General features: G+C 44.5%; 18 protein-coding genes across 18 annotated transcripts; 2 read left to right on the forward strand and 16 right to left on the reverse strand.

The window, feature by feature from the left end:
- Positions 1–7,303: 7,303 nt before the first annotated feature.
- LOC133129545 (ornithine decarboxylase 1-like) lies at positions 7,304–16,934 on the reverse strand. The gene is made up of 10 exons (XM_061243715.1): positions 16,799–16,934; positions 13,149–13,301; positions 12,582–12,755; positions 11,727–11,899; positions 10,417–10,633; positions 9,909–9,995; positions 9,360–9,516; positions 9,061–9,176; positions 8,366–8,467; positions 7,304–7,659 (listed from the first exon to the last, which is right to left on the reverse strand). The coding sequence occupies exons 1-10, from the start codon at positions 16,850–16,852 to the stop codon at positions 7,630–7,632; spliced, it is 1,263 nt and encodes a 420-aa protein (XP_061099699.1). The 5' UTR covers positions 16,853–16,934; the 3' UTR covers positions 7,304–7,629.
- Positions 16,935–18,050: 1,116 nt separating this feature from the next.
- Positions 18,051–24,528, reverse strand: LOC133140234 (ornithine decarboxylase-like). Its single transcript, XM_061259984.1, has 9 exons — positions 24,421–24,528; positions 24,257–24,323; positions 23,892–24,013; positions 22,331–22,503; positions 21,252–21,468; positions 20,562–20,727; positions 20,354–20,466; positions 18,492–18,706; positions 18,051–18,177 (listed from the first exon to the last, which is right to left on the reverse strand). Exons 1-9 carry the CDS (start codon positions 24,526–24,528, stop codon positions 18,051–18,053), a joined length of 1,308 nt encoding a protein of 435 aa, XP_061115968.1.
- A 4,226-nt stretch (positions 24,529–28,754) lies between these two features.
- LOC133140281 (ornithine decarboxylase 1-like) lies at positions 28,755–34,991 on the reverse strand. The gene is made up of 10 exons (XM_061260122.1): positions 34,899–34,991; positions 34,450–34,623; positions 33,997–34,169; positions 32,931–33,147; positions 32,466–32,549; positions 30,408–30,570; positions 30,200–30,312; positions 29,734–29,835; positions 29,366–29,478; positions 28,755–28,881 (listed from the first exon to the last, which is right to left on the reverse strand). The coding sequence occupies exons 1-10, from the start codon at positions 34,989–34,991 to the stop codon at positions 28,755–28,757; spliced, it is 1,359 nt and encodes a 452-aa protein (XP_061116106.1).
- A 7,133-nt stretch (positions 34,992–42,124) lies between these two features.
- Positions 42,125–44,192, forward strand: LOC133140339 (antizyme inhibitor 2-like). Its single transcript, XM_061260258.1, has 3 exons — positions 42,125–42,219; positions 43,217–43,433; positions 44,016–44,192. Exons 1-3 carry the CDS (start codon positions 42,125–42,127, stop codon positions 44,190–44,192), a joined length of 489 nt encoding a protein of 162 aa, XP_061116242.1.
- A 2,827-nt stretch (positions 44,193–47,019) lies between these two features.
- LOC133140407 (ornithine decarboxylase 1-like) lies at positions 47,020–52,793 on the reverse strand. The gene is made up of 9 exons (XM_061260389.1): positions 52,692–52,793; positions 52,125–52,298; positions 51,270–51,442; positions 49,960–50,176; positions 49,452–49,538; positions 48,903–49,059; positions 48,604–48,719; positions 47,739–47,953; positions 47,020–47,146 (listed from the first exon to the last, which is right to left on the reverse strand). The coding sequence occupies exons 1-9, from the start codon at positions 52,791–52,793 to the stop codon at positions 47,020–47,022; spliced, it is 1,368 nt and encodes a 455-aa protein (XP_061116373.1).
- Positions 52,794–57,243: 4,450 nt separating this feature from the next.
- On the reverse strand, positions 57,244–63,717 carry LOC133140478 (ornithine decarboxylase-like). The gene is made up of 9 exons (XM_061260505.1): positions 63,610–63,717; positions 63,446–63,512; positions 63,081–63,202; positions 61,520–61,692; positions 60,438–60,654; positions 59,748–59,913; positions 59,540–59,652; positions 57,685–57,899; positions 57,244–57,370 (listed from the first exon to the last, which is right to left on the reverse strand). Exons 1-9 carry the CDS (start codon positions 63,715–63,717, stop codon positions 57,244–57,246), a joined length of 1,308 nt encoding a protein of 435 aa, XP_061116489.1.
- Positions 63,718–67,940: 4,223 nt separating this feature from the next.
- Positions 67,941–80,351, reverse strand: LOC133140560 (ornithine decarboxylase-like). Its single transcript, XM_061260621.1, has 10 exons — positions 80,250–80,351; positions 74,220–74,393; positions 73,785–73,957; positions 72,091–72,307; positions 71,628–71,711; positions 69,542–69,704; positions 69,334–69,446; positions 68,882–68,983; positions 68,552–68,664; positions 67,941–68,067 (listed from the first exon to the last, which is right to left on the reverse strand). The coding sequence occupies exons 1-10, from the start codon at positions 80,349–80,351 to the stop codon at positions 67,941–67,943; spliced, it is 1,368 nt and encodes a 455-aa protein (XP_061116605.1).
- Positions 80,352–83,816: 3,465 nt separating this feature from the next.
- On the reverse strand, positions 83,817–84,939 carry LOC133140632 (ornithine decarboxylase-like). Its single transcript, XM_061260751.1, has 3 exons — positions 84,838–84,939; positions 84,469–84,640; positions 83,817–83,938 (listed from the first exon to the last, which is right to left on the reverse strand). The coding sequence occupies exons 1-3, from the start codon at positions 84,937–84,939 to the stop codon at positions 83,817–83,819; spliced, it is 396 nt and encodes a 131-aa protein (XP_061116735.1).
- A 1,171-nt stretch (positions 84,940–86,110) lies between these two features.
- On the reverse strand, positions 86,111–87,233 carry LOC133140703 (ornithine decarboxylase-like). The gene is made up of 3 exons (XM_061260876.1): positions 87,132–87,233; positions 86,763–86,934; positions 86,111–86,232 (listed from the first exon to the last, which is right to left on the reverse strand). The coding sequence occupies exons 1-3, from the start codon at positions 87,231–87,233 to the stop codon at positions 86,111–86,113; spliced, it is 396 nt and encodes a 131-aa protein (XP_061116860.1).
- Positions 87,234–88,404: 1,171 nt separating this feature from the next.
- LOC133140770 (ornithine decarboxylase-like) lies at positions 88,405–89,527 on the reverse strand. Its single transcript, XM_061261006.1, has 3 exons — positions 89,426–89,527; positions 89,057–89,228; positions 88,405–88,526 (listed from the first exon to the last, which is right to left on the reverse strand). The coding sequence occupies exons 1-3, from the start codon at positions 89,525–89,527 to the stop codon at positions 88,405–88,407; spliced, it is 396 nt and encodes a 131-aa protein (XP_061116990.1).
- Positions 89,528–90,698: 1,171 nt separating this feature from the next.
- LOC133140845 (ornithine decarboxylase-like) lies at positions 90,699–91,821 on the reverse strand. The gene is made up of 3 exons (XM_061261137.1): positions 91,720–91,821; positions 91,351–91,522; positions 90,699–90,820 (listed from the first exon to the last, which is right to left on the reverse strand). Exons 1-3 carry the CDS (start codon positions 91,819–91,821, stop codon positions 90,699–90,701), a joined length of 396 nt encoding a protein of 131 aa, XP_061117121.1.
- Positions 91,822–92,992: 1,171 nt separating this feature from the next.
- LOC133140920 (ornithine decarboxylase-like) lies at positions 92,993–94,115 on the reverse strand. Its single transcript, XM_061261263.1, has 3 exons — positions 94,014–94,115; positions 93,645–93,816; positions 92,993–93,114 (listed from the first exon to the last, which is right to left on the reverse strand). Exons 1-3 carry the CDS (start codon positions 94,113–94,115, stop codon positions 92,993–92,995), a joined length of 396 nt encoding a protein of 131 aa, XP_061117247.1.
- Positions 94,116–95,286: 1,171 nt separating this feature from the next.
- On the reverse strand, positions 95,287–96,409 carry LOC133141002 (ornithine decarboxylase-like). The gene is made up of 3 exons (XM_061261384.1): positions 96,308–96,409; positions 95,939–96,110; positions 95,287–95,408 (listed from the first exon to the last, which is right to left on the reverse strand). The coding sequence occupies exons 1-3, from the start codon at positions 96,407–96,409 to the stop codon at positions 95,287–95,289; spliced, it is 396 nt and encodes a 131-aa protein (XP_061117368.1).
- Positions 96,410–97,580: 1,171 nt separating this feature from the next.
- On the reverse strand, positions 97,581–98,703 carry LOC133141083 (ornithine decarboxylase-like). Its single transcript, XM_061261507.1, has 3 exons — positions 98,602–98,703; positions 98,233–98,404; positions 97,581–97,702 (listed from the first exon to the last, which is right to left on the reverse strand). Exons 1-3 carry the CDS (start codon positions 98,701–98,703, stop codon positions 97,581–97,583), a joined length of 396 nt encoding a protein of 131 aa, XP_061117491.1.
- Positions 98,704–99,874: 1,171 nt separating this feature from the next.
- Positions 99,875–100,997, reverse strand: LOC133141159 (ornithine decarboxylase-like). Its single transcript, XM_061261626.1, has 3 exons — positions 100,896–100,997; positions 100,527–100,698; positions 99,875–99,996 (listed from the first exon to the last, which is right to left on the reverse strand). Exons 1-3 carry the CDS (start codon positions 100,995–100,997, stop codon positions 99,875–99,877), a joined length of 396 nt encoding a protein of 131 aa, XP_061117610.1.
- A 2,293-nt stretch (positions 100,998–103,290) lies between these two features.
- Positions 103,291–107,697, forward strand: LOC133141233 (ornithine decarboxylase-like). The gene is made up of 9 exons (XM_061261749.1): positions 103,291–103,383; positions 103,660–103,833; positions 104,109–104,281; positions 104,644–104,860; positions 105,228–105,311; positions 105,834–105,996; positions 106,091–106,203; positions 107,166–107,380; positions 107,571–107,697. Exons 1-9 carry the CDS (start codon positions 103,291–103,293, stop codon positions 107,695–107,697), a joined length of 1,359 nt encoding a protein of 452 aa, XP_061117733.1.
- A 3,421-nt stretch (positions 107,698–111,118) lies between these two features.
- On the reverse strand, positions 111,119–118,416 carry LOC133130580 (ornithine decarboxylase 1-like). Its single transcript, XM_061245249.1, has 9 exons — positions 118,315–118,416; positions 117,910–118,083; positions 117,249–117,421; positions 115,669–115,885; positions 114,032–114,115; positions 112,076–112,238; positions 111,847–111,959; positions 111,463–111,677; positions 111,119–111,257 (listed from the first exon to the last, which is right to left on the reverse strand). Exons 1-9 carry the CDS (start codon positions 118,414–118,416, stop codon positions 111,119–111,121), a joined length of 1,380 nt encoding a protein of 459 aa, XP_061101233.1.
- Positions 118,417–120,860: 2,444 nt separating this feature from the next.
- Positions 120,861–128,740, reverse strand: LOC133129647 (ornithine decarboxylase-like). The gene is made up of 11 exons (XM_061243877.1): positions 128,529–128,740; positions 126,090–126,236; positions 125,726–125,881; positions 125,087–125,260; positions 124,704–124,876; positions 123,933–124,149; positions 123,386–123,469; positions 122,824–122,986; positions 122,546–122,661; positions 122,075–122,289; positions 120,861–121,876 (listed from the first exon to the last, which is right to left on the reverse strand). Exons 3-11 carry the CDS (start codon positions 125,825–125,827, stop codon positions 121,726–121,728), a joined length of 1,395 nt encoding a protein of 464 aa, XP_061099861.1. The 5' UTR covers positions 125,828–125,881; positions 126,090–126,236; positions 128,529–128,740; the 3' UTR covers positions 120,861–121,725.
- Positions 128,741–138,054: the final 9,314 nt, after the last annotated feature.

The raw sequence follows: 138,054 nt of genomic DNA on the forward strand, positions 1-138,054 counted from the left end.
TCTTAATAGCAGTTTTGAATATTTAATCTCGGAGAGCAGTCACTGGTATAATGACAGCAGTGCCCAAATGAGGGCACTGTGGCATTGTCCGGAGTCTTCCCCCTTGGAAGTGACCAGGTATGGGGTCACAGGGAGGTCACCAATGTTCGGGAGGATTCTTTTCCCATGACCCAACTGGCCTTGGACCACTCATACATCTTAACTCCCCAACAGGTAGTCTAAACAACATTGAAACCCCAGCTCTCAGGCCCCTCACAAATGGCAGCCCTTCCTGACCTTAACCACTATGCTACAGGCCGCCCCATCATATCTATGAATGCTGTAGTTGGGAGTTTTCATGATAACTGCATTATGCTGTAAATATGTATTTGTGCCTCTCATGGTAATATACCTTTTGGATAAACCTGATTTGGGTGAATGAAAGGAAAGGAGACACAACCCCAGATTGCTTGGTTTCTTCTCCTTATCTCTGAAATCCAGGCCTTAGTTCTTGACCCTAAAAGTGAGTCACCCATCTATAATTTACAGCCAGGCCCACCAGGCAGGGGGCTAAAACACATGGCTTCTACAGAGACAGCTTTTGCCCAGTTTCCCCTCGGTTCCTGAATGGTTATGCTATCAAAGGTAGACTGTTACAAAAACTAGACCATTACACCAGTCACACTGAACCAATCAGAATAACACCAAGCATTAGTATATTCTGACCTGGGATTATCATGAAACATCTTTATACCATCTCCAATATTCCTGTTCTGGAATGTGAGAAAAAGGGGTGCCCCCAGGGCCCAAGAAGGCGCCTCTAAGAATCCTTCTCTAGCTCTCCCCCACAGACATGTGTGCCAACGGTGGGGGCTAACAATGTATGCTCCAGGAGGGGGAAGTCAGCAGCGCATGAGACCAAATGTTACTTATGACTGGCTTACACTGGCATCTACAGGGATCTGTGGCACAGCCTTAGAGTGGATCAAATCTTATCTCTCTGGCCGGTCCTCCTAGGTGTCCTGGGCTGGAGGGGTGTCAACCCCTCGCCCCCTTGTTACAGGAGTCCCCCAGGGCTCAGTCCTCGGACCCCTCCTCTTCTTCATCTACACAAGATCCCTTGGCCCTGTTATCTCTGCTCATGGCATCTCCTATCATTGTTATGCCGATGACACCCAACTCTCTCTCATTCCCCCCATCAGACACACAGGTCTCTACCCGTATCTCTGCCTGCCTGAGAGACATCCAGAGCTGGATGGGCAACCACCATCTAAAGCTCAACCCAGGTAAAACGGAGGTCATCTTCATCCCTGCTTTAACCTCTCCCTTCTCTGATTTCTCCATCTCACTAGGGGATATCACAGTGACCTCATCCCCTAGTGCAAGAAGTGGTGATGGACAACAGGCTATCCTTCTCTGAGAACATCGCTACGGTGCCCCGGGCGTGCAGGTTCTTCCTGTACAACATCCGGAGAATCCGACCCTTTCTCACCACCTACTCCACTCAGCTCCTTGTTCAAGCAATGGTCCTGTCCCACCTGGACTATTGCAATTCTCTCCTGGCTGGCCTTCCAGCATCTGCCATCAGACCCCTACAACTGACCCAGAATGCTGCAGCCCGTCTGGTATTCAATGTTCCCAGACATTCACATGTCACCCCCCTGCTCCGCAACCTCCACTGGCTGCCTGTTATGTCTCGCATCAAATTTAAAACTTTGGTGCTCGCATACCAGGCAGTTAAACGATCAGCCCCTGTATATATTCAATCCCTTATCAAGACTTATACACCAACAAGACCCCTCCGTTCTGCCACTTCGTGCCGTCTGGCGCCTCCTCCTCGCCACACCTGCACCTCACGCTCACGGCTGCTGTCAGTCCTGGTCCCACGGTGGTGGAATGACCTCCCGGTGGATGTCAGAACGGCAGAGTCTCTGGCCTCCTTCAAGCGCCGACTGAAGATCCATCTCTTCAGGCTACACCTTTCCCTCCCCAACTAACCACCATGATTAGCCTTAGACTGTAATGGCACTTTATGTATAGATTGTATAGATATTGTTACTTGTATAGGTATTGTTATTTTTTGTATTCTAGCTGCAATTGTGGTATGCTAGTTTGAAAGTTGATTGTACTCTTAAAGGGTTCTCATTTTCTGCATGTTTACACTAGGACTCGGAACTATACTGTCCTCTCAGGTCCTCTTTGCACTTGTTCTTGTGTTTAATTTGCACTTTGTTGTATGTCGCTCTGGATAAGAGCGTCTGCTAAATGCCATGTAATGTAATGTAATGTAAAATTCCCTCCTCAAACTTCAGCTTGGAGTCGTCAGACCCAGGGAATCCCCCGTCATTAGATTTGATCTTCAGCTCCATTTCACTATGGATAGGAAATCCTTTCTGCCAACATTCTACTTAATAGTTATCTCACATTCCAATTAAGGTATTTGGTTTGTCCCCCAACTGTTCACTCTTAACAATATGGTATATACAATTTGTTTTCAGTACATTGTTTTTAATGGCTGTTATTGTAACTCTGTAAATCAGTGTGTGTCTCCCTTTTTGTCACGGCCAGTGTGCCAGGTCATGACAGATAATAACGTATATAATTTAATCTCTTCTAATCCTGACAAACTTTTCAAATGAATAATAACAAGCAGGAAATAACATGGTTACGCCGCCTGCCAATGGGATCCAGAAGATGACCTTTGACAACGAGGCCGAGCTTGTTAAGATCGCCCAATGCTGTGAAAATTCCAGATTGCTCTTTTCTGCTTGGCACTCCACCAACCTTTGAAGTAAGATTAAATGCATAAATTAAGTATATTCAGGGAACATCAATGAGGAGTACCAACTGGCCTGGAGCCAGTATCAAATGCCCAATCGCGGTAAGTGACACTGCTGCCTTTGTCATTTTGTCACACCCAAATGACAATCTCCAGATTGCAGCAAAATCTAGAATCTAGACTAGACATCAACTCTCTAATTATTTTTGGTCCCCTAAAATGGGAGGGACTCTGTATAAAAATGGATGTGATTCCGACACAGATCACCTGATGTGGATGGAAACACCCTCAAATTAAAGATGCACTTCAACATGATTTTCCTCATTTCCCTTCAAATCCAGGGTGGCACGGATGGTGCAGTGGGTAGCACTGCCGCCTCACATCAAGGAGGTCCTGGGTTCGAATCCCCGTTGGTCGGGGCCTCTCTGTGTGGAGTTTGCATGTGGGTTTCCTCTGGGTTTCCTCCGTGGGTATGAGTGTGTCAGTGAATGGTGTGTGTGCCCTGCGATGGACTGGCGACCTGTCCAGGGTGTATTCCTGCCTTTCACCCAATGTATCCTGGGATGGGCTCCAGCCCCCCTGTGACCCTGGTCAGGATAAGCGGGTTAGGATAATGAATTAATGAATTAATTAATTTCAAATCCAATGTGGTGGAGCACCAAAAGAACAGAAGCTGTGGCACTTTCAAAGTACTTACAGACTGCACTGTGTGACAGGCTGATGCTTGGATGGGTAGACTGATGGATGCATACTTAGATGGATGGAGTAATAGATATTATAAATATTTGGATAGACAAACATTTGGATGGAAGGATATTTGGGTTGGTGAATAGTTAGATAGACAGATATTTGGACGGATGGATGCTTCAAATGTAAAAACGATACTCTGCAGACACTTCGAGTTTCCACATTTGTGCATCTGCTTTGGAAAAACTCACCCTTGACCGGGCCCCTCCCACCCTTTCCTCTTCCTCAGGCTGGTCTTCCGCATTGCCGTGGATGACTCGGGTTCCATTTTCTCAATGAGCAAAAAGTTTGAGGTGAAGCTGGAGAGATGCCCGGCGCTCCTGAAGCAAGCAAAGAAGCTGGGGCTGGATGTCATCGGGGTCAGCTTCCACGTGGGCAGCTACTGCATGACCCCAGTGGCCAACACGAAGGCCATCACAAATGCCCGTAACGTCTTTGACCTGGCGGTGAGTACCTGGCACCGTGTGAAAAGCTCCACTCGGTTGGCAGCTACAGTTGGAAATGCCATGCAATGCTGTAAAAGTACGCCCTTGTGTGGGTCTTTAGCTAATACTGTACACGACTAAAATTACAGAAGTACTGAGACACACCAGAAACCAGTAGATGTCGTAACTATCGAGGACTGGACTGGCGATTTGTCAGAGCTGATTACATGGTTATGACACTGAAGCATCTGTGGCTTGATGAGCTGTGGTCTTGTGTGTGTGGTAGGAGTCTGTATTGTGTAAAGGATGTTAAGGGTCATTGATGTCTGATTGTTTTGCAGGCAAATTTTTCTGCAACTCTGCTACTGCTGCTGGTTTCTATTATTTACCACCACACAGTGAATGGTTCTGAACTTAAATGCCAGGTGAGTGGAGTCTCTGGCCAATCAGTGACTTTGATCAGACAGTCAGATAACAATCAGGTAGGAGTGAGAACAAGCATTACTGCTGCCGTTCAGGGCCAGTCTTAGACAATCACCACTTATACCAGAGTTACTCAGAGTGTTCCTTTGTTGGATCTGACCCTGATATCCCCATTCCCAGATGGCGGTTGACATAAACAAAGCACTGGACAAGTACTTCCCCATCAGCACCGGAGTCCAAATAATCAGCGAGCCAGGTCGCTTCTTCCCATTGTCAGCCTACATGCTGGCTGTGAATGTCATCGGTAAGAGGGTGGACATGGAGAAGTCAGCTGATGATGGTGAGTTTGCTCTGTAATTAAGCCTTATCCCCAGTCTGGCACAGTTCTGTTTCAACATAGTCTGAACACACAACATACTTCATGAGATCTGAAGTGCGGCGGCCTGTAGCGTAGTGGCTGAGGTACATGCAATGGTTAAGGTACATGACTGGGACGCGCAAGGTCGGTGGTTCGATCCCCGGTATAGCCACAATAAGATCCACACAGCCGTTGGGCCCTTGAACAAGGTCCTTAAACCTGCATTGCTCCAGGGGAGGATTGTCTCCTGCTCAGTCTTATCGACTGTAAGTCGCTCTGGATAAGAATGCCATTAATGTAATGTAACGTAATGAAGTGGAGCAAGGTCACCTGTAAGATGTCACCTGTTTCTTCTCATGCAGCTCTCAACTCCTCACACTCCCACAGGCAAAGAAGACGGGGCCAACAGTAAGACTATTAGTTACTATGTGAATGACGGCATCCACACTTCATTCGAATTTGTCGTTTTCCCCTTTGCCTATGTCCTGCCAAGTACACGCAAGGTACGAGCACGAAGTTTGTCATTGGTTTTGCTGCTTTCATAGTCCTGGCAACCCTGCCAATCTGCAGTACCAGATCATTTGTAAGTGTGTCTGCATAAGTAACCATGTACTGTTGCAGTTCCAGGTTGTGTCTGAGTCCTCTTCAGTTTATGTATCCCTGTCTCACTGCAGAGAAGCAAGCCAGGTGAGTGCTTCTACCCCAGCACCATCTACGGACAGACCTGTGATGGGCACGACCAGATTGTGGAAGATTACAGCCTGCCAGAGGCACAGGAGGGTTGTTCCACCACATGGGAGCCTACACCGTCAGCACCATGACCGACTTCAACGGCTTCCCAAAGCCTGAAACCCAATTTGTGATGACCCGGAAAGCATGTTATATGCCTGAGTATCTTATGTTTTTTGTCCTTTACCTGATATTCTCCCTTATTTGTAACATTGTCAAGGACCAGAACAATATACCCAGCAGCAAGACCACAGGAGTCTTTATTAACCTTGCAGCAGAGTAGACAGGCAGGGTTTATTAACCAGCAAGCCGTAGCAACAGAGATCAGGCAGTTTGTGAACGAGATTCAAACAAGGGGGTCGGTACAACGGCAAACAGATATAGCGGGGGTAATCCAAGATGTAGTCATAGGCAAAGGGTTGATAACACACGGGCAGTCCAAACAAAAACAAAATCCAGAAACAAAAACCGATAAGCAAAACAGGATCGAAAAACTATGGATCAACTCAAAACAGAAGGATAAATCAAGAGGCGGAGGTCTAAGACAAAATGGGTCATAACAGAAATAAACGCTGGAGAGTATGGTCATGACACATAACAAGTCAGTATTTTGTTCTGAACATCTGTGTGTCCACTGTCAGTGTATTTAGTTGACAGAGTAGAAAACCTGTCAATGCTTCACAACACAGTATATAAAAAACTTTGGCTAAGCAACATGAAAAAAAATAAGTCAATAAATCTACATTAAAATTTATCAACCAAATAAAGCTATTCCTCTCTAGCCTGCTTAAAGCTCCTGCAAGAAATCATAGATTGTTTCTGGAGATCAGATCAATTTATTCAAGAAGCTGACAGCAAGGCTTCCAGCATACTTCTGAACTTCTCATTTGGGCCTCCATTGAAAAAGTGGTTTGATAATGACAACATGCGTTTCAATAGTGAATGAAAAAAAGTGAACAAAGCCATGCTGCAACTTGAGCCAGCGAACATTTTTGTGGTGAAAGGTTGTCTTGGCATTCAGGTGAAATCCCTGCTCCATGGCCAGCACCCTGCACATGGCCAGCAGGTGTGGGCTCGGTTAGTTCTTGATTGGTAGACCCTCTGGGTAAGTGAAGAAAGAAATCCAGTGCATTTTGGTTGCAAAAACAGTAGCCTGACCGCGTGATATCATATTGTGTTTTAAATGTGAGATCCACAGCTCCACCTCTTGGTCAAGAGGATGCACTTCACAGGACTTCATCATCCACATTCCAACCATCGTGGAATTTGAATCTAAATCACACTTTTCACGTTTCGAGAGATTCATTAAGCTCTGAAAACATGTTATAGAAATATGAATACAGAAATAGTTATGCATGCCACAATGAATAAAAGTCCCATATGCACACGGATTGCATGATTACAGAGAGTTTATTACAGGAAAAGATGATTATAGATTTCAGGACTTAGTTTCAGATTTTTTCCCATTTTCTCCCAATTTGGTTGCCAAAACGACCTCTTCTCCTGGCAACCGGAAAGAGATGAACATGCCTTCTTCAAGCGCATTGTCTCAATCTCTGGTTTTGGAACAGGCCCCTGGTGTTGCTGTTTGGACCTGGTGGAGATCTGACAGGGGGATAAGATCAAGAATGTGGACTTGTAGGACAGACATTTACAGGATCCCACAGACCTCCAGATAGGTAGATGAAAGTGGAACTGAATACACCCTCAGGAAACCAGCCGAGCCCTGAAGTCAGACATCCAGGGAAAGAGAGGTCCTCCTGACTATCACTGGAGAGACCTAAACTGATCTAAAGGCCCAGGCAATGATCTCTAGGATTGGACTCGACTGATCTTGAAAAAACTGGCCCTCCTACAGTGAGATGGAGGACATTCATCAATGGCTCATGGCTTCTTAGAGGAGCCAAAGGCTGAATGAAGTAAGTCATGCAGGTTTGTAGTTTGTATGATTATCATATGCTTTGTCTTTGAATCATTAATTATCTGTAAGTATTTCTCCAATTAATCAAAAAGAAAATCCACACCCTACACCATCAAGAAAGGATTAAGATGCACATCTTGCCTCTCACCCTCTCTACTTCCCCTCCCTCCCTTTAGCTCTCCACTTGCGGGTGGGGCCAGGCATCACTGGGCAGTCAGCATCCAAGTCAGCGTTGAGACAGATCGCTTGAAGCTGGGCTTGGTCCCCCTTAGCAGCAGAGATCTTCTGAAGCTGTTGCCTGGAGAAAGGAAAGGGAGGGGGGTGGGGGGCTCGTCATTGAAGATCAGGACCTACAATGGCATCCAGCAGCTAGAGTTGCTGCGTGACTTTGTTCACTTTGCATTTCTTCCACGTCTTTCTTTTCATTCGCTATTGAAACGCATGTTGTCATTATCAAACCACGGAGGCCCAAATGAGGAGTTCAGAAGTATGCTGGAAGCCTTGCTGTCAGCTTCTTGAACAAATCTCTAGAAACAATCTATGATTTCTTGCCAGGCCTTAGAATTGGTTGAATTTCCTAATGTCTTTATTTGACTGATTCATTTTAATGTTGATTTATTGATTTTTTTTTTTTTAATGTTGCTGAAAAGTCAATTTCTATGTTGCATTGTGTTTTTTGCCAACAAAAATACAGTAACAGTGATACACGAACACTGATGTTTAGAAGAGAAAAAAACACAGATTTGAAAAACCACAGCACACCATCTACGACCAAGAGACAGAAAGAAGATTTTTTTTTTATTCTAGTCCGCCTTCCCAGCAAACAAAATGTCACAAATCAGGACAAATATTAGGGAACAGAAAGAAAACGTAAGATACTCTGGCACATACCATAACACGGGGGCCATCACAAACTTAGTTTTAGGCTTTGGGAAGCCGTTGAAGTTGGTGGCAGTGGTGATGGAGTAGGCCCCCATGTGGTAGAATATCATCCATTTGCCCACCTGTATATCCGGCAGGTTGTATTCTTCCACAATGAGGTCATGCCCATCACAGGTCTGGCCGTAGATGGTGCTGGGGTAGACGCACTCACCTGGCTTGCTTTTCTGCAGTGAGACAGGGATATAGTTACTGAAAAGGACATTTTGAAAACATGGAGCCTGAAATTAATGTTTGGACACTACTAAAAGCACTGAAGGTTTGCACTACTAAGTGTCATTTTGGAGTCTCTAAATTTTTGGAAAACTGCCTAGACCTAGATTAGAAAGGGGATTTGTCCAGTGTTGTTACTTGGCTCCATTGTGTTTCTGAGCACACATGCCACAGCTACAATAATCTGTATCCAAATACAGAAGAAACGAGTAATCCCGACACTGGGCAAGCAAACCACAAAAAGATACCTTTTAGATGAGACCAGGATTATGCCTGTAGTCAAAAGGCTTCAAGTATAGTAACCATTTTATTTTGGGTCCGTCATTTTTAAGCTTGTGTCAAGAATTGGGGCGATACTTAATGTAATAATATGTAATAATATATGTAATGAATGCCTGGGAAGAAATGGATAAGAGCAAGTGCTAAATAGGACCGAATGAGTGCATGGTACACATGGATTATACAGCCTTACATTACAAGTTATTGTGGCTGACGAATTTATAATAGCGGTGGCATGTTGGAGTACAGCGTTTGCTTTTGTTCGTACCTTTTGTGCACTTGGCAGGACGTAGGTATCGTGGAAAATGACTAATCTAAATGAAGAGTGGATCCCATCATTCACAAAGTAATTAACGATCTTCTCCTTGGCCCCGTCATCTTTGTCTGTGGGAGAGGGGAGAAGTAAGTGGGGGAGAAGTTGGGGTTTAGAGCTGAATGAGAAGAAACAGGTGCCATCTTACAGGTGACATGAAGTATGTTGTGTTTTCAGACTCTGTGTGCAGAGCTGTGCCAGACTGGCGTTAGAGCTTAATTACGGAGCATGTGACAAACTTGGCACAAACTTACCATCACTGGACTTCTTAATGTCCACCCTCTTACTGACGACATTGACAGCCAGCGTGTAGGCTGTCGATGGGAAGTAGCGGCCCGGCTCACTGATTATTTGGACTTCGGAGCTGACGGGGAAGTACTTGTCCAGAGCGAGATTTATTTCAACGGCAAACTGGAAATGGGGATGTATTGGTCAGGTCAGGTCAGGTCATCGGATCATGATGAAAACCCTCTAAGTTGGGCCTTCAACACCAGCAGTAATGCTTGTTCTCTCTAACTGATTGTTAACTGACTGTCTGATCAAAGTCACTTATTAGCCTCCACTCACCTGGCATTCAAGTTCAAAACCATTCCCTGTGTGGTGGTAAATAATAGAAACCAGCAGCACTACTGGCCTCCAAAGCCTGATTTGAGCATGCTAAAGCTACACATTCATTTCTACAGCGTCGGTGAGTGCAGGCTCACCATCAGCCTTCACATCCACATCAGCCTCTTATGAGACGAGACCTGAGGCTCCCCTGCACACCTGCTGTGTGCTTTCTGAGAGAGTGGAAAAATGATTACCTTTTTAAAGTTAAGAACATTGGGAATGTCAAACCCAGGGTATCCTCCACCAATGTCCAGGAAGGTCATTTTGTAGCCAATCGTTGCCTGCAAAACAATCAGCCATGAATGACCCTTTACATCCTTTACACAATACAGACTCCTACCACACACACAAGACCACAGCTCATCAAGCCACAGATGCTTCAGTGTCACAACCATGTAATCAGCTATGACAAAACTCCAGTCCAGTCCTCGATAGTTATGACATCTACTGGTTTCTGGTGTATTTCAGTACTTGAATGGTTCATTCTAATCATGTATTAGATAAGACCCACACATCTTCTTTCTAGGGGCAAAATGTAACTGATTGAAAGATAAGAAAAAATAAGAACAGCCCTCTCAACCTGGAATTTGAGATCGCTGATTTGGGTTTATTGTCAAAATAGTTACCTTTACAACATTGTATGTAATTTATAACAGTAGCTGCCAACTGAGTTGAGCTTTTCACAAGGTGCCAGGTGCTCACCGCCAGGTCAAAGATGCCTTTGGCATTTTCGATGGCCTTCGTGTAGTCCACAGGATCCATACAGTAGCTGCCCACGTGGAAGCTGACCCCGATGACGTCCAGGCCCAGCTCCTGCGCACGTTTCAGGAGTGCCGGGCATGTCTCCAGCCTTGCACCGAACTTGGTGCTCATTGAGAAAATGGAATGTGTGTCATCCACAGTAATGCGGAGGACCAGCCTGAGGAAGAGGAAAGGGTGGGAGGCGCCCGGTCAAGGGTGAGTTTTTCCAAAGCAGATGCACAAATGTGGAAACTCAAAGTGTCGGCAGAGTATCGTTTTTACATTTTATTTTTTTTCCATCTAAATCTCTGTTATCCATCTAACTATTCATCACCCCAAATATCCTTCCATCCAAATGTTTATCTATCCAAATATCTATCGATACACCCAAGTATCTACCCATGCGAACATGTACAGTTTCTATTATTCATCCATCTAAATATGCATCCATCAGTCTACTCATCCAAGCATCAGCCCTTCATATAGTGCAGTATTTGGACAGTGCCACAACTTCTGTTCTCTTGGCTCTGTGCTCCACCACATCGGTTGGGTATTTGACAAAAATGTCAATCAATGCATCTCAATAAATATAGTAGTGTACAATATATTATTGTTGTGATTATTGTACTTATTTTTTCAATCCTCTTTAAAGTTGCTATCTGAGGAGAGCACAAGGAGAGGGAGAGGTAGGAGGAGGGTGGCAGGTGGGGGGAAGTGCAAACACCTTTTTTCAGGATACTTTAGTGAGCAAAATACAGTGCTTTACACATCATGAGACCCATACTATCATTTAGTTGTCATGTGCTATTTTGCAGTCTTCAAATGTCCTTTTCGTAAAACTGCCTAGACATAGCTTAGAAAAAACAATGCAGAACACTGCATGTGAATGGGACAAAATGTTTATAGATCTATTTGGCTCATGCCTACAAGGGACATTTGCTTACCATAACTCAGATCTTACAGGGAAATAGTTAATTTCATTGGCTTATAATCAAGCAGCACCACAACCACTGATTCAAGATTAGCCAAAGGGGAAGATTGTTGTAAATTGCATCACATTTTCTGTACTTGAGAAGAAAAAAAGATTGTCAGTCTCAATACATGACTAGAACACTTGTTAAGACATTTTTTCCAGTGTATGGGTACTGGCTTGACTGGGCTAGTGGCATCTGCTACACCTTATTGTTGAGCCCTAAATATATTTATGGATTAAATTTTTCTTAAAAAGGGGGTGGAGTACAAATCAGAAAAGAGAGAACAATATCACTCACTTGGGATTTACACAGCATTGGGCGATCTTAACAAGCTCTGCCTCGTTGTCAAAGGTCATCTTCTGGATCCCATGGGCAACAGCGTATTTGAGGTGGGAGGGCTGCTTGATGGTGTTGGCATAGATGATCCTGCTGGGGTCCACCCCAAGAGACGTTATGAGATGCATCTCATACTAAAAGCGGAATGGGGCAAAGGCAAAAACAGGATCACAGGGCATCCCGAGTGGTTCAGATTAGGACAACAAATGTTGAACTGCAGTCTATTGCATGAATGAACTAGCACACTACTAATAAGCAAGCCTGAGAAGACACAATATCATTTGTATCCTGATAAAGGAGTCAAAAATATGTACATTTAAATCACTGCCATGTATATTTTATCATGTAAACAATGTCTATTTTATCTTCATTTAATTATTTAAAATCAGTGTTTAATATGCGTAAACTCCCCACATAGCTGACATCATTTGGACAAGATGGCAGATGGCACCATATAAATTGAATTAATCCAAACAGAATCTTTGTCTAGTTTTTGCACCATGGTGAACGCAGTAGTCCCCGTTTGCACAAGCAGCAGTGAGAAGTTGTGAATTCACCACGCTGTCAATCTCATTTTGAAATAGACATGAATACATAAATGAGTGCATCAGGTATTCCAGTGAGCCTCTTATGCAGAAGGAAACTATGAGGGAGCTTAATTGTGTGACAAAAGCTGCAGGGTCTCGAATTGACATCATTTTGCTTGAAAACATTTCATACTGCTACATTTTCTCTCATATTTACTAATTAGCCAGATCAAATTGCTGAGGACACAATCATGCATACACTGACACTCTTCTGGCTTGGGGTTAGTACCTTGCTGGCGCAGTCGAACCCCGTCTGCAGGGCCGCAAGGGTCTTGACAATGGGAGGGCTGTCATTGCACTTAACGGCGTAGAAGGGCGTGACTCGAGGTATCTCACGTACCCACAACAGGTACCTCCTCACCACCTCCCCCAGGTCCGCCACAAAGAAGGCCTCTTTGTACTCCTAGGGACGAAACTCGAGGTCAAGGACAACAGACAGGCACAAAGTGGAACGGCATCAAAGCACCAGCAGCGAGGCAAGATGCCAAACCATGGATCTCAAATTCTGGTTGGGGTAGATCTGCCAGCGTCTGCTGGTTTCAAATGCTTAACCCTAGTGTTGTCTCAAGGGTCAAAAATGACCTGCCACTATGTTTAACAGCAGAGGAAACCCCCGAAATGATCTTTTTTCAACTTGAAATTTGATGACACATTTTGTGATGAGTGACAGGCTGTTTTTTATACCGAATGTTAAGACTACACAAGGGTTAACTCAAGGAACTGAGCGGCTGAAGTCCAGACAACTTGTTTCCAAGGCCTGACCAGCAGCCTTCCAGGACAGCTCAAGCTCTCTCACCTCCACACGCAACATGTCGATCTTCTGATCGATGACGTCCTGGACAGAAGTCCCATCCTCCAGCAAGGTGAAGCCAAAGTCCTCTGGAGTGAAGGTAGTCATGGTCTCACAGGTTCTTTTATTTGCTTCTTGGTTTCGGATTTCAAAAACTATCTGCAAAGGCAAGCAAATATGTTGAAGTGTAATTTTAGATATTTGATTTAAGTTATTTTAAAGCGCTTCTCCCCACACCACCAACTGCACCCCAGATCAGATCAATGAAGTACATAACTGTGTGCCCTTTTCTGAAGCATGCATTCAGACAAGGTCATACCCTACAATGTATTCGTACATAGAATAAGATTTCCTCATGCACAGAACAGAAACGCAGGTACCACACATACCTACCTAAGGTTGTAGCTAACCCCACTGGCACCGCTGATGCATGCTCAGTGCCACCGGTCAAGTGTGGATTTCTTAATAACCACTATCCTTATCCAGCACCCATCTCCAGAATGAAACACTTCCCGATGATGCCAGCCCTCCGCGTTATAACTGATTATATGCCTGAAGGTGAAAGCGCATTTTTTAATCTAGATTTAAATGTTGAGACTGTCTGGCTCCCTCATAGGGTGTTCCACAGTAGTGGAGCTATGTGTAAGAAGACTCTACCAACCGTCAGCTTTGATACTCTCGGGACTACCAGGTTGCCTGCATTTTCAGAACGGAGGGACACAGTGGTCTTATAGGGTAAAAACAGGTTAGTTATGTGAGCAGGTGCATGACCATGCAAAGCTATGAAAGTCAGATGCAGATGTGTTGTGTGCCTGTGCCTGTCTGTGAACACCTTCAGGCCCAGTGAAGTCAGGAACCAAAACCACATGCACTTCAAAATGTTAAAGAGCCCAAATTGAAGCCAGACCAATAATCAAACAATCTCTAATCTGAGCCAAATAAAATGTCATTATAATTCTTTCAGATTGAAAATAGGTTTGAAGATTGTCTTGAGACATTTTTTTCCATCACCACTACCCAACAGGCATTATTGTGCCAATTTTGGATTGATCAAGAAAAATTATGAAATTTCAGGATCTAAGAATGAGATTTGTGATGCAATACCTGCCCCTGAAGCTTATAACAAGAAAATGGCTCAAACACTCTCCTGGATACGGAGTAAAGGTTGGCAAAGTTTTATGATGATAGGATGACTATGCACTGAGGTAGGTTCAACCCTAATTTGGTATAATCAAAGATCTAATTGAAATCAGTGTGATCTAATGGATGGTCCTTGCTATGGACCAGGTTAATTTCCCATTGATAGGGATTTCATTAGCGCTTTCAAATAGAAGTTGAGTTGAAGTGCATTTCATGGGCATGGGATTGGCCATAGAAAAATCATACTAAATGTTCCGTATTTGAAGTATTTTGTCCCCACAGAAATGTGAGACTATTGGGTAAAAGTACACAAACTAAATACTTAAGTAAAGTACAAATCCCTCAAAATAGTACTTACTCAATCACTTTCCACCCCTGGTCATTTGGAATTAAGTGTTGTAAAACTACCTGTCCTGACTGTCAACTTTTAGCACAGAGATGATTTCAACCCTAGAGGGTTGTAGTGTTTTCATTAAAATTGCTTTTCCGATCTTTCCCTCAGCAGCCAATGTAGGCACATGGCAAATGGTAAATGGTTGGCATTTATATAGCGCCTTTTTCCAAAGCACTGTACAATTGATGCTTCTCATTCACCCATTCATACACACTCACACACCAATGGCAATTGGCTGCCTTGCAAGGCACCAACCAGCTCGTCAGGAGCATTTGGCGGTTAGGTATCTTGCTTAGGGACACTTCGACACAGCCCGGGCGGGGGATCGAACCGGCAACCCTCTGACTGCCAGACGACTGCTCTGACTGCCTGAGCCATGCCGCCATAAAACAAGGTGTGGGACCTTGGCAATAAAAATGACTTAAATTAAGCAATTAATCACCTACAGTCAACAATGTTTGTGTGTCTTTAGCTAAAACACACAAACATTATGGAATGCGAACCTGTGGTATATCGTGGATACTGGAACAGCTAGCAGGGTGGTTAGACCAAAACGCACCCCCTAGTAATGCTGCCCTCACACTATATGCAGAACTAGACAGCTAGCTAACAGTTCTTCAAGAGTCTTCAATAAGGCACATATGTTAATTGAAAACTTCAGAAAACAAGAGACTAATTGAAAATACATTGCACTGTATATAATTACAATCAACATTTATGCTTGTGTTGTTCTTATCCTTCTTATCTTTAAATTGGTTTCATATTCACAACTTCACCTTGAATTCTTTACACCACTGTTGCAACTGCCTGTTCGCAATTTCACAGAAAAGTTTTTCAATGCTGAAATCATTTTAGGCCACACATCACACAATTTAGCCAACATAGCCAGCTTCTCTATTTTGTACGGGGTGACAGCCAAAAAAGGAAAAGATTATAGATAATTGAGCGCTGTCCGTTTACAAACCACCATTTCAGGACCTCACAGAGCTAGTAACGTTAGCAATCTACCAAAACATTACAGAGCTTATGGCGATTACCTATCTGGATGCAAAGCCCAGTCTCCACCAAACAGCTGAAAGTCTTTAGAAGAACGTTTTATCGGTGAGAACTGTCCAGTTTTAGAACGTTGGTTCTCTGCAGCAGGCGTTTCAAAAACTGGGCATGTCAAGTCTTAAGCCCAGGGTTTTATAACAATTAGTGATTTAACGTAGGCTAATAGTTAACTTGGGTCATCATGAAAACAGTTAACTAAACAGATATTTCTTAACTCGGCGTTTTGGTGTGGACTGCCAAGTTTTGCGATTTAAACACGGATGCTCCGAGATTTCTCTAGTCTTGTCTCGGCTGTTTGTTGGAGACTGGGCTTTACGTTACTGTACTTTACAAAACCATTTATATCAGATGCCATTTCACAATTTTGAAATGCAAATAATGTTAGCTTTATTGACATCACAAATAATAATAATAATAATAATAATAATAATAATAATAATAATAATAATAATAATAATAATAATAACCTGTTTAACTTGTATCGCAGTGCTGGCTTTGGTCTGTCTTCCAGCAGCGTATTCATGCAGAACAGTGATTAGGCTTGACCTGAGGTGGGTTCAAGACGGTGAACGTTAACGGCTTGTTTACAGCAGTTACTGTTGAATGATTTTAAATAAAAATGGATGCAACTTAGATTTAACAATGCCAGCTAGCTGAGTCGTTGCTTATATTAAAACATTTTTTTAAGGTGAGAACAAATATCACCTTGATTAAAGTGTATTAGAACAGTCAAGTTTTTTTTTTTGGTTCTCTGCGCGTCTGCCCCGCCGGCAGCCATTTCTGTCAGCGAACAGAAGTTTGAATATGTTCGCGAACCTTAGCGATCTTGAACGCACCTCTGGACTACCTGCCAAAAGTTGAAGCATTATACCAATTTAATCAACACCTCATATCCAAACAAAATCAGGAATTCACCCAGACCATGGTATAAGCTGAGTATACGCTTACAAGGCCTCTAACAGATATACATAACGTTTGCTACCAATAGAACCGTGTAGATCAGGACTACTAGGTCACAATTAGGTACATTTTCAAAGGTACACAGCATTGATAAACCGAAAATACTCACAGGCAATAATAACCAAGAAGCAACCGTTGCAAAAAAAAAAAGCCAAGTTGCCATATTGGAACTAAAGGCAACAGTTTATCTGTGTGTCGAAATCATTCACTAGTTCTCTTCATTTTTGGAGAACGTCTTTCTCTTCGTGCCATTTTACAGCGGTTTGAAAACTAAGGTTTGTGCATTACCGCCAAAACTGGATGTTTTACAGCACAACGCAATAGACCAGGAGCTCGGTGCCGGTACTACTGAAACTCTGGCCATGTGATATCACACCATGTTTTAAACAGGAGATTAACAGCGCCACCTTCTGGCGAAGAGGATTTATTTAACAGGGCTTCAGATAAGTAATGAACTAACCGCATCCAGCAGTGCTTCTCAAACTCAGTCCCGTGGGACCACTGTGGATGATGGTTTTTGTTCCAACCAAAATTGCAATCCCAGAAATAAAGTTAAAGTTTCGAGTTTTCTTAGTCACACATTTCATATTTTGAGGAATAATTTACCCAAAGAAGCCATTTAGTCAGAAATAGCTATGCATGCCATGAACAATATTTGCATTGGGCTCCATTGCAAATGATTACATAAATTGAGGAAACAAAAATTAAACTGATTCAACTGATGCTTGAGGTCAATCAGAAGGCTCCTAGTTGGTTGAACGTGTGGATATATTACTATTAAAACTGAGGTTTGTTTCCTTAACTGAACTGAACTGCAGTCCTGGACTGTAACCTTGTCTCAGTGGAGAAGCTTGCACACTCCCACGACTCCCCTCAGAGCAAAGCCAGCGGGGGTAGTCACACATTTCATATTTTGAGGAATAATTTACCCAAAGAAGCCATTTAGTCAGAAATAGCTATGCATGCCATGAACAATATTTGCATTGGGCTCCATTGCAAATGATTACATAAATTGAGGAAACAAAAATTAAACTGATTCAACTGATGCTTGAGGTCAATCAGAAGGCTCCTAGTTGGTTGAACGTGTGGATATATTACTATTAAAACTGAGGTTTGTTTCCTTAACTGAACTGAACTGCAGTCCTGGACTGTAACCTTGTCTCAGTGGAGAAGCTTGCACACTCCCACGACTCCCCTCAGAGCAAAGCCAGCGGGGGTTTATGCCCATAGCTGGTAAAACCAAACTGTAAAGGCAAAGGATGAGGCAGTCTTGGGTACTCTGGGTTGAGCGTGGGGCTAAATACCCCACCCCCCTGGGGAAAAAATGTCAGTTACAGAAGCATTCATGAATGGAAACCAAGTCAAAGGCAGGGCTTGGCCAGAAGCTCCAGGCTGCTCTCCCGTCTGCAGCAGGATGGGGTACGGCTGGGACAGGACTCTTCCACGGGGGCGGGCAGCCCCTGAGCGGAGATCTGCTGGATCCACTGCCTGGAGATGGGAAAGGAGAGGCGTGGCCTTAATAATTTTTTTAATGATGATTTTTTTTCCGCTGTGATTAATTGACAATTTATTTTGTGAAAATCATAGAAACCTATGTTGATACACTGACAGTTAGGACCAAAAACATTTTGATTCAAAACCACACCACAGCTTTAATGACCAACAGACAGAAATCAGCAGCGAAAGCTGGCACCTTTGCATTGAGGCACATGTTTTTGTTCACCATTGTGCACCTTCCCCTGACTCTAAATGCTGCAAATCAGGGAAACAAGCCAGAAAATGTAAGATGCTTGGGGACATACCATGCGCTCCGTGACATCACATAGTGGATGTCAGGCTTCTGGAAGACGTTGAAGGTGGTGGAGCAGGCTATGGTGTAGGCCCCTATGTTGTGGAACAGCAGCCATTCGCCCACCTGCAGGTCTGGCAGGATGCACTGCTCCACAATGCGGTCCAGCCTGTTACAGGTCGGGCCCCAGATGCTGCAGGGGTACGTGCGCTCGTCCGGCTTGGGTTTCTGTGAAGAGACATGGAGAGCTCACTGAGAAGGACACATACACACGACCTGGCACTGTAGCAAGGTGAGGTTACTTATGAGGACACATAATCCAATATTACCACTTTTACCATCCACTAATCATTGTTCTGTTTCTGCTTTCCTCTCCCTGCTCAAGCACCACAACCTGACCCCGGTTTCAGCTAACCTGCTACTTCTGCCTTCCTTGTGCCAAGAACCGGACCTTCCCAGAAAATCTTATACATATTTGTTATCTGCATATCTGTGGCGATGGGGTGGGCAGATCTAGGCTATTTTCCCAAAACACGCTATGACAAAGCCCGTGGAAAGGAGAAGCGCCTACTGGTACAGGATGAGATATGAGCAGAGCTGGAGGAAGAACGCTGCAGCAAGATGGTCGGCATGTACGAACAAGGGGCATGGACCAGGTGGGAGCATGCGGAATTTCGCTAAATCACCTGGGCAGAGCTCTGGAGAGCCGATCCATTGCACATTAAGTTTCTCATCCAATCAGTTTATGATGTTCTCCCAAGCCCGGCCAACCTGCACAGCTGGGGCTTGGCAGACACTCCTGATTGCAAACTGTGCCAGAGGAGGGGCACCATGGAGCACATCCTGAGCTGCTGCCAGCTGTCCTAAGGTCTTTGGCTGATTCCATCTGCTCAGCGATTCAGAACAGCAGGACACAGCTCGCCCCCGAACAGTCCGTCACCTTCTTCAGAGCTGGGCAGAAGCCACAACATCAGCCTTGCTCCTCTGGAGGGCTCCTTACCACCGCTCGGGACTGGCAGCTCCAAGTCGACTTAGGAAGGCAGCTCAAGTTCCCTGTTAACATCACAACCACTTCACTCCGCCCAGATATAGTGTTAACGTAGGAGTCTACGAAGCAAGTGGTACTCCTGGAACTGGGAGGACCGGAGGTCAACGAGCGCAAGAGGGCCAGATATGCAGAACTCATCACAGAATGCCGGAGCGACGGCTGGAAAGCCCGCTGTGAGCCAATTGAAGTTGGGTGCCGAGGCTTTGCTGGCCACTCACAACAGCGAATTCTCAAACTCCTTGGAGTGAAAGGACTGCAGTCTAGGACAGCCATCAAGAACATCCTGAAGGCAGCAGAAAAGGCCTTGCGGTGGCTGTGGATCCATAGGGGGGATCCGTGGAGTAGTGCGGCACTTGGACACAAGCCGGGGGTGATCTTGGACGCCTGGCTGGGTCGCCCAGGCGAAAGTGTCTGATGATTAAAAACCCGAAACACCCTATGACCTGGGTCCATCACTGATGACGTGTCCAAGTAGCACTTGAAGGTGTATTCAAGTACTTATTTGCATAATTATTGATTTAATTTCTTAATTTAACTTATTTATATATGATATAAAATACTGCTGTTAAACTCACTGTTTGCCTAATCCAGAGGCAGATGGATTCCCCCTCTGAGCCTAGTTCTGCTCAAGGTTTCTTCCTGTTAATCAGGGAGTTTCTCCTTGCCACTAGGCTTGCTCAGAGGGGGTCTCAGGCCTGGGCTCTTTGTAAAGCTGCTTTGTGACAATTTGTGTTGTAAAAAGCTGTATTAAAACTGAATAAACACAACTTGGCAGTGTTGCCAGGACTATGAAAGCACCTTATTGGTGAAGGGCTTTGTGCTCACACCTTGTGCAGACTTGGCATATATCTGGCGCCAAAAAGGATGTTGTAGAACGAGCCATTGATCCCGTCATTCACGTAGTACATCAAGGTCCTCTTGTTGGCCCCATCACCTTCATCTGTGGGAGTGGGGGAAAATGGAGTCTGAGGGCATTACAGCATTGGTAGAAGAAACAGGGCCCATTTGGCCCCTTCCCCCCAGACACACACTTACCATCACAGGCCATCTTCTCCTCAATCTCCACTTTCTTTACGATGATGCTGACGGCCAGCATGTAGGCTGAAGACACATAGTAGCGGCCTGGCTCTGCGATTACTCGGACCCCAGAGTGGGCTGGAAAGTGCTTATCCAGTGCTGGGTTATCCAGTGCTGGGTTAATCTTCGGATTAACGAGTGTGTAAGGAGGTTTTTAATCAAAGGATATTCTCTCATTATGCGGGTGTCCCGAACACTTGTTAGACTGACTCTTAAGAGGAACTTAACAACAAACTTCTGAATGATTGATTTAAGTCACTGATTCCACTCACTTGGCATCCTAGGTTAAAAATATTCAAAGGCAAAGAATAAAAACTGGCCTCCAAGGTCAGATTTTGGCATTGCTTATTTATACATGAATTTATACCATGTAATCAGCTGACAGAAGTTAAGTCCCTGATAAGTCACCACATCTGGTTTCAGCACTTAAATGCTTAAAGACGCACAAATATCGCTGATGACTGCAAGATCAGAAATTAAATGTCTTTTTTTTTTTAGAAAAGTAAAACTACAACCCCAATGGTTGGAATTTCTAAGATCTTTAAGCTCAGGGGTTTATTGTCGTTGGGTGGTTTTACAACATTTTATGCCAGTTCCAATTGTAGCTGCCAAGTGAGTGGAGCATGTTACGTGGTGTATGGAGCTCACCCCCATGTCGAAGACACGGCGGGCGTCTGAGATGGCCTGGCTGTAGGCCTCTGGGTCAGTGCAGCCACTGCCCACATGGAAGCTAACCCCGATGACGTCGAGGCCCAGCTCCCGCGCCTGCTCCAGGAGCAGAGGGCATCTCTCCAGCTTTGCCCCAAACTTGTTGTTCATTGTGTACATGGAACCTGCATCATTCACGGCAATGCAGAGGACCAGCCTGAGGAAGAGGAGGAGGAAGAGGAGGATGGGGTGAGATGCGCAGGTCAAGGATGAGAATTTCAAAAGCAGGTATGGAAACTGAAGTGTCGGCAGTGCATTGTTTCTCTATTTATCCCCGGCGGGCAATAATGCTAATACTAATACTCTCCTAATCAAACGATAATAAAACCATCCTTTCTAAGCACATTTTCCAATCCAGTTGAGCATTCATTTTGACTTGCTGTAAACCAGACAGAAGGTCAATCGCCCTTGAAACAAACAGGAGCTGAACAGCGCTGCATTGTAGGACTGGTAGAGGATCAACAGGAAAAGATATCCAGTGATGTTTATGGGTTGTAGATGTCAGGCAGTGATTGATTGCAAAGGATTTGCCATGAGATATTGAATATGATGACTTAATTTTTGTTTGTGTTCATTTGTCCAATTACTTTTGGTCCCCTAAAACATATAAACTATGTTTAATAATGCCTGTCATTTTTACATGGTTCACCCAATATGGATGTAAAAACCCTCAAATTAATTCTGTAACTCCTGGAGTACAGAGCGAAAACAAAAACGTGTCACTGTCCTAATATCTATGGACTGCACTGTATGTTCAGTTCAGTGCAGCTGCTGCTCACTGGATTTTTTTTTGTTTTTCGCACCATTGTCTGCCAACCCTAGAGACTGGTATGCATGAAAAATCCAAGGAAAAATCCCAACTTGATGAACAGTGGTTCATCAGGTTACTGATGTTGTACTGCTATTTTCTTCAACACAACTGTAGTTGCTGCCACATGATTGGCTGATTTAACATTCGCAATAACAAACTGCTGTACAGTTACTGAAAAAAGTGGTCACTGAGTGTAGCAGTCACTCACTTAGGGTTTTCATAGCAACAGGCTACCTTCATGAGCTCCCCCTCGCTGTCGAAGGTCATCATCTGGACCCCGTGGGCAGAGGCGTACTTCATGCGGGACATCTGCTTGCCGGGGTTGGCGTAGATGATCCTGCTGGGGTCCACCCCGAGAGACTGCACCAGCTGGATCTCAGTCTGAAAAAGGGGGACGGATTCAGATTAGGACAGGAAATGTTTCAATGAAGTCTAATCTAGGAATTAACTGGGCCTCTACTAATAAGCAGTAATGAGCCGATACATTAATCACAAAAACATTCTTTTAAGAAAAATCTTTGCAGTTGCCAAAAGCCTCAAAAGGCAGGAAATTAAATTGATCAGACCTAATGCTAACATCAGCCTACTCTCTATGAAGATGTATCAGCACAGATCTTTGACAATTGCAGCAGTCCTGTATATCTACTGTACTTGAAACAACATGTACTGACCATTGGGCAGATAAGATTCAAACCTTCTCTCAAAGAACCTAAATCATGCTCTTTGAGTAGTGCTCAGTATATTATATTGGCAATTTTGGATTTTAAAATAGGGTCCAGACCGTGACTAAATGGTTGCATTTGGTTACAAAGTGAGTTAAAATGATTTGCTGGGATGTACATTAAACGAGCTTCAGTTAATGTTCACATCAACCATCAGAATGGGGAACAAATGTGATCTATGTGACTTTGACAGTTGGTGGCAGACAGGGTGGTTTGAGAATCTCAGAAACTGCTGATCTCCTGGGATTTTCATGTACACTAGTCTCTAGAGATTGCGCAGAACAAAAAACCCCCCAATGAGCAGCAGTTTTGCAGACAGAAACGTCTTCTTAATGAGAAATGTCAGGAGGTGACAGTAACGCATTACCACACATAATAGTAACCACACATTACAACAGCGGTATGCAGAAGAGCATCTCTGAACACAACAAGTGGATAGGCTACAGAAATAAATCTAATGAATACCTAATAAAGTGCTCACTGAGTGAACACTATACTAATACTGGGTAGGACCTCCCTTTTCTCTCAAAACAGCCTCAATTCTTTGTGGCATGGATTCCACAAGATTCCTTTGAGATTCTATTCCAGGTTGACATGATTGCGTCACGCAATTTCTGCAGATTTCTGTCCGCTGCACATTCATCTTGCGAATCTCCCGTTCGACTGCACGTATCATTACGCCATCACCAGCCTGGACTGTTGACACAAGTCAGCATGGGTCTATGGATTCATGCTGGCGCCGCCAAATTCTGACCCTGCTATCTGTATGCCGAATTCAAATCGAATTGAATTGCCAGGGGGATGGCATTCCCTCCCCTCTGCTTTTCATATCCTTCCCTCTAGCCGTCCATTTCCATCCCCAGTGGAGATATTTTAAATGCTTTCCACCCCTATGTTTTTTTTTCTCACAAATCGCACCCAGCATACGACACGTGTGTGAATGTTGTGAGCAATCCCCAACCCCTCAACAAGCATGTAAATGTACCTCCCACTATTTTGTATGTATGCATGTAAAACGTGTTCCCATGGCCCTGTGTAGGACAGTACCTTGCTGGCGCAGTCAAACCCCGTCCCCAGGGCAGCAAGCGTCATGACAACGGCTCGGCGGTTGTTGCACTTGACGGCGTAGAAGGGCGTGACGCGAGGCATGGCACGTGTAACATGGTTAGCTCAGCTAGTTCGCTAGTAAGCACGGATGTGCAGTGAAAAGCGAAGGCTGGTAGCAGATTACCTCGACAACACTCCCCGATGACATAACCCTCAAATTCAAAAGAACGTTGTTGCCCTTGGCTAGAAGCGAGTTCGTCTTTAGCTGACTGGTAACGCGTTCGTTCTACAAATATTTGGACAAGTGAGAGGCCGGGGTTCAAATCCCACCTCGGACTCAGGCAATTTCTTCACCTGTTACACACACACCCACCTCAGGTGCTTCTGCAGCACGTCCCCCAGGTCCCCCACAAAGAAGGCATCTTCAGAGTCCTGAGGAACGGGATGTCAAAGACCCCAAGCACAAAACACAAACGACAGGCACAACATTGAACAGAGTTCATCAAAATGAAGAGGAAAGATGCCAAGCGTGGATCTCAAATTCTGGTTGGGGAGATCTGCAAGCGTCCTGCTCCTGGGCAGAAAACCCCTCCTCCAGAAAAGTGAGGTCAAAGTCTGCTGGAGTGGAAGAGTTCATGGTCTTGCAGGTTATTCTATGTGTTTCTTTTTAAAAACAGGTCTAAAATCTGTTGAATGTTGAAATGTTGCAAATAAAATTGCTGTGGTTATTTTAAAGTCTTAGCAATGGTGGAACAACTTTCTTGACTAAAGATCTCTCACCCTGTATGACTGACTGAGCTGCCACTCAGTTGTGTGGAGCTATGTAAATGCAGAAACATAAAAGGAGTACTTAAATGGTTGAGAATGAGCTGGAATTATGCAAAATCTATCCGGTTTAGAGCAGCCAAGGAGGTTAGAGTCAAGGCCAGGGCCTGCTGAGAAGCCAGTGGTTTGATACGGTTTGGTTCAGAAGGAAACATTCACCCTTGTCTTTCCAAAACAATATAATGTAACAGTGTGTGTGTGTGTGTGTGTGTGTTTGTGTGCACATGCAGGCCAGCTGAATATGTCAGTTGACTAACCATGTAGTGCTTTAGTGTGTCTATTGGGACACCCCTGTCTGTTTTAAATGCCAAGAACAATGAGTTTCAATTAGAAATAAGTGTCGCAACCATACCCATTACATTACAAAGCATTTAGCAGACGCTCTTATCCAGAGCAACGTACAACAAAGTGCCGATCAAACACAGGAACAATTGTGAAAAGGACCCTAGAGGAAAGTATGGTTCCGAGTCCTAACGTGACCATACAGATTGGAACCCTATTTTGGCATGTGGGTTTCAAGCATGAATTTCAAGCATCACATTTGACTAGATAAACTGCTTATTACTGCCACAGAAGTTAAACCATTTTCCCTACAATGTTACGGTTAAACAAAAAATAGATGAGATGAGATGTATTACTTGGCGGCACGGATGGTGCAGTGGGTAGCACTGCCGCCTCACAGCAAGGAGGTCCTGGGTTCGAATCCCCGTCGGCCGGGGCCTCTCTGTGTGGAGTTTGCATGTTCTCCCCGTGTCTGCGTGGGTTTCCTCCGGGAACTCCGGTTTCCTCCCACAGTCCAAAGACATGCAGGTTAGGCTGATTGGAGAGTCTAAATTGCCCGTAGGTATGAGTGTGTGAGTGAATGGTGTGTGTGCCCTGCGATGGACTGGCGACCTGTCCAGGGTGTATTCCTGCCTTTCGCCCAATGTATGCTGGGATAGGCTCCAGCCCCCCTGCGACCCTGTTCAGGATAAGCGGGTTAAGATAATGGATGGATGGAGATGTATTACTTTTGTACCTCAAAATGGGTTTATTAGGCTTAAAACACCCAATATTTAATATAGAGTCATCAAACTTTTCCTTTGAGCTCAAAGGGGAATATAGGTCAGGACAAAAGTGATCACATTACCACAACTCATCCCTTGTTGGTCCACTATCCCTGATCTCCCCTTCATACTGAATTAACCTTTTTTGTTGTAAGCATAGTTTCTTTTGAAATAACATGACAGCATTCAAAACGCCAAAAAATACTCAATACATTTTATATACATAGCTACCATAATGGCTGCTGTTTTATTAGCTAGGCTACTTTGGGGCTTGAACCAACGTTGTCATATATTTTCTTCTTACTGTGAAAAGTGAAAAGTTTACATTCCGGACAGGTGTGCATGAAAGTGAATCGCTAACGTAACGAACAGAACGCGGGGGAGCGGCCGCTTCCACCAGAAGTTAACGTCCACAAAATGGTAGTTTCTCTCCTGAGAAATGTGGTTTATGATTAAGATTATGGTTGCTTATTGACTATCCCAGACTATAAAACTTTGATTGAGGTTAATGTTTATTGATGATATTTTAAAAAAACACAGAAAAAAGACTTTGAGCAACAGGCATCGCGCTGTCCTAAAATGTTTTCTTAGCATGTGAAGAATGCCTCTTGGCTAAATCAAGAAGTGTCACTGCATTTAGATAAAACCTAATGTGTTTCCTTCCCATTCCTGTCCTCTCTCCTCTCCCCAGGTCCCAGTCAGGTAGGAGGTTTGCTTCCTGCCAACATGGCCGGAATATCTCTAACCTGATCTTCCCTCCCAGATCCGCTGGTGTTGATCTGTGTGGCTGGTGGCCTCTGGAACTGCCAGTCCGCCGTCCAGAAAGCAGACTTCATATCAGCATATGCCTCCCACCTCAACCTAGACTTTCTTGCCTTAACATAAACATGTCTCTCACCAGAGAACACAGCCACCCTGGCTGCCCTTTCCTCTGCCTTTTCCCCACATGCTCAGAACCGCTGGCAGAGGAGGTGGCACAGGTCGCCTAATCTCATCCTCATGGAGATCAAGTGTCTTCTCCTCATTCTTCTCCTTCTCCTCTTTTGAATTTCATGCGGTTTCTGTTACTTTCCCAAGCAAACTCTTTACTGTTTTTGGCCCCGCGGGTCCTCTGGGGAGCTTCTTGGATGAGATGGACAACCATGGATGACTTCAACCTCAACTCAGAGTCGACCCAGTCTACTTTTCTTTCCCTCCTTTCTTCTTTTGACCTTACCCTCACACTTTCCCCTCCCACCCACAAAGCAGGCAACCTTCTTTACCTGGTCTTCACAAGGAGCTTCACAACAACCAACCTCTCTGTAACACCACTCCAGCTGCAAGTTCACGTCTGTTTTCGGTTCTGGTTCCTTAGTGGTGGAATGACTTACCTACCACAGGACAGCAGAATCCCTCCCCCTATTTTGACGCAGACTAAAAACACACCTTTTCAAACTGTACCTTAGTCCCCCCCCCCTTTCTGATATCCCTCTTGTCTAACCCAAAAAAAAAAAAATTGGACTTACAATCACTATATTTTTTGTTTAGAGCAGCACTTCATGTGTACTTTACTAGTTATGGATGTGATGCTTTAGCTTGTGGAAGAACCTAACTCTTACAAGACCTTGTAAGTCGCTTTGGATTAAAAAGCGTCTGCCAAATGACTTAAATGTAAATGCATTTAAATCCATAATAAATAATGAAACAATGGAAAATTAGACTGGAATATATTGACCTATATATTAGTATAGAGTGTTTTCTGGTTCATATTTGAATTAAATGTTAAATTCTATTGGTTGCTTCATTTCAAAATTGGCTATAGCATTTTAACACAGTGCCAACCTGTGTTGGGGCTGAAAAGGGGGGAGGTAATATGGGGTATATATATACACTAGGTATAACTGAAGGGACTGCAAAATAAGTACATTACATATGGACACTTAAAACGTTTTTCTGAATGATGATACTCCGCTGATGGAGGACGTGATGGCCTATTCCTTACTGTCCTTCACGATTGCTTGGTCCTGATGATCATATGTTTAGTGAATCCAATGATCTATACAGTGGGCTCAAGAATTATTGGCACCCTTAGAAAATTATATATTGAATATGGCTACATTTTATTACATGTTCAAACATACAGGAAAACAATATACTTTTATTTCAATAAGGTGCCAAAATTATTGGCACCCCTAACAATTATTGTAAATAAAATCAAAGTGAAATTGGCAATAAATGGTAAATGGTTGGCATTCATATAGCGCCTTTATCCAAAGCGCTGTACAATTGATGCTTCTCATTCACCCATTCATACACACACTCGCACACCAACGGTGATTGGCTGCCATGCAAGGCGCCGACCAGCTCATCAGGAAACATTAGGTAACAAGTGTTACGACTAGGAATTACACACACTGACATTCCTTTCTTTTGGTTTTTCTTTTTTTGTTTTAGCACTTGCTGTGACGTCAGGCAGCAATCCCAGTGTGATTCTAAGAGTAAGAGTTAACTGGTTAATCTGTTGGTCCGATATGGTCGGATACAGGGTTATGGGGTTCAATGTTTATATTTAAACACTGATCCCATAGCCGTAGGTCTAATGTATGGTTACAGTTGTGAGTGGGCCCACAGGCATTCTGTACAAAACCAATAGATTCAGTCATAGTTGCAAAGGCTGTTCCTAGGGGATCATCATGGTTGTCTGATGAATGTGTATGTTCAATTCATCAAAAATCATAACCTTATCTACAGAAATGGCAAGGTATGACAAGAATTCTCTTTATCAGTCGACTTTGAATTGAACCCCCAATTGTGGAAAAAAGTTTTTTTAAATTCTTACTCTGAACCGTTTTAAAACAGGAAATTAACAGCGCCACCTCCTGGCGAAGAGGATTAATTTAATGAGCTATCAGCATACAGCAGTCTCGGGACCTCTGGGTTGAGCGTGGGGCTAAATACCCCACACCCCAGGAAAAAATGTCAGTTACAGAAGCATTAACGAATGGAAACCAAGTCAAAGGCAGGGCTTGGCCAGAAGCTCCAGGCTGCTCTCTCGTACACAGCAGGGTGGGGTACGGCTGGGACAGGCCTCTTTCATTGAAACGGGGAGCCCCTGAGCGGAGATCTGCTGGATCCACTGCCTGGAGACATGAAAGAGGGAGGGGTTAGCAGAGGAGGGGGGGGGGGGGGTGTAGGGCGGTCACAGGAGGTCAGGATCTACAATGGTTTTCAAACTCACAGCTGTGTTCACCATGACAAACATTTTAATCCTTTACTGCAGTCAGAATGCATAACTTTGCATAATCGATATTAAGATTCTGATGACAGAAAGTTCCTGATAGTTTTTAGTCAGTTGATGAATGTTAATGTTGACCCATTTTTTTTTTTATGATGTTATGGTCAAAGGCATAATTTCTATACTCCACTGTCAATGACTGACTTTATTTCGTGAAAATAATAGAAACCTATGAAGATACACTGAAAAAAATTTGGATTCAAAACCACACCACAGCTTTAATGACCGAAAGACAGAATTCTGTTTTTGTTGACCGTTGTGCACCTTCACTGTAAACGTTACAAATGAAGGAAAACACAACAGAAAATGTAAGATACTTGGGGACGTACCACGCTCTCCGGGAAATGATATAGTGGACTTCAGGCTTCTGGAAGCCGTTGAAGGTGGAGGATACGGTCACAGTGTAGGCCCCCATGTTGTGGAACAGCAGCCATTCGCCCACCTGCAAGGGGCGACATTGGCTCAGGCGGTAAGAGCAGTTGTCTGGCAGTCGGAGGGTTGCCGGTTCGATCCTGCCCGGGGTGTTTCGAATTGTCCCTGAACAAGACACCTAATCCCCAGATACTCCTAACGAGCTGTTTGTTGCCTTGCATGGCAGCCAATCGCCGTTGTGTGAGTGAGTGTGTGAATGGGCGCTTGTTCACCCATTCTGTACAGCGCTTTGGATCAAGTCGCTATATAAATTCCAACCATTTACCTGCAGGTCCGGCAGGATGCACTGCTCCACAATGCAGTCTGTCCCATCACAGGTCTGGCCCCAGATTTTGCAGTGGTACAAGCGCTCGTCCGGCTTGAGTTTCTGTGACGACACGTGGACAGCTCATATAGGAGGGCACACTCACACTCACTCACACTCACACTCTCACACACACTCTCACACACACTCTCACACACACTCTCACACACACACACACACACACACAACCTGGCACTGTAACGAGGCTGTAACGAGGCTACTTATGACGACACATTATTTACCATGTCCGTTCCTGTTTTCCACCTCATTATTCCATTAGCACGGATTTTTCAGGCCTGGGTTGCTTGCTTTGTGAAAATTTGTGTGGTAAAAAGCGCGATGCAAATGAAATTGAATGGAACTGAATAAACACATGTTGCCAGGACTATGAAAGCACCTTACAAAGTGAAGGGCTTTGTGCTCACACCTTGTACAGACTTGGCAAATAGCTGGTGCCAAAAAGGATGGCGAGGAACGAGCCATGGATCCCGTCATTCACATAGTACATCAAGGTCCTCTTGTTGGCCCCATCACCTTCATCTGTGGGAGTGGGGGAAAATGGAGTCTGATTGGAGCTGGGGTTACAGCTGTAGGAGAAGAAACAGGGCCCATTTCACCCCCAGACACACACTTACCATCACAGGCCATCTTCTCCTCAATCTCCACTTTCTTTGCGATGATGTTGACGGCCAGCGTGTAGGCTGAAGACACATAGTAGCGGCCTGGCTCTGCGATTACTCGGACCCCAGAGTGGGCTGGAAAGTGCTTATCCAGTGCTGGGTTTATAACTGCTGTGAACTGGGGACGAGCATGTACAGGTCAGGGGTGGGTTTCCAGACAACCTTGGATTTTCGGATTAACAAGATTCTTAATCAATGAACGTTCTCATTACGTGGGTGTCGCGAACAGATTCGTAAGAGGAACTTAAACTTCTTTGTCAGGCAAAAAGGCATGAGTAGATCGTCAATCGATGTTGAGTTTCACATCACTTGTTTCTTAGCCAATCACCACTGAAAAATGAAGTGCTCAAAACGTGAGAATATATATATATATAGCTACTAAATAAGAATAAGATTTAAAAAAAACAAAAGATTCCAAGATACACCACATAATGACGGAAGAATTCCCATTCCCATAGACTTAACATGGAGGAGACACAGGCTAATTGACGTACTATTCTTCAACGGACAAGAGAATCACGAGAGACCGTTATGTTCAGCAACTGCATCATTTAGCACACTGAAAGTAGCTAGCAGCAGCCAGCCTGACGGACTGTCCTAAAGTGGCAAGCAAGCACTCAATTCATGAAAACAGTGCAGTAATTATTTATTTTATTGTTTCTTTTGCAGGGACAGCGCACAATTAGAAGGTAATTGCATCATAGTTTGCGATCATTTGTATTGCATTACCTTTATCGGATACAGTAAGTAAGTTAAAGCGAGGGCGGCCAAAAAGAGGCCAGATAGTTTGGTGTACATAAACAGAAAACTTACAGCACTCCTGGATGGCGTACTCTGAGCTGCACTCCTTCGTCAGGGACCTCTATCTTGCTAATGTAATGTGGCTAGCTATATTGGCTACCATTAGTAAAGATGAAGTACGGGGTATCCGGTTTCCCGACCTGCACTGTATGAAATTAAACACAAACTTATGAAAGGTCCCCCTAATTTTGCGAGCCAGTTCAGTGAGATAACCGTGCGACGTTAGCGAACTAGTCAGCTAATAACGTATTTGTCTGCAACGTTAGCTAGAATAATACATGTAACTACCGTATGTGTCACTGAATGTAACCGCTAGCTCTAAACTAACTTATATAGTGTGATCTGGGGTGACTATGGTTATCTTCAGCAGGACATTCATGACTAACTCACGTCTAGCTAGATTAGATAACTAGCTATAACTTCATATGGCCAGTACCTACGGCGAAGCTTAACAGTTTATTAAATGTTCACTTTCATAATTAGTTTGTGTTATCCAAATTCTGTTCGCTAGCACTATGATAAGTTGGTCTGTCTTGTTCAACTAGCTAATGTGTTGCATTCATTTTTATGAGTAAAGTACAGCGTAGCTAGTAAGTAACAGTTAGACCTAACAACAGCCATTCTACCTATATTAGCTAGAATTACTATATTACACACTCTCAAAGCATGCATCGTTATGCATACTACATTACATTACATTAATGGCATTTGGCAGACCTACTGCAAAGTGCATACCCATAACCAGGGATAAGTGCGCTGAAAGACCGTCGAGGGAAGTACAATTTCAACTGCCACAACAGTACAACAAAGTAAGGACTAGGGCCTATTTGATCATTCAGATTTTTTTTTTTTTGTTTTTTTCAATACCGCACCACGCAAATATTTGAATAAACAACTTACTCAGCCAAACAAAACTAGCAAAGGTATCACCCTACGGATACTAGCTATGGAAATAAAACAGAACCTAGACTTTGGCTGCCAGCTGTATTGAACAGGTTCTTCGCTCTGAACAAGTGATCGTGTTTGCTTGTAACTTTACGAGGGAACTAAAGAGACAGCTTTTTTTTTTTTTTTTTTTTTTACAAATGTGTTCGGGAAACCCACGTTATTTTAAGACTGATCGTAAGATGCATTTCATGAAGTTACTAGCTTTAAGAGGCTTTTGGGTGATTCAGCTCTCTGATTACTGAGAGAAAGTGTATGAATTATTACCTCCTCAAACTTCAGCTTGGAGTCGTCAGACCCAGGGAATCCCCCGCCAATGTCCAGAAGAGTCATGTTGTAGCCCAGCTCTGCCTGCGAAACAGGCAGATATCAATCATGAGAACAAGTCCTTTACACAACACACACACAAGATCACATTGCATGATGAAAAGCAATGATGTCAAAACCATGTAATCAGCTGACAGAATGACAGTTCCTGATTTGTCACCACATTGGGTTTCAGCACATAAATGCTTAATTTGTTATTAGGCAAAGACCCACAAACATTGCTGATGACTGCAAGATCAGAAATGAAATAAAATACAATTTAAACTACAACCCCAAAGGTTGGAATTTAAGATCTCTAAGCTAAGGGGTTTACTGTCAGAATGGGTTGCTTTACAACTTTCTATGCCAGTTCCAACTGTAGCTGCATGCTGTAGTGAAGCATGTCAGGTGGTGTATGGAGCTCACCCCCATGTCGAAGACACGGCGGGCGTCTGAGATGGCCTGGCTGTAGGCCTCTGGGTCAGTGCAGCCACTGCCCACATGGAAGCTAACCCCGATGACGTCGAGGCCCAGCTCCCGGGCCTGCTCCAGGAGCAGAGGGCATCTCTCCAGCTTTGCCCCAAATTTGTTGCTCATTGCGAACATGGAACCTGCATCATTCACGGCTATGCGGAGGACCAGCCTGAGGAAGAGGAGGAGGACAACAGGGGGAGACATGCAGGTCAAGGATGAGAATTTAACGATAAAACCAAACGATAAAACCAATGTTTCTTGAGCAGTGGAGTGTTGGATTCTTGGAGTCTTGACAATCCAGTTAAGCATGCGTTTTCACCTACTCAAAACCACACCGAAGGCAAATAGCCCTTGAAACAAACAGGAACTGAAGAGCGCTGCATTGTAGGACCAGAAGAGTATCAATAGGAAAAGATATCCAGCATCTGGTGATGTTTATGGGTTGTAGAAAGTGTAGGCAGTGATTGATTGCACAGGATTTGCAATGCAATATTGAATATGATGACTTAATTTTAGTTTGTGTTAATTTGTCCAATTACTTTTGGTCCCCTAAAATTGGGGGGACTATGTTTAATAACGGCTGTCATTTCTACATGGATGTAAAAACCCTCAAATTAAATCTGTAACTCTGTTTAGACCGGTTTACTCTGCTTTGTTTTATTTAAACTGTTTGCTGGAATACAGAGTGAAAACAACAAAAATGTGTCACTGTCCTAATACCTATGGACTGCACTGTATGTTCAGTTCAGTGCAGCTGCTGCTCACTGGATGTTTTTTGTTTTTCGCACCATTGTCTGCAAACCCTAGAGACTGGTGTGCCTGAAAAATCCCAGGAGTGGGATCCCAGGAGAAATCCCAACTCGATGAACAGTGGTTCATCAGGTTACTGATGTTGTCCTGCTATTTTCTTCAACACAACTGTAGTTGCTGCCACGTGATTGGCCGATTAAACATTTGCAATAACAAACTGGTGTACAGTTACTTAATAAAGTGGTCACTGAGTGTAGCAGTCACTCACTTGGGGTTTTCATAGCAATGGGCGACCTTCATTAGCTCCCCCACGCTGTCGAAGGTCATCATCTGGACCCCGTGGGCAGAGGCGTACTTCATGTGGGACATCTGCTTGCAGGGGTTGGCGTAGATGATCCTGCTGGGGTCCACCCCGAGAGACTGCACCAGCTGGATCTCAGTCTGAAAAAGGGGGCCGGGACACAGGCATACCAAGTGGTTCAGATTAGGACAGGAAATGTTTCAATGAAGTCTAATCTAGGAATTAACTGGGCCTGTACTAATAAGCAGTAATGAGCCGATACTCGTTCATTAATCACAAAAACGTTATTTTAAGAGATATCTTTGCAGTTGCCAAGTACTTCAAACAACATATACTGACCTCTGGGCAGAGTGATTAAAATGCAAACCTTCAGCACCCCCAATTTAAAACGTGTTCCCTCGGCCCTGTGTAGGACAGTACCTTGCTGGCGCAGTCGAACCCCGTCCCCAGGGTAGCAAGCGTCATGACAACGTCTCGGCTGTCGCAGCACTTGACGGCGTAGAAGGGCGTGACGCGAGGCATGGCACGCACCCACCTCAGGTGCTTCTGCAGCACGTCCCCCAGGTCCCCCACAAAGAAGGCATCTTCAGAGTCCTGAGGAACCAGACGTCAAGAACCCCAAGCACAAAACACAAACGACAGGCACAACATTGAACAGAGTTCATCAAAATGAAGAGGAAAGATGCCAAAAAGATCTCAAATTCTGGTTGGGGAGATCTGTGAGTGTCTGCTCTGGTTTCAAGTACTTACTTCAAGAGACAAAATGGCTAACGGGTCCACACAGTTAGCTTCAAAGACCTGAACATGCTGCTTATTGAAAGGAAGCCTCTGAAAAAGATGCTGCCTTCCAGAAAAGATTCTGTGCACACACTCACCTTCATCTTATGCTCAATGAAGTCCTGGACACAAAGCCCCTCCTCCAGGAAAGTGAATTCAAAGTCTGCTGGAGTGAAAGAAGTCATGGTCTTGCAGATTCTTTTATTTGTTTGGTGTAAAGTCTGGGAAATGTTGCAAAGAAAATAGCTGTGGTTATTTTAAATCACTTCAAGGCCTTAGCAAAGACAGAACAACTTTCTTGACTAGAGACCTCTGCCTGCACAACCTCACATGACTGACTTAAAGGCTAGTCAGTTGTGTGTAGCTACTACAGTAAATCCTCAAATTGTGTCCGGGATTCTATTTGAAGCCGGGCCTCGGATAATAGCCTGGGGCGTGGCCGATTCGGACAAATAAAGGCCGGCCCCCAAATACAAGCCGGGGTAATATTGGCTATCAGTCCATGAGCACTAGAAGACATTGTTTCGATTTAACTCAATTAAATAAGAGCTCTTCTTAATATTTTATATTGTCGGTTGGTTTAATACAGCTGCCAATGAAAAGTCGTTGTCCTACACCATGAGTCTCCAACACCTTGCTCTCAAGCTACCACTCGCTTGCCGCCCCCTTCTGAGTAGCTTGCCAAAGGCTGAAGCAGTATACATTTAAACACAATTGTTGCCGCGAGGCATTCCAGCCTACGAATTTAATAAAAAGTAAATCAGGCAAAATTAAAAATTAACTCAATTTAGGCTACTTGGCTACGCAATAAGGTTTCCATGTATTTACAGCACAGCGCACGTTCAATGAATGAATGAAAGCGGCTTCCTTGGCTCGCAATAAACAGACGGGTGGAAATCCTGACACTCTTTCAACTACATAAAACTTAACAGTGAACCATCAAATCCCCCCCGATTTCAGTGCCCATCAGTCCCAACATTTAGCAATAGAATCAAACAGACCAAAAGTAAATTAAATCCCAAACCAAAGCGAAAATCTTTTGATAGCCTACCGGTATGCTTGCTGCGAAACGCATGTCTCGCAATAAAACGCACTTTCGGAAAAAAATATCCTTAACTTGCTGTTATCTACGCTAATTTGTTATTGTTCATGAAGGCGTGTCTGGCAAGTTGTTATTTTATGGATTCTGGACTTGCATGTGATTTATTGCGTTTGAGAATATTTGCAATAAACGAAGTCTGTTAAGACTGACATATGACACTATGACTTACCAAACGGTGTTTCCTGATTAGCCTACACTAATTGATTTCTGAACGGTTACAGGAAGTGTTGAACAGTGTTGGCCCACTTTAAGTGTAGCCTTTTACTTTATTTCTAAGAATAAAATTCTACAACAGAAGCCAAATAAGAAATAAAGTCCTGCCTCGAATACAAGCCTGTCCCAAATAAAGCCTAAGTAAATAAAAGACCCCGGACACAATTTGAGGATTTACGGTATATGTAAATGCAGAAATGTCTAGTCAAATGTAGCCTAAATGTATTTACATGAGAACAAGCTGTAATTATGCAAACTGTATCCAGTATTCACAGAGTCAGGGTATGCTTAGGGTAGCACAGTATTATTTAAACTAGGGACTTGGGGGATAGAGAGGATGTGTAGAAGCAACAATCTGAAACGTTTTTCTTTAAATGCTCGAAGTATAAATAATACATTTTTTAACTCAAAACTTTTTTTTAAAGGGACAGCGAACATGGTTTTCATAAGGGTAGCTTATGCCTGACAAACATTTTGGCAATCTTTGAGGATGCTACCAAGTGTTGTTAGCTGGGCTAATGATGATGTTTGTTTAGATTTCAAAAAAAGTATCAATAAGGTACTCACAGGTAGATTCCTTGGGAAAAGGGTCAAGATATTTTTCTTCACCAAATGTTTTAACAACCATAAAATATTGGCTATATAATGCCAAACAATTTCATATATTGACAAACTAATTTAGACATATCTACTTAATGTAGTAGGTAAGTTCATATTGCTATTACAGCAGTGGTTTACAAAGGTCCCCCCCCCCTTTTTTTTTTTTTTTTTTTTTTTTTTTTTACCTGACATTTTTTAAATACATTGCATACGTAACGTTAACATTAGTTACATAGCTGTAAAGTTATCTAGCTGCAACAGACAACGCTAATGATACCCTATGTTAATTTACTTATTCCCTCACAATTGCTACTTACTTTTATTAACCGTCTTATCATATACGTTTTCTAAACGTTCCTTTGATACGTACAACTTAAGGTGTAATGAAGCGGGGTCAAGATCACAATAACATAATCCATCGACCATCTAGAAGCAGTTGTCTGTCGTCACCATAGACTGTGGTCGTAACACAACAATGGCAACAATGGCCGTGGAGGCACACATCGTAAATAGTCATTAAGTCTCACATTGCACCGCACTTCAGAGAGGAGTTATCGAAGAAGATATCGGTGAATCTCCTTACTGCCAGCTGTATTAAACAGGTTCTTCGCTCTGTACAAGTGATCGTGATTGCTCGTAACTTTACGAGGGAACTAAAGAGACAGCTTCTTTTTTTTTTTTTTACAAATGTGTTTGGGAAACCCACGTTATTTTAAGAGGGATCGTAAGATGCATTTAAATAAGTTACTAGCTTTAAGAGGCTTTCTCTCTGATTACTGAGAGAAAGTGTATGAATTATTCTGTGTTTCTGTGTTTTTTGAGTGTGAGCAGTAGGTAAAAAGGAAACCTTGTTAGTCTATCAGCTGTTGTAGTCAAATTGCTGCTTTAGTTAGACCAGTTGCATTTTTGTTATTAGTCATCGAATCTAGCGTGTTTTTCACCAGCCGCCGGCAGTTTCGCTGGGTTCTGTTATTCTGATTAGGTGATCAGAATCAGTTAGATACTTTGGACGCTGCAATTGTTAGGATAATTATTAGATCGCTAGTTTGCATTAGTAATTAGCGGTTTATATAGGCGTGCTCAGAGCGACGTCTAGAACCCCACTCTAGACCCCTCCTGCATTCAGAACTACCGTCCGGTATCTCTCTTTTCTCTATCTTCCTTTTCTATCCAAATCCATTGAACGAGCTGCCTCCAACCAACTCTCTTCCTTCCTCTCACAGAATAACTTGCTGGACCCCCACCAGTCCGGCTTCAGACCTGGCCACTCGACGGAGACTGCCCTCCTCTCTGTCAATGAGTCCCTTCAGGCTGCATGAGCAACCTCTCTCTCCTCTGTCCTGATCCTTCTTGATCTCTCTGCGGGCGGCGTTCGACATGGTCAACCACTCCATCCTCTTGGCCTCCCTGGTGTAAAACCCCACGCTAACCCAATGATGGAATTTAGCGGGGGCCGAAGGGGGTTTTGCGTGCTTGTCCTTCTGGCGTTGCTGGGAGAACATTAGTAGGGTTAATTATTATCCTCCATACAAGAACAGAGCACAATTATGTTTAAGAATATACTGGGTCCGTTTCCATGGGTCGGATATGGATTGACCTGCCCCATATCCCGCTTATAGCTGGCCAGAAACGGATCAGTACAATTCTTAATATTCTCCGTTCTCAAACGGGGCTGTATTGTACGCTTAGTGGTTACTATAGTTTTACTCGTTTATCTGACTCCATTTAAAATATAATTTAGAAATTTGGGTTTGCAACTTACACGGACCTCGGGAGTGATTACATTCGACTTGTACCTGCGCCACGATTACTCAATATATGCTCCCAGGATTAGCATTACTGCTGAAATCTCAGTTCGGTGGAGAACTCAGAGGCTGAGGGTCCAGTCAACACAATACATGCAAACCTGCCATGATAGTTGCGAGCCCAGGTCGGCGTAGCATTAACTGGGCTCCTTAGAGCTAATTTGGCAGGAACCAGCGCCGTAACGCCCAAGGGTTCCCTTCGCACCAAATCACAAGAGCCGTGCCTCACCCGACCCTTTAAGGGACAGAAGTTGCTGGCCTCACAGCTTAGAACTACCACAGCTGTACCGCCCCGCCGATCGGTCGGTCTTTGGCCACCATTTCCCCCTGAGTATTCAGTTGTAATTTAGGCTGAAAAGGTACAAGATGAATTAGAGTCATGGAGATCACGGAAGTTACAAACAAAATAGTTTATTTGCAGACAGGTAGGTTATTAGCTTTAGAATATCACAATCAATTACAATCAATATGCCTTTCTGATACTTACATACACGTACAATATGCTGTGTGGGAAGTCGAATACGATCTTCCCAGATTGGTCTGTCTCCCTTGCTTTTATGCCAAATCATATGTTTGGAACCAGGCGGCAGTGCCATAAATCAACCTGGAGGGGTGGTCAAATCTGGAATTTAAACCCCCACCGTTGGGGGTTGTTGAGTAGGGAAAATGAGATGATTACCAAGAGAGGACGTGTAGGTTTTCCCTTAGGATACTGAAACTATAGTTTATTAAATTCCATTTGGTATGAAATGTATCTCATCCGATTCCTTGATTTTATCAGATCACATCCATACCAAACAGATTACCCTTATGTTTTATTATGTTGCAGTTATCATGAAACTTCCCTCCTGATTATCCATTTTACATGCAATTCCTGTTACCATTACATAAGACTTAATGCAATAATACAAGGATCACATGGGCAATGTTTTCAAGGTGTTACCGGGTCTATTTACTATCTTAATAGCAGTTTTGAATATTTAATCTCGGAGAGCAGTCACTGGTGTAATGACAGCAGTGCCCAAATGAGGGCACTGTGGCATTGTCCGGAGTCTTCCCCCTTGGAAGTGACCAGGTATGGGGTCACAGGGAGGTCACCAATGTTCGGGAGGATTCTTTTCCCATGACCCAACTGGCCTTGGACCACTCATACATCTTAACTCCCCAACAGGTAGTCTAAACAACATTGAAACCCCAGCTCTCAGGCCCCTCACAAATGGCAGCCCTTCCTGACCTTAACCACTATGCTACTGGCCGCCCCATCATATCTATGAATGCTGTAGTTGGGAGTTTTCATGATAACTGCATTATGCTGTAAATATGTATTTGTGCCTCTCATGGTAATATACCTTTTGGATAAACCTGATTTGGGTGAATGAAAGGAAAGGAGACACAACCCCAGATTGCTTGGTTTCTTCTCCTTATCTCTGAAATCCAGGCCTTAGTTCTTGACCCTAAAAGTGAGTCACCCATCTATAATTTACAGCCAGGCCCACCAGGCAGGGGGCTAAAACACATGGCTTCTACAGAGACAGCTTTTGCCCAGTTTCCCCTCGGTTCCTGAATGGTTATGCTATCAAAGGTAGACTGTTACAAAAACTAGACCATTACACCAGTCACACTGAACCAATCAGAATAACACCAAGCATTAGTATATTCTGACCTGGGATTATCATGAAACATCTTTATACCATCTCCAATATTCCTGTTCTGGAATGTGAGAAAAAGGGGTGCCCCCAGGGCCCAAGAAGGCGCCTCTAAGAATCCTTCTCTAGCTCTCCCCCACAGGCATGTGTGCCAACGGTGGGGGCTAACAATGTATGCTCCAGGAGGGGGAAGTCAGCAGCGCATGAGACCAAATGTTACTTATGACTGGCTTACACTGGCATCTACAGGGATCTGTGGCACAGCCTTAGAGTGGATCAAATCTTATCTCTCTGGCCGGTCCTCCTAGGTGTCCTGGGCTGGAGGGGTGTCAACCCCTCGCCCCCTTGTTACAGGAGTCCCCCAGGGCTCAGTCCTCGGACCCCTCCTCTTCTTCATCTACACAAGATCCCTTGGCCCTGTTATCTCTGCTCATGGCATCTCCTATCATTGTTATGCCGATGACACCCAACTCTCTCTCATTCCCCCCATCAGACACACAGGTCTCTACCCGTATCTCCGCCTGCCTGAGAGACATCCAGAGCTGGATGGGCAACCACCATCTAAAGCTCAACCCAGGTAAAACGGAGGTCATCTTCATCCCTGCTTTAACCTCTCCCTTCTCTGATTTCTCCATCTCACTAGGGGATACCACAGTGACCTCATCCCCTAGTGCAAGAAGTGGTGATGGACAACAGGCTATCCTTCTCTGAGAACATCGCTACGGTGCCCCGGGCGTGCAGGTTCTTCCTGTACAACATCCGGAGAATCCGACCCTTTCTCACCACCTACTCCACTCAGCTCCTTGTTCAAGCAATGGTCCTGTCCCACCTGGACTATTGCAATTCTCTCCTGGCTGGCCTTCCAGCATCTGCCATCAGACCCCTACAACTGACCCAGAATGCTGCAGCCCGTCTGGTATTCAATGTTCCCAGACATTCACATGTCACCCCCCTGCTCCGCAACCTCCACTGGCTGCCTGTTATGGCTCGCATCAAATTTAAAACTTTGGTGCTCGCATACCAGGCAGTTAAACGATCAGCCCCTGTATATATTCAATCCCTTATCAAGACTTATACACCAACAAGACCCCTCCGTTCTGCCACTTTGTGCCGTCTGGCGCCTCCTCCTCGCCACACCTGCACCTCACGCTCACGGCTGCTGTCAGTCCTGGTCCCACGGTGGTGGAATGACCTCCCGGTGGATGTCAGAACGGCAGAGTCTCTGGCCTCCTTCAAGCGCCGACTGAAGATCCATCTCTTCAGGCTACACCTTTCCCTCCCCAACTCACCACCATGATTAGCCTTAGACTGTAATGGCACTTTATGTATAGATTGTATAGATATTGTTACTTGTATAGGTATTGTTATTTTTTGTATTCTAGCTGCAATTGTGGTATGCTAGTTTGAAAGTTGATTGTACTCTTAAAGGGTTCTCATTTTCTGCATGTTTACACTAGGACTCGGAACTATACTGTCCTCTCAGGTCCTCTTTGCACTTGTTCTTGTGTTTAATTTGCACTTTGTTGTATGTCGCTCTGGATAAGAGCGTCTGCTAAATGCCATGTAATGTAATGTAATGTAAAATTCCCTCCTCAAACTTCAGCTTGGAGTCGTCAGACCCAGGGAATCCCCCGTCATTAGATTTGATCTTCAGCTCCATTTCACTATGGATAGGAAATCCTTTCTGCCAACATTCTACTTAATAGTTATCTCACATTCCAATTAAGGTATTTGGTTTGTCCCCCAACTGTTCACTCTTAACAATATGGTATATGCAATTTGTTTTCAGTACATTGTTTTTAATGGCTGTTATTGTAACTCTGTAAATCAGTGTGTGTCTCCCTTTTTGTCACGGCCAGTGTGCCAGGTCATGACAGATAATAACGTATATAATTTAATCTCTTCTAATCCTGACAAACTTTTCAAATGAATAATAACAAGCAGGAAATAACATGGTTACGCCGCCTGCCAATGGGATCCAGAAGATGACCTTTGACAACGAGGCCGAGCTTGTTAAGATCGCCCAATGCTGTGAAAATTCCAGATTGCTCTTTTCTGCTTGGCACTCCACCAACCTTTGAAGTAATTAAATGCATAAATTAAGTATATTCAGGGAACATCAATGAGGAGTACCAACTGGCCTGGAGCCAGTATCAAATGCCCAATCGCGGTAAGTGACACTGCTGCCTTTGTCATTTTGTCACACCCAAATGACAATCTCCAGATTGCAGCAAAATCTAGAATCTAGACTAGACATCAACTCTCTAATTATTTTTGGTCCCCTAAAATCGGAGGGACTCTGTATAAAAATGGATGTGATTCCGACACAGATCACCTGATGTGGATGGAAACACCCTCAAATTAAAGATGCACTTCAACATGATTTTCCTCATTTCCCTTCAAATCCAGGGTGGCACGGATGGTGCAGTGGGTAGCACTGCCGCCTCACATCAAGGAGGTCCTGGGTTCGAATCCCCGTTGGCCGGGGCCTCTCTGTGTGGAGTTTGCATGTGGGTTTCCTCTGGGTTTCCTCCGTGGGTATGAGTGTGTCAGTGAATGGTGTGTGTGCCCTGCGATGGACTGGCGACCTGTCCAGGGTGTATTCCTGCCTTTCGCCCAATGTATCCTGGGATGGGCTCCAGCCCCCCTGTGACCCTGGTCAGGATAAGCGGGTTAGGATAATGAATGAATGAATGAATTAATTTCAAATCCAATGTGGTGGAGCACCAAAAGAACAGAAGCTGTGGCACTTTCAAAGTACTTACAGACTGCACTGTGTGACAGGCTGATGCTTGGATGGGTAGACTGATGGATGCATACTTAGATGGATGGAGTAATAGATATTATAAATATTTGGATAGACAAACATTTGGATGGAAGGATATTTGGGTTGGTGAATAGTTAGATAGACAGATATTTGGACGGATGGATGCTTCAAATGTAAAAACGATACTCTGCAGACACTTCGAGTTTCCACATTTGTGCATCTGCTTTGGAAAAACTCACCCTTGACCGGGCCCCTCCCACCCTTTCCTCTTCCTCAGGCTGGTCTTCCGCATTGCCGTGGATGACTCGGGTTCCATTTTCTCAATGAGCAAAAAGTTTGAGGCGAAGCTGGAGAGATGCCCGGCGCTCCTGAAGCAAGCAAAGAAGCTGGGGCTGGATGTCATCGGGGTCAGCTTCCACGTGGGCAGCTACTGCATGACCCCAGTGGCCTACACGAAGGCCATCACAAATGCCCGTAACGTCTTTGACCTGGCGGTGAGCACCTGGCACCATGTGAAAAGCTCCACTCGGTTGGCAGCTACAGTTGGAAATGCCATGCAATGCTGTAAAAGTACGCCCTTGTGTGGGTCTTTAGCTAATACTGTACACGACTAAAATTACAGAAGTACTGAGACACACCAGAAACCAGTAGATGTCGTAACTATCGAGGACTGGACTGGCGATTTGTCAGAGCTGATTACATGGTCATGACACTGAAGCATCTGTGGCTTGATGAGCTGTGGTCTTGTGTGTGTGGTAGGAGTCTGTATTGTGTAAAGGATGTTAAGGGTCATTGATGTCTGATTGTTTTGCAGGCAAATTTTTCTGCAACTCTGCTACTGCTGCTGGTTTCTATTATTTACCACCACACAGTGAATGGTTCTGAACTTAAATGCCAGGTGAGTGGAGTCTCTGGCCAATCAGTGACTTTGATCAGACAGTCAGATAACAATCAGGTAGAAGTGAGAACAAGCATTACTGCTGCCGTTCAGGGCCAGTCTTAGACAATCACCACTTATACCAGAGTTACTCAGTGTGTTCCTTTGTTGGATCTGACCCTGATATCCCCATTCCCAGATGGCGGTTGACATAAACAAAGCACTGGACAAGTACTTCCCCATCAGCACCGGAGTCCAAATAATCAGCGAGCCAGGTCGCTTCTTCCCATTGTCAGCCTACATGCTGGCTGTGAATGTCATCGGTAAGAGGGTGGACATGGAGAAGTCAGCTGATGATGGTGAGTTTGCTCTGTAATTAAGCCTTATCCCCAGTCTGGCACAGTTCTGTTTCAACATAGTCTGAACACACAACATACTTCATGAGATCTGAAGTGCGGCGGCCTGTAGCGTAGTGGCTGAGGTACATGCAATGGTTAAGGTACATGACTGGGACGCGCAAGTTTGGTGGTTCGATCCCCGGTGTAGCCACAATAAGATCCACACAGCCGTTGGGCCCTTGAACAATGTCCTTAAACCTGCATTGCTCCAGGGGAGGATTGTCTCCTGCTCAGTCTTATCGACTGTAAGTCGCTCTGGATAAGAATGCCATTAATGTAATGTAACGTAATGAAGTGGAGCAAGGTCACCTGTAAGATGTCACCTGTTTCTTCTCATGCAGCTCTCAACTCCTCACACTCCCACAGGCAAAGAAGACGGGGCCAACAGTAAGACTATTAGTTACTATGTGAATGACGGCATCCACACTTCATTCGAATTTGTCGTTTTCCCCTTTGCCTATGTCCTGCCAAGTACACGCAAGGTACAAGCACGAAGTTTGTCATTGGTTTTGCTGCTTTCATAGTCCTGGCAACCCTGCCAATCTGCAGTACCAGATCATTTGTAAGTGTGTCTGCATAAGTAACCATGTACTGTTGCAGTTCCAGGTTGTGTCTGAGTCCTCTTCAGTTTATGTATCCCTGTCTCACTGCAGAGAAGCAAGCCAGGTGAGTGCTTCTACCCCAGCACCATCTACGGACAGACCTGTGATGGGCACGACCAGATTGTGGAAGATTACAGCCTGCCAGAGGCACAGGAGGGTTGTTCCACCACATGGGAGCCTACACCGTCAGCACCATGACCGACTTCAACGGCTTCCCAAAGCCTGAAACCCAATTTGTGATGACCCGGAAAGCATGTTATATGCCTGAGTATCTTATGTTTTTTGTCCTTTACCTGATATTCTCCCTTATTTGTAACATTGTCAAGGACCAGAACAATATACCCAGCAGCAAGACCACAGGAGTCTTTATTAACCTTGCAGCAGAGTAGACAGGCAGGGTTTATTAACCAGCAAGCCGTAGCAACAGAGATCAGGCAGTTTGTGAACGAGATTCAAACAAGGGGGTCGGTACAACGGCAAACAGATATAGCGGGGGTAATCCAAGATGTAGTCATAGGCAAAGGGTTGATAACACACGGGCAGTCCAAACAAAAACAAAATCCAGAAACAAAAACCGATAAGCAAAACAGGATCGAAAAACTATGGATCAACTCAAAACAGAAGGATAAATCAAGAGGCGGAGGTCTAAGACAAAATGGGTCATAACAGAAATAAACGCTGGAGAGTATGGTCATGACACATAACAAGTCAGTATTTTGTTCTGAACATCTGTGTGTCCACTGTCAGTGTATTTAGTTGACAGAGTAGAAAACCTGTCAATGCTTCACAACACAGTATATAAAAAACTTTGGCTAAGCAACATGAAAAAAAATAAGTCAATAAATCTACATTAAAATTAATCAACCAAATAAAGCTATTCCTCACTAGCCTGCTTAAAGCTCCTGCAAGAAATCATAGATTGTTTCTGGAGATCAGATCAATTTATTCAAGAAGCTGACAGCAAGGCTTCCAGCATACTTCTGAACTTCTCATTTGGGCCTCCATTGAAAAAGTGGTTTGATAATGACAACATGCGTTTCAATAGTGAATGAAAAAAAGTGAACAAAGCCATGCTGCAACTTGAGCCAGCAAACATTTTTGTGGTGAAAGGTTGTCTTGGCATTCAGGTGAAATCCCTGCTCCATGGCCAGCACCCTGCACATGGCCAGCAGGTGTGGGCTCGGTTAGTTCTTGATTGGTAGACCCTCTGGGTAAGTGAAGAAAGAAATCCAGTGCATTTTGGTTGCAAAAACAGTAGCCTGACCGCGTGATATCATATTGTGTTTTAAATGTGAGATCCACAGCTCCACCTCTTGGTCAAGAGGATGCACTTCACAGGACTTCATCATCCACATTCCAACCATCGTGGAATTTGAATCTAAATCACACTTTTCACGTTTCGAGAGATTCATTAAGCTCTGAAAACATGTTATAGAAATATGAATACAGGAATAGTGATGCATGCCACAATGAATAAAAGTCCCATATGCACACGGATTGCATGATTACAGAGAGTTTATTACAGGAAAAGATGATTATAGATTTCAGGACTTAGTTTCAGATTTTTTCCCATTTTCTCCCAATTTGGTTGCCAAAACGACCTCTTCTCCTGGCAACCGGAAAGAGATGAACATGCCTTCTTCAAGCGCATTGTCTCAATCTCTGGTTTTGGAACAGGCACAATGTGGTGTTGCTGTTTGGACCTGGTGGAGATCTGACAGGGGGATAAGATCAAGAATGTGGACTTGTAGGACAGACATTTACAGGATCCCACAGACCTCCAGATAGGTAGATGAAAGTGGAACTGAATACACCCTCAGGAAACCAGCCGAGCCCTGAAGTCAGACATCCAGGGAAAGAGAGGTCCTCCTGACTATCACTGGAGAGACCTAAACTGATCTAAAGGCCCAGGCAATGATCTCTAGGATTGGACTCGACTGATCTTGAAAAAACTGGCCCTCCTACAGTGAGATGGAGGACATTCATCAATGGCTCATGGCTTCTTAGAGGAGCCAAAGGCTGAATGAAGTAAGTCATGCAGGTTTGTAGTTTGTATGATTATCATATGCTTTGTCTTTGAATTATTCATTATCTGTAAGTATTTCTCCAATTAATCAAAAAGAAAATCCACACCCTACACCATCGAGAAAGGATTAAGATACACGCTCTTGCCTCTCACCCTCTCTACTTCCCCTTCCCCCCCTTAAGCGCTCCGCTTGCGGCTGGGGCCAGGCATCACTGTGCAGACGGCATCCAAGTCAGCGTTGAGACAGATCGCTTGAAGCTGGGCTTGGTCCCCCTTAGCAGCAGAGATCTTCTGAAGCTGTTGCCTGGAGAAAGGAAAGGGAGGGGGGTGGGGGGCTCGTCATTGAAGATCAGGACCTACAATGGCATCCAGCAGCTAGAGTTGCTGCGTGACTTTGTTCACTTTGCATTTCTTCCACGTCTTTCTTTTCATTCGCTATTGAAACGCATGTTGTCATTATCAAACCACGGAGGCCCAAATGAGGAGTTCAGAAGTATGCTGGAAGCCTTGCTGTCAGCTTCTTGAACAAATCTCTAGAAACAATCTATGATTTCTTGCCAGGCCTTAGAATTGGTTGAATTTCCTAATGTCTTTATTTGACTGATTCATTTTAATGTTGATTTATTGATTTTTTTTTTTTAATGTTGCTGAAAAGTCAATTTCTATGTTGCATTGTGTTTTTTGCCAACAAAAATACAGTAACAGTGATACACGAACACTGATGTTTAGAAGAGAAAAAAACACAGATTTGAAAAACCACAGCACACCATCTACGACCAAGAGACAGAAAGAAGATTTTTTTTTTATTCTAGTCCGCCTTCCCAGCAAACAAAATGTCACAAATCAGGACAAATATTAGGGAACAGAAAGAAAACGTAAGATACTCTGGCACATACCATAATACGGGGGCCATCACAAACTTAGTTTTAGGCTTCGGGAAGCCGTTGAAGTTGGTGGCAGTGGTGATGGAGTAGGCCCCCATGTGGTAGAATATCATCCATTTGCCCACCTGTATATCCGGCAGGTTGTATTCTTCCACAATGAGGTCATGCCCATCACAGGTCTGGCCGTAGATGGTGCTGGGGTAGACGCACTCACCTGGCTTGCTTTTCTGCAGTGAGACAGGGATATAGTTACTGAAAAGGACATTTTGAAAACATGGAGCCTGAAATTAATGTTTGGACACTACTAAAAGCACTGAAGGTTTGCACTACTAAGTGTCATTTTGGAGTCTCTAAATTTTTGGAAAACTGCCTAGACCTAGATTAGAAAGGGGATTTGTCCAGTGTTGTTACTTGGCTCCATTGTGTTTCTGAGCACACATGCCACAGCTACAATAATCTGTATCCAAATACAGAAGAAATGTTCTGTGAGAAATGTTTGAGCTTCTGTAACTTTGTTTTCGTAATATTTGGAGTAATCCCGACACTGGGCAAGCAAACCACAAAAAGATACCTTTTAGATGAGACCAGGATTATGCCTGTAGTCAAAAGGCTTCAAGTATAGTAACCATTTTATTTTGGGTCCGTCATTTTTAAGCTTGTGTCAAGAATTGGGGCGATACTTAAGGGGTTATGTAATAATATGTAATAATATATGTAATGAATGCCTGGGAAGAAATGGATAAGAGCAAGTGCTAAATAGGACCGAATGAGTGCATGGTACACATGGATTATACAGCCTTACATTACAAGTTATTGTGGCTGACGAATTTATAATAGCGGTGGCATGTTGGAATACAGCGTTTGCTTTTGTTCGTACCTTTTGTGCACTTGGCAGGACGTAGGTATCGTGGAAAATGACGAATCTAAATGAAGAGTGGATCCCATCATTCACAAAGTAATTAACGATCTTCTCCTTGGCCCCGTCATCTTTGTCTGTGGGAGAGGGGAGAAGTAAGTGGGGGAGAAGTTGGGGTTTAGAGCTGAATGAGAAGAAACAGGTGCCATCTTACAGGTGACATGAAGTATGTTGTGTTTTCAGACTCTGTGTGCAGAGCTGTGCCAGACTGGCGTTAGAGCTTAATTACGGAGCATGTGACAAACTTGGCACAAACTTACCATCACTGGACTTCTTAATGTCCACCCTCTTACTGACGACATTGACAGCCAGCGTGTAGGCTGTCGATGGGAAGTAGCGGCCCGGCTCACTGATTATTTGGACTTCGGAGCTGACGGGGAAGTACTTGTCCAGAGCGAGATTTATTTCAACGGCAAACTGGAAATGGGGATGTATTGGTCAGGTCAGGTCAGGTCATCGGATCATGATGAAAACCCTCTAAGTCGGGCCCTCAACACCAGCAGTAATGCTTGTTCTCTCTAACTGATTGTTAACTGACTGTCTGATCAAAGTCACTTATTAGCCTCCACTCACCTGGCATTCAAGTTCAAAACCATTCCCTGTGTGGTGGTAAATAATAGAAACCAGCAGCACTACTGGCCTCCAAAGCCTGATTTGAGCATGCTAAACCTACACATTCATTTCTACAGCGTCGGTGAGTGCAGGCTCACCATCAGCCTTCACATCCACATCAGCCTCTTATGAGACGAGACCTGAGGCTCCCCTGCACACCTGCTGTGTGCTTTCTGAGAGAGTGGAAAAATGATTACCTTTTTAAAGTGAACAACATCGGGAATGTCAAACCCAGGGTATCCTCCACCAATGTCCAGGAAGGTCATTTTGTAGCCAATCGTTGCCTGCAAAACAATCAGCCATGAATGACCCTTTACATCCTTTACACAATACAGACTCCTACCACACACACAAGACCACAGCTCATCAAGCCACAGATGCTTCAGTGTCACAACCATGTAATCAGCTATGACAAATCTCCAGTCCAGTCCTCGATAGTTATGACATCTACTGGTTTCTGGTGTATTTCAGTACTTGAATGGTTCATTCTAATCATGTATTAGATAAGACCCACACATCTTCTTTCTAGGGGCAAAATGTAACTGATTGAAAGATAAGAAAAAATAAGAACAGCCCTCTCAACCTGGAATTTGAGATCGCTGATTTGGGTTTATTGTCAAAATAGTTACCTTTACAACATTGTATGTAATTTATAACAGTAGCTGCCAACTGAGTTGAGCTTTTCACAAGGTGCCAGGTGCTCACCGCCAGGTCAAAGATGCCTTTGGCATTTTCGATGGCCTTCGTGTAGGACACAGGATCCATACAGTAGCTGCCCACGTGGAAGCTGACCCCGATGACGTCCAGGCCCAGCTCCTGTGCACGTTTCAGGAGTGCCGGGCATGTCTCCAGCCTTGCACCGAACTTGGTGCTCATTGAGAAAATGGAATGTGTGTCATCCACAGTAATGCGGAGGACCAGCCTGAGGAAGAGGAAAGGGTGGGAGGGGCCCGGTCAAGGGTGAGTTTTTCCAAAGCAGATGCACAAATGTGGAAACTCAAAGTGTCGGCAGAGTATCGTTTTTACATTTTATTTTTTTTCCATCTAAATCTCTGTTATCCATCTAACTATTCATCACCCCAAATATCCTTCCATCCAAATGTTTATCTATCCAAATATCTATCGATACACCCAAGTATCTACCCATGCGAACATGTACAGTTTCTATTATTCATCCATCTAAATATGCATCCATCAGTCTACTCATCCAAGCATCAGCCCTTCATATAGTGCAGTATTTGGACAGTGCCACAACTTCTGTTCTCTTGGCTCTGTGCTCCACCACATCGGTTGGGTATTTGACAAAAATGTCAATCAATGCATCTCAATAAATATAGTAGTGTACAATATATTATTGTTGTGATTATTGTACTTATTTTTTCAATCTTCTTTAAAGTTGCTATCTGAGGAGAGCACAAGGAGAGGGAGAGGTAGGAGGAGGGTGGCAGGTGGGGGGAAGTGCAAACACCTTTTTTCAGGATACTTTAGTGAGCAAAATACAGTGCTTTACACATCATGAGACCCATACTATCATTTAGTTGTCATGTGCTATTTTGCAGTCTTCAAATGTCCTTTTCGTAAAACTGCCTAGACATAGCTTAGAAAAAACAATGCAGAACACTGCATGTGAATGGGACAAAATGTTTATAGATCTATTTGGCTCATGCCTACAAGGGACATTTGCTTACCATAACTCAGATCTTACAGGGAAATAGTTAATTTCATTGGCTTATAATCAAGCAGCACCACAACCACTGATTCAAGATTAGCCAAAGGGGAAGATTGCTGTAAATTGAATCACATTTTCTGTACTTGAGAAGAAAAAAAGATTGTCAGTCTCAATACATGACTAGAACACTTGTTAAGACATTTTTTCCAGTGTATGGGTACTGGCTCGACTGGGCTAGTGGCATCTGCTACACCTTATTGTTGAGCCCTAAATATATTTATGGGTTAAATTTTTCTTAAAAAGGGGGTGGAGTACAAATCAGAAAAGAGAGAACAATATCACTCACTTGGGATTTACACAGCATTGGGCGATCTTAACAAGCTCTGCCTCGTTGTCAAAGGTCATCTTCTGGATCCCATGGGCAACAGCGTATTTGAGGTGGGAGGGCTGCTTGATGGTGTTGGCATAGATGATCCTGCTGGGGTCCACCCCAAGAGACGTTATGAGATGCATCTCATACTAAAAGGGGAATGGGGCAAAGGCAAAAACAGGATCACAGGGCATCCCGAGTGGTTCAGATTAGGACAACAAATGTTGAACTGCAGTCTATTGCATGAATGAACTAGCAGACTACTAATAAGCAAGCCTGAGAAGACACAATATCATTTGTATCCTGATAAAGGAGTCAAAAATATGTACATTTAAATCACTGCCATGTATATTTTATCATGTAAACAATGTCTATTTTATCTTCATTTAATTATTTAAAATCAGTGTTTAATATGCGTAAACTCCCCACATAGCTGACATCATTTGGACAAGATGGCAGATGGCACCATATAAATTGAATTAATCCAAACAGAATCTTTGTCTAGTTTTTGCACCATGGTGAACGCAGTAGTCCCCGTTTGCACAAGCAGCAGTGAGAAGTTGTGAATTCACCACGCTGTCAATCTCATTTTGAAATAGACATGAATACATAAATGAGTGCATCAGGTATTCCAGTGAGCCTCTTATGCAGAAGGAAACTATGAGGGAGCTTAATTGTGTGACAAAAGCTGCAGGGTCTCGAATTGACATCATTTTGCTTGAAAACATTTCATACTGCTACATTTTCTCTCATATTTACTAATTAGCCAGATCAAATTGCTGAGGACACAATCATGCATACACTGACACTCTTCTGGCTTGGGGTTAGTACCTTGCTGGCGCAGTCGAACCCCGTCTGCAGGGCCGCAAGGGTCTTGACAATGGGAGGGCTGTCATTGCACTTAACGGCGTAGAAGGGCGTGACTCGAGGTATCTCACGTACCCACAACAGGTACCTCCTCACCACCTCCCCCAGGTCCGCCACAAAGAAGGCCTCTTTGTACTCCTAGGGACGAAACTCGAGGTCAAGGACAACAGACAGGCACAAAGTGGAACGGCATCAAAGCACCAGCAGCGAGGCAAGATGCCAAACCATGGATCTCAAATTCTGGTTGGGGTAGATCTGCCAGCGTCTGCTGGTTTCAAATGCTTAACCCTAGTGTTGTCTCAAGGGTCAAAAATGACCTGCCACTATGTTTAACAGCAGAGGAAACCCCCGAAATGATCTTTTTTCAACTTGAAATTTGATGACACATTTTGTGATGAGTGACAGGCTGTTTTTTATACCGAATGTTAAGACTACACAAGGGTTAACTCAAGGAACTGAGCGGCTGAAGTCCAGACAACTTGTTTCCAAGGCCTGACCAGCAGCCTTCCAGGACAGCTCAAGCTCTCTCACCTCCACACGCAACATGTCGATCTTCTGATCGATGACGTCCTGGACAGAAGTCCCATCCTCCAGCAAGGTGAAGCCAAAGTCCTCTGGAGTGAAGGTAGTCATGGTCTCACAGGTTCTTTTATTTGCTTCTTGGTTTCGGATTTCAAAAACTATCTGCAAAGGCAAGCGAATATGTTGAAGTGTAATTTTAGATATTTGATTGAAGTTATTTTAAAGCGCTTCTCCCCACACCACCAACTGCACCCCAGATCAGATCAATGAAGTACATAACTGTGTGCCCTTTTCTGAAGCATGCATTCAGACAAGGTCATACCCTACAATGTATTCGTACATAGAATAAGATTTCCTCATGCACAGAACAGAAACGCAGGTACCACACATACCTACCTAAGGTTGTAGCTAACCCCACTGGCACCGCTGATGCATGCTCAGTGCCACCGGTCAAGTGTGGATTTCTTAATAACCACTATCCTTATCCAGCACCCATCTCCAGAATGAAACACTTCCCGATGATGCCAGCCCTCCGCGTTATATCTGATTATATGCCTGAAGGTGAAAGCGCATTTTTTAATCTAGATTTAAATGTTGAGACTGTCTGGCTCCATCATAGGGTGTTCCACAGTAGTGGAGCTATGTGTAAGAAGACTCTACCAACCGTCAGCTTTGATACTCTCGGGACTACCAGGTTGCCTGCATTTTCAGAACGGAGGGACACAGTGGTCTTATAGGGTAAAAACAGGTTAGTTATGTGAGCAGGTGCATGACCATGCAAAGCTATGAAAGTCAGATGCAGATGTGTTGTGTGCCTGTGCCTGTCTGTGAACACCTTCAGGCCCAGTGAAGTCAGGAACCAAAACCACATGCACTTCAAAATGTTAAAGAGCCCAAATTGAAGCCAGACCAATAATCAAACAATCTCTAATCTGAACCAAATAAAATGTCATTATAATTCTTTCAGATTGAAAATAGGTTTGAAGATTGTCTTGAGACATTTTTTTCCATCACCACTACCCAACAGGCATTATTGTGCCAATTTTGGATTGATCAAGAAAAATTATGAAATTTCAGGATCTAAGAATGAGATTTGTGATGCAATACCTGCCCCTGAAGCTTATAACAAGAAAATGGCTCAAACACTCTCCTGGATACGGAGTAAAGGTTGGCAAAGTTTTATGATGATAGGATGACTATGCACTGAGGTAGGTTCAACCCTAATTTGGTATAATCAAAGATCTAATTGAAATCAGTGTGATCTAATGGATGGTCCTTGCTATGGACCATGGGGCAGGTTAATTTCCCATTGATAGGGATTTCATTAGCGCTTTCAAATAGAAGTTGAGTTGAAGTGCATTTCATGGGCATGGGATTGGCCATAGAAAAATCATACTAAATGTTCCGTATTTGAAGTATTTTGTCCCCACAGAAATGTGAGACTATTGGGTAAAAGTACACAAACTAAATACTTAAGTAAAGTACAAATCCCTCAAAATAGTACTTACTCAATCACTTTCCACCCCTGGTCATTTGGAATTAAGTGTTGTAAAACTACCTGTCCTGACTGTCAACTTTTAGCACAGAGATGATTTCAACCCTAGAGGGTGGTAGTGTTTTCATTAAAATTGCTTTTCCGATCTTTCCCTCAGCAGCCAATGTAGGCACATGGCAAATGGTAAATGGTTGGCATTTATATAGCGCCTTTTTCCAAAGCACTGTACAATTGATGCTTCTCATTCACCCATTCATACACACTCACACACCAGTGGCAATTGGCTGCCTTGCAAGGCACCAACCAGCTCGTCAGGAGCATTTGGCGGTTAGGTGTCTTGCTTAGGGACACTTCGACACAGCCCGGGCGGGGGATCGAACCGGCAACCCTCTGACTGCCAGACGACTGCTCTGACTGCCTGAGCCATGCCGCCATAAAACAAGGTGTGGGACCTTGGCAATAAAAATGACTTAAATTAAGCAATTAATCACCTACAGTCAACAATGTTTTTAGCTAAAACACACAAACATTATGGAATGCGAACCTGTGGTATATCGTGGATACTGGAACAGCTAGCAGGGTGGTTAGACCAAAACGCACCCCCTAGTAATGCTGCCCTCACACTATATGCAGAACTAGACAGCTAGCTAACAGTTCTTCAAGAGTCTTCAATAAGGCACATATGTTAATTGAAAACTTCAGAAAACAAGAGACTAATTGAAAATACATTGCACTGTATATAATTACAATCAACATTTATGCTTGTGTTGTTCTTATCCTTCTTATCTTTAAATTGGTTTCATATTCACAACTTCACCTTGAATTCTTTACACCACTGTTGCAACTGCCTGTTCGCAATTTCACAGAAAAGTTTTTCAATGCTGAAATCATTTTAGGCCACACATCACACAATTTAGCCAACATAGCCAGCTTCTCTATTTTGTACGGGGTGACAGCCAAAAAAGGAAAAGATTATAGATAATTGAGCGCTGTCCGTTTACAAACCACCATTTCAGGACCTCACAGAGCTAGTAACGTTAGCAATCTACCAAAACATTACAGAGCTTATGGCGATTACCTATCTGGATGCAAAGCCCAGTCTCCACCAAACAGCTGAAAGTCTTTAGAAGAACGTTTTATCGGTGAGAACTGTCCAGTTTTAGAACGTTGGTTCTCTGCAGCAGGCGTTTCAAAAACTGGGCATGTCAAGTCTTAAGCCCAGGGTTTTATAACAATTAGTGATTTAACGTAGGCTAATGGTTAACTTGGGTCATCATGAAAACAGTTAACTAAACAGATATTTCTTAACTCGGCGTTTTGGTGTGGACTGCCAAGTTTTGCGATTTAAACACGGATGCTCCGAGATTTCTCTAGTCTTGTCTCGGCTGTTTGTTGGAGACTGGGCTTTACGTTACTGTACTTTACAAAACCATTTATATCAGATGCCATTTCACAATTTTGAAATGCAAATAATGTTAGCTTTATTGACATCACAAATAATAATAATAATAATAATAATAATAATAATAATAACCTGTTTAACTTGTATCGCAGTGCTGGCTTTGGTCTGTCTTCCAGCAGCGTATTCATGCAGAACAGTGATTAGGCTTGACCTGAGGTGGGTTCAAGACGGTGAACGTTAACGGCTTGTTTACAGCAGTTACTGTTGAATGATTTTAAATAAAAATGGATGCAACTTAGATTTAACAATGCCAGCTAGCTGAGTCGTTGCTTATATTAAAACATTTTTTTAAGGTGAGAACAAATATCACCTTGATTAAAGTGTATTAGAACAGTCAAGTTTTTTTTTTTTGGTTCTCTGCGCGTCTGCCCCGTCGGCAGCCATTTCTGTCGGCGAACAGAAGTTTGAATATGTTCGCGAACCTTAGCGATCTTGAACGCACCTCTGGACTACCTGCCAAAAGTTGAAGCATTATACCAATTTAATCAACACCTCATATCCAAACAAAATCAGGAATTCACCCAGACCATGGTATAAGCTGAGTATACGCTTACAAGGCCTCTAACAGATATACATAACGTTTGCTACCAATAGAACCGTGTAGATCAGGACTACTAGGTCACAATTAGGTACATTTTCAAAGGTACACAGCATTGATAAACCGAAAATACTCACAGACAATAATAACCAAGAAGCAACCGTTGCAAAAAAAAAAAGCCAAGTTGCCATATTGGAACTAAAGGCAACAGTTTATCTGTGTGTCGAAATCATTCACTAGTTCTCTTCATTTTTGGAGAACGTCTTTCTCTTCGTGCCATTTTACAGCGGTTTGAAAACTAAGGTTTGTGCATTACCGCCAAAACTGGATGTTTTACAGCACAACGCAATAGACCAGGAGCTCGGTGCCGGTACTACTTCAACTCTGGCCATGTGATATCACACCATGTTTTAAACAGGAGATTAACAGCGCCACCTTCTGGCGAAGAGGATTTATTTAACAGGGCTTCAGATAAGTAATGAACTAACCGCATCCAGCAGTGCTTCTCAACCTCAGTCCCGTGGGACCACTGTGGATGATGGTTTTTGTTCCAACCAAAATTGCAATCCCAGAAATAAAGTTAAAGTTTCGAGTTTTCTTAGTCACACATTTCATATTTTGAGGAATAATTTACCCAAAGAAGCCATTTAGTCAGAAATAGCTATGCATGCCATGAACAATATTTGCATTGGGCTCTATTGCAAATGATTACATAAATTGAGGAAACAAAAATTAAACTGATTCAACTGATGCTTGAGGTCAATCAGAAGGCTCCTAGTTGGTTGAACGTGTGGATATATTACTATTAAAACTGAGGTTTGTTTCCTTAACTGAACTGAACTGCAGTCCTGGACTGTAACCTTGTCTCAGTGGAGAAGCTTGCACACTCCCACGACTCCCCTCAGAGCAAAGCCAGCGGGGGTTTATGCCCATAGCTGGTAAAACCAAACTGTAAAGGCAAAGGATGAGGCAGTCTTGGGTACTCTGGGTTGAGCGTGGGGCTAAATACCCCACCCCCCTGGGGAAAAAATGTCAGTTACAGAAGCATTCATGAATGGAAACCAAGTCAAAGGCAGGGCTTGGCCAGAAGCTCCAGGCTGCTCTCCCGTCTGCAGCAGGATGGGGTACGGCTGGGACAGGACTCTTCCACGGGGGCGGGCAGCCCCTGAGCGGAGATCTGCTGGATCCACTGCCTGGAGATGGGAAAGGAGAGGCGTGGCCTTAATAATTTTTTTAATGATGATTTTTTTTCCGCTGTGATTAATTGACAATTTATTTTGTGAAAATCATAGAAACCTATGTTGATACACTGACAGTTAGGACCAAAAACATTTTGATTCAAAACCACACCACAGCTTTAATGACCAACAGACAGAAATCAGCAGCGAAAGCTGGCACCTTTGCATTGAGGCACATGTTTTTGTTCACCATTGTGCACCTTCCCCTGACTCTAAATGCTGCAAATCAGGGAAACAAGCCAGAAAACGTAAGATGCTTGGGGACATACCATGCGCTCCGTGACATCACATAGTGGATGTCAGGCTTCTGGAAGACGTTGAAGGTGGTGGAGCAGGCTATGGTGTAGGCCCCCATGTTGTGGAACAGCAGCCATTCGCCCACCTGCAGGTCCGGCAGGATGCACTGCTCCACAATGCGGTCCAGCCTGTTACAGGTCGGGCCCCAGATGCTGCAGGGGTACGTGCGCTCGTCCGGCTTGGGTTTCTGTGAAGAGACATGGAGAGCTCACTGAGAAGGACACATACACACGACCTGGCACTGTAGCAAGGTGAGGTTACTTATGAGGACACATAATCCAATATTACCACTTTTACCATCCACTAATCATTGTTCTGTTTCTGCTTTCCTCTCCCTGCTCAAGCACCACAACCTGACCCCGGTTTCAGCTAACCTGCTACTTCTGCCTTCCTTGTGCCAAGAACCGGACCTTCCCAGAAAATCTTATACATATTTGTTATCTGCATATCTGTGGCGATGGGGCGGGCAGATCTAGGCTATTTTCCCAAAACACGCTATGACAAAGCCCGTGGAAAGGAGAAGCGCCTACTGGTACAGGATGAGATATGAGCAGAGCTGGAGGAAGAACGCTGCAGCAAGATGGTCGGCATGTACGAACAAGGGGCATGGACCAGGTGGGAGCATGCGGAATTTCGCTAAATCACCTGGGCAGAGCTCTGGAGAGCCGGTCCATTGCACATTAAGTTTCTCATCCAATCAGTTTATGATGTTCTCCCAAGCCCGGCCAACCTGCACAGCTGGGGCTTGGCAGACACTCCTGATTGCAAACTGTGCCAGAGGAGGGGCACCATGGAGCACATCCTGAGCTGCTGCCAGCTGTCCTAAGGTCTTTGGCTGATTCCATCTGCTCAGCGATTCAGAACAGCAAGACACAGCTCGCCCCCGAACAGTCCGTCACCTTCATCAGAGCTGGGCAGAAGCCACAACATCAGCCTTGCTCCTCTGGAGGGCTCCTTACCACCGCTCGGGACTGGCAGCTCCAAGTCGACTTAGGAAGGCAGCTCAAGTTCCCTGTTAACATCACAACCACTTCACTCCGCCCAGATATAGTGTTAACGTAGGAGTCTACGAAGCAAGTGGTACTCCTGGAACTGGGAGGACCGGAGGTCAACGAGCGCAAGAGGGCCAGATATGCAGAACTCATCACAGAATGCCGGAGCGACGGCTGGAAAGCCCGCTGTGAACCAATTGGTGCCGGGGCTTTGCTGGCCACTCACGACAGCGAATTCTCCAACTCCTTGGAGTGAAAGGACTGCAGTCTAGGACAGCCATCAAGAACATCCTGAAGGCAGCAGAAAAGGCCTTGCGGTGGCTGTGGATCCATAGGGGGGATCCGTGGAGTAGTGCGGCACTTGGACACAAGCCGGGGGTGATCTTGGACGCCTGGCTGGGTCGCCCAGGCGAAAGTGTCTGATGATTAAAAACCCGAAACACCCTATGACCTGGGTCCATCACTGATGACGTGTCCAAGTAGCACTTGAAGGTGTATTCAAGTACTTATTTGCATAATTATTGATTTAATTTCTTAATTTAACTTATTTATATATGATATAAAATACTGCTGTTAAACTCACTGTTTGCCTAATCCAGAGGCAGATGGATTCCCCCTCTGAGCCTAGTTCTGCTCAAGGTTTCTTCCTGTTAATCAGGGAGTTTCTCCTTGCCACTAGGCTTGCTCAGAGGGGGTCTCAGGCCTGGGCTCTTTGTAAAGCTGCTTTGTGACAATTTGTGTTGTAAAAAGCTGTATTAAAACTGAATAAACACAACTTGGCAGTGTTGCCAGGACTATGAAAGCACCTTATTGGTGAAGGGCTTTGTGCTCACACCTTGTGCAGACTTGGCATATATCTGGCGCCAAAAAGGATGTTGTAGAACGAGCCATTGATCCCGTCATTCACGTAGTACATCAAGGTCCTCTTGTTGGCCCCATCACCTTCATCTGTGGGAGTGGGGGAAAATGGAGTCTGAGGGCATTACAGCATTGGTAGAAGAAACAGGGCCCATTTGACCCCTTCCCCCCAGACACACACTTACCATCACAGGCCATCTTCTCCTCAATCTCCACTTTCTTTACGATGATGCTGACGGCCAGCATGTAGGCTGAAGACACATAGTAGCGGCCTGGCTCTGCGATTACTCGGACCCCAGAGTGGGTTGGAAAGTGCTTATCCAGTGCTGGGTTATCCAGTGCTGGGTTAATCTTCGGATTAACGAGTGTGTAAGGAGGTTTTTAATCAAAGGATATTCTCTCATTATGCGGGTGTCCCGAACACTTGTTAGACTGACTCTTAAGAGGAACTTAACAACAAACTTCTGAATGATTGATTTAAGTCACTGATTCCACTCACTTGGCATCCTAGGTTAAAAATATTCAAAGGCAAAGAATAAAAACTGGCCTCCAAGGTCAGATTTTGGCATTGCTTATTTATACATGAATTTATACCATGTAATCAGCTGACAGAAGTTAAGTCCCTGATAAGTCACCACATCTGGTTTCAGCACTTAAATGCTTAAAGACGCACAAATATCGCTGATGACTGCAAGATCAGAAATTAAATGTCTTTTTTTTTTTAGAAAAGTAAAACTACAACCCCAATGGTTGGAATTTCTAAGATCTTTAAGCTCAGGGGTTTATTGTCGTTGGGTGGTTTTACAACATTTCATGCCAGTTCCAATTGTAGCTGCCAAGTGAGTGGAGCATGTTACGTGGTGTATGGAGCTCACCCCCATGTCGAAGACACGGCGGGCGTCTGAGATGGCCTGGCTGTAGGCCTCTGGGTCAGTGCAGCCACTGCCCACATGGAAGCTAACCCCGATGACGTCGAGGCCCAGCTCCCACGCCTGCTCCAGGAGCAGAGGGCATCTCTCCAGCTTTGCCCCAAACTTGTTGTTCATTGTGTACATGGAACCTGCATCATTCACGGCAATGCAGAGGACCAGCCTGAGGAAGAGGAGGAGGAAGAGGAGGATGGGGTGAGATGCGCAGGTCAAGGATGAGAATTTCAAAAGCAGGTATGGAAACTGAAGTGTCGGCAGTGCATTGTTTCTCTATTTATCCCCGGCGGGCAATAATGCTAATACTAATACTCTCCTAATCAAACGATAATAAAACCATCCTTTCTAAGCACAATTCAGTCCAATCCAGTTGAGCATTCATTTTGACTTGCTGTAAACCAGACAGAAGGTCAATCGCCCTTGAAACAAACAGGAGCTGAACAGCGCTGCATTGTAGGACTGGTAGAGGATCAACAGGAAAAGATATCCAGTGATGTTTATGGGTTGTAGATGTCAGGCAGTGATTGATTGCAAAGGATTTGCCATGAGATATTGAATATGATGACTTAATTTTTGTTTGTGTTCATTTGTCCAATTACTTTTGGTCCCCTAAAACATATAAACTATGTTTAATAATGCCTGTCATTTTTACATGGTTCACCCAATATGGATGTAAAAACCCTCAAATTAATTCTGTAACTCCTGGAGTACAGAGCGAAAACAAAAACGTGTCACTGTCCTAATATCTATGGACTGCACTGTATGTTCAGTTCAGTGCAGCTGCTGCTCACTGGATTTTTTTTTGTTTTTCGCACCATTGTCTGCCAACCCTAGAGACTGGTATGCATGAAAAATCCAAGGAAAAATCCCAACTTGATGAACAGTGGTTCATCAGGTTACTGATGTTGTACTGCTATTTTCTTCAACACAACTGTAGTTGCTGCCACATGATTGGCTGATTTAACATTCGCAATAACAAACTGCTGTACAGTTACTGAAAAAAGTGGTCACTGAGTGTAGCAGTCACTCACTTAGGGTTTTCATAGCAACAGGCTACCTTCATGAGCTCCCCCTCGCTGTCGAAGGTCATCATCTGGACCCCGTGGGCAGAGGCGTACTTCATGCGGGACATCTGCTTGCCGGGGTTGGCGTAGATGATCCTGCTGGGGTCCACCCCGAGAGACTGCACCAGCTGGATCTCAGTCTGAAAAAGGGGGACGGATTCAGATTAGGACAGGAAATGTTTCAATGAAGTCTAATCTAGGAATTAACTGGGCCTCTACTAATAAGCAGTAATGAGCCGATACATTAATCACAAAAACATTCTTTTAAGAAAAATCTTTGCAGTTGCCAAAAGCCTCAAAAGGCAGGAAATTAAATTGATCAGACCTAATGCTAACATCAGCCTACTCTCTATGAAGATGTATCAGCACAGATCTTTGACAATTGCAGCAGCCCTGTATATCTACTGTACTTGAAACAACATGTACTGACCATTGGGCAGATAAGATTCAAACCTTCTCTCAAAGAACCTAAATCATGCTCTTTGAGTAGTGCTCAGTATATTATATTGGCAATTTTGGATTTTAAAATAGGGTCCAGACCGTGACTAAATGGTTGCATTTGGTTACAAAGTGAGTTAAAATGATTTGCTGGGATGTACATTAAACGAGCTTCAGTTAATGTTCACATCAACCATCAGAATGGGGAACAAATGTGATCTATGTGACTTTGACAGTTGGTGGCAGACAGGGTGGTTTGAGAATCTCAGAAACTGCTGATCTCCTGGGATTTTCATGTACACTAGTCTCTAGAGCTTGCGCAGAACAAAAACCCCCCCAATGAGCAGCAGTTTTGCAGACAGAAACGTCTTCTTAATGAGAAATGTCAGGAGGTGACAGTAACGCATTTCCACACATAATAGTAACCACACATTACAACAGCGGTATGCAGAAGAGCATCTCTGAACACAACAAGTGGATAGGCTACAGAAATAAATCTAATGAATACCTAATAAAGTGCTCACTGAGTGAACACTATACTAATACTGGGTAGGACCTCCCTTTTCTCTCAAAACAGCCTCAATTCTTTGTGGCATGGATTCCACAAGATTCCTTTGAGATTCTATTCCAGGTTGACATGATTGCGTCACGCAATTTCTGCAGATTTCTGTCCGCTGCACATTCATCTTGCGAATCTCCCGTTCGACTGCACGTATCATTACGCCATCACCAGCCTGGACTGTTGACACAAGTCAGCATGGGTCTATGGATTCATGCTGGCGCCGCCAAATTCTGACCCTGCTATCTGTATGCCGAATTCAAATCGAATTGAATTGCCAGGGGGATGGCATTCCCTCCCCTCTGCTTTTCATATCCTTCCCTCTAGCCGTCCATTTCCATCCCCAGTGGAGATATTTTAAATGCTTTCCACCCCTATGTTTTTTTTTCTCACAAATCGCACCCAGCATACGACACGTGTGTGAATGTTGTGAGCAATCCCCAACCCCTCAACAAGCATGTAAATGTACCTCCCACTATTTTGTATGTATGCATGTAAAACGTGTTCCCATGGCCCTGTGTAGGACAGTACCTTGCTGGCGCAGTCAAACCCCGTCCCCAGGGCAGCAAGCGTCATGACAACGGCTCGGCGGTTGTTGCACTTGACGGCGTAGAAGGGCGCGACGCGAGGCATGGCACGTGTAACATGGTTAGCTCAGCTAGTTCGCTAGTAAGCACGGATGTGCAGTGAAAAGCGAAGGCTGGTAGCAGATTACCTCGACAACACTCCCCGATGACATAACCCTCAAATTCAAAAGAACGTTGTTGCCCTTGGCTAGAAGCGAGTTCGTCTTTAGCTGACTGGTAACGCGTTCGTTCTACAAATATTTGGACAAGTGAGAGGCCGGGGTTCAAATCCCACCTCGGACTCAGGCAATTTCTTCACCTGTTACACACACACCCACCTCAGGTGCTTCTGCAGCACGTCCCCCAGGTCCCCCACAAAGAAGGCATCTTCAGAGTCCTGAGGAACGGGATGTCAAAGACCCCAAGCACAAAACACAAACGACAGGCACAACATTGAACAGAGTTCATCAAAATGAAGAGGAAAGATGCCAAGCGTGGATCTCAAATTCTGGTTGGGGAGATCTGCAAGCGTCCTGCTCCTGGGCAGAAAACCCCTCCTCCAGAAAAGTGAGGTCAAAGTCTGCTGGAGTGGAAGAGTTCATGGTCTTGCAGGTTATTCTATGTGTTTCTTTTTAAAAACAGGTCTAAAATCTGTTGAATGTTGAAATGTTGCAAATAAAATTGCTGTGGTTATTTTAAAGTCTTAGCAATGGTGGAACAACTTTCTTGACTAAAGATCTCTCACCCTGTATGACTGACTGAGCTGCCACTCAGTTGTGTGGAGCTATGTAAATGCAGAAACATAAAAGGAGTACTTAAATGGTTGAGAATGAGCTGGAATTATGCAAAATCTATCCGGTTTAGAGCAGCCAAGGAGGTTAGAGTCAAGGCCAGGGCCTGCTGAGAAGCCAGTGGTTTGATACGGTTTGGTTCAGAAGGAAACATTCACCCTTGTCTTTCCAAAACAATATAATGTAACAGTGTGTGTGTGTGTGTGTGTGTGTTTGTGTGCACATGCAGGCCAGCTGAATATGTCAGTTGACTAACCATGTAGTGCTTTAGTGTGTCTATTGGGACACCCCTGTCTGTTTTAAATGCCAAGAACAATGAGTTTCAATTAGAAATAAGTGTCGCAACCATACCCATTACATTACAAAGCATTTAGCAGACGCTCTTATCCAGAGCAACGTACAACAAAGTGCCGATCAAACACAGGAACAATTGTGAAAAGGACCCTAGAGGAAAGTATGGTTCCGAGTCCTAACGTGACCATACAGATTGGAACCCTATTTTGGCATGTGGGTTTCAAGCATGAATTTCAAGCATCACATTTGACTAGATAAACTGCTTATTACTGCCACAGAAGTTAAACCATTTTCCCTACAATGTTACGGTTAAACAAAAAATAGATGAGATGAGATGTATTACTTGGCGGCACGGATGGTGCAGTGGGTAGCACTGCCGCCTCACAGCAAGGAGGTCCTGGGTTCGAATCCCCGTCGGCCGGGGCCTCTCTGTGTGGAGTTTGCATGTTCTCCCCGTGTCTGCGTGGGTTTCCTCCGGGAACTCCGGTTTCCTCCCACAGTCCAAAGACATGCAGGTTAGGCTGATTGGAGAGTCTAAATTGCCCGTAGGTATGAGTGTGTGAGTGAATGGTGTGTGTGCCCTGCGATGGACTGGCGACCTGTCCAGGGTGTATTCCTGCCTTTCGCCCAATGTATGCTGGGATAGGCTCCAGCCCCCCTGCGACCCTGTTCAGGATAAGCGGGTTAAGATAATGGATGGATGGAGATGTATTACTTTTGTACCTCAAAATGGGTTTATTAGGCTTAAAACACCCAATATTTAATATAGAGTCATCAAACTTTTCCTTTGAGCTCAAAGGGGAATATAGGTCAGGACAAAAGTGATCACATTACCACAACTCATCCCTTGTTGGTCCACTATCCCTGATCTCCCCTTCATACTGAATTAACCTTTTTTGTTGTAAGCATAGTTTCTTTTGAAATAACATGACAGCATTCAAAACGCCAAAAAATACTCAATACATTTTATATACATAGCTACCATAATGGCTGCTGTTTTATTAGCTAGGCTACTTTGGGGCTTGAACCAACGTTGTCATATATTTTCTTCTTACTGTGAAAAGTGAAAAGTTTACATTCCGGACAGGTGTGCATGAAAGTGAATCGCTAACGTAACGAACAGAACGCGGGGGAGCGGCCGCTTCCACCAGAAGTTAACGTCCACAAAATGGTAGTTTCTCTCCTGAGAAATGTGGTTTATGATTAAGATTATGGTTGCTTATTGACTATCCCAGACTATAAAACTTTGATTGAGGTTAATGTTTATTGATGATATTTTAAAAAAACACAGAAAAAAGACTTTGAGCAACAGGCATCGCGCTGTCCTAAAATGTTTTCTTAGCATGTGAAGAATGCCTCTTGGCTAAATCAAGAAGTGTCACTGCATTTAGATAAAACCTAATGTGTTTCCTTCCCATTCCTGTCCTCTCTCCTCTCCCCAGGTCCCAGTCAGGTAGGAGGTTTGCTTCCTGCCAACATGGCCGGAATATCTCTAACCTGATCTTCCCTCCCAGATCCGCTGGTGTTGATCTGTGTGGCTGGTGGCCTCTGGAACTGCCAGTCCGCCGTCCAGAAAGCAGACTTCATATCAGCATATGCCTCCCACCTCAACCTAGACTTTCTTGCCTTAACATAAACATGTCTCTCACCAGAGAACACAGCCACCCTGGCTGCCCTTTCCTCTGCCTTTTCCCCACATGCTCAGAACCGCTGGCAGAGGAGGTGGCACAGGTCGCCTAATCTCATCCTCATGGAGATCAAGTGTCTTCTCCTCATTCTTCTCCTTCTCCTCTTTTGAATTTCATGCGGTTTCTGTTACTTTCCCAAGCAAACTCTTTACTGTTTTTGGCCCCGCGGGTCCTCTGGGGAGCTTCTTGGATGAGATGGACAACCATGGATGACTTCAACCTCAACTCAGAGTCGACCCAGTCTACTTTTCTTTCCCTCCTTTCTTCTTTTGACCTTACCCTCACACTTTCCCCTCCCACCCACAAAGCAGGCAACCTTCTTTACCTGGTCTTCACAAGGAGCTTCACAACAACCAACCTCTCTGTAACACCACTCCAGCTGCAAGTTCACGTCTGTTTTCGGTTCTGGTTCCTTAGTGGTGGAATGACTTACCTACCACAGGACAGCAGAATCCCTCCCCCTATTTTGACGCAGACTAAAAACACACCTTTTCAAACTGTACCTTAGTCCCCCCCCCCTTTCTGATATCCCTCTTGTCTAACCCAAAAAAAAAAAAATTGGACTTACAATCACTATATTTTTTGTTTAGAGCAGCACTTCATGTGTACTTTACTAGTTATGGATGTGATGCTTTAGCTTGTGGAAGAACCTAACTCTTACAAGACCTTGTAAGTCGCTTTGGATTAAAAAGCGTCTGCCAAATGACTTAAATGTAAATGCATTTAAATCCATAATAAATAATGAAACAATGGAAAATTAGACTGGAATATATTGACCTATATATTAGTATAGAGTGTTTTCTGGTTCATATTTGAATTAAATGTTAAATTCTATTGGTTGCTTCATTTCAAAATTGGCTATAGCATTTTAACACAGTGCCAACCTGTGTTGGGGCTGAAAAGGGGGGAGGTAATATGGGGAGGCATACACTAGGTATAACTGAAGGGACTGCAAAATAAGTACATTACATATGGACACTTAAAACGTTTTTCTGAATGATGATACTCCGCTGATGGAGGACGTGATGGCCTATTCCTTACTGTCCTTCACGATTGCTTGGTCCTGATGATCATATGTTTAGTGAATCCAATGATCTATACAGTGGGCTCAAGAATTATTGGCACCCTTAGAAAATTATATATTGAATATGGCTACATTTTATTACATGTTCAAACATACAGGAAAACAATATACTTTTATTTCAATAAGGTGCCAAAATTATTGGCACCCCTAACAATTATTGTAAATAAAATCAAAGTGAAATTGGCAATAAATGGTAAATGGTTGGCATTCATATAGCGCCTTTATCCAAAGCGCTGTACAATTGATGCTTCTCATTCACCCATTCATACACACACTCGCACACCAACGGTGATTGGCTGCCATGCAAGGCGCCGACCAGCTCATCAGGAAACATTAGGTAACAAGTGTTACGACTAGGAATTACACACACTGACATTCCTTTCTTTTGGTTTTTCTTTTTTTGTTTTAGCACTTGCTGTGACGTCAGGCAGCAATCCCAGTGTGATTCTAAGAGTAAGAGTTAACTGGTTAATCTGTTGGTCCGATATGGTCGGATACAGGGTTATGGGGTTCAATGTTTATATTTAAACACTGATCCCATAGCCGTAGGTCTAATGTATGGTTACAGTTGTGAGTGGGCCCACAGGCATTCTGTACAAAACCAATAGATTCAGTCATAGTTGCAAAGGCTGTTCCTAGGGGATCATCATGGTTGTCTGATGAATGTGTATGTTCAATTCATCAAAAATCATAACCTTATCTACAGAAATGGCAAGGTATGACAAGAATTCTCTTTATCAGTCGACTTTGAATTGAACCCCCAATTGTGGAAAAAAGTTTTTTTAAATTCTTACTCTGAACCGTTTTAAAACAGGAAATTAACAGCGCCACCTCCTGGCGAAGAGGATTAATTTAATGAGCTATCAGCATACAGCAGTCTCGGGACCTCTGGGTTGAGCGTGGGGCTAAATACCCCACACCCCAGGAAAAAATGTCAGTTACAGAAGCATTAACGAATGGAAACCAAGTCAAAGGCAGGGCTTGGCCAGAAGCTCCAGGCTGCTCTCTCGTACACAGCAGGGTGGGGTACGGCTGGGACAGGCCTCTTTCATTGAAACGGGGAGCCCCTGAGCGGAGATCTGCTGGATCCACTGCCTGGAGACATGAAAGAGGGAGGGGTTAGCAGAGGAGGGGGGGGGGGGGGTGTAGGGCGGTCACAGGAGGTCAGGATCTACAATGGTTTTCAAACTCACAGCTGTGTTCACCATGACAAACATTTTAATCCTTTACTGCAGTCAGAATGCATAACTTTGCATAATCGATATTAAGATTCTGATGACAGAAAGTTCCTGATAGTTTTTAGTCAGTTGATGAATGTTAATGTTGACCCATTTTTTTTTTTATGATGTTATGGTCAAAGGCATAATTTCTATACTCCACTGTCAATGACTGACTTTATTTCGTGAAAATAATAGAAACCTATGAAGATACACTGAAAAAAATTTGGATTCAAAACCACACCACAGCTTTAATGACCGAAAGACAGAATTCTGTTTTTGTTGACCGTTGTGCACCTTCACTGTAAACGTTACAAATGAAGGAAAACACAACAGAAAATGTAAGATACTTGGGGACGTACCACGCTCTCCGGGAAATGATATAGTGGACTTCAGGCTTCTGGAAGCCGTTGAAGGTGGAGGATACGGTCACAGTGTAGGCCCCCATGTTGTGGAACAGCAGCCATTCGCCCACCTGCAAGGGGCGACATTGGCTCAGGCGGTAAGAGCAGTTGTCTGGCAGTCGGAGGGTTGCCGGTTCGATCCTGCCCGGGGTGTTTCGAATTGTCCCTGAACAAGACACCTAATCCCCAGATGCTCCTAACGAGCTGTTTGTTGCCTTGCATGGCAGCCAATCGCCGTTGTGTGAGTGAGTGTGTGAATGGGCGCTTGTGTAAATTCCAACCATTTACCTGCAGGTCCGGCAGGATGCACTGCTCCACAATGCAGTCTGTCCCATCACAGGTCTGGCCCCAGATTTTGCAGTGGTACAAGCGCTCGTCCGGCTTGAGTTTCTGTGACGACACGTGGACAGCTCATATAGGAGGGCACACTCACACTCACTCACACTCACACTCTCACACACTCTCACACACACTCTCACACACACACACACACACACACAACCTGGCACTGTAACGAGGCTGTAACGAGGCTACTTATGACGACACATTATTTACCATGTCCGTTCCTGTTTTCCACCTCATTATTCCATTAGCACGGATTTTTCAGGCCTGGGTTGCTTGCTTTGTGAAAATTTGTGTGGTAAAAAGCGCGATGCAAATGAAATTGAATGGAACTGAATAAACACATGTTGCCAGGACAATGAAAGCACCTTACAAAGTGAAGGGCTTTGTGCTCACACCTTGTACAGACTTGGCAAATAGCTGGTGCCAAAAAGGATGGCGAGGAACGAGCCATGGATCCCGTCATTCACATAGTACATCAAGGTCCTCTTGTTGGCCCCATCACCTTCATCTGTGGGAGTGGGGGAAAATGGAGTCTGATTGGAGCTGGGGTTACAGCTGTAGGAGAAGAAACAGGGCCCATTTCACCCCCAGACACACACTTACCATCACAGGCCATCTTCTCCTCAATCTCCACTTTCTTTGCGATGATGTTGACGGCCAGCGTGTAGGCTGAAGACACATAGTAGCGGCCTGGCTCTGCGATTACTCGGACCCCAGAGTGGGCTGGAAAGTGCTTATCCAGTGCTGGGTTTATAACTGCTGTGAACTGGGGACGAGCATGTACAGGTCAGGGGTGGGTTTCCAGACAACCTTGGATTTTCGGATTAACAAGATTCTTAATCAATGAACGTTCTCATTACGTGGATGTCGCGAACAGATTCGTAAGAGGAACTTAAACTTCTTTGCCAGGCAAAAAGGCATGAGTAGATCGTCAATCGATGTTGAGTTTCACGTCACTTGTTTCTTAGCCAATCACCACTGAAAAATGAAGTGCTCAAAACGTGAGAATATATATATATATATATATATATATATATATATATATATATAGCTACTAAATAAGAATAAGATAAAAAAAAACCAAAAGATTCCAAGATACACCACATAATGACGGAAGAATTCCCATTCCCATAGACTTAACATGGAGGAGACACAGGCTAATTGACGTACTATTCTTCAACGGACAAGAGAATCACGAGAGACCGTTATGTTCAGCAACTGCATCATTTAGCACACTGAAAGTAGCTAGCAGCAGCCAGCCTGACGGACTGTCCTAAAGTGGCAAGCAAGCACTCAATTCATGAAAACAGTGCAGTAATTATTTATTTTATTGTTTCTTTTGCAGGGACAGCGCACAATTAGAAGGTAATTGCATCATAGTTTGCGATCATTTGTATTGCTTTACCTTTATCGGATACAGTAAGTAAGTTAAAGCGAGGGCGGCCAAAAAGAGGCCAGCTAGTTTGGTGTACATAAACAGAAAACTTACAGCACTCCTGGATGGCGTACTCTGAGCTGCACTCCTTCGTCAGGGACCTCTATCTTGCTAATGTAATGTGGCTAGCTATATTGGCTACCATTAGTAAAGATGAAGTACGGGGTATCCGGTTTCCCGACCTGCACTGTATGAAATTAAACACAAACTTATGAAAGGTCCCCCTAATTTTGCGAGCCAGTTCAGTGAGATAACCGTGCGACGTTAGCGAACTAGTCAGCTAATAACGTATTTGTCTGCAACGTTAGCTAGAATAATACATGTAACTACCGTATGTGTCACTGAATGTAACCGCTAGCTCTAAGCTAACTGTTATATGGTGTGATCTTGGGTGACTATGGTTATCTTCAGCAGGACATTCATGGCTAACTCACATCTAGCTAGATTAGATAACTAGCTATAACTTCATATGGCCAGTACCTACGGCGAAGCTTAACAGTTTATTAAATGTTCACTTTCATAATTAGTTTGTGTTATCCAAATTCTGTTCGCTAGCACTATGATAAGTTGGTCTGTCTTGTTCAACTAGCTAATGTGTTGCATTCATTTTTATGAGTAAAGTACAGCGTAGCTAGTAAGTAACAGTTAGACCTAACAACAGCCATTCTACCTATATTAGCTAGAATTACTATATTACACACTCTCAAAGCATGCATCGTTATGCATACTACATTACATTACATTAATGGCATTTGGCAGACCTACTGCAAAGTGCATACCCATAACCAGGGATAAGTGCGCTGAAAGACCGTCGAGGGAAGTACAATTTCAACTGCCACAACAGTACAACAAAGTAAGGACTAGGGCCTATTTGATCATTCAGATTTGTTTTTTTTTGTTTTTTTCAATACCGCACCACGCAAATATTTGAATAAACAACTTACTCAGCCAAACAAAACTAGCAAAGGTATCACCCTACGGATACTAGCTATGGAAATAAAACAGAACCTAGACTTTGGCTGCCAGCTGTATTGAACAGGTTCTTCGCTCTGAACAAGTGATCGTGTTTGCTTGTAACTTTACGAGGGAACTAAAGAGACAGCTTTTTTTTATTTATTTTTTTACAAATGTGTTCGGGAAACCCACGTTATTTTAAGACTGATCGTAAGATGCATTTCATGAAGTTACTAGCTTTAAGAGGCTTTTGGGTGATTCAGCTCTCTGATTACTGAGAGAAAGTGTATGAATTATTACCTCCTCAAACTTCAGCTTGGAGTCGTCAGACCCAGGGAATCCCCCGCCAATGTCCAGAAGAGTCATGTTGTAGCCCAGCTCTGCCTGCGAAACAGGCAGATATCAATCATGAGAACAAGTCCTTTACACAACACACACACAAGATCACATTGCATGATGAAAAGCAATGATGTCAAAACCATGTAATCAGCTGACAGAATGACAGTTCCTGATTTGTCACCACATTGGGTTTCAGCACATAAATGCTTAATTTGTTATTAGGCAAAGACACAAACATTGCTGATGACTGCAAGATCAGAAATGAAATAAAATACAATTTAAACTACAACCCCAAAGGTTGGAATTTAAGATCTCTAAGCTAAGGGGTTTACTGTCAGAATGGGTTGCTTTACAACTTTCTATGCCAGTTCCAACTGTAGCTGCATGCTGTAGTGAAGCATGTCAGGTGGTGTATGGAGCTCACCCCCATGTCGAAGACACGGCGGGCGTCTGAGATGGCCTGGCTGTAGGCCTCTGGGTCAGTGCAGCCACTGCCCACATGGAAGCTAACCCCGATGACGTCGAGGCCCAGCTCCCGGGCCTGCTCCAGGAGCAGAGGGCATCTCTCCAGCTTTGCCCCAAATTTGTTGCTCATTGCGAACATGGAACCTGCATCATTCACGGCTATGCGGAGGACCAGCCTGAGGAAGAGGAGGAGGAGGAGGAGGACAACAGGGGGAGACATGCAGGTCAAGGATGAGAATTTAACGATAAAACCAAACGATAAAACCAATGTTTCTTGAGCAGTGGAGTGTTGGATTCTTGGAGTCTTGACAATCCAGTTAAGCATGCGTTTTCACCTACTCAAAACCACACCGAAGGCAAATAGCCCTTGAAACAAACAGGAACTGAAGAGCGCTGCATTGTAGGACCAGAAGAGTATCAATAGGAAAAGATATCCAGCATCTGGTGATGTTTATGGGTTGTAGAAAGTGTAGGCAGTGATTGATTGCACAGGATTTGCAATGCAATATTGAATATGATGACTTAATTTTAGTTTGTGTTAATTTGTCCAATTACTTTTGGTCCCCTAAAATTGGGGGGACTATGTTTAATAACGGCTGTCATTTCTACATGGATGTAAAAACCCTCAAATTAAATCTGTAACTCTGTTTAGACCGGTTTACTCTGCTTTGTTTTATTTAAACTGTTTGCTGGAATACAGAGTGAAAACAACAAAAATGTGTCACTGTCCTAATACCTATGGACTGCACTGTATGTTACATTAATTACATTACATTAATGGCATTTGGCAGACGCTCTTATCCAGAGCAATGTATAGTTGATTAGACTAAGCAGGAGACAATCCTCCTCTGGAGCAACGCAGGGTTAAGGGCCTTGCTCAAGAGCTGTGGGGATCTTATTGTGGCTACACCAGGGATCAAACCACTGTCCAAACCAGGTCCCAGGCATGTACCTTAACCACTATGCTACAGGCCACCACTGTTCAGTTCAGAACTGCTGCTCACTGGAAGCTTTTTGTTTTTTGCATCTGCAAACTCTAGTGACAGGTGTGCGTGAAAAATCACAGGAGATCAGCAATTTCTCAGATACTCGAACCATCCTGTCTGGCACCAACAATCACTTCACGGTCAAAGTCACTTAGATCACATTTGTATTCTGACATTTGGTCTGAAGAACAGCTGAGACCACATCTCCATGCTTTTACACATTTAGTTGCTGCCACGTGATTGGTTGATAAAACATTTGTATTAACAAACTGGTGTACAGAGTTACCTAATAGAGTGGTCACTGATTGTAGCAGTCACTCACTTGGTGTTTTCATAGCAACGGGCAAAAATGTGTCACTGTCCTAATACCTATGGACTGCACTGTATGTTCAGTTCAGTGCAGCTGCTGCTCACTGGATGTTTTTTGTTTTTCGCACCATTGTCTGCAAACCCTAGAGACTGGTGTGCCTGAAAAATCCCAGGAGTGGGATCCCAGGAGAAATCCCAACTCGATGAACAGTGGTTCATCAGGTTACTGATGTTGTCCTGCTATTTTCTTCAACACAACTGTAGTTGCTGCCACGTGATTGGCCGATTAAACATTTGCAATAACAAACTGGTGTACATTTACTTAATGAAGTGGTCACTGAGTGTAGCAGTCACTCACTTGGGGCTTTCATAGCAACGGGCGACCTTCATGAGCTCCCCCTCGCTGTCGAAGGTCATCATCTGGACCCCGTGGGCAGAGGCGTACTTCATGTGGGATATCTGCTTGCAGGGGTTGGCGTAGATGATCCTGCTGGGGTCCACCCCGAGAGACTGCACCAGCTGGATCTCAGTCTGAAAAAGGGGGCCAGGACACAGGCATACCAAGTGGTTCAGATTAGAATGTTTCAAGTAGGAATTAACTGGGCCTGTACTAATAAGCAGTCATGAGCCGATACTCGTTCATTAATCACAAAAACGTTCTTTTAAGAGAAATCTTTGCAGTTGCCAAGTACTTCAAACAACATATACTGACCTCTGGGCAGAGTGATTAAGATGCAAACCTTCAGCACCCCCAATTTAAAACGTGCTCCCTCGGCCCTGTGTAGGACAGTACCTTGCTGGCGCAGTCGAACCCCGTCCCCAGGGCAGCAAGCGTCATGACAACGTCTCGGCTGTCGCTGCACTTGACGGCGTAGAAGGGCGTGATGCGAGGCATGGCACGCACCCACCTCAGGTGCTTCTGCAGCACGTCCCCCAGGTCCCCCACAAAGAAGGCATCTTCAGAGTCCTGAGGAACGGGACGTCAAGAACCCCAAGCACAAAACACAAACGACAGGCACAACATTGAACAGAGTTCATCAAAATGAAGAGGAAAGATGCCAAAAAGATCTCAAATTCTGGTTGGGGAGATCTGCGAGTGTCTGCTCTGGTTTCAAGTACTTACTTCAAGAGACAAAATGGCTAACGGGTCCACACAGTTTGCTTCAAAGACCTGAACATGCTGCTTATTGAAAGGAAGCCTCTGAAAAAGATGCTGCCTTCCAGAAAAGATTCTGTGCACACACTCACCTTCATCTTCTGCTCAATGAAGTCCTGGGCACAAAGCCCCTCCTCCAGGAAAGTGAATTCAAAGTCTGCTGGAGTGAAATAAGTCATAGTCTTGCAGGTTCTTTTATTTGTTCCTTTTTAAAAATGGTGTAAAGTCTGGGAAATGTTGCAAAGAAAATAGCTATGGTTATTTTAAAGCACTTCAATGCCTTAGCAAAGACAGAACAACTTGCTTGACTAGAGACCTCTGCCTGCACAACCTCACATGACTGACTTAAAGGCTAGTCAGTTGTGTGGAGCTACTATATGTAAATGCAGAAATGTCTTGTCAAATGTAGCCTAAATGAGTTTACATGAGAACAAGCTGTAATTATGCAAACTGTATCCGGTATTCACAGAGTCAGGGTATGCTTCAGGTAGCACAGTATTATTTAAACTAGGGACTTGGGGGATAGAGAGGATGTGTAGAAGCAACAATCTGAAATGTCTTTCTTTAAATGCTCATAATATAAATAATACATTTTTTAACTCAAAACTTTTTTTTTAAGGGACAGCGAACATGGCTTTCATAAGGGTAGCTTATGCCTGACAAACATTTTGGCAAAAAATGATTAAGGCCCCGCCTCTCCTTTCCCATCTCCAGGCAGTGGATCGAGCAGATCTCCGCTCAGGGGCTGTCCGCCCCCGTGGAAGAGTCCTGTCCCAGCCGTACCCCATCCTGCTGCAGACGGGAGAGCAGCCTGGAGCTTCTGGCCAAGCCCTGCCTTTGACTTGGTTTCCATTCATTAATGCTTCTGTAACTGACATTTTTTTCCCAGGGGGGTGGGGTATTTAGCCCCACGCTCAACCCAGAGCATCCGAGACTGCCTCATCCTTTGCCTTTACAGTTTGGTTTTACCAGCTATGGGCATAAACCCCCGCTGGCTTTGCTCTGAGGGGAGTCGTGGGAGTGTGCAAGCTCCTCCACTGAGACAAGGTTAGAGTCCAGGACTGCAGTTTAGTTCAGTTAAGGAACAAACCTCCTCTGAATTCTTTATCTACCAAGGGCTTAGTTTTAATAGCGATATGTCCACACGTTCAACCAACTAGGAGCCTTCTGATTGACCTCAAGCATCAGTTTAATCAGTTTAATTTTTGTTTCCTCAATTTATGTAATCATTTGCAATAGAGCCCAATGCAAATATTGCCCTTTTTTTCTTCATGGCATGCATAGCTATTTCTGACAAAATGGCTTCTGTGGGCAAATAATTCCTCAAAACATGAAATGTGTGACTAAGAAAACTCTAAAGTTTAACTTTATTTCTGGGATTGCAATTTTGGTTGGAACAAAAACCATCATACACAGTGGTCCCCGGGTCTGAGTTTGAGAAGCACTGCTGGATGCGGATAGTTCATTACTCATCTGAAGCCCTGTTAAATCAATCCTCTTCGCCAGAAGGTGGCGCTGTTAATCTCCTGTTTAAAACACGGTGTGATATCACATGGCCAGAGTGAGTTGCAGTAGTACCGGGACCCAGCTCCTGGTCTATTGCGTTGTGCTGCAAAACATCCAGTAGATAATGCAGTTAGTTTTCAAACCACTGTAAAATGACACTAAAGAGAAAGACGTTCTCCAAAAATGAAGAGAACTATTGAATGATTCCGATAAACCCTTACCTTTAGTTGCAATATGGCAACTAGACTTTTTTTGCAACGGTTGCTTCTTGGTTATTATTGTCCGAGTATTTTCGTTTCATCAATGTTGTGTACCTAAAAAAAATGTATAATTGTTACCGAGTACTGATCCACACGGTTCTTTGGCTCGTGCAAACGCTATGTATATATGTTAGAGGCCTTGTAAGCGTATATTCAGCTTATACCATGGCCTGGGTGAATTCCTGATTTGTTTGGATATTAGGTGTTGATTAAATTGGTATAATGCTTCAACTTTTGGCAGGTAGTCTAGAGGTGCGTTCAAAATCGCTAACGTTCGCGAACATATTCAAACTTCTTTCTGTTCGCACTGCGACGGGGCAGACGCGCAGAGAACCCCCCCCCCAAAAAAACTTGACTGTTATAATACACTTTAATCAATGTGATATTTCTTCTCACCTGAAAAGTTGCATCCATTTGTATTTAAAATGCGTTGGTGGCGAACTAAATGGAATGCTCATTTAAAATCTTCCAACACTGTTGGCAACAGTAACTGCTGTAAACAAGCCGTTTATGTTCGCTGTCTTGAACCCACCTCAGGTCAAGCTTCATTACTGTTCTAAATGAATACGCTGCTGGAAGACAGACCAAAGCCAGCACTGCGATACACGTTAAACAGGTTATTATTATTATTATTATTATTATTATTATTATTATTATTATTATTATTATTATTATTTGTTATGTCAATAAAGCTAACGTTATTTGCATTTCAAAATTGTGAAATGGCATCTGATATAAATGGTTTTGTAAAGTACAGTAACGTAAAGCCCAGTCTCCAACAAACAGCCGAGACAAGACTAGAGAAATCTCGGAACATCCGTGTTTAAATCGCAAAACTTGGCAGTCCACACCAAAACGCCGAGTAAACAAATGTAAAACAATGGGCTTAACATGCTCAGTTTTTGAAACGCCTGCTGCAGAGTGCCAACGCTCTAAAACTGGACAGTTCTCACCGATAAAACTTTCTTCGAAAGACTTTCGGCTGTTTCGTGGAGAATGGGCTTTGTATACAGATAGCTAATCGCCATAAGTTCTGTAATGCTTTGGTAGATTGCAAACGTTACTAGCTATGTGAGGTCCTGAAATGGTGGTTTGTAAACGGACAGCGCTCAATTATCTATTATATTTTAATCTTTTGGCTGTCACCCCGTACAAAATAGAGAAGCTGGTTATGTTGGCTAAATTGTGTGATGTGTCAATGATTTCAGCATTGAAAAACTTTTCTGTGAAATTGTGAACAGGCAGTTGCAACAGTAGTGTAAAGAATTAAAGGTGAAGTTGTGAATATGAAACCAATTTAAAGATAAGAAGGATAAGAACAACACATGCAAAAATGTTTATTGTAATTATATACAGTGCAATGTATTTTCAATTAGTCTCTTGTTTTCTGAAGTTTTCAATTAACATATGTGGGAACAAATGAGCCTTATTGAAGACTCTTTAGGAACTGTTAGCTAGCTGTCTAGTTCTGCATATAGTGTGAGGGCAGCATTACTAGGGGGTGCGCTTTGGTCTAACCACCCTGCTAGCCGTGCCAGTACCCACGATATACCACAGGTTCGGGTTCCGTAATGTTTGTGTGTCATTTTTATCGCCAAGGTCCCACACCTTGTTTTATGTGCCTACATTGGCTGCTGAGGGAAAGATCGGAAAAGCAATTTTAATGAAAACACTACAACCCTCTAGGGTTGAAATCATCTCTGTGCTAAAAGTTGAAAGTCAGGACAGGTAGTTTTACAACACTTAATTCCAAATGACCAGGGGTGGAAAGTGATTGAGTAAGTACTATTTTGAGGGATTTGTACTTTACTTAAGTATTTAGTTTGTGTACTTGTACCCAATAGTCTCACTCAATTACATTTCTGTGAGGACAAAATACTTTACTTTACTATACTTTAAATACGGAACATTTAGTATGATTTTTCTATGGCCAAATCCCATGCTCATGAAATGCACTTCAACTCAACTTCTATTTGAAAGCGCTAATGAAATCCCTATCAATGGGAAATTAACCTGCCACACCCATGGTCCATAGCAAGGACCATCCATTAGATCACATTAATTTCAATTAGATCTTTGATTGTGCCAAATTAGGGTTGAACCTACAAGATGGTCGATCTCCAGAAACTGGGTTGGCCCCCTAAACCGATGTCGGTTTTGCATGAAAGTAATTTGCATGGAAAATTACAAAAACTCTGTCCCTAACAATAACAAAAATATTTTTTCCTTTTTAATACATCAATACACACTTCAATGACAAAGCATTTTAACTTTGACTTATGTACTTTTAGTTAGATTTCGAGACTTTGAATAACATTTTGAGACTACCGATGCTTTGAATTAAGAACAATTTCGGGATAGATTCTCCATCCCTACTAAGTGGAGCATTTCATGTGTTGCTCACCCCCATGTCAAAGACATGACGGGCATCTGAGATGGCCTGGCTGTAGGCCTTGGGGTCAGTGCAGCGGCTGCCCACGTGGAAGCTAACCCTGATGATGTCGAGGCCCAGCCCGTGCGCGCTCAAGGAGCAGTTGGCTGGTCTTCAGTGTCGCCCCGTATTTCTTGCTAAGACACAGTGTGGCCATCGAGTCATCCGGGGCGAGGCGCAGCACTAGCCTGAGGAAGAGGAGAAAGAAGGAGAGGGCGGGGCAGCTTAAGGGTGAGATGTTAAATATGGAGTCAGATCATTTTGTTTCAAAATCCAAATCCTTAATCATCTAGCAAATTAATCTGATTGAATGGCTTTGTCCAGTACAACAAGGTATTTATTATTTTGTGTTGTGGACTGAAGCAGAACATGGCAAAAGAATATATCAGCTAGTTACTTAGTGTTTTCATAGCAACGTGCAACCTTCATTAGCTCCCCCTAGCTGTCGAAGGTCATCATCTGGACCCTGTGGGCAGAGGCGTACTTCATGTGGGACATCTGCTTGCAGGGGTTGGCGTAGATGATCCTGCTGGGGTCCATCTCCAGAGACTGCACCAACTGGATCTAATCCTAAAAAAGGGTGGTGGAGAGCAGATGAAAACAAGGTTAGTTTCAGGCACAGGACATCCCAACTGGTTTAGATGAGGACAAGAACTGCTTCACTGCAGTCTAATCTGCAAATCAAATGAACTGGTGTTTGCCAATCATCAGGCACGAAAGGATACTCAGCCCACAATATGAATCCTATACTGACATAGGTGTCACAATGACATTCCTACATGCTTAAATAATTATGTGAAGGGAAAAGACATCAACTCAGTTTTTGTATACTTCATCGCCATGTATACAGCCTGGTTGAGCCTGGAGAGATTATGGCGTTTTTGTGGGTGTGTTTGCTCTTGAGATTGGACATTTTGCCATTTACCTCGCTGGCAGGTTACTGCCAGTCTGCATTAATCAAATGAACTGATGACATGAACTGATATAAATTCAAATTAGCATGGCATCTGACAATTTTTGAATTTGAATTGCCCCCCACAAGCATGCATACATTAACTATCCTGTACCAGCAAAACTTCTTCTGACGTTTAGGGCAGTACCTTGCTGAACAGTCGAACCCTGTCCCCAGGGTGGCAAATGTCATGACAACGGCTCGGCTGTCATTGCGCTTGATGGCGTAGAAGGGTATGACGCGAGGCATGGGACGTACCCACCTCAGGTGCTTCTGCAGCACGTCCCCCAGGTCCGCCACGTAGAAGGTATCTTTGGATTCCTGGGAATGGCAAGAGGGGGGACACCAAACCACAGATCTCAAATTCTGGTCAGGAAGATCTGAAAGTGTCTGCAGGTTATAAGTTTAATGCAAGAGACTGAATGGCTAAAGAGTCAAAGGCCTGAACTGGCTGCTAATTGAAAGGAAGCATTTGCAGATGCTGTAGCCCTCTTGGAGATCTCTGTTCCCACACTCACCAACATGGATGACTCATTGATCCTCTGCTCAATGAAGTCCTGGGCACAAATCCCCTCCTCCGGGAAAGTGAGGTCAAGGTCCACTGGAGTGAAAGAGTTCATGGTCTTGCAGGTTCTTTAAATGTGTTTCTTTTTAAGAAACCGGTCTAAAATCAGCAGAGACAAGGGAAATGTCACAAGGAAACTACCTAGACTAAAGACGACTGACTTACCTGCCAATCAGCAGGTAGATGTTGACTGGCAGTTACCTGCCAGCTAGTTAAATGCAGAAAATGTATCCTATTGCAAAAGGTTTCCAGACAACCTTGGATCTTTGGATTAACGAGTGTCTTAAAGGGATAGTGAACCCATTTTAAAAATGGATTTTATTTTTCTTACCCCCAAAGTGGTATGTAGGACTGTTGAGATGGTATCCTTGCCTCAATGTGCTAGCTGGGGGTAAATTAAATAATATCAAATTTTAAAAAATGGGTGCACTATCCCTTTAATGAGGTTCTTACTCAAAGAACATTCTCTCATTACTTGGGTGTCTCGAACACACTCACACTGTGGATCACTCCATCCTCCTGTCCTCCCTGTCAGCAACGGGGATCTGCGGCACAGCCCTGAACTGGATCGAGTCCTACCTCTGGTCGCTCATTCCAGGTTGCCTGGGCTGGTACAGTATCGGCACCTCGGCCCCTAGCCACAGGAGTTCCCTAGGGCTCAGTCCTTGGCAGGCTTTTTTTCTCCCTTTCCACTCGATCCCTTGGCCCTTTTATTACTGATTATGGTCTTACCACTGCTATGCTGACAACACCCAACTCTTTTCCTCCTTCTCACCATCTGACATACAGGTTTTAGCCTGCATCTCTGCTTGACTGAGTGACATCCAGAGCCGGATGTACAACCACCATCTGAGGCTTTTTTCAAAGTTTTCCAAGTAGTTAAGGGGTCAGCCCCAGTTTACCTCCAGTGAGTGTAAGCCCAGCACTAAAAGCCTGATTCAACTAATCATGATTTTCAAGGTGTTTGTAAGTGCTGGGTTAAGACCCATGACCACATCCACATCAGCCACTTGTCAGAGTAGATTGGAGGCTCCTCTGTACACCCTGCGTGTGATTATTGAGAGAATGTGTATAAAGGATTACCTCCTCAAACTTCAGCTTAGAGTCGTCAGACCCAGGGAATCCCCCACCAATGTCCAGAAGGGTCATGTTGTTGCCCAGCTCTGCCTGTGAAACAAGCAGATGTCAATCGTGAGAACAAATCCTTTACACAACACACATGGTCATCATCTGGTCATCATCATCTGGACCCTGTGGGCAGAGGCGTACTTCATGTGGTTGCAGGGGTTGGTGTAGATGATCCTGCAGGAGTCCACTCTGAGAGACTTCACCAACTGGATCTAATCCTAAAAAAGGGTGGTGGAGAGCAGATGAAAACAAGGTTAGTTTCAGGCACAGGACATCCCAACTGGTTTAGATGAGGACAAGAACTGCTTCACTGCAGTCTAATCTGCAAATCAAATGAACTGGTGTGTTGCCAATCATCAGGCACGAAAGGATACTCAGCCCACAATATGAATCCTATACTGACATAGGTGTCACAATGACATTCCTACATGCTTAAATAATTATGTGAAGGGAAAAGACATCAACTCAGTTTTTGTATACTTCATCGCCATGTATACAGCCTGGTTGAGCCTGGAGAGATTATGGCGTTTTTGTGGGTGTGTTTGCTCTTGAGATTGGACATTTTGCCATTTACCTCGCTGGCAGGTTACTGCCAGTCTGCATTAATCAAATGAACTGATGACATGAACTGATATAAATTCAAATTAGCATGGCATCTGACAATTTTTGAATTTGAATTGCCCCCCACAAGCATGCATACATTAACTATCCTGTACCAGCAAAACTTCTTCTGACGTTTAGGGCAGTACCTTGCTGAACAGTCGAACCCTGTCCCCAGGGTGGCAAATGTCATGACAACGGCTCGGCTGTCATTGCGCTTGATGGCGTAGAAGGGTATGACGCGAGGCATGGGACGTACCCACCTCAGGTGCTTCTGCAGCACGTCCCCCAGGTCCGCCACGTAGAAGGTATCTTTGGATCCCTGGGAATGGCAAGAGGGGGGACACCAAACCACAGATCTCAAATTCTGGTCAGGAAGATCTGAAAGTGTCTGCAGGTTATAAGTTTAATGCAAGAGACTGAATGGCTAAAGAGTCAAAGGCCTGAACTGGCTGCTAATTGAAAGGAAGCATTTGCAGATGCTGTAGCCCTCTTGGAGATCTCTGTTCCCACACTCACCAACATGGATGACTCATTGATCCTCTGCTCAATGAAGTCCTGGGCACAAATCCCCTCCTCCGGGAAAGTGAGGTCAAGGTCCACTGGAGTGAAAGAGTTCATGGTCTTGCAGGTTCTTTAAATGTGTTTCTTTTTAAGAAACCGGTCTAAAATCAGCAGAGACAAGGGAAATGTCACAAGGAAACTACCTAGACTAAAGACGACTGACTTACCTGCCAATCAGCAGGTAGATGTTGACTGGCAGTTACCTGCCAGCTAGTTAAATGCAGAAAATGTATCCTATTGCAAAAGGTTTCCAGACAACCTTGGATCTTTGGATTAACGAGTGTCTTAAAGGGATAGTGAACCCATTTTAAAAATGGATTTTATTTTTCTTACCCCCAAAGTGGTATGTAGGACTGTTGAGATGGTATCCTTGCCTCAATGTGCTAGCTGGGGGTAAATTAAATAATATCAAATTTAAAAAAATGGGTGCACTATCCCTTTAATGAGGTTCTTACTCAAAGAACATTCTCTCATTACTTGGGTGTCTCGAACACACTCACACTGTGGATCACTCCATCCTCCTGTCCTCCCTGTCAGCAACGGGGATCTGCGGCACAGCCCTGAACTGGATCGAGTCCTACCTCTGGTCGCTCATTCCAGGTTGCCTGGGCTGGTACAGTATCGGCACCTCGGCCCCTAGCCACAGGAGTTCCCTAGGGCTCAGTCCTTGGCAGGCTTTTTTTCTCCCTTTCCACTCGATCCCTTGGCCCTTTTATTACTGATTATGGTCTTACCACTGCTATGCTGACAACACCCAACTCTTTTCCTCCTTCTCACCATCTGACATACAGGTTTTAGCCTGCATCTCTGCTTGACTGAGTGACATCCAGAGCCGGATGTACAACCACCATCGGAGGCTTTTTTCAAAGTTTTCCAAGTAGTTAAGGGGTCAGCCCCAGCTTACCTCCAGTGAGTGTAAGCCCAGCACTAAAAGCCTGATTCAACTAATCATGATTTTCAAGGTGTTTGTAAGTGCTGGGTTAAGACCCATGACCACATCCACATCAGCCACTTGTCAGAGTAGATTGGAGGCTCCTCTGTACACCCTGCGTGTGATTATTGAGAGAATGTGTATAAAGGATTACCTCCTCAAACTTCAGCTTAGAGTCGTCAGACCCAGGGAATCCCCCACCAATGTCCAGAAGGGTCATGTTGTTGCCCAGCTCTGCCTGTGAAACAAGCAGATGTCAATCGTGAGAACAAATCCTTTACACAACACACATGGTCATCATCTGGTCATCATCATCTGGACCCTGTGGGCAGAGGCGTACTTCATGTGGTTGCAGGGGTTGGTGTAGATGATCCTGCAGGAGTCCACTCTGAGAGACTTCACCAGCTGGATCTCAGCCTAAAAAAGGGTGGTGGGAAGCAGGTGAAAACAAGGTTAGTTTCAGGCACGGGACGTCCCAACTGGTTCAAATGAGCAGAAGAACTGCTTCACTGCAGTCTAATCTGCAAATCAAATGAACTGGTGTGCTGCCAATCATCAGGCACGAAAGGATACTCAGCCCACAATATGAATCCTATACTGACATAGGTGTCACAATGACATTCCTACATGCTTAAATAATTATGTGAAGGGAAAAGACATCAACTCAGTTTTTGTATACTTCATCGCCATGTATACAGCCTGGTTGAGCCTGGAGAGATTATGGCGTTTTTGTGGGTGTGTTTGCTCTTGAGATTGGACATTTTGCCATTTACCTCGCTGGCAGGTTACTGCCAGTCTGCATTAATCAAATGAACTGATGACATGAACTGATATAAATTCAAATTAGCATGGCATCTGACAATTTTTGAATTTGAATTGCCCCCCACAAGCATGCATACATTAACTATCCTGTACCAGCAAAACTTCTTCTGACGTTTAGGGCAGTACCTTGCTGAACAGTCGAACCCTGTCCCCAGGGTGGCAAATGTCATGACAACGGCTCGGCTGTCATTGCGCTTGATGGCGTAGAAGGGTATGACGCGAGGCATGGGACGTACCCACCTCAGGTGCTTCTGCAGCACGTCCCCCAGGTCCGCCACGTAGAAGGTATCTTTGGATCCCTGGGAATGGCAAGAGGGGGGACACCAAACCACAGATCTCAAATTCTGGTCAGGAAGATCTGAAAGTGTCTGCAGGTTATAAGTTTAATGCAAGAGACTGAATGGCTAAAGAGTCAAAGGCCTGAACTGGCTGCTAATTGAAAGGAAGCATTTGCAGATGCTGTAGCCCTCTTGGAGATCTCTGTTCCCACACTCACCAACATGGATGACTCATTGATCCTCTGCTCAATGAAGTCCTGGGCACAAATCCCCTCCTCCGGGAAAGTGAGGTCAAGGTCCACTGGAGTGAAAGAGTTCATGGTCTTGCAGGTTCTTTAAATGTGTTTCTTTTTAAGAAACCGGTCTAAAATCAGCAGAGACAAGGGAAATGTCACAAGGAAACTACCTAGACTAAAGACGACTGACTTACCTGCCAATCAGCAGGTAGATGTTGACTGGCAGTTACCTGCCAGCTAGTTAAATGCAGAAAATGTATCCTATTGCAAAAGGTTTCCAGACAACCTTGGATCTTTGGATTAACGAGTGTCTTAAAGGGATAGTGAACCCATTTTAAAAATGGATTTTATTTTTCTTACCCCCAAAGTGGTATGTAGGACTGTTGAGATGGTATCCTTGCCTCAATGTGCTAGCTGGGGGTAAATTAAATAATATCAAATTTTAAAAAATGGGTGCACTATCCCTTTAATGAGGTTCTTACTCAAAGAACATTCTCTCATTACTTGGGTGTCTCGAACACACTCACACTGTGGATCACTCCATCCTCCTGTCCTCCCTGTCAGCAACGGGGATCTGCGGCACAGCCCTGAACTGGATCGAGTCCTACCTCTGGTCGCTCATTCCAGGTTGCCTGGGCTGGTACAGTATCGGCACCTCGGCCCCTAGCCACAGGAGTTCCCTAGGGCTCAGTCCTTGGCAGGCTTTTTTTCTCCCTTTCCACTCGATCCCTTGGCCCTTTTATTACTGATTATGGTCTTACCACTGCTATGCTGACAACACCCAACTCTTTTCCTCCTTCTCACCATCTGACATACAGGTTTTAGCCTGCATCTCTGCTTGACTGAGTGACATCCAGAGCCGGATGTACAACCACCATCGGAGGCTTTTTTCAAAGTTTTCCAAGTAGTTAAGGGGTCAGCCCCAGCTTACCTCCAGTGAGTGTAAGCCCAGCACTAAAAGCCTGATTCAACTAATCATGATTTTCAAGGTGTTTGTAAGTGCTGGGTTAAGACCCATGACCACATCCACATCAGCCACTTGTCAGAGTAGATTGGAGGCTCCTCTGTACACCCTGCGTGTGATTATTGAGAGAATGTGTATAAAGGATTACCTCCTCAAACTTCAGCTTAGAGTCGTCAGACCCAGGGAATCCCCCACCAATGTCCAGAAGGGTCATGTTGTTGCCCAGCTCTGCCTGTGAAACAAGCAGATGTCAATCGTGAGAACAAATCCTTTACACAACACACATGGTCATCATCTGGTCATCATCATCTGGACCCTGTGGGCAGAGGCGTACTTCATGTGGTTGCAGGGGTTGGTGTAGATGATCCTGCAGGAGTCCACTCTGAGAGACTTCACCAGCTGGATCTCAGCCTAAAAAAGGGTGGTGGGAAGCAGGTGAAAACAAGGTTAGTTTCAGGCACGGGACGTCCCAACTGGTTCAAATGAGCAGAAGAACTGCTTCACTGCAGTCTAATCTGCAAATCAAATGAACTGGTGTGCTGCCAATCATCAGGCACGAAAGGATACTCAGCCCACAATATGAATCCTATACTGACATAGGTGTCACAATGACATTCCTACATGCTTAAATAATTATGTGAAGGGAAAAGACATCAACTCAGTTTTTGTATACTTCATCGCCATGTATACAGCCTGGTTGAGCCTGGAGAGATTATGGCGTTTTTGTGGGTGTGTTTGCTCTTGAGATTGGACATTTTGCCATTTACCTCGCTGGCAGGTTACTGCCAGTCTGCATTAATCAAATGAACTGATGACATGAACTGATATAAATTCAAATTAGCATGGCATCTGACAATTTTTGAATTTGAATTGCCCCCCACAAGCATGCATACATTAACTATCCTGTACCAGCAAAACTTCTTCTGACGTTTAGGGCAGTACCTTGCTGAACAGTCGAACCCTGTCCCCAGGGTGGCAAATGTCATGACAACGGCTCGGCTGTCATTGCGCTTGATGGCGTAGAAGGGTATGACGCGAGGCATGGGACGTACCCACCTCAGGTGCTTCTGCAGCACGTCCCCCAGGTCCGCCACGTAGAAGGTATCTTTGGATCCCTGGGAATGGCAAGAGGGGGGACACCAAACCACAGATCTCAAATTCTGGTCAGGAAGATCTGAAAGTGTCTGCAGGTTATAAGTTTAATGCAAGAGACTGAATGGCTAAAGAGTCAAAGGCCTGAACTGGCTGCTAATTGAAAGGAAGCATTTGCAGATGCTGTAGCCCTCTTGGAGATCTCTGTTCCCACACTCACCAACATGGATGACTCATTGATCCTCTGCTCAATGAAGTCCTGGGCACAAATCCCCTCCTCCGGGAAAGTGAGGTCAAGGTCCACTGGAGTGAAAGAGTTCATGGTCTTGCAGGTTCTTTAAATGTGTTTCTTTTTAAGAAACCGGTCTAAAATCAGCAGAGACAAGGGAAATGTCACAAGGAAACTACCTAGACTAAAGACGACTGACTTACCTGCCAATCAGCAGGTAGATGTTGACTGGCAGTTACCTGCCAGCTAGTTAAATGCAGAAAATGTATCCTATTGCAAAAGGTTTCCAGACAACCTTGGATCTTTGGATTAACGAGTGTCTTAAAGGGATAGTGAACCCATTTTAAAAATGGATTTTATTTTTCTTACCCCCAAAGTGGTATGTAGGACTGTTGAGATGGTATCCTTGCCTCAATGTGCTAGCTGGGGGTAAATTAAATAATATCAAATTTAAAAAAATGGGTGCACTATCCCTTTAATGAGGTTCTTACTCAAAGAACATTCTCTCATTACTTGGGTGTCTCGAACACACTCACACTGTGGATCACTCCATCCTCCTGACCTCCCTGTCAGCAACGGGGATCTGCGGCACAGCCCTGAACTGGATCGAGTCCTACCTCTGGTCGCTCATTCCAGGTTGCCTGGGCTGGTACAGTATCGGCACCTCGGCCCCTAGCCACAGGAGTTCCCTAGGGCTCAGTCCTTGGCAGGCTTTTTTTCTCCCTTTCCACTCGATCCCTTGGCCCTTTTATTACTGATTATGGTCTTACCACTGCTATGCTGACAACACCCAACTCTTTTCCTCCTTCTCACCATCTGACATACAGGTTTTAGCCTGCATCTCTGCTTGACTGAGTGACATCCAGAGCCGGATGTACAACCACCATCGGAGGCTTTTTTCAAAGTTTTCCAAGTAGTTAAGGGGTCAGCCCCAGCTTACCTCCAGTGAGTGTAAGCCCAGCACTAAAAGCCTGATTCAACTAATCATGATTTTCAAGGTGTTTGTAAGTGCTGGGTTAAGACCCATGACCACATCCACATCAGCCACTTGTCAGAGTAGATTGGAGGCTCCTCTGTACACCCTGCGTGTGATTATTGAGAGAATGTGTATAAAGGATTACCTCCTCAAACTTCAGCTTAGAGTCGTCAGACCCAGGGAATCCCCCACCAATGTCCAGAAGGGTCATGTTGTTGCCCAGCTCTGCCTGTGAAACAAGCAGATGTCAATCGTGAGAACAAATCCTTTACACAACACACATGGTCATCATCTGGTCATCATCATCTGGACCCTGTGGGCAGAGGCGTACTTCATGTGGTTGCAGGGGTTGGTGTAGATGATCCTGCAGGAGTCCACTCTGAGAGACTTCACCAGCTGGATCTCAGCCTAAAAAAGGGTGGTGGGAAGCAGGTGAAAACAAGGTTAGTTTCAGGCACGGGACGTCCCAACTGGTTCAAATGAGCAGAAGAACTGCTTCACTGCAGTCTAATCTGCAAATCAAATGAACTGGTGTGCTGCCAATCATCAGGCACGAAAGGATACTCAGCCCACAATATGAATCCTATACTGACATAGGTGTCACAATGACATTCCTACATGCTTAAATAATTATGTGAAGGGAAAAGACATCAACTCAGTTTTTGTATACTTCATCGCCATGTATACAGCCTGGTTGAGCCTGGAGAGATTATGGCGTTTTTGTGGGTGTGTTTGCTCTTGAGATTGGACATTTTGCCATTTACCTCGCTGGCAGGTTACTGCCAGTCTGCATTAATCAAATGAACTGATGACATGAACTGATATAAATTCAAATTAGCATGGCATCTGACAATTTTTGAATTTGAATTGCCCCCCACAAGCATGCATACATTAACTATCCTGTACCAGCAAAACTTCTTCTGACGTTTAGGGCAGTACCTTGCTGAACAGTCGAACCCTGTCCCCAGGGTGGCAAATGTCATGACAACGGCTCGGCTGTCATTGCGCTTGATGGCGTAGAAGGGTATGACGCGAGGCATGGGACGTACCCACCTCAGGTGCTTCTGCAGCACGTCCCCCAGGTCCGCCACGTAGAAGGTATCTTTGGATCCCTGGGAATGGCAAGAGGGGGGACACCAAACCACAGATCTCAAATTCTGGTCAGGAAGATCTGAAAGTGTCTGCAGGTTATAAGTTTAATGCAAGAGACTGAATGGCTAAAGAGTCAAAGGCCTGAACTGGCTGCTAATTGAAAGGAAGCATTTGCAGATGCTGTAGCCCTCTTGGAGATCTCTGTTCCCACACTCACCAACATGGATGACTCATTGATCCTCTGCTCAATGAAGTCCTGGGCACAAATCCCCTCCTCCGGGAAAGTGAGGTCAAGGTCCACTGGAGTGAAAGAGTTCATGGTCTTGCAGGTTCTTTAAATGTGTTTCTTTTTAAGAAACCGGTCTAAAATCAGCAGAGACAAGGGAAATGTCACAAGGAAACTACCTAGACTAAAGACGACTGACTTACCTGCCAATCAGCAGGTAGATGTTGACTGGCAGTTACCTGCCAGCTAGTTAAATGCAGAAAATGTATCCTATTGCAAAAGGTTTCCAGACAACCTTGGATCTTTGGATTAACGAGTGTCTTAAAGGGATAGTGAACCCATTTTAAAAATGGATTTTATTTTTCTTACCCCCAAAGTGGTATGTAGGACTGTTGAGATGGTATCCTTGCCTCAATGTGCTAGCTGGGGGTAAATTAAATAATATCAAATTTTAAAAAATGGGTGCACTATCCCTTTAATGAGGTTCTTACTCAAAGAACATTCTCTCATTACTTGGGTGTCTCGAACACACTCACACTGTGGATCACTCCATCCTCCTGTCCTCCCTGTCAGCAACGGGGATCTGCGGCACAGCCCTGAACTGGATCGAGTCCTACCTCTGGTCGCTCATTCCAGGTTGCCTGGGCTGGTACAGTATCGGCACCTCGGCCCCTAGCCACAGGAGTTCCCTAGGGCTCAGTCCTTGGCAGGCTTTTTTTCTCCCTTTCCACTCGATCCCTTGGCCCTTTTATTACTGATTATGGTCTTACCACTGCTATGCTGACAACACCCAACTCTTTTCCTCCTTCTCACCATCTGACATACAGGTTTTAGCCTGCATCTCTGCTTGACTGAGTGACATCCAGAGCCGGATGTACAACCACCATCGGAGGCTTTTTTCAAAGTTTTCCAAGTAGTTAAGGGGTCAGCCCCAGCTTACCTCCAGTGAGTGTAAGCCCAGCACTAAAAGCCTGATTCAACTAATCATGATTTTCAAGGTGTTTGTAAGTGCTGGGTTAAGACCCATGACCACATCCACATCAGCCACTTGTCAGAGTAGATTGGAGGCTCCTCTGTACACCCTGCGTGTGATTATTGAGAGAATGTGTATAAAGGATTACCTCCTCAAACTTCAGCTTAGAGTCGTCAGACCCAGGGAATCCCCCACCAATGTCCAGAAGGGTCATGTTGTTGCCCAGCTCTGCCTGTGAAACAAGCAGATGTCAATCGTGAGAACAAATCCTTTACACAACACACATGGTCATCATCTGGTCATCATCATCTGGACCCTGTGGGCAGAGGCGTACTTCATGTGGTTGCAGGGGTTGGTGTAGATGATCCTGCAGGAGTCCACTCTGAGAGACTTCACCAGCTGGATCTCAGCCTAAAAAAGGGTGGTGGGAAGCAGGTGAAAACAAGGTTAGTTTCAGGCACGGGACGTCCCAACTGGTTCAAATGAGCAGAAGAACTGCTTCACTGCAGTCTAATCTGCAAATCAAATGAACTGGTGTGCTGCCAATCATCAGGCACGAAAGGATACTCAGCCCACAATATGAATCCTATACTGACATAGGTGTCACAATGACATTCCTACATGCTTAAATAATTATGTGAAGGGAAAAGACATCAACTCAGTTTTTGTATACTTCATCGCCATGTATACAGCCTGGTTGAGCCTGGAGAGATTATGGCGTTTTTGTGGGTGTGTTTGCTCTTGAGATTGGACATTTTGCCATTTACCTCGCTGGCAGGTTACTGCCAGTCTGCATTAATCAAATGAACTGATGACATGAACTGATATAAATTCAAATTAGCATGGCATCTGACAATTTTTGAATTTGAATTGCCCCCCACAAGCATGCATACATTAACTATCCTGTACCAGCAAAACTTCTTCTGACGTTTAGGGCAGTACCTTGCTGAACAGTCGAACCCTGTCCCCAGGGTGGCAAATGTCATGACAACGGCTCGGCTGTCATTGCGCTTGATGGCGTAGAAGGGTATGACGCGAGGCATGGGACGTACCCACCTCAGGTGCTTCTGCAGCACGTCCCCCAGGTCCGCCACGTAGAAGGTATCTTTGGATCCCTGGGAATGGCAAGAGGGGGGACACCAAACCACAGATCTCAAATTCTGGTCAGGAAGATCTGAAAGTGTCTGCAGGTTATAAGTTTAATGCAAGAGACTGAATGGCTAAAGAGTCAAAGGCCTGAACTGGCTGCTAATTGAAAGGAAGCATTTGCAGATGCTGTAGCCCTCTTGGAGATCTCTGTTCCCACACTCACCAACATGGATGACTCATTGATCCTCTGCTCAATGAAGTCCTGGGCACAAATCCCCTCCTCCGGGAAAGTGAGGTCAAGGTCCACTGGAGTGAAAGAGTTCATGGTCTTGCAGGTTCTTTAAATGTGTTTCTTTTTAAGAAACCGGTCTAAAATCAGCAGAGACAAGGGAAATGTCACAAGGAAACTACCTAGACTAAAGACGACTGACTTACCTGCCAATCAGCAGGTAGATGTTGACTGGCAGTTACCTGCCAGCTAGTTAAATGCAGAAAATGTATCCTATTGCAAAAGGTTTCCAGACAACCTTGGATCTTTGGATTAACGAGTGTCTTAAAGGGATAGTGAACCCATTTTAAAAATGGATTTTATTTTTCTTACCCCCAAAGTGGTATGTAGGACTGTTGAGATGGTATCCTTGCCTCAATGTGCTAGCTGGGGGTAAATTAAATAATATCAAATTTTAAAAAATGGGTGCACTATCCCTTTAATGAGGTTCTTACTCAAAGAACATTCTCTCATTACTTGGGTGTCTCGAACACACTCACACTGTGGATCACTCCATCCTCCTGACCTCCCTGTCAGCAACGGGGATCTGCGGCACAGCCCTGAACTGGATCGAGTCCTACCTCTGGTCGCTCATTCCAGGTTGCCTGGGCTGGTACAGTATCGGCACCTCGGCCCCTAGCCACAGGAGTTCCCTAGGGCTCAGTCCTTGGCAGGCTTTTTTTCTCCCTTTCCACTCGATCCCTTGGCCCTTTTATTACTGATTATGGTCTTACCACTGCTATGCTGACAACACCCAACTCTTTTCCTCCTTCTCACCATCTGACATACAGGTTTTAGCCTGCATCTCTGCTTGACTGAGTGACATCCAGAGCCGGATGTACAACCACCATCGGAGGCTTTTTTCAAAGTTTTCCAAGTAGTTAAGGGGTCAGCCCCAGCTTACCTCCAGTGAGTGTAAGCCCAGCACTAAAAGCCTGATTCAACTAATCATGATTTTCAAGGTGTTTGTAAGTGCTGGGTTAAGACCCATGACCACATCCACATCAGCCACTTGTCAGAGTAGATTGGAGGCTCCTCTGTACACCCTGCGTGTGATTATTGAGAGAATGTGTATAAAGGATTACCTCCTCAAACTTCAGCTTAGAGTCGTCAGACCCAGGGAATCCCCCACCAATGTCCAGAAGGGTCATGTTGTTGCCCAGCTCTGCCTGTGAAACAAGCAGATGTCAATCGTGAGAACAAATCCTTTACACAACACACATGGTCATCATCTGGTCATCATCATCTGGACCCTGTGGGCAGAGGCGTACTTCATGTGGTTGCAGGGGTTGGTGTAGGTGATCCTGCAGGAGTCCACTCTGAGAGACTTCACCAGCTGGATCTCAGCCTAAAAAAGGGTGGTGGGAAGCAGGTGAAAACAAGGTTAGTTTCAGGCACGGGACGTCCCAACTGGTTCAAATGAGCAGAAGAACTGCTTCACTGCAGTCTAATCTGCAAATCAAATGAACTGGTGTGCTGCCAATCATCAGGCACGAAAGGATACTCAGCCCACAATATGAATCCTATACTGACATAGGTGTCACAATGACATTCCTACATGCTTAAATAATTATGTGAAGGGAAAAGACATCAACTCAGTTTTTGTATACTTCATCGCCATGTATACAGCCTGGTTGAGCCTGGAGAGATTATGGCGTTTTTGTGGGTGTGTTTGCTCTTGAGATTGGACATTTTGCCATTTACCTCGCTGGCAGGTTACTGCCAGTCTGCATTAATCAAATGAACTGATGACATGAACTGATATAAATTCAAATTAGCATGGCATCTGACAATTTTTGAATTTGAATTGCCCCCCACAAGCATGCATACATTAACTATCCTGTACCAGCAAAACTTCTTCTGACGTTTAGGGCAGTACCTTGCTGAACAGTCGAACCCTGTCCCCAGGGTGGCAAATGTCATGACAACGGCTCGGCTGTCATTGCGCTTGATGGCGTAGAAGGGTATGACGCGAGGCATGGGACGTACCCACCTCAGGTGCTTCTGCAGCACGTCCCCCAGGTCCGCCACGTAGAAGGTATCTTTGGATCCCTGGGAATGGCAAGAGGGGGGACACCAAACCACAGATCTCAAATTCTGGTCAGGAAGATCTGAAAGTGTCTGCAGGTTATAAGTTTAATGCAAGAGACTGAATGGCTAAAGAGTCAAAGGCCTGAACTGGCTGCTAATTGAAAGGAAGCATTTGCAGATGCTGTAGCCCTCTTGGAGATCTCTGTTCCCACACTCACCAACATGGATGACTCATTGATCCTCTGCTCAATGAAGTCCTGGGCACAAATCCCCTCCTCCGGGAAAGTGAGGTCAAGGTCCACTGGAGTGAAAGAGTTCATGGTCTTGCAGGTTCTTTAAATGTGTTTCTTTTTAAGAAACCGGTCTAAAATCAGCAGAGACAAGGGAAATGTCACAAGGAAACTACCTAGACTAAAGACGACTGACTTACCTGCCAATCAGCAGGTAGATGTTGACTGGCAGTTACCTGCCAGCTAGTTAAATGCAGAAAATGTATCCTATTGCAAAAGGTTTCCAGACAACCTTGGATCTTTGGATTAACGAGTGTCTTAAAGGGATAGTGAACCCATTTTAAAAATGGATTTTATTTTTCTTACCCCCAAAGTGGTATGTAGGACTGTTGAGATGGTATCCTTGCCTCAATGTGCTAGCTGGGGGTAAATTAAATAATATCAAATTTAAAAAAATGGGTGCACTATCCCTTTAATGAGGTTCTTACTCAAAGAACATTCTCTCATTACTTGGGTGTCTCGAACACACTCACACTGTGGATCACTCCATCCTCCTGTCCTCCCTGTCAGCAACGGGGATCTGCGGCACAGCCCTGAACTGGATCGAGTCCTACCTCTGGTCGCTCATTCCAGGTTGCCTGGGCTGGTACAGTATCGGCACCTCGGCCCCTAGCCACAGGAGTTCCCTAGGGCTCAGTCCTTGGCAGGCTTTTTTTCTCCCTTTCCACTCGATCCCTTGGCCCTTTTATTACTGATTATGGTCTTACCACTGCTATGCTGACAACACCCAACTCTTTTCCTCCTTCTCACCATCTGACATACAGGTTTTAGCCTGCATCTCTGCTTGACTGAGTGACATCCAGAGCCGGATGTACAACCACCATCGGAGGCTTTTTTCAAAGTTTTCCAAGTAGTTAAGGGGTCAGCCCCAGCTTACCTCCAGTGAGTGTAAGCCCAGCACTAAAAGCCTGATTCAACTAATCATGATTTTCAAGGTGTTTGTAAGTGCTGGGTTAAGACCCATGACCACATCCACATCAGCCACTTGTCAGAGTAGATTGGAGGCTCCTCTGTACACCCTGCGTGTGATTATTGAGAGAATGTGTATAAAGGATTACCTCCTCAAACTTCAGCTTAGAGTCGTCAGACCCAGGGAATCCCCCACCAATGTCCAGAAGGGTCATGTTGTTGCCCAGCTCTGCCTGTGAAACAAGCAGATGTCAATCGTGAGAACAAATCCTTTACACAACACACATGGTCATCATCTGGTCATCATCATCTGGACCCTGTGGGCAGAGGCGTACTTCATGTGGTTGCAGGGGTTGGTGTAGATGATCCTGCAGGAGTCCACTCTGAGAGACTTCACCAGCTGGATCTCAGCCTAAAAAAGGGTGGTGGGAAGCAGGTGAAAACAAGGTTAGTTTCAGGCACGGGACGTCCCAACTGGTTCAAATGAGCAGAAGAACTGCTTCACTGCAGTCTAATCTGCAAATCAAATGAACTGGTGTGCTGCCAATCATCAGGCACGAAAGGATACTCAGCCCACAATATGAATCCTATACTGACATAGGTGTCACAATGACATTCCTACATGCTTAAATAATTATGTGAAGGGAAAAGACATCAACTCAGTTTTTGTATACTTCATCGCCATGTATACAGCCTGGTTGAGCCTGGAGAGATTATGGCGTTTTTGTGGGTGTGTTTGCTCTTGAGATTGGACATTTTGCCATTTACCTCGCTGGCAGGTTACTGCCAGTCTGCATTAATCAAATGAACTGATGACATGAACTGATATAAATTCAAATTAGCATGGCATCTGACAATTTTTGAATTTGAATTGCCCCCCACAAGCATGCATACATTAACTATCCTGTACCAGCAAAACTTCTTCTGACGTTTAGGGCAGTACCTTGCTGAACAGTCGAACCCTGTCCCCAGGGTGGCAAATGTCATGACAACGGCTCGGCTGTCATTGCGCTTGATGGCGTAGAAGGGTATGACGCGAGGCATGGGACGTACCCACCTCAGGTGCTTCTGCAGCACGTCCCCCAGGTCCGCCACGTAGAAGGTATCTTTGGATCCCTGGGAATGGCAAGAGGGGGGACACCAAACCACAGATCTCAAATTCTGGTCAGGAAGATCTGAAAGTGTCTGCAGGTTATAAGTTTAATGCAAGAGACTGAATGGCTAAAGAGTCAAAGGCCTGAACTGGCTGCTAATTGAAAGGAAGCATTTGCAGATGCTGTAGCCCTCTTGGAGATCTCTGTTCCCACACTCACCAACATGGATGACTCATTGATCCTCTGCTCAATGAAGTCCTGGGCACAAATCCCCTCCTCCGGGAAAGTGAGGTCAAGGTCCACTGGAGTGAAAGAGTTCATGGTCTTGCAGGTTCTTTAAATGTGTTTCTTTTTAAGAAACCGGTCTAAAATCAGCAGAGACAAGGGAAATGTCACAAGGAAACTACCTAGACTAAAGACGACTGACTTACCTGCCAATCAGCAGGTAGATGTTGACTGGCAGTTACCTGCCAGCTAGTTAAATGCAGAAAATGTATCCTATTGCAAAAGGTTTCCAGACAACCTTGGATCTTTGGATTAACGAGTGTCTTAAAGGGATAGTGAACCCATTTTAAAAATGGATTTTATTTTTCTTACCCCCAAAGTGGTATGTAGGACTGTTGAGATGGTATCCTTGCCTCAATGTGCTAGCTGGGGGTAAATTAAATAATATCAAATTTAAAAAAATGGGTGCACTATCCCTTTAATGAGGTTCTTACTCAAAGAACATTCTCTCATTACTTGGGTGTCTCGAACACACTCACACTGTGGATCACTCCATCCTCCTGTCCTCCCTGTCAGCAACGGGGATCTGCGGCACAGCCCTGAACTGGATCGAGTCCTACCTCTGGTCGCTCATTCCAGGTTGCCTGGGCTGGTACAGTATCGGCACCTCGGCCCCTAGCCACAGGAGTTCCCTAGGGCTCAGTCCTTGGCAGGCTTTTTTTCTCCCTTTCCACTCGATCCCTTGGCCCTTTTATTACTGATTATGGTCTTACCACTGCTATGCTGACAACACCCAACTCTTTTCCTCCTTCTCACCATCTGACATACAGGTTTTAGCCTGCATCTCTGCTTGACTGAGTGACATCCAGAGCCGGATGTACAACCACCATCGGAGGCTTTTTTCAAAGTTTTCCAAGTAGTTAAGGGGTCAGCCCCAGCTTACCTCCAGTGAGTGTAAGCCCAGCACTAAAAGCCTGATTCAACTAATCATGATTTTCAAGGTGTTTGTAAGTGCTGGGTTAAGACCCATGACCACATCCACATCAGCCACTTGTCAGAGTAGATTGGAGGCTCCTCTGTACACCCTGCGTGTGATTATTGAGAGAATGTGTATAAAGGATTACCTCCTCAAACTTCAGCTTAGAGTCGTCAGACCCAGGGAATCCCCCACCAATGTCCAGAAGGGTCATGTTGTTGCCCAGCTCTGCCTGTGAAACAAGCAGATGTCAATCGTGAGAACAAATCCTTTACACAACACACATGGTCATCATCTGGTCATCATCATCTGGACCCTGTGGGCAGAGGCGTACTTCATGTGGTTGCAGGGGTTGGTGTAGATGATCCTGCAGGAGTCCACTCTGAGAGACTTCACCAGCTGGATCTCAGCCTAAAAAAGGGTGGTGGGAAGCAGGTGAAAACAAGGTTAGTTTCAGGCACGGGACGTCCCAACTGGTTCAAATGAGCAGAAGAACTGCTTCACTGCAGTCTAATCTGCAAATCAAATGAACTGGTGTGCTGCCAATCATCAGGCACGAAAGGATACTCAGCCCACAATATGAATCCTATACTGACATAGGTGTCACAATGACATTCCTACATGCTTAAATAATTATGTGAAGGGAAAAGACATCAACTCAGTTTTTGTATACTTCATCGCCATGTATACAGCCTGGTTGAGCCTGGAGAGATTATGGCGTTTTTGTGGGTGTGTTTGCTCTTGAGATTGGACATTTTGCCATTTACCTCGCTGGCAGGTTACTGCCAGTCTGCATTAATCAAATGAACTGATGACATGAACTGATATAAATTCAAATTAGCATGGCATCTGACAATTTTTGAATTTGAATTGCCCCCCACAAGCATGCATACATTAACTATCCTGTACCAGCAAAACTTCTTCTGACGTTTAGGGCAGTACCTTGCTGAACAGTCGAACCCTGTCCCCAGGGTGGCAAATGTCATGACAACGGCTCGGCTGTCATTGCGCTTGATGGCGTAGAAGGGTATGACGCGAGGCATGGGACGTACCCACCTCAGGTGCTTCTGCAGCACGTCCCCCAGGTCCGCCACGTAGAAGGTATCTTTGGATCCCTGGGAATGGCAAGAGGGGGGACACCAAACCACAGATCTCAAATTCTGGTCAGGAAGATCTGAAAGTGTCTGCAGGTTATAAGTTTAATGCAAGAGACTGAATGGCTAAAGAGTCAAAGGCCTGAACTGGCTGCTAATTGAAAGGAAGCATTTGCAGATGCTGTAGCCCTCTTGGAGATCTCTGTTCCCACACTCACCAACATGGATGACTCATTGATCCTCTGCTCAATGAAGTCCTGGGCACAAATCCCCTCCTCCGGGAAAGTGAGGTCAAGGTCCACTGGAGTGAAAGAGTTCATGGTCTTGCAGGTTCTTTAAATGTGTTTCTTTTTAAGAAACCGGTCTAAAATCAGCAGAGACAAGGGAAATGTCACAAGGAAACTACCTAGACTAAAGACGACTGACTTACCTGCCAATCAGCAGGTAGATGTTGACTGGCAGTTACCTGCCAGCTAGTTAAATGCAGAAAATGTATCCTATTGCAAAAGGTTTCCAGACAACCTTGGATCTTTGGATTAACGAGTGTCTTAAAGGGATAGTGAACCCATTTTAAAAATGGATTTTATTTTTCTTACCCCCAAAGTGGTATGTAGGACTGTTGAGATGGTATCCTTGCCTCAATGTGCTAGCTGGGGGTAAATTAAATAATATCAAATTTAAAAAAATGGGTGCACTATCCCTTTAATGAGGTTCTTACTCAAAGAACATTCTCTCATTACTTGGGTGTCTCGAACACACTCACACTGTGGATCACTCCATCCTCCTGTCCTCCCTGTCAGCAACGGGGATCTGCGGCACAGCCCTGAACTGGATCGAGTCCTACCTCTGGTCGCTCATTCCAGGTTGCCTGGGCTGGTACAGTATCGGCACCTCGGCCCCTAGCCACAGGAGTTCCCTAGGGCTCAGTCCTTGGCAGGCTTTTTTTCTCCCTTTCCACTCGATCCCTTGGCCCTTTTATTACTGATTATGGTCTTACCACTGCTATGCTGACAACACCCAACTCTTTTCCTCCTTCTCACCATCTGACATACAGGTTTTAGCCTGCATCTCTGCTTGACTGAGTGACATCCAGAGCCGGATGTACAACCACCATCGGAGGCTTTTTTCAAAGTTTTCCAAGTAGTTAAGGGGTCAGCCCCAGCTTACCTCCAGTGAGTGTAAGCCCAGCACTAAAAGCCTGATTCAACTAATCATGATTTTCAAGGTGTTTGTAAGTGCTGGGTTAAGACCCATGACCACATCCACATCAGCCACTTGTCAGAGTAGATTGGAGGCTCCTCTGTACACCCTGCGTGTGATTATTGAGAGAATGTGTATAAAGGATTACCTCCTCAAACTTCAGCTTAGAGTCGTCAGACCCAGGGAATCCCCCACCAATGTCCAGAAGGGTCATGTTGTTGCCCAGCTCTGCCTGTGAAACAAGCAGATGTCAATCGTGAGAACAAATCCTTTACACAACACACATGGTCATCATCTGGTCATCATCATCTGGACCCTGTGGGCAGAGGCGTACTTCATGTGGTTGCAGGGGTTGGTGTAGATGATCCTGCAGGAGTCCACTCTGAGAGACTTCACCAGCTGGATCTCAGCCTAAAAAAGGGTGGTGGGAAGCAGGTGAAAACAAGGTTAGTTTCAGGCACGGGACGTCCCAACTGGTTCAAATGAGCAGAAGAACTGCTTCACTGCAGTCTAATCTGCAAATCAAATGAACTGGTGTGCTGCCAATCATCAGGCACGAAAGGATACTCAGCCCACAATATGAATCCTATACTGACATAGGTGTCACAATGACATTCCTACATGCTTAAATAATTATGTGAAGGGAAAAGACATCAACTCAGTTTTTGTATACTTCATCGCCATGTATACAGCCTGGTTGAGCCTGGAGAGATTATGGCGTTTTTGTGGGTGTGTTTGCTCTTGAGATTGGACATTTTGCCATTTACCTCGCTGGCAGGTTACTGCCAGTCTGCATTAATCAAATGAACTGATGACATGAACTGATATAAATTCAAATTAGCATGGCATCTGACAATTTTTGAATTTGAATTGCCCCCCACAAGCATGCATACATTAACTATCCTGTACCAGCAAAACTTCTTCTGACGTTTAGGGCAGTACCTTGCTGAACAGTCGAACCCTGTCCCCAGGGTGGCAAATGTCATGACAACGGCTCGGCTGTCATTGCGCTTGATGGCGTAGAAGGGTATGACGCGAGGCATGGGACGTACCCACCTCAGGTGCTTCTGCAGCACGTCCCCCAGGTCCGCCACGTAGAAGGTATCTTTGGATCCCTGGGAATGGCAAGAGGGGGGACACCAAACCACAGATCTCAAATTCTGGTCAGGAAGATCTGAAAGTGTCTGCAGGTTATAAGTTTAATGCAAGAGACTGAATGGCTAAAGAGTCAAAGGCCTGAACTGGCTGCTAATTGAAAGGAAGCATTTGCAGATGCTGTAGCCCTCTTGGAGATCTCTGTTCCCACACTCACCAACATGGATGACTCATTGATCCTCTGCTCAATGAAGTCCTGGGCACAAATCCCCTCCTCCGGGAAAGTGAGGTCAAGGTCCACTGGAGTGAAAGAGTTCATGGTCTTGCAGGTTCTTTAAATGTGTTTCTTTTTAAGAAACCGGTCTAAAATCAGCAGAGACAAGGGAAATGTCACAAGGAAACTACCTAGACTAAAGACGACTGACTTACCTGCCAATCAGCAGGTAGATGTTGACTGGCAGTTACCTGCCAGCTAGTTAAATGCAGAAAATGTATCCTATTGCAAAAGGTTTCCAGACAACCTTGGATCTTTGGATTAACGAGTGTCTTAAAGGGATAGTGAACCCATTTTAAAAATGGATTTTATTTTTCTTACCCCCAAAGTGGTATGTAGGACTGTTGAGATGGTATCCTTGCCTCAATGTGCTAGCTGGGGGTAAATTAAATAATATCAAATTTTAAAAAATGGGTGCACTATCCCTTTAATGAGGTTCTTACTCAAAGAACATTCTCTCATTACTTGGGTGTCTCGAACACACTCACACTGTGGATCACTCCATCCTCCTGACCTCCCTGTCAGCAACGGGGATCTGCGGCACAGCCCTGAACTGGATCGAGTCCTACCTCTGGTCGCTCATTCCAGGTTGCCTGGGCTGGTACAGTATCGGCACCTCGGCCCCTAGCCACAGGAGTTCCCTAGGGCTCAGTCCTTGGCAGGCTTTTTTTCTCCCTTTCCACTCGATCCCTTGGCCCTTTTATTACTGATTATGGTCTTACCACTGCTATGCTGACAACACCCAACTCTTTTCCTCCTTCTCACCATCTGACATACAGGTTTTAGCCTGCATCTCTGCTTGACTGAGTGACATCCAGAGCCGGATGTACAACCACCATCGGAGGCTTTTTTCAAAGTTTTCCAAGTAGTTAAGGGGTCAGCCCCAGCTTACCTCCAGTGAGTGTAAGCCCAGCACTAAAAGCCTGATTCAACTAATCATGATTTTCAAGGTGTTTGTAAGTGCTGGGTTAAGACCCATGACCACATCCACATCAGCCACTTGTCAGAGTAGATTGGAGGCTCCTCTGTACACCCTGCGTGTGATTATTGAGAGAATGTGTATAAAGGATTACCTCCTCAAACTTCAGCTTAGAGTCGTCAGACCCAGGGAATCCCCCACCAATGTCCAGAAGGGTCATGTTGTTGCCCAGCTCTGCCTGTGAAACAAGCAGATGTCAATCGTGAGAACAAATCCTTTACACAACACACATGGTCATCATCTGGTCATCATCATCTGGACCCTGTGGGCAGAGGCGTACTTCATGTGGTTGCAGGGGTTGGTGTAGATGATCCTGCAGGAGTCCACTCTGAGAGACTTCACCAGCTGGATCTCAGCCTAAAAAAGGGTGGTGGGAAGCAGGTGAAAACAAGGTTAGTTTCAGGCACGGGACGTCCCAACTGGTTCAAATGAGCAGAAGAACTGCTTCACTGCAGTCTAATCTGCAAATCAAATGAACTGGTGTGCTGCCAATCATCAGGCACGAAAGGATACTCAGCCCACCATACGAGTCCTATCCTGACATATGGGTCACAATGACATTCCTACATGCTTAAATAATTATGTGAAGAACAAATTCCATGTGTACTTCATGGGTGGCACGGATGGTGCAGTGGGTAGCACTGCCGCCTCGCAGCAAGGAGGTCCTGGGTTTAAATCCCGGTTGGCCGGGATTGAACGGAAACGTTTGCGGATACTGTAGCCCTCTTGGAAACTCTGTTATCAATACTTTTTTGAAATCTAAATAAAGATTATCATTAGGCCTGCTATCAGCACTTGGTAGCATCCTCAAAGAATGCCAAAATGTCAGGCATGAGCTACCCTTATGAAAACCATGTTAGCTGTCCTTTTGAAAAAAAATTACGTCTTGATTTCAAAAATGTATTATTTATACTTCCAGCATTTCAGACTTTTGCGTCTATACATCTTCTCCTGTTCCTGCTGTCCCAAGCCACCATTACAAAAATGTTGCTTTAAAAATATTTTATTTGTGCTCACCATTATTCTGAAAGACTGGACTACCTCCTTATTGCAAGAAAAGTGTGAATACCGGGTACAGTTTGCATAATTCCAATTCCAAGAATGCTCGTTCTCATGAAAATACCTTTATGCAACATTTGTTAGCACATTTCTGCATTTGCATATCATCGTTTCACACAACTGACTTGCATTTAAGTCAGTCACACAGGTTGTGCAGGCAGAGGTCTTTAGAGAAGAAAGTTGTTCCGTCGTTGCTAAGGCCTTGAAGTGCTTTAAAATAACCACAGCTATTTTCTTTGCAACATTTCCCAGACTTTACACCATTTTTGAAAAGAAACAAATAAAAGAACCTGCAAGACCATGAATTCTTTCACTCCAGCGGACTTTGAATTCACTTTCCTGGAGGAGGGGTTTTCTGCCCAGGACTTCATTGAGCAGAAGATGAAGGTGAGTGTGTGCTCAGAAAATTTTCAGTCATCTCAGAATCTTTTTCAGAGGTTTCCTTTCAATAAGCAGCCATTTTAGGCCTTTGAAACAAACTGTGGACTCATTAGCCATTTTATCTCTTGAAGTAAGCACTTGAGACCAGAGCAGACAATTGCAGATCTCCCCAACCAGAATTTGAGATCCACGATTTGCATATTTCCTCTTTATTTGGATGTACTCTGTTCAATGTTGTGCTTGTCATTTGTGTTTTGTACTTGTGGTCCTTGACGTCCCGTTCCTCAGGACTCTGAAGATGCCTTCTTTGTGGCGGATCTGGGGGACGTGCTGCAGAAGCACCTGAGGTGGGTGCGTGCCATGCCTCGGGTCACGCCCTTCTACGCCGTCAAGTGCAGCGACAGCCGAGCCGTTGTCATGACGCTTGCCGCCCTGGGGACGGGGTTCGACTGTGCCAGCAAGGTACTGTCCTTGGCAGAGCCATGGGAACACGTTTTAAATTGGGGTTGCTGAAGGTTTGCATCTTAATCACTCTGCCCAGAGGTCAGTACTTTTGTTTGAAGTACTTGGAAACTGCAAACATTTCTCTTAAAAGAACGTTTTTGTGATTAATGAACGAGTATCGGCTCATGACTGCTTATTAGTACAGGCCCAGTTAATTCCTAGATTAGACTTGAAACATTTCCTGTCCTAATCTGAACCACTTGGTATGCCTGTGTCCCACCACCCTTTTTCAGACTGAGATCCAGCTGGTGCAGTCTCTCGGGGTGGACCCCAGCAGGATCATCTACGCCAACCCCTGCAAGCAGATGTCCCACATGAAGTATGCCTCTGCCCACGGGGTCCAGATGATGACCTTCGACAGCGAGGGGGAGCTCATGAAGGTCGCCTGTTGCTATGAAAACCCCAAGTGAGTGACTGCTACACTCAGTGACCACTTTATTTGGTAACTGTACACCAGTTTGTTATTGCAAATGTTTAATCAGCCAATCACGTGGCAGCAACTACAGTTGTGTTGAAGAAAATAGCAGAACAACATCAAAATGCATGCTCAATTGGATTGGATTGCTTAGAAAGGATGGTTTTATTATCGTTTGATTAGGAGAGTATTAGGAGTGCATTATTGGCCGCCGGGGATCCGGTGGGTTTCAGGGGGTTAAATAGAGAAACAATGCACTGCCCGACACTTCAGTTTCCATACCTGCTTTTGAAATTCTCATCCTTGACCTGCGCATCTCACCCCGTCCTCCTCTTCCTCCTCCTCTTCCTCAGGCTGGTCCTCCGCATTGCCGTGAATGATGCAGGCTCCATGTACACAATGAGCAACAAATTTGGGGCAAAGCTGGAGAGATGCCCTCTGCTCCTGGAGCAGGCGCGGGAGCTGGGCCTCAATGTCATCGGGGTTAGCTTCCATGTGGGCAGTGGCTGCACTGACCCAGAGGCCTACAGCCAGGCCATCTCAGACGCCCGCCGTGTCTTCGACATGGGGGTGAGCTCCATACACCATGTGACATGCTCCACTCAGTTGGCAGCTATGGTTGGAACTGCCATAAAATGTTGTAAAACGACCCAACGACCCAACTTCTGAGCTTAGAGATCTTAAATTCCAACCATTGGGGTTGTAGTTTTAATTTTAAAAAATTAAAATTAAAATTCTGATCTTGCAGTCATCAGCGATGTTTGTGCATCTTTAGGAATCTAAGTGCTGAAACCAGATGTGGTGACTTATCAGGGACTTAACTTCTGTCAGCTGATTCCATGGTTTTGACATCATTGCTTTTCATCATGTGCTGTGATCTTGTGTGTGTGTTGTGTAAAGGATTTGTTTTCACTATTGACATCTGCCTGTTTCGCAGGCAGAGCTGGGCTACAACATGACCCTTCTGGACATTGGCGGGGGATTCCCTGGATCTGACGACTCCAAGCTGAAGTTTGAGGAGGTAATAATTCATACAGTACACTCTCAATACACTTTCTCTCAGTAATCACACACAGGGTGTGCAGAGGAGGTTTTTTCTGACAAGAGGCTGATGTGGATGTGGTCATGGATCTTAACCCAGCGCTTAAAAGCACCTGAATCACCCTGTTTGAAAATCATGATTAGTTGAATCAGGCTTTTAGTGCTGGGCTTACACTCACTGGAAATGACACCTGGAGTAGAAATTCATGTATAAATTAGCAATGCTAAAATCTGACCTTGGAGGCCAGTTTTTATTCTTTGCCTCCAAAAAGGAAATAGTTTTAACCTACGATTCCAAGTGAGTGGAGTCGCTGGCCAATCATTGACTTAAATCAATCAATCAGAAGTTTGTTAAGTTGCTCTTAAGAGTCGGTCTAACGAGTGTGTTCGGGACACCCACATAATGAGAGAACGTCCGTTGATTAAGAACCTTCCTACACACTCGTTAATCCGAAGATCCAAGGTTATCTGGAAACCCACCCCTGACCTGTACATGCCCCAGTTCACAGCGGTTATAAACCCAGCACTGGATAAGCACTTTCCAGCCCACTCTGGGGTCCGAGTAATCGCAGAGCCAGGCCGCTACTATGTGTCTTCAGCCTACACGCTGGCCGTCAACATCATCGCAAAGAAAGTGGAGATTGAGGAGAAGATGGCCTGTGATGGTAAGTGTGTGTCTGGGGGGAAGGGGTCAAATTGGCCCTTTTTCTTCTCCTACAGCTGTAACCCCCTCAGACTCCATTTCCCCCACTCCCACAGATGAAGGTGATGGGGCCAACAAGAGGACCTTGATGTACTATGTGAATGACGGGATCTATGGCTCGTTCCTCGACATCCTTTTTGGCGCCAAATATATGCCAAGTCTGCACAAGGTGTGAGCACAAAGCCCTTCACCAATAAGGTGCCTTCATAGTCCTGACAATGCTGCCAAGTTGTGTTTATTCAATTAAATTCAGTTTTATTGTATCGCGCTTTTTTACAACACAAATTGTCACAAAGCAGCTGAGACCATTTGTTGGGAGCCTGAGACCTGCTCAGAGCAAGCCTAGGGCCACAGTGGCAAGGAAAAACTCCCTGACTAACAGGAATAAACGTTGAAGGTCCGGTTCTCGGCAGAAGGAAGGCAGAAGTAGCAGGTTAGCTGAAACCGGGGTCAGGTTGTAGTGCTTGAGCAGGGAGAGGAAGGTAGAAACAGAACAATGATGAGTGGATGGTGAAAGTGGTAATATTGGATTATGTGTCCTCATAAGTAACTTGATCACTCCCTACTCCCCAGCTAGACCAGACCACTCCGGTCTTCCAGCTCTAGTCGCCTTATGGTTCCCTCTCTACGTGCACCTGGCGGTCGAGCTGCACGTTCACGCCTGTTTTCCGTTCTGGTTCCTCAGTGGTGGAATGACTTGCCTACCACTGTCACGACAGCAGAATCCCTCCCCCTATTTCGACGCAGACTCAAAACCCACCTTTTCAAACTCTACCTTAGCCCTCCCTCCTGATTTCCCCCGCCCCTCCTTTCTCTTATCCCTATCCTTGTCTAACCCCCCCCCCCCAAAAAAAAAGAAAAAAAAAAGAAATTTGCACCTATGATGACGACTATGTTTAGAACAGCATTCTTTGTGTATTTTCCTAGCTCTAGATGTGATGCTTTGACCTATGGTAGAACCTATGCACTTGTAAGTCGCTTTGGATTAAAAGTGTCTGCCAAATGACAAAAATGTAAAAATGTAATGTAATGTAATGTAAACTTCACCTTGTTACAGTGCCAGGTTGTGTGTGTGTGTGTGTGTGTGTGTGTGTGTGTCCTTCTCAGTGAGCTCTCCACGTCTCACTACAGAAACCCAAGCCAGATGAGCCCATGTACCCCTGCATCATCTGGGGCCCGACCTGCGATTGGATGGACCGCATTGTGGGGCAGTGCATCCTGCCGGACCTGCAGGTGGGCGGATGGCTGCTGTTCCACAACATGGGGGCCTACACCGTCACCTGCTCCTCCACCTTCAACGGCTTCCAGAAGCCTGATATCCACCATGTGATTTCCCGGAGTGCGTGGTACGTCCCCAAACACCTTCCGTTTTCTGTCATGTTTTCCCTGATTTGTTTTTGGTCCTAACCGTCAGTGTATCAACATAGGTTTCTATGATTTTCACAAAATAAATAGTCAATTAATCACAGTGAAAAAAAGAATTGCCTCATCATTAAAAAAATGATTAAGGCCCCGCCTCTCCTTTCCCATCTCCAGGCAGTGGATCCAGCAGATCTCCGCTCAGGGGTTGCCCGCCCCCGTAGAAGAGTCCTGTCCCAGCCGTACCCCATCCTGCTGCAGACGGGAGAGCAGCCTGGAGCTTCTGGCCAAGCCCTGCCTTTGACTTGGTTTCCATTTGTTAATGCTTCTGTAACTGACATTTTTTCCCAGGGGGGTGGGGTATTTAGCCCCACGCTCAACCCAGAGCACCCGAGACTGCCTCATCCTTTGCCTTTACAGTTTGGTTTTACCAGCTATGGGTATAAACCCCCGCTGGCTTTGCTCTGAGGGGAGTTGTGGGAGTGTGCAAGCTTGTCCACCTATTTCATGTCATGCATAGCTATTTCTGACAAAATGGCTTCTGTGGGTAAATAATTCCTCAAAACATGAAATGTGTGACTAAGAAAACTTTATTTCTGGGATTGCAATTTTGGTTGGAACAAAAACCGTCATCCACAGTGGTCCCCCGCTGGATGCGGTTAGTTCATTACTTATCTGAAGCCCTGTTAAATAAATCCTCTTCGCCAGAAGGTGGCGCTGTCAATCACCTGTTTAAAACATGGTGTGATATCACATGGCCAGAGTTGAAGTAGTACCGGCACCGAGCTCCTGGTCTATTGCGTTGTGCTGCAAAACATCCAGTAGATGGCGGTAATGCACAAATCTTAGTTTTCAAACCGCTGTAAAATGACACGAAGAGAAAGACGTTCTCCAAAAATGAAGAGAACTAGTGAATGATTCCGACACAGGTAAACCCTTGCCTTTAGTTCCAATATGGCAACTCGGCTTTTTTTGCAACGGTTCCTTCTTGGTTATTATTGTCTGTGAGTATTTTCGGTTTATCAATGTTGCGTACCTATGAAAATGTACCTAATTGTTACCGAGTACTGCTCCACACGGTTCTTTGGCTAGTGCTAGCTATAGGTTTCATTGGTAGCAAACGCTATGTATATCTGTTAGAGGCCTTGTAAGCGTATACTCAGCTTATACCATGGTCTGGGTGAATTCCTGATTCTGATTGGATATTAGGTGTTGATTAAATTCGTATAATGCTTCAACTTTTGGCAGGTAGTCCAGAGGTGCGTTCAAGATCGCTAACGTTCGGGAACATATTAAAACTTTTTTCTGTTCGCCGACAGAAATGGCTGCCGACGGGGCAGATGCGCAGAGAACCAAAAAACTGTTATAATACACTTTAATCAATGTGATATTTGTTCTCACCTTGAATTTTTTTTATAAATAAGCAACGAATCCGCTACCTGGCATTGTTAAATCTAAGTTGCATCCATTTGTATTTAAAATGCGTTGGTGGCGAACTAAATGGAATGCTCACTTAAAACCTTTCAACAGTAACTGCTGTAAACAAGCCGTTAACGTTCACTGTCTTGAACCCACCTCAGGTCAAGCCTATTCACTGTTCTGCATGAATACGCTGCTGGAAGACAGACCAAAGCCAGCACTGCGATACAAGTTAAACTGATTTTTTTTATTATTATTATTATTATTATTATTATTATTATTATTATTATTATTTGTTTTGTCAATAAAGCTAACGTTATTTGCATTTCAACATTGTGAAATGGCATTTGATATAAATGGTTTTGTAAAGTACAGTAACGTAAAGCCCAGTCTCCAACAAACAGCCGAGACAAGACTAGAGAAATCTCGGAACATCCGTGTTTAAATCGCAAAACTTGGCAGTCCACACCAAAACGCCGAGTTAACAAATAAACAACTGTTTTCATGAGGACCCAAGTTAACGTTAAATCACTAATTGTTTTAAAACCCTGGGCTTAAGACTTGACATGCTCAGTTTTTGAAACGCCTGCTGCAGAGAGACAACGTTCTAAAACTGGACAGTTCTCACCTATAAAACTTTCTTCTAAAGACTTTTGGCTGTTTGGTGGAGAATGGGCTTTGTATCCAGATAGCTAATCGCCATAAGCTCTGTCATGCTTTGGTAGACTGCAAACGTTACTAGCTATGTGAGGTCCTGAAATGGTGGTTTGTAAACGGACAGCGCTCGATTATCTATAATCTTTTCCTTTTTTGGCTGTCACCCCGTACAAAATAGAGAAGCTGGCTACGTTGGCTAAATTGTGTGATGTGTGGCCTAAGATTATTTCAACATTGAAAAACTTTTATGTGAAATTGCGAACAGGCAGTTGCGACAGCAGTGTAAAAAAATCAAAGTGAAGTTGCGAATTTGAAACCAATTTAAAGATGAGAAGGATAAGAACAACACGTGCATCAATGTTTATTGTAATTATATGCAGTTCAGTGTATTTTCGATTAATCTCTTGTTTTCTGAAGTTTTCAATGAACATTAAAAGCCTCACCTTATTGGAGACTCATAACTGTTAGCTAGCTGTCTAGTTCTGCATATAGAGGGCAGCGTTACTACGGGGTACACTTTGGTCTAACCACCCCGCTAGCCGTGCCAATATCCACAATATCCCACAGGTTCGCGTTCCATATCCAATAATTGCCATTTATCTTTCAAAATTTCACAAAAGGAAGACAATTTTAAGGTGAAGTATTTTTAATCGAACTATGTTTTATGGTAAATGTATTATCCCGCTGAACAGTAGTGTATTGGTTGCTAAACAACAGTATTGCTAATGTTAGCTAGCAATAACATATCCCCACTGCACTTGCTAAGCAGCATTAGCTAGCAATAATGTATCCCCACTGCACTAGCTAAGCAACGGTATCTAGGGTCTTTCAGCGAACTTATCCCTGGTTATGGGTATGCACTTTGTTGTACGTCGCTCTGGATAAGAGCGTCTGCCAAATGCCAATAATGTAATGTAATGTAATGTATTGCTAATTTTAGCTAGCAATAAATGTATCCCCACTTCACCTGCTAGGTAAGCAATGGTACTTATGTTAGCTACTAGCAATTATGTATCCCCACTGCACTAACATTAGCTAGGTAGCTTGCTAGTTTACGTTTCACCTGACGATACTGACACACAAGTCATTTGTCTTTCTGGTCGACGTTTATCTGGACACTGCTAGATAACATGCAGTTATTGAAATAATTCAAAAGAATTCAAATTTTCTTTCCCAGGGTTTGGTGGTGAAGATGGTATTTCGATCCGAAGATTGCTTTAGTTGTATTTTTTTATTCCTACTCCTTTCCAAATCCCTGAGAAGGTGAAAGGACACAGGAAAATCACTCATTTTGTTTTACTTTGGTTGGCTACTAGTGGCGAGATGATGATAACGTTACGTTAATTTCAGTTAAAAAGTGGATAACGGTGATCTACAAACGCAGAGTAATATTACAAGATGTGTGGAAATTACATTTAGCCTTGCGAATATCGTGGATATAGGCACCGCTGGAAGGCAAATGGACCGGACCTATCCGTTGTATAACAATGCTTGTGAAATGATCCCTTATCCCATACTAAAAATACCCCACAATACTAAAAATACCCCACACACACATTCTCTGGTTAGTAAAGAATAGCAACCAGACCCTATTCACACCTATTACTTTCAGAATGTATAGGTGCTCCCCCTGTGCATTATGGGAGCGATTACAGCACAAGGGTGGGGCGGGGCTTGGCCAACTGCTCCAGGCTGCTCTCCTGCCCACCGCAGGATGGGGTACCACTGGGAAGGGCCACTTCCATGGGGGCGGGCAGCCCCTGAGCGGAGATCTGCTGCATGTGCTGCCTGGAGACGGGAAATGAGAGGGAGGGTCACTCGAACTCAGGATCTACAATGGCTTTCAAACCCACAGCTGTATTCACCATGACAGAAACATGTCAGTCCTTTGCTCAAAAGCAGCTTTGCATTGATGTTTTTGTTGACCACTGTGTACCTTCCCGACACCGTAAATGCTTCTACAAATCACTAAGTTAGGTACTTGGGGACATACCACACGCTTCGGGACATCACATAGTGGATGCCAGGCTTCGGGAAGCCATTGAAGGTGGAGGATACGGTCACAGTGTAGGCCCCCATGTTGTAGAACAGCAGCCATTCGCCCACCTGCAGGTCCGGCAGGATGCACTGCTCCACAATGCGGTCAGCCCCACTGGAGGTCTGGCCCCAGATGCTGCAGGGGTACATGCGCTCCTCTGGCTTTGGTTTCTGGGATGAGACATGGACAGCTCACTTGCAAGGAAACACAAACATGGCCAGACACTGTAAAGGTGAGGTTACATAAATGAGGACATAGAAACAAACATGAGCACTGCCATTTGGCAGCATTGCCGGGACAATGAAAGCACCTTATTGGTGAAGGGCTTTGTGCTCACACCTTGTGCAGACTTGGCTTATATCTGCCGCCAAAAACGATGTCGAGGAACGAGCCATAGATCCCGTCATTCACATAGTACATCAAGGTCCTCTTGTTGGCCCCATCACCTTCATCTGTGGGAGTGGGGGAAAATGGAGTCTGAGGCGGTTACAGCTGTAGGAGAAGAAACCGCTCTAGTTCCTATGTGCCCTTTTCCTGCCCCCCCCCTTGCCCCCAAACCCACACTTACCATCACAGGCCAACTGCTCCTCAATCTCCACTTTCTTTGCGATGATGTTGACGGCCAGCGTGTAGGCTGAAGTAACATAATATCGGCCTGGCTCTGCGATTACTCGGACCCCAGAATGGGCTGGAAAGTGCTTATCCAGTGCTGGGTTTATAACCGCTGTGAACTGGGGATGAGCATGTACAGGTCAGGGGTGGGTTTCCCAATAACTTTGGATCTTTGGATTAACGAGTGTCTTATAGGCATAGTGAACCCATTTAAAATGTTTTGAAATTATTTAACTTACCCCCAAAGTGGTACATAGAACTGTTGTGATGGTATCCTCGCCTCACTGCTAGCTGTACTGGATTGGAACAATGCTAACAATTAGCATGTTGCCATCCCCCCCAGCTAGCCTTCTTTAAAATAACCGTCTAAATCCACTCAAATAAGGTTTAGCAGCACATTTACAAGTGTCGCGGTTGGAAACAAAAATGCACATATGATTACGGAATGCACAAGGACGATATTTTCACAATAATTGCTGTTCATGACTCTGCCATTTCAGCCTTGAACTTACGTTTCAGTGTGAGTTCATTTGTGAACATCCCGTAATAAGAGCCGGGAACTCTTATCCTCTGGTTCTGGTATCACTCTGCACGAACATTGAGAAACAGAAGTATCCGCCAATACAAACCAAAGAACAAGAGACGGAAGTAAGATAATGTTAGTTTCTGTGATTGTTTGTTTTCTTTTAGTAGCGTTAGTTGAAGTCTGATGAGGAAGATCACTCAATGGAATTTGTCATCAAACCATATTTGTTTGGCCCGAATACACAGATTTGTCCATACACCATTGCAGCATGTCAAATTTATACTACACACCAACACACTAAAACTTTGTTTTACAAGTTGAGTGGATTTAGGCGATTATTTTAAAGAAGGCTAGCTGGGGGAACAGTCTACCCAGTGGCAACTAATTGCTAGCATTAGCCCAATCAACAGTCTTACGTACCACTTTAGGGGTAAGTGAAATAATATCAAATGTAAAAAAAAAAAAAAGGGTGCACTATCCCTTTAATGAGGTTCTTAATAAAATAACATTCTCTCATTACTTGGGTGTCTCGAACACACTCGTTAGATGGACTCTTTAGAGGAATTTAACAATGAGCTTCTTTGCCAGGCTAAAGGTATAGGTAGTTGATCAATCGATGGTCAATCAAAACAATTGATAGAGCTGCTTCTAAACAACTCTGAACAACCATTCGACCCCCCACCAGTCTGGCTTCAAACCTGACCACTCGAAGGAGACTGCTCTCCTCTCCGTCAGTGAATCACTTCATGCCGCACAAGCAGCCTGCCTCTCCTCTGTTCCGATTCTTCTAGACCTCTCTGCTGCCTTTGACAATGTGGATCACTCCATCCTCTTGTCCTGCCTGTCAGCAATGGGGATCTGCGGTACAGCCCTGAACTGGATTGAGTATCGCCACCTCTGCCTCTTGCCACAGGAGTTCCCCAGGGTTCAGTCGTTGGCCCGCTTCTTTTCTCCCTTTCCACTAGATCCCTTGGCCCTGTTATTACTGCTTATGGTTTGTCTTACCACTGCTATGCTGATGACACCCAACTCTTTTTCTCCTTCTCACCATCTGACACACAGGTTTTAGCCCGCATCTCTGCTTGCCTGAATAACATCCAGAGTTGCATGTACAACCACCATCTGGTTGTATCAAGTCATCAAGTTTTCCAAGCAGTTAAGGGGTCAGCCCCAGCTTACCTCCAGTCTTTTCCAGTGAGTGTAAGCCCAGCACTAAAAGCCTGATTCAACGAATCATGATTTTGAAACAGCGTGATTCAGGTGCTTTTAAGTGCTGGGTTAAGACCCATGACCACATCCACATCAGCCTCTTTTCAGAATAGATTGGAAGCTCCTCTGTACACCCTGTGTGTGAGAGGAACTGAGAGGAAGTGTACAAATTATTACCTCCTCAAACTTTAGCTTGGAGTCGTCAGACCCAGGGAATCCCCCGCCAATGTCCAGAAGGGTCATGTTGTAGCCCAGCTCTGCCTGTGAAACAAGCAGATGTCAATCATGAGAACAAATCCTTTACACAACACACACACACACAAGACCACAGTGCAAAGCCGCAGATGAAAAGCTTCAGTGTCAAAACCATGTAATCAGCTGACAGAATTACATAAATCTCAAATTTAAGTCCCTGATAGGTCACTACATTTGTTGGTTTTGGCATATTTCTGCCCTTAAATGCTTAATTTGTTATTTATTTGCTAAAGACACACAAACGTTGTTGACTGTTGGTTATTAATTGCTTAATTTAAGTCATCTATTGGCCAAGGTCCCACACACCTTGTTTTTACAGGGCCTAAACTGGCTGCTGATTGAAAGATCAGAAAAGTGATTCTAATTGATATACTTCAACCCTCTAGGGTTGGAATCATCTATGTGCTAAGGGTTGATATTCAGAACAGGTAGTTTTACAACACTTTATTCCAAATGACCAGGGGTGTAAAGTGCTTGAGTAATTCCACTTGTTACTATACCCAAGTACCATTATGAGGGATTTGTACTTTACTTAAGTATTTAGATTGGGTGAGACTATTGGGTGAAAGTACACAATCACATTTCTGTGGAAACAAAATACTTAAAATACATAAAATGTAGTATGATTTTTCTATGGACAAATCCCATGCCCATGAAATGCCAATAATGAAATGCACTTCAACTAAACTAATCAGATCCCAATCAATGGAAAATGAACCTGCCCATGGGCCATAGTAAGGACCATCCATTACATTACATTACATTACATGTCATTTGGCTGACACTTTTATCCAAAGTGACTTCATTTAGACAAGCAGGAGACAATCCTCTCCTGGAGCAATGCAGGGTTAAGGGCCCTGCTCTAGGGCCCAAAGGCTGTGTGGATCTTATTATAGCTACACCAGGGATCGAACCACCAACCTTACGAGTCCCAGTCATGTACCTTAACCACTACGCTACAGGCCGGCTGTTAGATCTTTGATTATGCCAAATTAGGGTTGAAACTACAAGATGGTGGATCTCCAGAAACAGGGTTGGCCTCATAAACAGCTGCTGGTTTTGCATTAACCTCCTAAGACCCGCACTCTTTTGGTATGCATTTTTAATTTCTCTTTGCTATTTGGGCTTATTGGGACCTGATAAGTATAAAAACTAAGCATCATCTTTTGACATGATGTAGTTTTTGAGAAAAATTATGTCCACATATGTGGACTCTCGGTCTTAAGAATGAAGTATTATGGTTGTACAGCCCAAAATGTGGAGTCCACGCATGTGTACGCCAGGTCTTAGGAGGTTAAAGTAATTTTCATGGAAAAATTGCCCTCTGTCCCTTAATTCAATCCCTAACAATAAAAAAAGTACTTTTTCCTTTTTAATTCATCAATACACACTTTAAATGTGAACGTTTAACTTGTGTATTTTTAGTTAGATACTCTGAGCAAGAGACTTTGAATACGATTTTGAAACCGTACCGATGCTTTGAATTAAAAACAATTTCGGGATAGGTTCTCCATCCCTACTTTGTGGAGCATTCGCATTCATGTGGTGCTGGTCCTCACCCCCATGTCGAAGACACAGCGGGCATCTGAGATGGCCTGGCTGTAGGCCTTGGGGTCAGTGCAGCGGCTGCCCACGTGGAAGCTAACCCCGATGATGTCGAGGCCCAGCTCCCGTGCGCGCTCAAGGAGCAGTCGGCTGGTCTTCACTGTTGCCCCAAATTTAGTGCTAAGACGCAATGTTGCCATCGAGTCATCCGTAGCGAGGCGCAACACCAGCCTGAGGAAGAGGGGGAAGGGAGAGGGAGCGGCAGGTTAAGGGTGAGATTTTCCACAGCAGATTCACTGTCGCCCCGAAGAACATCGTTTCTATATTTTATGTACTTATCCATCCATTCAGCAATCCATCTGTAAGGAGGTTCTCCACACCTGAAATTGGACAACCTTCCAAGCAATGAGCCAACAGATGATGTCTGGAGACATCTCTCACTCACTCAGACACACACACACACACACACACCGGCTCCTGGCTCATCATCAGGTGAGTGCCCTTCTTCTTCTTCTTCAGGTGTTTTGACGCTGCTCACTACACTTTCAAGGGTGCATTGGTCAGAAAGATCAGGCCCAAAATCAGCCAGGGAGCAGAGGAACTATTCTCTCTGCCACAGCCATTCTAATGCCGATTTACACTCAAGTGATCGCTTCATTAGGTAGACCTGTACACCAGCTTGCGAATGCAGATATTTAATCAGCCAATCATGTGGCTGCAGCTAAATGCATACAAGCATACAGACATGGTCAGGAGGTTCAGCTGTTCTTCAGACCAAATGTTAGAATGGGGAGAAAACCGTGGAATGATTGTTAGTGCCAGACAGGGTGGTTTGAGTATCTCAGAAACTGTTGATCTCCTCGGATATTCACGCAGAACAGTTTCTAGAGTTTGCAGAGAATGGTGCAAAAAAAACAAACATCCAGTGAGCAGCAGTTCTGTGGGCAAAAAGCCTTCTTAATGAGAGAGGTCAGAGGAGAAGGGCCAGACTGGTCAAAGCTAACAGGAAGGTGATGGTAATACAAATACACATTATACCAGTGGTATGCGGAAGAGCATCTCTGAACACACAAGGTGTCAAACCTCTAAGTGGATAGGTTAAAGCCGCCGAAGACCAATTAGTTTAAAAAAACGTCTGGGGTATCACCGTTAATGGGTTATCAACTGAGCATATTGGATAGTCATGAATTTCAGTGTCGTTGGTGTCATTAAAAATAATAGAGGGTCATTTTCCAGGCTACTTGGGCAGATAAAGTGAGCTTTGGAGCTCCCTGCTATAGCTTTCAGTACCCAGATGTGCACTTTTCAGGTTAATCACTTCTCCCTGGTGCAGAAACATGAATGGCCCTGGTGCAAAGTATGTTCAACTTCAAGGATGTAAGGTCTTATTGTGGGAGATAGCCTCTTGGATACAGGGTCTTGCCACCTATTATAGAAAACACCATGGATGTATACATTATGATGACATTCACTAACATCCAGGTTACAAATCCTTATTCATCTAGCAAATGAATCTACTTGGATGGCTTTTCCAGTATAACAAGGTTTTTTTGTTTTTTTCAAAAATGTCAATGTAAATATAGCTGTTAGTTACTTGGCGTTTTTATAGCAACGGGCGACCTTCATGAGCTCCACCTCGCTGTCGAAAGTCGTCATCTGGACCCCGTGGGCAGAGGCGTACTTCATGTGGGATATCTGCTTGCAGGGGTTGGCGTAGATGATCCTGCTGGAGTCCACTCCGAGAGACTTCACCAGCTGGATCTCAGCCTAAAAAGGGGTGGTGGGAAGCAGGTGAAAACAAGGTTAGTGTCAGGCACGGGACGTCCCTACTGGTTCAGATGAGGACAAGAACTGCTTCACTGCAGTCTAATCTACAAATCAAATGAACTGGTGTGCTGCCAATCATCAGGTACAAAAGGATACGCAGCCCACCATATGATTCCTATCCTGGCATAGGTGGCAATGACATTCCTACATGCTTAAATAATTACGTGAAGGGAAAAGACCTCAACTCAGGTTTTCTCAAAATCAAATTCCATGTATACAAATTCTGTGGACGTGTCCGCTCTTGCGATTGTATCTATCGGCATTTATCTAGCTGGCAGGTAACTGTCAGTGTGCATTTATCAAATGAACTGATGAAATAAACTGATATAAAATCAAATTAGCATGGTGTATTTGAATTGCCCCCCACAAGCATGCATACACTAGCTATCCTGTGCCAGAAAATCTGCTTCTGACGTTTAGGGCAGTACCTTGCTGGAGCAGTCGAACCCTGTCCCCAGGGTGGCAAGTGTCATGACAACAGGACGGCAGTCGTTGCACTTGACGGCGTAGAAGGGTATGATGCGAGGCATGGCTCGCACCCACCTCCGGTGCTCCTGCAGCAAGTCCCCCAGGTTTGCCACGTAGAAGGCATCTTCAGATTCCTGGGGAATGACGAGAGGGGACGTCAAGCACGAAATGCAAACAAAAAGGCAAGACACCAAACCACAGATCTCAAATTCTGGTCAGGAAGATCTAAAAGTGTCTGCAGGCTTCAAGTGTTTAATTCAAGAGACTGAGTGGCTAAAGAGTCGAAGGCCTGAACTGGCTGCTTATTGAAAGGCAACATTTGCAGATGCTGTAGCCCTCTTGGAGATCTCTGTTCCCACACTCACCAACATGGATGACTCATTCATCTTCGTCTCAATGAAGTCCTGGGCACAAATCCCCTCCTCCAGGAAAGTGAGGTCAAAGTCTGCCGGAGTGAAAGAGTTCATGGTCTTGCAGGTTCTTTAAATATGTTTCTTTTTTTTTAGATAGAGACAAGGGAAATGTCACAAGGAAACTAGACTAAAGACCTATTGTTGTACCACCCTGTATAACTGACTTAACTGCCAGTCCGTAAGCAAATGCAGACCTGCCAGCTAGATAAGTGCCAAAAAATCGATCCAATCGCAAGAGCGGACACGCCCACAAAAATGTCTCTCCAGGCTCAACTCCCGAGGGAAAGAAAGAAAACAGGATGTTCACTTTTTTATTTTATTTTCAAGAAACCTGTGGCTGATAACAGGTAACACCATTCGTCTATAAAATGAAATTGTGAACATTGCTTCTACTACGTGATGCTAAAAATGAAACGTAACGATAATGATCAACTAGGTGCTGTGTTGAGATGTGGACTGTATTCAATCCAACCGGAGCTGGCACCACTGTACTTCATACACTATATCCTTATATGGGGCGACATGGCTCAGGCAGTAAGAGCAGTCGTCTGGCAGTCGGAGGGTTGCCGGTTCGATCCCCTGCCAGGGCTGTGTCGAAGTGTCCCTGAGCAAGATGCCTAACCCCCAAATGCTCCTGACGAGCTGGTCGGTGCCTTGCATGGCAGCCAATTGCTGTGAGTGTGTGCATGAATGGGTGAATGAGAAGCATCAATTGTACAGCGCTTTGGATAAAGGCGCTATATAAATGCCAACCTTTTACCTTTTTGCACATGTGTGCAGAAAAGAAAGGTCCTGGAGATGCTATGGTGAATGCAAAATAAAACCCGCTTCTAGATACCTGCCTCATCTTTTCATGAACCTGCATACAGAGTCATAACAAATTGCCGATTAGAACGGCGCTTTAATCTCTACATACGTCCTCTGCTTTTCTGGACTGTACACGTTTTATCCCCCACGCCTGAAATAAAATGCAGGTTTCTGTCCCTGATTGGGTGACAGGCATCCAAATGGACATTGTTACTTATATACAGGGGGCCTGTAGCGTAGTGGTTAAGGTACATGACCGGGACCTGCAAGGTCGTTGGTTCAATCCCTGGTGTAGCCGCAGTAAGATCCGCACAGCCGTGGGGCCCTTGAGCAAGGCCCTTAACCCTGCATTGCTCCAGGGGAGGATTGTCTCCTGCTCAGTCTAATCAACTGTATGTCGCTCTGGATAAGAGCGTCTGCCAAATGCTTGTAATGTATATCGTGTTGAAGGAAACCAAATGGTCATCATCACTGCGGTAAGCCAATCAACTCTTGTCTCACACCGATCCATCATCTTCTCAAGGCTTCGATTCCAACCCCCCTTGAGAATTGAGTTGTATTTTGTATTAGGTGTATTAGGTGACCATACAAGAACACTGAGACAGGTATTGTATTGTGCCTAAATCACTATATCATGATAGTAAGGTTGGATCAAAGCATTGTGAATAAAATGGCCACTGTCTAGCATAATGTGTAACCCAGCTAAGGCCTTTCCGAACAAAGTGCAGATTTATACAGTGCATGAACATCACAGATGCTGGATCTTCACCTTAAATATAAAACAAACATGCTCAGTCATCACTATAATATACTGGCAACCTGTGTATGTTCACTTCTGCCCAATACTAGGGGTGTGAATGTTTAGACGGTTAACCCGAAATTGAGTTGTAAATGGATTTAAAAAATTGGCAACAGATAACTAATTATTTACTGAAGCTGAAATGGTTTCAGTTTAAACCATTTCAGGTTAAATGGCAGTTTAATAAAAGGACATATGTGCGTTCACCACCATATGAAAACAGGGATTATTATTTTAACCGATGTAAAAAAACGCCTGGACGTAAACGACAGGGACTTATCCTACAGACTGTTATAACTGCCAATAAGGCTATTATCGGACTTACAGTGTTAACATTTAACTATTAAAATGGCCCAAAATAAAGTTGCAATGCAATTGAATTATCGACCATGCGTTAATTAGCTAACTAAATTCAGACTTGTACCTCAACTGGCTGGCCGTGATAGCTGGGTCCCACTGCACAGCATAGTAACGCTGAGCTAAATACAAACACAAGTAATGTCAGTTAAACAGCTAGGTAAATGGCTTGTGTGGAAAGCGTCGAAAGCGGATGTTTTACTAATCATATTAGACTGCAGTTTCTGAGACAATTTCCATCACGGCACAAGGTTGTGTACCAAGAGCATATACGTTTCCTGGCAGAATACCACGAGGTACAATTTCCCATGGCAGTGGATGGCTTTTCCACATACATCCGAATGGCCTATATCCTGTGGACTGGTAAAATGTAACCCCTCCACAGCAAATACCACAACCTTCCACTGTTCAGTGTATGCTGGCATTTTGTGGTCCAGATGTACCCCTTTTCATGCAGTGCTGGGTAGTGACAAATCAATCATGTACACATCCATGAAAACACACAGTGCTCAAATAAAATATCCACACACCAGTGCTGTGTCTACACATTTTATTTATAAAAAAATACAAAATCTTTTTTTTATTTAAAAAAAAAAAAGCTTCCATAAGAAATGGAAATGTATCGTGTGATCCCATCGCTTTCTTATCCAAATTTCAGTACATCATTTGTATTTTTTTCCTTTTCTTCATCACCATTATTAATATTAATAACATCTTTAAAGTAGAAACAAAAAACTTGAGGGGGGCTAGAACAGAAAAAAAAGGCAAGTTTGCATGTCCCCTGAAAAAACATTACTGTATGAAAGTTTGAGTTTAATTTAAATGTAAAAATATTTAAATTAAATATTTAAATAGGTCTGTAGCAGCCAGACTTGGAAGCGGGGGGGGGTTACCCTATGGGTGTTCAGGCCACATGGAGCGGAGTCAGTTAATGGATCAAGACACCTCTGCACACAGCAGTGTCATCATCCCCAACCACCCTTGAAATGGAGGTCACTAAATTTTTTTAAATTTATTTTGAAACCCTCCCCCACTTTCAGGGGTAAGATCTCAAGTCTTTCACACAGAGACATGGAATGTGATTTGTACGGCAATACTGATTCTCAGACCAAACGTCTTTGGGGGGCCCACAAGTACTTGGCTCTACCGCTCAACACTTCCTTCCGCTACCAGAATGCAGGGATGAGAGCTTATGACACACCCACCGACCCTGCATCTGGGTTAAAACAGTAAGGTTCTCAAAAAACAACTGGCCAACTGATCAGAAAAATAAAAATGCCCCCCCCCCACATCCTTGAGAAAGGGTGACCGTACACACCTGTCTCTTGCCCTTCATAGTCAAGTAACTGGTCTTTGAAACAGGCAAGTACACAGTCAGACCCCCCCCCCCCTGCTGTGTATTATGGGAATGAGTACAGCACATGGGCGGGGCAGGGCTTGGCCTGCAGCTCCAGGCTGCTCTCTCGTCCACAGCAGGATGGGATACCGCTGGGACAGGCCTCTTCCACGGGGGCGGGCAGCCCCTGAGCGGAGATCTGCTGGATGCGCTGCCTGGAGACGGGAAAGGAGAGCGAGGGAGGTCAGGATCCACAATGGCTTTCAAACCCACAGCTGCATTCACCCATGACGGAGACTCGCAAATCATTGACCATTGTGCACCTTCCAGTGTAAACTAAATGCTACCCATCAGTAAGAACTTGAACAGAAAGCGATGCCATGATTCAGTAAAAAAAAAAGTTAAGCACGTACCACGCACTCCGGGACATCACATAGTGGATGTCAGGCTTCTGGAAGCCGTTGAAGGTGGAGGATGCGGCCACAGTGTAGGCCCCCATGTTCTCAAACAGCATCCATTCACCAAGCGGCAGGTCCGGCAGGATGCACTGCTCCACAATGCGGTCCAGCCCGTCGCAGGTCGGGCCCCAGATGCTGCAGGGGTACGTGCGCTCGTCCGGCTTGGGTTTCTGTGAAGAGACGTGGAGAGCTCACTTAGAGGACGCACGCACTCACGCACACGACCTGGCACTGTAACAAGGTGAGGTTATTTATGAGGACACAAAAAACATGACGGGGACAGATTGCCAAACAACCTGGCAGTGCAAGAGAGAGGTCACTTGCGAGGCACAACAACAGGACGAAGTCACTTACGAGGACGCAAAAAACATGGAACTAGCAGTGTTGCCCGGGCAACAAGAGCAGAAGGCTACAAGACACACGCACCTTGTGCAGACACGGCAGGACGTGGGCGTGGTCGTAAAGGATGCAGTTGAAGGAGCCGTAGACGCCGTCGTTCACGTAGTACATCAGGGTCCTGTCATTGGCCCCGTCGTCTTCATCTGTGGGAGCGGACGGGGGGGGGGGGGGGCGTTAGAGACACAGGCGACCTAGTTCCACTTCAGACCAGATGTAGGTCTCAGAGCATATAGAGCTCAGCCAGACGGACTAAAGAGCTTATGGAGGGAGCATGTGGCTTCTATTCATACGTCCCCAAGACTTACCGTCAGAGGCCGTCTGCTCCTTCATGACCACCTTCTTAGCGATGATGTTGACGGCCAGCGTGTAGGCTGAACACACGTAGTAGCGGCCCGGCTCGGCGATTACTCGGACCCCGGAGTCCACCGGAAAGTACTTATCCAGCGCCGGGTTTATGACCGCCGTGATCTGTGGGTAAAAACATCCAGGTCAGGTCACCCGTCCTGGAAACCCTCCCTGGTCCTCAAGCCCAACCCACCCAAAGACGGGACACGTGTACACGAGGGATACTCCCCCCTGAACGCTAGCAGTACACCTCATTCTACACGCAGGTCCTGCACTCAAAGCCTGACTCAATCAACCAAATCATTATTTTCTAACAGGTTAAATCAGCAGGATTACAGAGTTAGCCAGATACCCGCACTGAATAAAACCCGGACCCAGCCCAAATACGGAACATACGGACGGAAGCAAGAGCCGTTCCGTAACTCGGTAATCCTGCTTTGTGGAAACCAGCCTCTTGTCTAAGAGGACTGGAGATCGATGCGGTTTCGGTTCAATGGCTGAGGGAATGGAGAACTTATTTACCTCCTCAAACTTCAGCTTGGACTCATCGGACCCAGGGAATCCCCCGCCAATGTCCAGAAGGGTCATGTTGTAGCCCAGCTCGGCCTGCGAAACAAGCAGATGTCAATCATTATCCGATCCTTTACACCAGTGGTCACCAACAGACGACAGTCCAAAGACATGCATGTTATGTTAGTGCATGTTAGTGACTACAAATGAAAATTAGGTCATTAGCCAACTCCGGCACTCTGGAAACAAAATGTTGATTAATGTGCACTGTCCCTAGTAAATAAATAAAGAACAAGCCCTGGTCCTGGAGATCTACAATCCTGTAGGTCAACCCCTGGGGCAATGTGGGATTAAGGGTCAACATCTGTGTGGAAATTGTTGTGGCTACACTGGGGCTTGAACCACCAACCTTCCGGGTCCCAGTCCCATGTACCTCAACCGCTACGCTACAGGGCGCCCCACAGATCTGACCCAAGGGGTTTGTGGTCAAAGGTTTTCAAAACGCTCGACACCAGCTCCAACCATGGCTGCCGTATTTCAGGTGGCGTTTGGAGCTCACCCCCATGTCGAAGACACAGCGGGCGTCTGAGATGGCCTGGCTGTAGGTCTCTGCGTCAGTGCAGCCGCTGCCCACGTGGAAGCTGACGCCGACGACGTCGAGGCCCAGCTCCCGCGCGCGCTCCAGGAGCAGACGGCTGGTCTTCAGCGTCGCGCCAAACTTCACGCTCAGTCGGCAAACCGCCTTCGAGTCGTCCGTGGCGATGCGCAGCACCAGCCTGAGGAAGAGGAGGAGGAAGGGGCAGGATAAGGATGAGATTTTCCAAACGTGGAAAAGTTAAGGGTTGGTACTACACCGCAAATATCTGTCAATGTATCGACCCATCCTAATGCATTTCCATCAACCCATCCATCCAAATATCTATCCATCAATCCTAATATCTATGAGGAATATCGAAATGACCATATTTTTAATATCACATGGTGTGTTCGAGCATGAAGGTATTACAGGAAAAAAGCACGGGTTCCATTTTTCTATTCATTTGCTTTTGTAATGCAATACAATGGGCAACCACAGGGAGGCGACATAACACCGCTGCCAACTTCACTTCCTCCACCCTCGTAATTTGATAGATTCAATGCCTTAGTCTAGGCTACACATCTCTCCTGACTTGCACAGTAGTAACCTATAAAGAGCAATGGGCCTACAGAAAGTTTTATTTTGAATTCAATTTGATGACACTTCAGTTTCCATAACCTGCTCCAATGAGAGCTGAGAAAATGTGCTGTGAGTGAAGTGTGAACCAGAGGGGGAAATATAGCCATCACTCACTTGGCGTTTTCATGGCAACGAGCGACCTTCATGAGCTCCACCTCGCTGTCGAAGGTCATCATCTGGACCCCGTGGGCAGAGGCGTACTTGATCTGGGACACCTGCTTGCAGGGGTTGGCGTAGATGATCCTGCTGGGGTCCACCCCGAGAGACTGCACCAGCTGGATCTCAGTCTGAAAATGGGGCACAAACAGGGTTCAAGGGACATCCTGAGTAGATCAGATTAGAAATGTTTAACTGCCATCTAATCTAGGAACACTCCGCTCCCCCATACCACTTAAGGCAGGAATTTGATACAGCCGTATTTTGTCTCATACCAAGTAAATAACCAATTAACCCCAAGGTAATTAGCTAATTAAACTGCTTCTGGCATAGGGCATTACCTTGCTGGCGCAGTCGAACCCCGTCCCCAGGGAGGCAAGCGTCATGACAACGGCTCGGCTGTCGTTGCACTTGACGGCGTAGAAGGGCATGACACGAGGCATGGCACGCACCCACCTCAGGTGCTTCTTCAGAACGTCCCCCAGGTCCGCCACGTAGAAGGCATCTTTGTCGTCCTAAGGACCGGTGGGAGGGGACATCAAGAACATCAAGAACAAACCTCGGGACATCCATTTACCAAAAACGCCAACAGCGAGGCAAGAAAAGCCAAACCATGGTTCTCCATTTCTGGTCAGGGAGATCGACAAGTGTCTGCTGGTTTCACATGCTGAACCCCTTCACAGTCCCAAGATCGCCATATGGCATTCTTGACCTCACACCTTGTCAACCAATCAAAATGACTGCTATACTATTGTTTTGAGCTCCTATTAAACCCCGACTAAATTTTCTACTTTCTCAGTTCTCAACCAAAGCCAAAACCCCTTTTTGGGGTGGAGCCACTTTATACTGGGCTTGGGACTCAAAAGGTTAATTCAAGGGACTGAATGGCTAAAAAGAGACCACACACACATCGTTTCACAGGCCTGGACTGGCCCTGCAGCCACCACCGTCCTCTGCGACGGTCTTGAGATCTCACTCACCGACGAGGACAACTCGTTGATCCTCTGCTCGACGAGGTCACGGGCGCAGAACCCCTCCTCCAAGAAGGTGAAGTCAAAGTCCGCTGGAGCGAAGTAACTCATGGTCTCACAGGTTCTTTTATTTTCGCTTCCTTTTAAGAAACGGGTCTCAAAACTGTCTGCAGAGACGAGGAGAAACGATGCAGAGAGAACATCCACGGTTACTTCAAAGCATCGAAAGGCCTCAATTTAAGCCTAAAAGACGACAACTTGCTTGACTCTTACGGTTCCCCCCCTCGACCAAATCAATGCACTGACTGCCAGTCAATTGTGTGGAGCTAGGTAAACGCAGAGGCACGCAGTAAACTGCAGCCGGAGTACTCACGTGGACGATAATGAGCTGGGGTTATCCAAATTTTAATCAGGTGCAGAGCAGCCAAGGCGGTTCGCCGGTGAAGTTGAAATCTTTCAGATAGGACTCTAGGCCTGGGCTAGCTGAGAAGCCAGTGTGCGCTTTCCTCAACTCTGTTTTCTGCAAGGAGGGACACAGGAAATATTTAATATCGTTGTAAATATTATTTATATTATTGCATTACATTGCATTGGGCAGGGGAGTCTCAAGAAGGGGGGGGGGGGGTTAATATGCCATGGCACTAGCACACGAAAAGTGTGTTACCTGATGATTTAAACAAGCAAACTTGCAATGATCATGGTGGGACGCTGGAAAGGTTATACTGCTATACATGCATGTTATAACAGGTTAGCCCATGTAATAACAGGTTAACACATCGCCACACGATCTCGATGTAATGCACAAATTACATCTCCTCCCCCATTTATTTGCCAAAGCACTAGGGGTCCAAGAAAGTGAATGAAAATGGGGATTAAACATTAGCAAACCGCTAATGATCATGGTAAAATTAACATAGCATAAAATTACTAGTGCATGGCCATCTCATTTTAATAATGATGGATCAATAAAATGGGCATTGCTTTCTCTATAATGACTCTTCTCCAAAACACAGATGACTACAAAAAAAAATTGTCAAGAATAACTGCATAAAACGCCAAGATGCATATTGCATCTTGGGCTGGAGATCAAGCTACACTGATGACCAGTCTACCTGAAAAGGGGCTGGGTTAAAGTAGCGCAATCTAATCCAGTCCCTAGTCAGGAAACGCGCTGGCAATATAAAAGGGACATGTTCTGGTACGAAATTACGAAATCCTGTCCGTTATGGGGTGAACATCTAGAGATTAGCAAATCATGATCAGGCAGTGTTTTTTCCCCCCCCAGATGCTGTGAATTAGCTGCTTAGAACGCGCTCTCTCAACTTCCCATTTCACATGTTGCTCTGGCATTTAGCAGAAGCAACAGCGTTATTTTCGACAGATCATTTACAGCAAAGAAGTGTACATGTTGGTATTGTACCATGTTTTAAACTGTGGCTGAATATTAAGTTAAATGTCATAATTAGTGTATAAATAGTACATTGCCTAAAATTGATTCATTTCAACAGTGAAACCTGATGTAAAGTAATCCAAATGCAGACCTTTTTTTAATATGCTACCTCTTCTAGGCTCTTCTACATCCTGCTGCCACTTTTATGGCCCTGCCTTCGATATGATATCTTGGTAGTAAAATGGTGGTAGGCAATAAAAATACAATTATAGCTTCCGGTTCAGATGATATTCGTTTCTCATTTGCCTCGCACCGTTTAACGGTGCACAAACTACCCACGTGCCTACGCCACAATACGGCTTTAATCCGGGCATGAATTAAAAAAAATGATTTATCTACTATTTTGTTATCTACGAGTAGTATTATTTATGGAACCATTGCAACACATGGAAGAATGTACCCGGCTCGCTAGTGAAAAAACCCTTAAACGCCAACATAATTTGGCCAAAGTAAGCTCACGCGTGGCTGCCGTGGGTAAAATGTCTTCCTTCCAGAACCGGCAAATTGAGACCCTCCCCCAAGCGGCGAGCGATAGAATACGTCCAATGGGAGCGTAAAAGATGACATGACTTCGGTTGACGTAGACGTTAACCAATCGGAGAGACGCATAGGGAGTTGACCCTCCACGGCTAAACCAATAAAACGTATCGCGTAGGACTGCAGTGTGGTGACGAATGGTTCTATTCGAATCTTGGCAAAATTCCAGAGCACTCATGCGGTTCCATCTCCACGTTTACCGGCAGATTACCGCCCAACATATAGCTATAGCCTACCCTAAACGTTTAAACATGCGTGCCCTGCTTAACAGTAGATTTAATTTAATCAACATTGAATCGACGGCCAGTATGTCGTCGTCCAGCCTTACTTGGCTGCCAAGCGTGGCATTTGTCGACAGAACTCAACTTCCGTTTTTTTGCCAGATCGATACGATGTCCTACGACCAACGCAGTTCTATATTAAATCCAACATACGGCAATACCAATTGTTTGTAGCCTATTCAAACTCTGCCAAGACACTAGGTTAACCTTAACGTTAATCAGACTGTGAGAACGTGCTGAATGAGCTACTCCTCTGCCAATACCGAACAAAGAAGCCACGTTTATTTTTTATTGTAAGGCTAATTAGTACGTTAGCTTCCTAGCTTGTCGCCCTTCGGAACAAATTCGACGACAGAACTCATTAGGCAACGTTATTTACGACAAGCAATCTTAAATTATTAAGAGTAAAATATTAACTGGAGTTAATAAATCCGTGATTAATACCGAGTAGCGGAACGTGGCACGCATAAACCTTTAGAATGAAGCTAAACATGCGGCCGCGGCTTTAAGCTGAAAGCTTAAATAAAATATAAAAATCACTCACCTTAAAAAGCATTTACAAAGAGTGTGTCCATTAGACGGGAAACCTGGAAATAAAAATGTACTGTGCTACCCTGACCAGCTAAGCGGCGTCTTCACACCCTGCTATTCGGCTTACCAGCTGAGACTGAGTCAAAGGCCGGCTCCGTGGTAGCAACTGTATTTATAGCTTCGTCGTTTCCAAGGCAACGCTCCAGCTGAAACCGGCCCTGAAATTCATGCCAACCGGTTTAGTCTTGCTGTTAGACACCACGCGCCCATGCGACGGGGGGAGAGAGAAGGGGGGGGGGGGCGGTGTGAAGGGAGGGATGGATGGAAGGAGGAGTGTGGACCCCGCGAATGCAATGCGCTCGAGGTATCCTGCTGACGACGACGGGACACGTTTCCAGAAATCTTGTAGGCTTCAGTTAGATCTAAAGCGGATGTGTTTGAATGGGCCCGCTGCGAAGTCTGCAGAAATGAAAGCGGATTGTTAATTTGACTTGAAGTGGTCTGAACATTGATTATAAACCTACACTAATTTGGATATTATCGAGACCGAACATATATTTGTATATATATATATATATATATATATATATATATATATATATATATATATATATATATATATATAATTTGCCTACTGTTATTGCAGCAAAACACACATTCCAGAATTTATGAAAAACATTTCCTAATCTGGAAAGTTACACATGATCCCTCAATGATGAATCTACCTATCTGACATTTGAGCCTTTTTACAGTTATATACAAATATGTAGTTGAAGTATCGAATACTGTTGTTGTACACACATTTGCAAATGTAGCCTACAACATGTATTTTTAACAAATGAAAGGAGGATGCAGTTATATTCTGTTTCATTTGTAAGGATGTGCTACTCATTTAATCGCAAAGCTTTGATTTTACCGACAGGCATAGGGAAGGGAACTGAAATGTAGGCTACGTCAGCAGGTTCAGTGTTGTTTTTGTACCTCAGATGCAATGCTAAACTAAGATCATGACCAACTGAGGTCATTAATTGTCACATGGCAAATTTTGAGTATGGCTAATAACCCCAATGTCCTGATAAAATTTCCTCCTAATTGCTCAAAAACCAAGTTACCCACCCTATATTTGAGTGACTACACATGCAAATAGAGGAGGAGTACTTATTGATCTGAGGTCAGTTTTGTCCGTTTCCACGAAATTGATGCACTCTCGGAAATAAAGTGAGAGTGGAGGTACATGTTGGTGTTTTATGGAACACATTTACGAATTGTACTTTGACAATATACTAATCCTCTCTTTGGATACAAATGGGTATGCTTTCCCAGCACAAAAGGTACAAATTAATTATAAATGTACATATAGGGTACCACCCCAGCTTCGATTTGGCCAGGGTAAATGTGATCCTAAATCAGCGCCCCTACTCTGAGACTTTTTATGAAAATGCGCTCTGCTCTAAAAAAAATCCGTTCAACCTTATATTAAATTATATATCATTATAGGCAATCAGCAGACACTTTTATCCAGAGCGACATACAGCGCAAAGTGCAGAAGTAGGTATACTTTATAGTGTACATGGATAACTGCACAATGGTGTTATGCTGGCAGCTCAGGTCGTGGTGCAATTGAGTAGCTATGTTGAACGGACCTAATAATTTCATGATAAATATGACCATAGACATAATAGAATGTAGTACCTCAAGTCTGGGACAGTCTGTGTTTTTTTAAGGAATAATGTATAATTAGCTCTGGCTAATGAAAAGCCGTGCAAATAGACAATGTGCAAAAATAAAATCTGTGCAAGTCACCACGGCTGAGGATGTTGACTAAGCAAATAAATTGGGTTGGAAAAAAAAAAAAAACCGGATGAGCAGCACTGTATATTGGAAAGAATTCAATGGCAAACATAAAGCCGTGTCCCATCTTATGGGATTTCTCCTGTCTCGTGCCCCTCACTAGTCAGAGTGTGTAAGCGTGGCCTACCTTTTTTACGACCGGTTCCCCGCAGCGATGAAGTCACTTGCGGAAACCCCCAAAGTGGGCATTTCTTCACCTGACAGGACAGAGGGACAGGATGTTAACTAACATCCCCTTCTCAACAGCGCCCGGGGGGGACTCCCCAGTGGACCCCCCCCGTGTGGACCCCCCCAAATTTCCGTCCCTGTGGTTCCTGTCCGGCTGACTGTGGGCAGGTGCACTTCCGGTGGAGGACAGGCCGGAGAGTATGAGGGACATGGACAGGCCGGAGAGTCTGAGGGACAGGCTTGAGAGTCTGAGGGACAGGCCATGACGTCCTGCTGTCTAAATGTTTTGGATTTAAATACATTTCTACACTTTAACCGAGCTTGTCTGCGGTATCTGAACCTATGAGATTACATAACATTACGTTACATTAATGGCATTTGGCAGATGCTGTTATCCAGGACAACATACAGTTGATTAGACTGAGCAGGAGACAATCCAACCCCTGGAGCAATGCAGGGTTAAGGGCCTTGCTCAAGGGCCCAGCGGCTGTGCGGATCTTATTGTGGCTACACCGGGGATTGAACCACCAACCTTGTGGGTCGCAGTCATGTACCTTAACCACTACGCTACAGGCCGCCCTGCACAGAGATACTCTCAAAAGGTACAAACCATGCCTTCTGGTCATCTCGGTGGGTACCAGTTGCGTCAGGCAAGATCAATTGAGCACAGAAAAGTATTTGAATTCTAAACGGTTATGTATTGGAATGACAAATTGGCTCAGGGGGTAAGAGCAGTCGTCGGGCAGTCGGAGGATTGCCAGTTTGATCCCGCCCTGGGTGTGTCAAAGTGTCGCTGAGCATGACACCTCATCCCCAATCCCTCCAGACGAGCTGGTCGGCGCCTTGCATGGCAGCCGGTTGCCATTGATGCACGAGTGTGTGTGAATGAGGAATGTTTTCAACTCGATTGCACCTTCAAGCACCTGCAAATTGTAGATAGTTGTAGATTACGGAGTTCAATGGAGGCCCTGGGACAATTACCACCCCCACCCCCCACTACTTAATTTATTGATAAGCAGGCCTCGAGTAAAAGGAGACATTTAGCCACCGTGTGAATACACAAGTGCAGGGCCGAGTGGAGAGACAGAACTATTGCAAAGAAAACGATGAGCGCACTGCATAAAAGCCGGACTCAACAAATGTCCTTTAATGAGGCTTAAAATCTTTTTCTCTCTCTCTCTCAAGGAGAAAATCTTAGCTTGTTTTAAGTGACTGTTTGCTTGAAAAGTGACATTTTCTTACCCAGTTGGCAAATCTTGAATCAAACCGTCTGGCCTCATTGGCAATATTTTTGTCTTATTTAGAAAAAAAATAATAATATAGAAATAAGATCTCTCTCAAAGAAATATAAGAATAAAAATACTTGCGACGGTGGACTTTGCACTGAGCGATCAGAGCAGCCCGCTGCAAGTAACAAAAACATAAGTAACTTTTTTTTTTTTACTTGTTAAGACTGACTTTTTTCTTTTTTGCAGTGCAGTTGTGTGTGCGCTGCAGAAGTGGAGAGAGGGAGGCGTGTTCAGACATGAACGAGCCGGAGGGAAGTCACGGTTCCCGGCACGGGGGCCCAGTGCAAGAGAGACCCGGTGTCGCTGATCTGAGGACGGCCCCGGCCTTGGTCACTGGGATTGTAACTGATGAGTCACTGCGGACGTATCTGCACCAAAAGAAGTCCGTTTTTTGGTCCTGACTTAAAATCGTTTATTTTGGAAAATCTTAGCTTATGTTACGTGACTGTTTGCTTGACAAATGACATTTTCTTAACCCATTGACACATCTTGAAACAAGCATCCTTAAGTATCCTCATTGAATTTTTTTTTTGGTTTTTTTTGTAAAAAGGTAAAAAAGTCAAAATTTAAGGCTAAAATACATTTAGAGACTTCTGAGCTCACACTGTGGAATATGAAACACTGAAAATAATAATAATAATAATAAGTCAGTTGAAACAAGTACTTTAATCTTCTATTTAGGCTTAACGGCTTATTCCTATTACGTCTTGCTAAATAAGACAAAATATTTGCCAATGTGGAAAGACAACTTCACTTGTCACGAAAAAATTAACTTAAAGCAAGCTAATATTTTAGACTTGAGAGAAAAAAAAAGAAAGAAAGATTTTAAGTGTCATTACGAGACTAAAACACTTGTTAAAACAGACATTTTTGCAGTTAAATCAGCAGCTGGATTAGTCATAGTCCAGGAATGCACAGATGATCCTGCCACTCAAAGGAGGCTTTCTGTCAGATGATGATCAAACTGTAAAACTGTAAACTGGTTGGCGGGAGAAAAAAAAAAAATTACACAGAGTGACTGAAAACTATTTATCTATTGTTTAGTATAAAATAAAATAAATAAAGAAATAATAATAATAAAATAATGACGTGGGAATGTCTAAAGAAGGATTAAAGAAGTTCCACCAGTTCTGTGACTAATATCAGGAAGTCTTTGTGGTAGAGGGAGAGACCGGCCCAGGCATTCATGTCTTGGCTTGACACATTCCTAGATACTCTGCACTAGAACCAATCTTTTGCCCTTTTGAAGTTGACCATGGAAATGCAGGTTTTCGTTTCACTTTCACCCGTGCATACAAGCACACGCACACACTTGTGCTCGTAGGGCGGCCTGTAGCGTAGTGGTTAAGGTGCATGACTGGGACCCCAAAGGGCGCTGGTTCGATCCCTGGTGTAGCCGCAATAAGATCCGCAAGGCCCTTAACGCTGCCTTGCTCCAGGGGAGGATTGTCTCCTGCTTAGTGTAATCAACTGTACGTCACTCTGGATAAGAGCGTCTGCCAAATGCCAATAATGTAATGTAATGTAATGTAATGCACACAACCACTTGAGCTGACGCAGACAAGAAGGGCTACACGCAGGCTGTGTGCGTGTGTGTGTGTGCGTGTGCGTGTCTTTGCTCTTGACATCCAGAAGTCATCTGCCACTGCCACAATTTCACAAATTAGTCCCCTCCTCTCTCGCTGAAGGTGTGCTAATTGCTAAGTGAAATCAGCTGGTGTAGTATGTAGAGGGTGGAATAGAATGCATACTGCATACTGCATACTCTCACCCCGCCATGGCACATGGACTGGGCACCACTGCTCTATACTGTACATAAACAAACACAAAGGCATGGGACCTGAATGGCCCCGTTCCCACCATCATGCATTCACACGCAGTTGTGACGTGGCGTTGTGACGGGTGGTGTAAAATGGCCCCCGCGGAGAACATAGCATTCCTCCCCACATGGCGCCGTGGACACATGTACACGTGCATACGAGCACACGCACTCACTTGTGCACGCAACCCCTTGAGCTGACCCAGACAGGACAAGGGCTACGTGCAGGCTGTGTGTGTGTGTGTGTGTGTGTGTGTGTGTGTCTTAGCGCTTGACATCCGGAAGTCATCTGCCACCAGGACGTAATCCTGGTGTGTGACAGCAGGGGCTTAGGGAAAGCAGCTGATGATGGTGCCTGGAGATTAGGCATGGGGACACTTCTGCGCCCTCACCTGCTCGTGCTCCTGCACACCCGCCCCCGCAGACACACACACACACACACAGAGAGAGAGATGGGGCAGTCCCGGGGAAGCATTTTAGGCTTTTACAAGCGTTTTAGTCTATGAGACTTACGATTGTATTTCTTTCACCCAAGTAGAAAATATTGGCTTGCTTTAAGTACCTAATGTGAAATTCTCTCATAATGCATCGGCAAAATTTGTGTGAAATTCTTCTAATCTTATTTAGCAAATAAATAATACGAATAAAATTTTCATTTCAAATATAAAACTGTAATGCTGTAATGTTATTACAGAGATACTGCCAATGAGGTGAGACCATTTGACTTAATTTGCCAATGGGGCACAAAAATTTCACTCATCAAGCAAACAGTAACTTAGAACAAGCTCGTATGTTCTACTTTACATTAATGGCATTTGGCAGACGCTCTTATCCAGAGTGACTTACAGTTGATTAGACAAAACAAGAGACAATCCTCCCCAGGAGCAATCCGGGGTTAAGGGCCCAACAGCTGTGCGGATCTTATTGTGGCTACACCGGGGATCAAACCACCGTCCTTGCGGGTCCCAGTCATGTACCTTAACCACTACGCTATAGGCCGCCCTATTTGCGGGAAGAAAAAGATTTCAGAAATCACTATAAGACTAAAACTATAACACAAAGACTATAGCACTTGTGAAGATAGACTTTATCTTGCAGTACAGGAAAAGTATGCTGCTGCATCTCCTAACAGTGGCGAAGTTCACTCACTCAGGAGGACACTGAGTCTGAGGAGGACCCCAGGAGGGAGGAGGACACTGAGCCTGAGGAGGACCCCAGGAGGGAGGAGGACACTGAGTCTGAGGGGGACACGTCATATGCAGCTCTTACCCGGCTGACACAGCACCAAAAACTACAGTTCAGGGGAAAAAGTCACGCTTGGCACAGTTTTGCCTCGTAAAGCAAACTGACATCAGTGATCGAATACGCATATGCCATTCTGGCTCGGGGCGTTCCAGTTTCCACAAAAACCAAGTTCACATGGGAAATGTCACGGTTCTGACTTCACTGCCTCTGTAATGATTTGCCCACACCAGATCATACAAGCTTTATTTTTATTTATTTTTTTTCACACAATTTTTTTTCTCCATTTAATTAATGCCCTGCACATAAGGACCATGAGGTAATCTTAAAACTAAAATGAAAGAGAAATTAAAATACACTTCAAAAGCGAGAAGCCTCATCACTACTTTAAATAGCAAGTAGTGACTCTTGGGGGAGTTTTGGACTCACAGATGGACGTTTCTGGAGCACCTTTCAAATGAAAAAAGTATTTCTCCTTTATGTAACCACATGAGTCCCATTGTGACGGTTATCTCTTTTGCAAGGGAGGAGCAAGCAGAGACAACAACATAAAATTCAAAGCAATACAAAAGCACAACACAATTTACACATTCATTTCAAGCAAAACAGTCTGAAGTAAAACTGTTGCAGACCTCAGTTTTTTCACGTCTGAAGTAAAACATTTAAAATCACCCACAGGGATGAACCGATCCAGTTTAATATCTTTCTGAGCCGATTCCAGAACCACGGAGCGTCAAGAGAGGCCCGGGTGTTGGGTTTTGTACTGTTCGGTACACCCCTGGAACGGTGCTGGTGGTGGTGGGAGAGGGTGGGTGTTAGGTAGGTTGGCCCCGTGAATTCATCCCTCACAGAAAAGGGAGTTTGCTGCTCGGGGAGTCTGCGTTGGCCCTGAGTCTCCCCCTCTGCGAGGTGAGAGGAGGCTGTGTTATTGCTCTCGTGCTGGCCTGACCCCTTATCGAGACCTTGTACTGAGGTGATTGTTGTATGGGGCACTGTGTGGAACGCATTGCAAGGGCACCACCAGGCCCAGTGCCATTTAAGCCACACTTTGTATGTGTGTGTTTGTATGTGAAACAATCTGTCAGGATACAATTAAGAGCACGCTCTGTTCTAAACCCCCCGCAAGTAAGTCAAAGGTGACAGTGGCAAGAACAAACTAAAAAATAAGTCTACTTTTTTTACCAGCGAGTGCACTGCAAAAAAATTTGGTCTTAACAAGTCTTACTAGTCTTATAGGTAACTTTTTTTATTTGCCTTAAAATTAAGGCACCGTTTGCTTGACAAGTCAAATGTTCTTACCCCAGTGGCGAGTCTTGAAGTGCGTGAAAACTCATCAAGTTGGCAATATTGTCTTTTGGCAAACCGAGCGGAGGAAATTGGGGAGCAGATATGGGTCGGGGGGACAAGGACGCAGTGGAGATGCGGCGGGAGGTTTCCATGGAAACCACAACGGCCGCGACAGGGACAGTGAATTCACACAGGCGTGAGAGAGACAGGAAGCCCGCCTGGCCCTCTGAGCCGACCTATGAAAACGAGGTCACAGCTGTTGACGGATGACAGCAAGGAAAGATTATCGCCCCGCAACACACTACAGTATGCCTGCATGCATTTTCCAGCTTTCCGTCTAGACTTACAGTATACTGATTATCACTGGCTTCTCTCTCTCTGTCTGTGTGTCTCTCTCTCTGCCTCTCTCCATCTCTCTCTCTCTATCTGTCTCTGTTCTGTTCTGTAAAGAACTTTGTCCTGTCTTACTATATGAGTCGATTAGACTAAGCAGGAGACAATCCTCCCCTGGAGCAATGCAGGGTTAAGGGCCTTACTCAAGGGCCCAAAGGCTGTGCGGATCTTATTGTGGCTACACTGGGGTTTGAACCACCTACCTTGTGGGTCCCAGTCATGTACCTTAACCACTACGCTACAGGCCACCCACACATAAGATATATAATTAATACAGTGGAAAACAACTGCAGTTTTTAGAAACAGTGCTGTTGTTTCTGAGGTACAATGGTGCATGCGTGCTGCTTATCTTCCAGGTAGAATGCAAACCCCGCTTATTTTGCAAAGCGCTTAAATCGCTTTGCACAGTGTATTCAAATTCACATTCAAAGTGCTTTACTGGCATATCAAATACAGACACTTGTATTGCCAAAGCAGAGGTGATGAAAGTTTTGCTGTGTATAAAAAAAGTCAAAACAATATGGCTTATGAACCCAAAAGAAGAACATTGCCTACTTCTGCTGCAATAGTAGATAGTAATGGACAAAAACAAACTATAACAATGATGTTAGGTTTGTGGGTGCAGGAATGTGTACAGTTGTATGTGTGTATGCTGTGCGCTTGTGTGTGTGTGTGTGTGTGTGTATTTGTATGCATGTATTCAGCCTGCTCATATGTGTGTGTGCATTTGTGCAGAACAGGGTCACTCAATGTCCCTCACAGAGTATGGTAAGAACACAAATTGTGCTGCTAGTATCTTTGTTTTCCCCAAACCAGGGTAGCTTATCCATGTCAGGTTGTGTGACTGTGAGAATGTGTGACATTGCAATATAATCTTTTGCAAATTTAGTTGAATTTCTAATCAGGACGTGTTTCTGTGTTTCAATTTTGTCTTTAGTGTTGCCAAAATCTTTTTTCCGGCAGCCATGGTTTTTCTGTGCCTGCCGGCTAGGCAGTGCTCCAAAATTCAGTCGAATTCTGTACATGGTTTCTGAGATTCCCAACACGTTGTGTTCTGCTCCTGGGCCAGTGAGGTGATAGTGCGTGTTTTTGTGCAAGGAGCTATGGCTCATTACCAGCTAAGTATTTGGAAGTGAGGGAAACTTATGGAAATGTAGAGTGGACTGGGGTTGATCGCGATATGTCAAATCTCTCTCGCTCTCATTCCTGCTTTACTTCCTGTTCCTGTTCCTGCTTCACACAGGGAGTGTGTTAATTCACAGAATTAAAATGTTTTTCCCCCCCCCAACCCATATTTCATTATATATGTAGATACATATATAGAATCTGTCTCTCTCCATCTCCTATCTCTATCACTCTCTCTCTTGCACTCTCTCTCTCTCTCTTTCTCTCTCCCTCCCTCTCTTTCTCCCTCTTTCTCTCTCTCCCCCTCCATATCTCTCTCTCTCTCTCTCTCTCTCTCTCTCTCTCCCTCTCTCTCTCTCTCAGTG

This window comes from Conger conger, chromosome 1, assembly GCF_963514075.1.
Source record: "Conger conger chromosome 1, fConCon1.1, whole genome shotgun sequence".
In the NCBI taxonomy this organism is placed as follows: domain Eukaryota; kingdom Metazoa; phylum Chordata; class Actinopteri; order Anguilliformes; family Congridae; genus Conger; species Conger conger.

Coding starts and splice junctions, on each gene's coding strand:
- LOC133129545 (XM_061243715.1), bottom strand. CDS start 16,852: ATGGCAACTTGGCTTTTTTTTTTTGCAACGGTTGCTTCTTGGTTATTA. Junction 13,302..16,798: donor CTTCTTGGTTATTATTGCCT/GTGAGTATTTTC, acceptor TTGCCTTTGCAG/ATAGTTTTTGAAATCCGAAA. Junction 9,517..9,908: donor ATGTTCTTAACTTTAAAAAG/GTAATCATTTTT, acceptor CCCCATTTCCAG/TTTGCCGTTGAAATAAATCT.
- LOC133140234 (XM_061259984.1), bottom strand. CDS start 24,528: ATGAACTCTTCCACTCCAGCAGACTTTGACCTCACTTTTCTGGAGGAG. Junction 22,504..23,891: donor GGTTTGACTGCGCCAGCAAG/GTACTGTCCTAC, acceptor CCCCTTTTTCAG/ACTGAGATCCAGCTGGTGCA. Junction 21,469..22,330: donor TGTTGCTATGAAAACCCTAA/GTGAGTGACTGC, acceptor CCTCTTCCTCAG/GCTGGTCCTCTGCATTGCCG.
- LOC133140281 (XM_061260122.1), bottom strand. CDS start 34,991: ATGACTTCTTTCACTCCAGCAGACTTTGAATTCACTTTCCTGGAGGAG. Junction 29,836..30,199: donor ATTTGCCAAGTCTGTACAAG/GTGTGAGCACAA, acceptor GTGTCGTCACAG/AAACTCAAGCCGGACGAGCG. Junction 28,882..29,365: donor ATCATTTCCCGGAGAGCGTG/GTACGTCCCCAA, acceptor TCATGTCTCCAG/GCAGTGGATCCAGCAGATCT.
- LOC133140339 (XM_061260258.1), top strand. CDS start 42,125: ATGGTTACGCCGCCTGCCAATGGGATCCAGAAGATGACCTTTGACAAC. Junction 42,220..43,216: donor TGCTGTGAAAATTCCAGATT/GCTCTTTTCTGC, acceptor CCTCTTCCTCAG/GCTGGTCTTCCGCATTGCCG. Junction 43,434..44,015: donor GTAACGTCTTTGACCTGGCG/GTGAGCACCTGG, acceptor CCCCATTCCCAG/ATGGCGGTTGACATAAACAA.
- LOC133140407 (XM_061260389.1), bottom strand. CDS start 52,793: ATGACTACCTTCACTCCAGAGGACTTTGGCTTCACCTTGCTGGAGGAT. Junction 51,443..52,124: donor GGTTCGACTGCGCCAGCAAG/GTACTAACCCCA, acceptor TTCCCCTTTTAG/TATGAGATGCATCTCATAAC. Junction 49,060..49,451: donor ATGTTGTTCACTTTAAAAAG/GTAATCATTTTT, acceptor CCCCATTTCCAG/TTTGCCGTTGAAATAAATCT.
- LOC133140478 (XM_061260505.1), bottom strand. CDS start 63,717: ATGAACTCTTCCACTCCAGCAGACTTTGACCTCACTTTTCTGGAGGAG. Junction 63,513..63,609: donor AACCAGAATTTGAGATCCAC/GCTTGGCATCTT, acceptor CCCGTTCCTCAG/GACTCTGAAGATGCCTTCTT. Junction 59,653..59,747: donor GGAGAAGATGGCCTGTGATG/GTAAGTGTGTGT, acceptor CCACTCCCACAG/ATGAAGGTGATGGGGCCAAC.
- LOC133140560 (XM_061260621.1), bottom strand. CDS start 80,351: ATGAACTCTTTCACTCCAGTGGACCTTGACCTCACTTTCCCGGAGGAG. Junction 73,958..74,219: donor GGTTCGACTGCGCCAGCAAG/GTACTGTCCTAC, acceptor CCCCTTTTTCAG/ACTGAGATCCAGCTGGTGCA. Junction 69,705..71,627: donor CCAAGCTGAAGTTTGAGGAG/GTAATAATTCAT, acceptor GCTCGTCCCCAG/TTCACAGCAGTTATAAACCC.
- LOC133140632 (XM_061260751.1), bottom strand. CDS start 84,939: ATGAACTCTTTCACTCCAGTGGACCTTGACCTCACTTTCCCGGAGGAG. Junction 84,641..84,837: donor TCAATGAGTCATCCATGTTG/GTGAGTGTGGGA, acceptor TGCCATTCCCAG/GGATCCAAAGATACCTTCTA. Junction 83,939..84,468: donor AGGGTTCGACTGTTCAGCAA/GGTACTGCCCTA, acceptor CCACCCTTTTTT/AGGCTGAGATCCAGCTGGTG.
- LOC133140703 (XM_061260876.1), bottom strand. CDS start 87,233: ATGAACTCTTTCACTCCAGTGGACCTTGACCTCACTTTCCCGGAGGAG. Junction 86,935..87,131: donor TCAATGAGTCATCCATGTTG/GTGAGTGTGGGA, acceptor TGCCATTCCCAG/GGATCCAAAGATACCTTCTA. Junction 86,233..86,762: donor AGGGTTCGACTGTTCAGCAA/GGTACTGCCCTA, acceptor CCACCCTTTTTT/AGGCTGAGATCCAGCTGGTG.
- LOC133140770 (XM_061261006.1), bottom strand. CDS start 89,527: ATGAACTCTTTCACTCCAGTGGACCTTGACCTCACTTTCCCGGAGGAG. Junction 89,229..89,425: donor TCAATGAGTCATCCATGTTG/GTGAGTGTGGGA, acceptor TGCCATTCCCAG/GGATCCAAAGATACCTTCTA. Junction 88,527..89,056: donor AGGGTTCGACTGTTCAGCAA/GGTACTGCCCTA, acceptor CCACCCTTTTTT/AGGCTGAGATCCAGCTGGTG.
- LOC133140845 (XM_061261137.1), bottom strand. CDS start 91,821: ATGAACTCTTTCACTCCAGTGGACCTTGACCTCACTTTCCCGGAGGAG. Junction 91,523..91,719: donor TCAATGAGTCATCCATGTTG/GTGAGTGTGGGA, acceptor TGCCATTCCCAG/GGATCCAAAGATACCTTCTA. Junction 90,821..91,350: donor AGGGTTCGACTGTTCAGCAA/GGTACTGCCCTA, acceptor CCACCCTTTTTT/AGGCTGAGATCCAGCTGGTG.
- LOC133140920 (XM_061261263.1), bottom strand. CDS start 94,115: ATGAACTCTTTCACTCCAGTGGACCTTGACCTCACTTTCCCGGAGGAG. Junction 93,817..94,013: donor TCAATGAGTCATCCATGTTG/GTGAGTGTGGGA, acceptor TGCCATTCCCAG/GGATCCAAAGATACCTTCTA. Junction 93,115..93,644: donor AGGGTTCGACTGTTCAGCAA/GGTACTGCCCTA, acceptor CCACCCTTTTTT/AGGCTGAGATCCAGCTGGTG.
- LOC133141002 (XM_061261384.1), bottom strand. CDS start 96,409: ATGAACTCTTTCACTCCAGTGGACCTTGACCTCACTTTCCCGGAGGAG. Junction 96,111..96,307: donor TCAATGAGTCATCCATGTTG/GTGAGTGTGGGA, acceptor TGCCATTCCCAG/GGATCCAAAGATACCTTCTA. Junction 95,409..95,938: donor AGGGTTCGACTGTTCAGCAA/GGTACTGCCCTA, acceptor CCACCCTTTTTT/AGGCTGAGATCCAGCTGGTG.
- LOC133141083 (XM_061261507.1), bottom strand. CDS start 98,703: ATGAACTCTTTCACTCCAGTGGACCTTGACCTCACTTTCCCGGAGGAG. Junction 98,405..98,601: donor TCAATGAGTCATCCATGTTG/GTGAGTGTGGGA, acceptor TGCCATTCCCAG/GGATCCAAAGATACCTTCTA. Junction 97,703..98,232: donor AGGGTTCGACTGTTCAGCAA/GGTACTGCCCTA, acceptor CCACCCTTTTTT/AGGCTGAGATCCAGCTGGTG.
- LOC133141159 (XM_061261626.1), bottom strand. CDS start 100,997: ATGAACTCTTTCACTCCAGTGGACCTTGACCTCACTTTCCCGGAGGAG. Junction 100,699..100,895: donor TCAATGAGTCATCCATGTTG/GTGAGTGTGGGA, acceptor TGCCATTCCCAG/GGATCCAAAGATACCTTCTA. Junction 99,997..100,526: donor AGGGTTCGACTGTTCAGCAA/GGTACTGCCCTA, acceptor CCACCCTTTTTT/AGGCTGAGATCCAGCTGGTG.
- LOC133141233 (XM_061261749.1), top strand. CDS start 103,291: ATGAATTCTTTCACTCCAGCGGACTTTGAATTCACTTTCCTGGAGGAG. Junction 103,384..103,659: donor AGCAGAAGATGAAGGTGAGT/GTGTGCTCAGAA, acceptor CCCGTTCCTCAG/GACTCTGAAGATGCCTTCTT. Junction 103,834..104,108: donor GGTTCGACTGTGCCAGCAAG/GTACTGTCCTTG, acceptor ACCCTTTTTCAG/ACTGAGATCCAGCTGGTGCA.
- LOC133130580 (XM_061245249.1), bottom strand. CDS start 118,416: ATGAACTCTTTCACTCCGGCAGACTTTGACCTCACTTTCCTGGAGGAG. Junction 117,422..117,909: donor GGTTCGACTGCTCCAGCAAG/GTACTGCCCTAA, acceptor ACCCCTTTTTAG/GCTGAGATCCAGCTGGTGAA. Junction 111,960..112,075: donor GGAGCAGTTGGCCTGTGATG/GTAAGTGTGGGT, acceptor CCACTCCCACAG/ATGAAGGTGATGGGGCCAAC.
- LOC133129647 (XM_061243877.1), bottom strand. CDS start 125,827: ATGAGTTACTTCGCTCCAGCGGACTTTGACTTCACCTTCTTGGAGGAG. Junction 124,877..125,086: donor GGTTCGACTGCGCCAGCAAG/GTAATGCCCTAT, acceptor CCCCATTTTCAG/ACTGAGATCCAGCTGGTGCA. Junction 122,290..122,545: donor TCCTGCCGTGTCTGCACAAG/GTGCGTGTGTCT, acceptor GTCTCTTCACAG/AAACCCAAGCCGGACGAGCG.